Below are 144,179 nucleotides of genomic sequence, written 5' to 3' on the forward strand. Positions count from 1 at the left end.
ATCCAGGTGACATACAACATGAAGATGGCCTGGATGATCCAGGTGGCGTAACATATTAAACATGCTTGGGCGATCCAGGTGACATGCAGCATAGACTTGGCCTGGACGATCCAGGTGACATACTAAAAAACTGACCTTAGCCTGTACGAACCAGGTGAGTCATGATAAAAAACCTCCCAGCCTGCCGTGAGTGGAAGGTGCGATTACCAAGTAAAACTCAGACCTTCGGCGCTTGCTGGCGGGGTGACCCCTGAGTAGGAACATCCTGGCCTATATGGGCTGGATGACTCAACTGGCTATGTGCTGGGGATTTAAATTTTTTTTTTTTTTTTTTGGAGTGACATGCGGGGTGTGCTGGGCAACTGCAGAGAGTGGGGGGCACAGGGCTGGACCTTGCTGGAGACAAAAAACTCTTCTCAGACCTCATCCATCTGAACAGACGAACTGACATAGCCTAAGGATATCTATGAGTGAGTGACCAGCTTGTAACGGCACCATACCAGAACCTCACCGCATGTGAGTTGTGACCCATCCTCTGTGTGTCTGGCCGTATCGCCATGTGAGCAACAGACAAGACCCTGATGGAACACCATGAGTCCAGCGCCACCCGCTGCAGTCTTACTGCTGTACCTCATGCTAGAGAAGTAGGTCTCCGATGCGGCTCCGGCGGGTAAGTGTGTGGGAACGGTCTGCGCTCTGCCTGGAGTGACTGAATGAGGCGGGCGGAAGTAGGTGCGTTCCGCCTTGGACCGCAAGACGATTTGAGGGGAGCGCTGCTGCCGGCTGTGGACGTACAGGAGGCGGGCGGAAGTAGGTGCGTTCCGCCTTGGACCGCAAGAAGATTTGGGGGGAGCGCTGCTGCTGGCTGTGAACATACAGGAATATCATGCTCCAGGAACTTACTTTGACGAGAAAGACTTCTCACCGGAATGTAGCACCGTGCAGCAAATCACACTGGACGAAGAGAGAGAAAAACGTGAAGCTTGCTGGTCAGCTAGATGTGGCTCCTCCTACGAACATAAGTGAGACACACCACCTGAGGGAAGGCATTAGCAGGTATATATAGGGAGCTACGCCCTGCCCACAAATACAGGCTGGAATCAGCCTTCACACTTGTCAGCAACTGCAGCATGAACATCATCTATCTCAAATTTATCTTTGAACAGACGCTGACGCTCATGCAGCAGGAGACTAAAGCAGAAGAAGAACAGCTAACACATCTTTCTGTCCTTCCTTTAGCTGTTGGAGACCCACAAAGAGAATCTGCCATGGAGGAGGAGGATGAGGAACTGGCACTGAAAGAGGAGGAGGAGTCGTAGGTGGAGGACAATGATGATGATGGCATCGGCCAGGAAACCCAATGTTTTCAGTGGGGGGCAGAGCTGGAAAGAACTGGCTTCTTGGACTCGCTGGCCAGAATGGTGACCTGTATACTCGTTTGCTTACGCAGTGACAGGAGTATGGTTGACATCAAGCAGTCTGATGTTTACTGAATAGCCATGCTTTTAGACCCTCACTATCGAAGCAAAATGGGGGACTGTTTTCCTCTTTCCGAAACAGATGCCACATTATGTTATTACCAGGAAACACTATGTACACAGCTTGCCACAGCTTTCGGAGAACAGATGTCTGCTGCCATTGTCTCTGAAAAGGGAGGCCCCTCTCTGCCCCTCGCAGAGTCAACCCCCTCCCGCTGCTACAAGGAGCAGAAGTGGTAGCAGGTATTTCCGTCTCCTCAACATGATGGAGCAGTTTTTCCACGTGCCACGCCAGGCTGAGCCAGTCATCAAGTTGACAGTTCCAGCCTCAACACCCAGGTTCAGGCCTACCTACAATCTGGCTAGTCTCTTGCACACACCCTGTTCCCTGACCCCATGGATTTCGATTTCTGGGCAGGCAGGCTGGAACAGTGGCCTGAACTGGTGCTCTTTTTTCTTTGTTGCCCAGCCTCCAGTGTCATCAGGGGGAGAGTTAGGGCACCATGGGGGTGTGGTGACACCCAAATGGACCAAGTTGTCTTTTGACAGTGTCCAAAACATCACTTTCGTCAAAATGAACTAAGCCTGGATTTGGTATGATTTTCACACTCATCCGGGTGAGTATATTCAATAGATCTGGCCTTGCTGGCGGTGCCCCATCTTGCTGCTGTTGCTGCCTGCCTTCATCATGCCATTACCACCATCATGTCACTGAAGTGGCCGGACTTGCATGCTCTGTATGGCTGCTGCTGCCTCCATCATACCTCAACCGCCATCATGACACCGCCGCCACCATGCCACTGCTGCAGCCTGCCGACTATCATCTTCCGTAAGGCTGTTACTACCTCCATCATGCTGCTGCCTGCCAACATACACCACATGACTGCTGCAGCTGCTGCTGCCTCAGCTGTTGCTGCTACTTGCTGTTAATACCCTCCTACCACCAGTATTAACACGAAGCATCTGCCAACACTACCACTATGATCACTACTACTATTACTACTACTATCCATAGCCAACCTACTGCCTTGTATGTTCCATGCTATGCTGTTTCTGCGGCCAGTACTATTGAAACCACGTGCTCTTATTGCCCTACCCTTTCTACATCTACACTGCACTACTGCTACTCACAATTAAAATGGAGAATATTTCTAGGCTCATTCACAACGATCCACTTTTTCTTCTGCGTGTTGCATTGGACGGCATTCCAACCCTATCAAAGCATAATGTTTGAACACAAGCCACTTAAAAAATGTTTTATTCCATAGCATCATAAAATATCATCTGCCTCGATAAGGTACAATTTTTGGAAGTTTTGGAATATGAAAAAGTACAAAACATGCCAGTGTTTTTTTTAAACAGGATGTTAACACCATCACGCATGCATTTCCCCATAACTATGTTTGTCAGTGTCACTCAGACATGATTTTCTGGCCTACCTAGCATGGGCACTATGACCAATATGTGGCTACTAACCTTAATACTCAGCAAGCTGTGATTTAATGTGTGTACTGAGAGTTTTCCATCTTAGCCAGCAGTAACTTTTTCAGCGACTTGTACCTACTTTATGGGAATGGACCAGAAAGGATTGACTTCACTTCCTACATTCATGATTGAATCTTGAGCACCCATGACATTGAGCTGGTTTATAAGTTTTCTTTTCTTGGACTACTGTACTTTCATGCCAAGGACACCCCATAAGATCTGCTGTTTTGTAGTGTTCTAGCCATCCGGCCCTAATCAAAGTTGCTCAGAGCCTTACGCTTTCCCATTTTTCTTGCTTCCAGTGGATCAGCTTCAAGTAGTGACTCTTCATTTGCTGCCTAATTAGTGCCATTGTAAAGAGGTAATCAAGGCAATTCACTTCTAGTGATGAGCGGCAGGGGCAATATTCGAATTTGCGATATTTCGCAAATATTTGGGTAAATATTTGTCATAAATTTGAGAATTTACCATTATTTTCTTGATAGCAAAAATCGGCAATGTAGTATGCGCCTATTGCGCGTGCAATACAGGCGTGAGTCACTTTTGCTACATTTTTCAAGCTGCTAGAAGTTTCGTGAGACTGGAAAAAATGGTTGGCACGGGAGAACATTATAATAGCTTTATATGCAGATAGAGTGCTCCTATATATTCGCGATTAAGCAAATCAGCAATTAATGATACGCATATTTTGGCGCAATACGTGCAACTTCACATTTTAGCAGGTCTAACTACATATTACTGATTGGTGCACTATGTGATGTTGTGACATCACTGCACTATGCCTGTAGCTTATATGTATGCAGGGCTGTCTTTACCAAGGGGCAAAAGGGGCAGCTGCCCTGGGCCCAGTTGCTCCTGGGGGGCCCAAGGGCAGCTACACAGGCATCATGATCATACTGTGTTAATGATCTTAATTCTAGGACCTTAATGACATCATTACCATGTGACCAGTAACTTAGCAATTACTGGTCACATGGCTATGAGGTCATCACAGGTCCTACTGAGTGTTGCAGAAGTTAACTGTGGAGCTTTTTTGTGTAAAGATTACATCAGAAAAAGGTGACAGGGGCTGTTATGTTAATATACTGTAAACTACTATATAGTGGGGTGCTGTATATTGTGTGGTGGGCTGTATACTGTGTGGTGGGCTGTATACTGTGGGGGGCCTGTATAGTGTGGGGGGGCCTGTATAGTGGGGGGGAGTGCTATACTGCTGTACTGTATAGTGTGGGGGGCTGTATCGTGTATAGTTTGGGGTGCTGTATACAGTGAGGTGTTGTATACCGTGAGGTGCTGTATACTGTGGGCTGCTATACTGCTCTACTATATACTGTGGGGTACTGTATAGTGTGGGGTGCTAAACTGCATACTGTGTGGTGCTGTATACTATAGGGTGCTATACTGCATACTGTGGGGTGCTGGGGTGCACTGTAACACTAGGGTGAGCCGAGCCCTGGTCTCCTTTCTGCAGAGCGGTGCCCACTTCCAGCCCAGAGCACTGATCCTTAGCCGCTGGAGTCTTCAGAACTGGAAGTATTTACAGTCATTCACTGGACTCTACCAGATGTGTGGATTTTTTGTGTGTGTGTTGTGGTGGAGGGCGCGATTGCATGCTAAGGTGTGGGAAGGCGGGATCCAGGGGGCCCAAGTAAATTTTTGCCCAGGGTCCAATCAATATTAAAGACGGCCCTGTATGTATGGACAGCAGAACCTATCAGCTACACTATATCACTATCTAACCTACACTGACTATCTCCCACTAACTATCTGTATTATATATACGGTACAAGTTAACTAACTATCTAATGTAATTGCACAGAAAAGCACAGAGCACAGCAATGACACTGCTGTCTCTCTCTCTCTCTCTCAGAACTGCAGAAAATGGCTGCTGGGGAGGTTCTTATATAGTAAGGGGTAGGCAACTTTCCTATTGGTTGCCTGGGATGTTGCTAAGCTCAGACAAAGACATTGCAGCCTTCTCATTGGCCCACAAGCATGTCAGTGACTTTAGCCCTTATAAGGATGTTGCCTATTTTAGACTTCAGGGTACGTTTTTAATATATATGATTTTTTGTAGTGAAATTTCTAAGAAAAAAACTAAAACCTGTAGTATGTCATTAAAGTGCTTCTATAAATATATCCGCCACATCATTCATCCAACTTGAGGCTTTTGAAGGGTGCTTGTCCTGTTCCAGTCTATCTAAGGACCTTGTAACTTAGATGCAGATAAACGACTTCAAACAACACTCCAATTGCAATGAATTATTTCTTTATTACTACAGCCGAAGTGCATTACAGGTTGCTCACTGCCTATTAAGACTGTTAAAATGAAAATAATAAACTAAACTTTATTCAGGTTAATAATTAAATGAGATATGGCTAATCCCTCTCTTGGTACTAAGAGTTAGGCAGACGGGATCCAAACACAGTGGGGGTCAATGTGTATTGCTCTATCCACCACACTTCGCTGCGGGTTGGAATCACACTGTATATGGATATTCACAGTGATCCAGAGCGATGTGCCTCAGGTGACTCCCAGTGAATAGATGGTGACCATAAACTGCAAAAATTATTGTGTACTTATAAACACAACTATGTCACCTTAAGATACCGATATTTAGCCAGGAATAGTCAATACCTCGGCCAATATCAGGTATTATATGAAGCAGGGGTCCATGTCTGTAACCCAGCGGATGCTGCAATGGTGTCCTTGTGTTTGACAGCCAAAGCGCACACCTGGGAAACCCCTTCCACCTCTACAATAAAGGCTGCCTAATCATGCCTAGCACCGCTCGACGTGTTTCTGGTCCCCTGTCTCGGGCACCTCATCAGGAGCTGTGGCCATACTAGCACAGATGCTGTTGCACTATACACGTGAAGCATCCTCCGCCAGCTCCTCGTTTAGGCAACTTGTCGGCTACTTAGACCCGCTTGCCCACAGCTCCTGATGAGGTGCCCGAGACAGGGGACCAGAAACGCGTCGAGCAGGGCTGAAGGGGTTCCCCAGGTGTGCGCTTTGGCTGTCAAACACATGGACACCATTGCAGCATCCGCTGGGTTACAGACATGGACCCCTGCTTCATATAATACCGGATATTAGCTTAGGTATTGACTATTCCTAGCTAAATGCATATATCAAGAGGAGAAAAACAGAACTGGATCGCTTATCCACAATGTTATGCTTAGATCTAATTAAACTCGCTTCTCAGCGCAATATTAAGTGTACAGCCCCCTATACTACATGATGTATAAGAGGCATTAGTGTACATTTTGATCAAAAGGCATAAGCCCACTCACCACGTCAAGGTCGCCTCTTTGAGTGGGACCTACTCTGACAAAAAGGCGCAACACAATGCGGTGACAAATCGGCACTGCCCTAGTAGGCGGCGGGACCCAGGAGTCAAACAGTAACCCTGCTATCAGACAATGCCACCCATGGCACTGGGTCCCACCAACCCACCAGCACAGTGCCACAAAAACAAAGGCCACCAGGCAGTACTGCACCATGTGAACAGTTGTCTAACACAACATGTCCATTGCTATCAGAGACTGCAGGTCAATTACCACCTTATATGCAGACTTCTGTGATTAAAACCACCTGTGCCAAGTGGGAGGAGTGCTGATACCAGTAATAAAGAAGAAAGATTCAACATGCATATATCAAAGGGAGAAAAACAGAACTGGATCGCTCATCCACAATGCTATGCTTAGATCGAATTAAACTCGCTTCTCAGCGCAACATTAAAGTGTACAGCCTCCTATACTGCATGCTGTACAAGAGGCTGTACATTTTGATCAAAAGGCATAAGCCCTCGCTGAGAAGCAAGTTTAATTAGATCTAAGCATAGCATTGTGGATGTGCGATCCAGTTCTTTTTTTCTCTCCTTGATATATTCCTAGCTAAATATCGGTATCTTAAGGTGACATAGCTGTGTTTATAAGTACACAATAAGTTTTGCACAGTTTATGGTCACCACCTATTCACTGGGAGTCACCTGCGGCACATCGCTCTGGATCACTGTCAATATCCATATACAGTGTGATTCCAACCCGCAGCAAAGTGTGGGGGATAGAGTAATACACATTGACCCCCACTGTGTTTGGATCCCGTCTGCCCTTCCAGCCCTCTGTTAAGCTAATTTGTGTTTGCACACTGCTTAGGATCGGCTACCACTCTACCACTTCTGCTGGAGTAATAAAGAAATGATTAAGTGCTGTCTAAACATCTATGTCATTAAAGGGCATCTGTCAGCAGTTTTGTACCTATGAAACTGGCTGACCTGTTCCATGAGTGCTTAGCTGAAGGAATCTGTGTTGGTTGGTGACATATTTATATGTGCCCACATTGCTGATAAAAATGAAGGTTTAATACATGCAAATGAGCCTCTAGGAGCAATGGGACCATTCTTTTACACCTAGGGGCTCTGCTCTCTCTGCAACTGCCAAGCACTCTCCACTTTGACAAGGCCAGACAGTATAAATGTGATCATGCCTGGCCCTTCTCCTGAAGTATCGCTCTGCACCATCTGCTTCAGTATCCAGCGCAGATGCAGTACAGTAAAGAGGCTCGCAGTACAGAAGAGAGCTGCCGGTGAGCCTCTATCCTGTACTGCACCTGTGCAGGAAACTGAAGAGCACAACACAAGACTTCAGGAGAAGTCATACCCAGACGTGATCACGTTTTACATTGCCTGTCCCTGTCAATCTAAGGCCTTGTTCACACATCAGTTTTTTTTATCAATTATTTGCATCAGTTATTGTGAGCCAAAACCAGGTGCTGGTCAAAAACCAGGTGCAGATCTTTTCATTATACCTTATCTCTGAGTAGCCTCCACTCCTGGTTTTGGCTCACAAAAACTGATGGAAATCACTGATCAAATAACTGATGTGTGAACAAGGCCTAAGTGGAGAGGGTGCAGTTGTTGCAGAGAGAGCTGAGTCTCTAGGAGTAATGGTAATGCCCCTGTTCCTCCTAGAGGCTCATTTGCATATATGAAAACTTCTCAGCTGCCAAACGCACATGCAACACATGATCTTCTGACAGATGCCCTATATAGTCTATTTAATTCTATACACTATACACTAACATATGACTCATGACGTGTCCAGGCCTAAATGAGTAAAATGTTAGCGAAATCAATGCTTGATTTGAGAATAAATATATCACAAGCTAGATACCGTATAGATTTTTCTATAAACGGATCAGTGGTAGGTTTGCATGACATGTCAATGCCAGGCTGTTTTTCCGTCCTGCATCCTCCCACTGGCCCTCTAACACCATTAGGCCTCTTGCACGTGATCGTATGTATTTTGCGGTCCGCAAAAAAATGATCCACAAAAAATACAGATGACATCCGCGTGCATTCCGTATTTTGCGGAACGGAACAACTGGCCACTAATGGAACAGTACTATCTTTTTCCGTAATGCGGACAATAACAGGACATGTTCTACTTTTCTGTGGAACGGAAATACGGACATACGGAAACGGAATGCACACGGAGTACCTTCTATTTTTCTTTGTGGACCCATTAAAATGAATGGTTCCGTATACGGTCCGCAAACAAAAATGGAACAAACACGGAAAGAAAATACGTTTGTGTACAAGAGGCCTTACTTACTATACTGCTGTTATTCTTTATTTTTATTTTATTTTTTCTTTATTTCTATTTTTGTATGTATTATTTGATTATTGGCGTTATTTGTTGTTGTTTGTGCAGTAGTTGAGTGCTGTGTTATGTTGAATGTTAGGGCGTCGAGTATTCGAATATATAATTAAGGAAGGTGGAAAGGAATAATATCGCAATGTGTGTATAGAAAGAAAGAGAAAACTCATAGTCCGATCCAAGTTTTTGTTGTTACATTGGCTACATATAAGGAGCAATATGTCCCTCATTTTATATTACTTTTACCACTAAGGAAGGAACCATTATATTTCCGAAATGTGTCTGGTATACAAGAAGTAAATTGCAGTATTTTAAACATAACCCTATTATTTTTGAATGCCTATTCCGTGAAGTAATGAAGTAGTGGAGATTGACGTCCTGGGATTTTCACCACGCATGCACTAACAAACGTGCCAGCACAAGAGTGAACGGAGAGTACAAGCACAGACTGCAAGCCCCAGCGGTCTGCAGGAGACAGAGGGAAGCGGAGCAAGAGGAAACACAAAACAAGCTAGACACGCGCCTGCTGTACCTACCCACAGTGGCCACACTACACGAGTAGTGGAACAGACGAACCGGGGTATTGGTAAGCAGCGTGGAAGCGCAATACATTCTGTGCGGCTAAATAAAAAGCCTTTCTCCCACCAGTACAACTAACTATAACCAGGTGCTAGAGTAAGAGGTGCTAGAGCAAGAGTTTAAGAAAAGGAGTTGGAAACTAAGGTTGGATATAATTTCCTTGTGTGTTGTTGGCTTAATTTTAGGCAGTCCTTCAACTACAGCAGACAGGGTCTAATTTTAAATTCATATTTACTGTTTTACTTTTTTACTGTTGTAATCCCCATTTAGTATGTGTTGCACAATTGACAACACAGTCCAGTGCACATCTTGCATGATGTATGCAGTCCTGGAACAGCCGTTCGAGGGTGTATATCTTTGTTCAAGATGTGAGCAAATTACCAGTTTGGAATCACAAATCGAGTCTCTAAACGGGCAAGTTGCAACACTGAGAGGCATTGACAATTTGCAAAAGAGTTTGCTTCTCACTAAGCAAGCACTCTTTGGGGTAGATGAGGGGGAGGGTGACAGAGAGGAAGCTGAGGAAAGTGACGTAGCTAGCTGGGTAACAGTTAGAAAGCGGGGTAGAGGGAAGAGTGCCGGGGAGGCTAGCCCTGATCTAACACACCCCAACAAGTTTGCACGTTTGGCAGATGAGGGGGATGTCAGTCCAGGGATGGCACTGCTGCAGCCGGACACTTCCTCTGCCAGTCAGGGGAACGTCAGCTCCAGTAAGCAGGAAACCAGGAGAGCAGGGCAGGCCAGACAGGTGCTGGTAGTGGGAGACTCCATTATTAGGGGAACAGATAGGTGTCACGGCTGAGGATGGGGAAAACCCTCAGCCGTGCTTGACCAGGACGACAGTATTAGGGAGCAGGTCACCTCCTATCGCGTCCCTAAACTGACCCTGACTCCTATCCATATGAGTCAACCCTGAAGGTGGGAGGACTCATACACCGGATGCCTTGGGGTCTCTACTAGCCCTCAGGATTGCCCTGGAACAAGGAGTAGGGTAAGACGACCTGTTCCTTCTGGACACGAAGGAACAGGAGTCTCACTGGCCAAGCTGCAGGGAAAGGAACATAAACAGCCTATGGATATGGCAGGAGGCTGAAAAGCACTTCCACACCTACCTGCCACAGACACTCAGACTGGATCCCGTGCAAGACAGCAAGTGTCCACACCCAAACACAAATGGACACAGCACACACACAAACACACAGGAACCCAGATCCATAGGTGCATAACATAACAAAGGAAAACATCAAGTGGACATCAACATAAACCAAAGAGTCACAGTTTGTTTGTTTTATGACCACAAGGGTGGCCCTCACTGGCAGATGGTATTCACAGGAGGCTGCTCCAGCTAAGCATGGCTGAAGCAACCCACTGAGACAGGCCAAACACAGAGGCTTTATAGGCCTAAGTGGCCACACCCACACAGACACACCCAGTGTCTCACACACACAGAAAGGGAGTTAACCCTTCCACCACCAGGGAAGGGAAAACACCACTAAAAGGGGAAGTGCACACAATACATAAAACACAGTGCACACCAAACACACCTAACATAGAGGTAGTCAGGTGTAACAGCATGCCACTGCAGCAAGCTGCCAAGCACCGCTCAGGCTGCTCAGCTGACACAAACCAGCGGCCCTCACCTGTGGTTGAACACCCAAACTAAACCGCAGGCAACCGCATGCAGTTAAGGAGTCACGGTCATAGCCATGGCCGTGACAATAGGGAAATCTGTCACAAAGACCGTGATCGCCGAACAGTGCGCTGTCTTCCTGGGGCTAGAGTTCGACACATCGCAGATCGGGTTGACAGATTACTGGGAGGGGCTGGATAAGATCCAGCGGTCATGGTACATATCAGAACCAATGACAAAGTTAGAGGTAGGTGTAGAGTCCTTAAAAATGATTTCAGGGATTTAGGTCAAAAGCTTAGGCCACGAGCCACACAAGAAAGGCAGCGGGAGATTAGGGAGATTAACAAGTGGCCCAAGAACTGGTGTAGGAAGGAGGGGTTTGGGTTCCTGGAGAACTGGGCCAACTTTTCTAACAGGCTCTATCGTAGGGACGGGCTGCACCTCAATGGGGAAGGGGCAGCTGTGCTGGGGAGAAAGATGGCTAGAAGGTTGGAGGAGTGTTTAAACTAGGGACTGGGGGGGGAGGAAAATTACATTATAGGAGGGGAAGATAGGGCAGATAGAGACCGGGGGAAATGTAATAGGACTGGGGGAGAAATGGAAGGAGGGACTAGAACAGTTCAAAAGGAAAGGTGTAGGGTAAAAAATATACATAAACCTCTCAAATGTATGTATACTAATGCCAGAAGCCTGACTAATAAAACTGGGGAGCTGGAATTAGTGATGTGTGAGGAGAACTATGACATAGTGGGAATAACTGAGACATGGCTGGATGATAGCTATGACTGGGCAGTTAATGTACAAGGTTACAGTCTGTTTAGAAATGATCGTCAAAACCGGAGAGGGGGTGGGGTCTGCCTTTTATGTAAAATCTTGTCTAAAGCCCACACTCTGTGAAGATATAAGTGAGGGACATGAACATGTGGAGTCACTGTGGGTAGAGATAGATGGAGCTAAAAACAACAATAAATTACTAATAGGGGTTTACTATAAACCACCTAATATACCAGAGTCCACAGAAAATCTACTACTAAACGAGATAGACGAGGCGGCAAATCATAATGAGGTGGTTATTATGGGGGACTTCAACTACCCAGATATAGACTGGGAAACTGAAAGCTGTACTTTTTCATAAAGAAAACAGGTTCTTGGCAATAACCAAAGACAATTACCTCTCCCAACTGGTTCAGGACCCGACTAGAGGGACGGCCATACTGGACTTAGTATTAACCAATCGGCCTGACAGAACAACAGACGTGCAGGTTGGGGGACACCTGGGAAATAGTGACCATAAAGTAATAACCTTCCAATTATCATTCAAAAAAAGCGTTTCTACAGGGAGGAACAAAAATACCAAACTTCAAAAAAGCGAAATTTAGCCAACTAAGAGAGGCCATAGGCCGAACTAACTGGGACAAAGTCCTCAAAAATACAGCCACAAAATGGGATATCTTTAAAAACATCCTAAAATCTCATTGTGAGAGGTACATACCGTATGGGAATAAAAGGTTAAGGAACAAAAAGAAACCAATGTGGATAAATAGAACTGTAAAGAAAGCAATAAATGACAAAAAGAAAGCATATAAAACACTAAAACAGGAGGGTAGCACGGAAGCACTGAAAAACTATAAGGAAAAAAATAGAACATGTAAAAAACAAATAAAAGCGGCCAAACTAGAGACCGAGAGATTAATTGCCAAAGAGAGTAAAACTAACCCTAAAATGTTCTTCAATTATATAAATGTTAAACAGTATAAATCTGAAGGTGTCGGTCCTTTAAAGAGTAATGAGGGGGGAGTCGCAGAGAGCGACGAGGAGAAAGCAAAGCTGTTAAATATTTTTTTCTCCAATGTATTCACTGAGGAAAATAAACTGTCAGATGACATGCAGAATGTAAAAATAAATTCCCCATTGCAAGTGTCCTGTCTAACCCAGGAAGAAGTATATCAGCGACTTAGATTAAAATAGACAAATCGCCAGGACCGGGTGGCATACACCCCCGTATCCTAAGGGAATTAAGTAATGTCATAGCCAGACCCTTATTTCTGCTATTTGCAGACTCTATACTGACAGGGAATGTCCCACAGGATTGGCGCATGGCAAATGTGGTGCCAATATTCAAAAAGGGTCCAAAAACAGAGCCTGGAAATTATAAGCCGGTAAGTTTAACATCTGTTGTGTGTAAACAGTTTGAAGGTTTTCTGAGAGATGCTATCTTAGAGCATCTCAACGGAAATAAGCAAATAACACCATATCAGCATGGCTTTGTGAGGGATCGGTCATGCCAAACTAATTTAATCAGTTTCTATGAGGAGGTAAGTTCTAGACTTGACAGCGGCGAATCAATGGATGTCGTATATCTGGACTTCTCCAAAGCATTTGACACTGTACCACATAAAAGGTTAGTATAGAAAATGAGAATGCTTGGACTGGGAGAAAACGTCTGTAGGTGGGTAAGTAACTGGCTCAAAGATAGAAAACAGAGGGTGGTTATTAACGGTACACACTCAGATTTGGTCACTGTCACTAGTGGGGTACCTCAGGGGTCAGTATTGGGCCCTATTCTCTTCAATATATTTAATAATGATCTTGTAGAAGGATTGCATAGTAAAGTATCAATTTTCGCAGATGACACTAAACTGTGTAAAGTAATTTACACTGATGAGGACAGTATACTACTACAGAGGGATCTGGATAGATTGGAGGCTTGGGCAGATAAGTGGCAGATGAGGTTTAACACTGACAATTGTAAAGTTATGCACATGGGAAGGAATAATGCAAGTCACCCATACATACTAAATGGTAAAACACTCGGTAACACTGACATGGAAAAGGATCTAGGAATTTTAATAAACAGCAAACTAAGCTGCAAAAACCAGTATCAGGCAGCTGCTGCCAAGGCCAATAAGATAATGGGTTGCATCAGAAGGGACATAGATGCCCGTGATGAGAACATAGTCCTACCGCTTTACAAATCGCTAGTCAGACCACACATGGAGTACTGTGTACAGTTCTGGGCTCCTGTAAACAAGGCAGACATAGCAGAGCTGGAGAAGGTCCAGAGGAGGGAAACTAAAGTAATAACTGGAATGGGGCAACCACAGTACCCTGAAAGATTATCAAAATTAGGGTTATTCACTTTAGAAAAAAGACGACTGAAGGGAGATCTAATTAATATGCATAAATATATCAGGGGTCAGTACAGAGATCTCTCTCATCATCTATTTATCCCCAGGTGATGAGGGGACATCTTCTGCGTCTGGAGGAAAGAAGGTTTGTACACAAACATAGAAAAGGATTCTTTACGGTAAGAGCAGTGAGACTACGGAACTCTCTGCCTGAGGAGGTGGTGATGGTGAGTACAATAAAGGAATTCAAGAGGGGCCTGGTTGTATTTCTGGAGCGTAATAATATTACAGGCTATAGCTTCTACAGAGGGGTCGTTGATCCAGGGAGTTATTTTGATTGCCTGATTGGAGTCGGGAAGGAATTTTTTATTCCCCTAAAGTGGGGAAATTGGCTTCTACCTCAGAGTTGTTTTTTTTTTGCCTTCGTCTGGATCAACCTATAGGATAACAGGCCGTATTGGATGGACAAATGTCTTTTTTCGGCCTTATGTACTATGTTACTATGTTACTATGTATATTACGGCAACTCTATGAGATTATTCACAAAATATGAAGTTGGAGTGGCATTACTTACACAATATATATGAACTGAACATAAGAGGAATGAACTGTACATACCGCACTTTATGAATTTGATTCAATCCTATTTTGTGTGAGCTCCGCAATTGGAAATATAAGAGGGACTGTGACTGTGAAAAGTTTGACATTATTCATTGAATTGTGTTTGTGATTTTAAGCATTTTTAGATAATATGAATTGTTTTTAATGTGTTATTAAATTCTATACAGATTACTTGAGAACTGGCCATTGGTCTGAATAGATATTGATTTTATCATTCTTATACAGTGCCTTGCAAATGTATTCACCCCCTTGACTTTTTTCATATTTTGTTACATTACAGACTTAAGTTCAATGTTTTGTTAATCAGAATTTTATGTGATGGACCAGAACACAATAATCCAAGTTTAAGTGAAATGAGAAAAATATATAAATGAAACTGTTGTTTAGAAATAAAAAACAGAAAATTGGTATGTGCATATGTATTCACCCCCTTTGTTAAGAAGCCCATAAAAAGCTCTGGTGCAACCTTCAGAAGTCACATAATTAGGGAAATGATGTCCACCTGTGTGCAATCTAATTGTCACATGATCTGTCATTACATATACACACCTTTTTTGAAAGGCCCCAGGGGCTGAAACACCTAAACAAGAGGCATCACTAACCAAACACTGCCATGAAGACCAAGGAACTCTCCAAACAAGTAGGGGACAATGTTGCTGAGAAGTACAAGTTAGGGTTAGGTTATAAAAAAATATCCAAATCTTGATGATCCCTAGAAGCACCATCAAATCTTTCATAATCAAATGGAAAGAACATGGCACAACAGCAAACCTGCCAAAAGATGGCCGCTTACCAAAACTCACAGACCGGGCAAGCAGGGCATTAATCCGAGAGGCAGCAGATAGACCTAAGGTAACCCTGGAGGAGCTGCAGAGTTCCACAACAGAGACTGGAGTATCTGTACATAGGACAACAATAAGCCGTACGCTCCATAGAATTGGGCTTTATGGCAGAGTGGCCAGCTAAAAACAAAAAGGCGCGTTGTGAGTTTGCGAAAAGGCTTGTAGGAGACTCACAAAATGTATGGAGGAAGGTGCTCTGGTCTGATGAGACTAAAATTTAATTTTTAGGCCATCAAAGAAAACGCTATGTCTGGTTCAAACCCAACACATCACATCGCCAAAAGAACACCATCCCCACAGTGAAACATGGTGGTGGCAGCATCATGCTGTGGGGATGTTTTTCAGCAGCAGGTACTGGAAAACTGGTCAGAGTTCAGGGAAAGATGGATGGTGCTAAATACAGGGATATTCTTGAGCAAAACCTGTACCATTCTGTGCGTGATTTGGAGGCTAGGATGGAGGTTCACCTTTCATCAGGACAATGACCCCAAGCACACTGTTAAAGCAACACTTGAGTGGTTTAAGGGGAAACATGTAAATGTGTTGGAATGGCCTAGTCAAAGTCCAGAACTTGAAGGAGCTGGAGCAGATTTGCAAGGAGGAATGGGCAAAAATCCCAGTGGTAAGATGTGGCAAGCTCATAGAGACTTATCCAAAGCGACTTGGAGCTGTGATTACCGCAAAAGGTGGCTCTACAAAGTATTGACTTTAGGGGGGGTGAATAGTTATGCACATTGACATTTTCAGTTATTTTGTCCTAATTGTTGTTTGCTTAACAATCGCCCTTAGGAGGAAAACTATCACCGTATTTCTAACAAGATTAGAGTGCAATCCAAAAGTAATATACTGAAGGACATGTTGCCACTAGAGACAGTTTTTTACCTATTACACATTTTGAACATCATTTAGAAAAGAAGATGCATTTCTCTTTAAAAAAAATATGTATATAGATACATTCTGTAAGCACCAGCCTGATGGATTTCTCTGGTATTCTTGTAAATTTTAATGAAGACTTCTGATGAAAGAGCTCTTGTAGGTCAGCATCACTTAAATGCACTCTCACAATAAAATCTAACAATGTAGCTGTAAGTTCATGTCCTACATTAAATAATGAATCTTTGCAGATACTTTTCCTTTTCAATACATCTATTCTAATGAAGCCCATAGCAAGGTGCTATTGATCATTTTAACTTTCACATCCCTATTTAGACTTTGCTGTAAATGTAGTATCACTGTTGCTCATTATGACAAAATCTTACCCATTGAAAGAATACAGAATATCAAATGTGTAGCACTATAAAATACCACAACATGCTAGCAATAGTATTTAAAGGGAGGCTGTCAGCAGTTATCAGCCTGCAAAACTGCTGCTAGCACTAAATAAGTGCAAAATAATGTAGTTCAGACACACTCTGAGTGATGGTCATGCAAACTGCGTAACTGAGAAATGAAATTTTCATTCCTCTGACTCCGTGACGTCGATCTCTTCATGTTCTGTACTCTGAGCTATCTGCACTGTTCGCGTCACAGCCCCTTCCCTCTGCTTTGACTGACAGTTCTAGAGGTCTCCTAATTTGATGCTACAACATTGGTCTAACCCTAAGTTCACACCTGAGCATTTTACAGCGCGTTCCTACGCGCTGTAAAACGCTCAATAAGGAGAAACCAATGCTTCCCTATGGGAATGGTTCTCACCTGGGTGTTTTACAGCGTGTACGATCGCGCTGTAAACCGCCCGACGCTCAAACAAGTTCTTGAGCTTTTTTGGGGGCGTTTGTCGCGCGTTCCCGTACATAGACTTTCGGGAACGCGCGACAATGGGCGTTCGCTTGTCTCTGTATCAGCGATTGCAAACTCCCGTACAATCGCGCATACAGAGCGCTCGTTTCAGAACGCTCAGGTCTGAACCCAGGGTAACTGTTTCTGTGTTTATAGGTTTAGTTAAATTGTGTTGCTTATACTTATTATAGATCTCAGACCACATTTTTATTAGACATCAATGTAGGAATCCAGGTGACTCCAAATTGTTCACTTTTTGCAACTGTAATAGCTGAAAGACTTGATTATGCCATTACATTGGTTCTGCCTTCATTTGATAAAGTGTATTAAAATCCATTGTCTAAAAAAGCACTGATCCTCAAGAATGCATGTGTTAATCAGACTAGCTCAGGGTTCAGCAACCTTCAGCACTCCAGATGTTAAACGACAATTCTCATCATGCTCCATTTACTTCTGTGGGAGTTCTGAGAAGAGAAGAACAAGTGTGCATGCTGGAAGTTGAAGTTCCATAACAGCTGGAGTGTTAGAAGTTGCTTCCCCCTGGACTAGCCCTGAGAGGGCTTATCCTATTAGGGCATATAGACTTCATTGATGTCCCTACTTGAGACTTTCCTTTATGAAATAGAGCAGAGAGTCACTACCAAACGCAGCTATCACTCTGAGTGACATCTGAATGGCTTCCATGACTATCACAGACAATAATCAATTTGATAGAACCAGGGGTTCAGGAGTAGACCAACACAGTCTAGGTTTGTGATGGCTAACCCCCAGCACTCCAGCTGTGGTAAAACTACGACTCCCAAGATGCCCCCTTGCTTGGCTGTTCTCAGAACTTCATAGAAATGAATGGATCATGCTGGGAGTCGCAGTTTCACCACAGCTGGAGTGCCGGAGGTTAGCCATCACTGGTCTAGGTAAAAACAGGGGATGATGATTCTCATTGCTAGAATCAGTAGCCTCAGCAGTCAGACTCCTACCAACTACTTTAGGAGTAATACATGGATAAACCTTAAAAGATATGCACGCTCCTCTCACCCATTCACTATATATATATATATATATATATATATATATATTGTGGGGAATTAGCTCTCTTTCAGGGGTCATTCTCACAGATATCTTCGCCAGACACCAAGTTTAAGGTCCAAACTCTGTGCTTTATTGTGGCACATCCGCGTAAACATAAACAATTATACAAAATAATGAACACTCGTCCGGCTGGGCTCTAACTTAACATAACATGACCTAGTCCCTAACTTAACTACAGGTTACAGTTCATACCCTGCATCAGATCCAGCTTTCCCAGCCTAACAGTTCCCCAGCCTCCAGGCTGTACAAGTGCATTGCGTTGTGTCATTGATCAAGCTGTCGAAGAGCAGGAGCGGGAAGATGAGGATGTCGCAGTGCTGAATGAATTCCCAGGGTGGCTATTCCATCTGAGACAAGTCAGCAGGAGTGTGAAGAGGAGTCAGAGGAGGATGGTGGCTGGGGGAGGAAGAGGAGCAAGAAGAGCATGCTTTGAGGGGGACTTTAAACTTTTCAGCGATCCCTGGTGTCCGTGGCTTGGGGGAGGAGACCGGGGACAAAATTCTCCTGGGCGATGAGCAGGAGCCAGGGCGCTCCACCGCTTCCAATTTAGTGAAAATGGGGGCCTTCATGCTCCAGTGAAGAGGGACCCCTGTATAAAAAGAATAAAGGGCAAAGACTACTACTGGGTGGCAACGTACTTAGACCCCTTGTACAAACACAAAATTGCGGACATGTTACTAGCATCACAGAGGGCTGGCAGAATGCAGCATTTCCAGGCCTTGCTGCGAGAGATGCTGCATTCTGTTGTTGCATGCGCTGGCAGAAGAATTTCTACCCACAGCAAAATATGTACAGGTACCAATCCTACTACGCCTGCAAGAAGAGGGCAGTTTGAAGATGTGTTGGTCACTTCGGAAATGAGATCATTCTTGCAGCCAACCCATCGACAGCCGCACTCCAGATCCAGCCTCAGGGAACGCCTAGACCGGTAGGTGTCCGACTACATCGGGTTAACAGGAGAAGCGAAGAACCCCTGGACTACTGGGTGTGGAGGCTTGACCTGTGGCCAGAACTGGCACAATTTTCCATGGAACTCTTGCTTGCCGCTCAGCGAGTGTCCTGTCCGAAAGGACGTTCAGCGCAGCAGAGGGGATTGTGACCGATAAGCGCACTCGCCTAGCTCACGACAGTTTGGACTACCTCACATTTCTAAAAATGAATGAGGCATGGATCTCGGAGGAATTCAACACCTGTGACGACCACGTGTAATTGAATTTCCTCATGCCAGCCCACACATATCCTCAATCACCCAGAACAAAGGATGGTCCTTGTCTTATGTATATAGAGCGGCATAAAAGGCCTTTTCTGTCAGTTGAATGCCTAATTTTGTAGGCCTGTACATCCACTGGCCTACAGTAAAAAAGTTATTCAGTGACCTCCTAATGTATCTCCAGCCACATAATCACTTGTTCTTTTCTAGCAGGTGAATGCCTAATATTTGGGGCCTTTACTGTCCTACTGTAAAATTGGTATCCACTGACCATCTTACGGTATTCTTATGTGTTATATACTGTCACTTAACTTCGACCACCCACCGTGGATCACTTGTGGATCACACAAATGGATATAATGTATACACAAGTTGCCACCATTTGTTCATTTCTACAAGAGATATAACAATTTACATTGTATCAACTTTTTTCACCTTTTTCAGCATTTTATATAGCTTTTATATATATTTTTATATTTTTATATATATATTTTCTTTTTACACATTATTTTTTGGGGGGATTTAACCATCCCCCACTTTTCTTAAAGCAGATATACCCGATCTGTTTATCATACCATTCATGCACTAGCGGCACCAGGAAAGCCTGCAGAATTATTTCAGCAATCTGTTGCGGGGACTTTCTTATACACCAACACAGGTGTTATCAAACAACTGGACTAACCTTTATATAGGTTGCTTGATTATTTTTGAATAATAGATTAGCCCTCTGTATATTATTATTTTATTGATTTAATCTATCCATTCCAGTCATCTATTTTTGATACCAAGTGTTTTATTGAGCAAACACGGCTCTCTTTTATTCATCTTTTAGTTCATTGTTTAGATCATTTAATTATGTGTACTGCGTTTAATTGATTTATTTATTAAAAACGTATCCATTTATTTTACTATACCCAGTCTACACGACTCCATCTATAAGAGTGCCCATTCACCTTTCTTTACCTAAATAATACATGTGTGTACCTTATATAAGAAGATCACCATCTGACAGCCTAGAATGTACCTGGACTCCATATCGGCATCTGGCCGGGTGCATTGCGCATGTCCGTGACTTTATCGCGTTGCTATCGCAACGCATGACGTATGATGAATGCGCACCAAACTCATTCTGAGCGCCCTCATGATTGGCGTATACACGCCACTCAGCTACATAGAGGTCGCACATTGTGCACGTCATCAGACAGAGTCCCATGCGAATCACATGACCAACACATGATTGCACGGGAGTCACATGACCGCAATGCATTTATCCATACCCCGGTCCATATCATAGATAAATGCAAATGTCACTCTGTAAATAACCATGCAAAATAGATAAAGAGAATTATATGGGGGCAAATATACCATAAAACCATACATATTGTTTGGACATAAAAATGTCTCACTAATGATAATAAATGATTGGACCCCATATTGCAAATATTAACCCACCATGTTAATTATCTATATTACATGACAGAGTGTAAAAAAAGAGGGCAATATGATCCCTACCATATGCATGAATGGCAATAAGGAGTACAGTACTACGGCTAGACTTCAGACCGACATAAATTACCAAAAATTAGGTGTGAGTGACAATTAAAAATAATGTCCATAAAAAACATGTAAAAACAAGCCTATACTGAAATGGACAAATAACTAATACAGTGTACTACCTGTCTATACTATTCACATTGAATTTAATATTGAGCCCATGGGGTTGTAAAGTTTGTAAGGTAACGATCCATTTTAACTCTTTCTTTCTAAGTGTACGTTCTCTATCGCCACCCCTTCTCAGAACATCAACCGAGTCTATGACCCGGAATCTCAGCTTGATTGACAGAGTAACCACATTCGATAAAGTGTTTTGCCACTGGTTTAGCCATCAATTTTTTCCTTATTGCACTCTTGTGCTTATTGATGCGTTCCCTAATCTCCATAGTGGTTTCACCCACATAGGCTAAGCTACAAGGGCATTGGATCATGTAAATTACAAATTTGGACCGACATGTGTAGAATTCTGTGATGTTATACTTTTTTCCACTGTATGTATTTCCCTTGATAATGTTTTCACAATTACAGCAGCCTAGACATGGGAAATTACCTGTTTTTCTAGGCCTCAAACAACTGACCACCTCAACCCATGTCACCTATATCTGTTTTAATCAGTTTGTCATGTAGGTTAGTACTCCGCTTATATGCCATAAGTGGCGGACTGCCAAATTCCCGAATCGTGGTTAGGCCTCTATGCAAGATATGCCATTCTTTCTCAAAACCTGTGCTATATTAGCACTATGGTTGCCATATGTGGAATACATCCCTATTTGTTGAGGAAGTGTGGAATGTAGGCTTCTTATATAAATCTATCTTGATTTTACCTCCCTCTGTATAAACCCTAACATCAAGGAATTGTAATTCTTCCCGAGAAGCCATCACAGTGAATTGGATACCCGGTACACCACTATTCAGATGGTGAAAATCATTCAATGAGTCAATGGAACCCCTCCAAATCAAAAACATTTCGTCAATGTAGCGCCACCGGCACAGGACCCACTCTATAAAGGGAGATGAATATACCAGTCTGTCCTCCACCTCAGCCCTAAACATGTTGGCATAAGTTGGTGCCACGTTCGAGCCCATGGCCACAACCCGCTTTTGTTGGAAAAAGGTGTTCCCAAAGGGGAAATAATTCCTCTTCAGGACCAACTCCAGGAGGTGGAGTACAAACTGGTGAGCCTCAGGAGTGAGCCCCGTGCTGGCCAGAGCCACATCGACGACATTCAACCATATTCATGTGTGATCGACGTATACAATGATACCACATCAAAGCTGACAAGATAAAACTGTGCTGGTAAAGTGATGTCACGTAATTTGGTCAAAAAATGTTCTAATATATGAGGGATCTATCCAATAGTGCTAGAGATAGAACCCCTACCAGACACTATAGGTCTGCCCAGGTGATCAATCAGACGCTTGTGAATCTTAGGGAGAACATATATGAGGGGGGTAATGGGGTGCTGTACTTTCAAATAATCACATAAATCCTGGTCTATAATGCCCTGTTCTTGGGTCATTCAACACCCTAGCGATATCCCATTTGGGGTCACACCCCAGTGTTTCATACACTTCCCCATCCTCCAGCTGCCTCCGTATCTCTCCAATATATTTGTCCGTGTCCATAACAAACTCTTTATTGCCATTCATGCATATGGTAGGGATCATATTGCCCTCTTTTTTTTACACTCTGTCATGTAATATAGATAATTAACATGGTGGGTTAATATTTGTAATATGGGGTCCAATCATTTATTATCATTAGTGAGACATTTTTATGTCCAAACAATATGTATGGTTTTATATTTGCTCCCATATAATTCTCTTTATCTATTTTGCATGGTTATTTACAGAGTGATATTTGCATTTATCTATGATATGGACCGGGGTATGGATAAATGCATTGCGGTCATGTGACTCCCGTGCGATCATGTGATGGTCATGTGATTCGCATGGGACTCTGTCTGATGACGTGCACAATGTGCGACCTCTATGTAGCTGAGCGGCGTGTATACACCTATCATGAGGGCGCTCAGAATGAGTTGAGTTCGCATTCATCATACGTCATGCGTTGCGACGGCAACGCGATGACATCACGGACATGCGCAATGCACCCGGTCAGATGCCGATATGGAGTCCAGGTACATTCTAGGCTGTCAGATGGTGATCATCTTGCACACATGTATTAATTAGGCACTGATGTGTTTGATTAGATATCAGACTGTGTTCACTTTTTAATTACACAGATGTTATTAGTGGGTTGTGGTTTTATGATGATTGGTTCCACCATTTGGTGGGAGGAGTTAACTATGAATATTTATGGACGAACTCAAGGCTTCAATAAAGGATATACTGGAGATGCTGATGTACATACGAAAGAGTAAGAAAATCAGCGGCACTCACCAATTGCAGAATATCAATGTTCCATTTCTTTATTGCGATTAAAGGTAGGTGTACAAAGTAGGGCTGGGACGGACAACCATTCACTTAAGACAAACAACCGCCTGAACGGTATACTGCAGCGACGGCCGTTTCGCACACTTGTGCTTCTTCCAGCTACCTGTGTGACGCAGACAGGTGTGCCAGCCTACTTAATGAGGAGCGTGAGGTTAACCCCATAAGGGGTATGTGATTTTCGATCGCAAAATGGGCAAAACCTGTGTGCGTATACAATTGAACATCATTCAAAGCAATCAATAACATTTCAAATAAATACACTAAGATCGTTTCGATCATTCAGACCTAGGGGTCCCATGGCATCCATGCGAATTATCCATCGCGCTTCTTTTTGTAATAAGAGGCGGTGCCTGTCACCTCCTTGTGTCATATGTGGAATCACCTCAATTCCAGCAAAACCCAGGCATTTTTTATTACCCCCGTGTTTTTGCCATACATGGTCTATACGGGGGCAGCCTTTCCTTGTTTTGATGGAATTGAGGTGCTCACGGAACCTCTCTAGCATGGGCCTAATTGTCTTCCCTATATAGAATGCTCCGCATTCACATTTCACCACATATACAACGTATGCGGTTTTACATGTGCAGAATTGTTTCATTCTGTGTGACACATTGCCAAATGAGAGGACCTTGTCCCGGAGAATGTATCCACAGAAGGAACAATTACCGCAACGATGATTCCCTGAGGGTTTTGTCACACCTAGCCATTGGTTCGGGTGCTGTTCGCATTTCATGCGGTTACTGACTAATTGATCTCTTAGGGTATGTGTTTTTCGGAAAGGAATGAGGTTTTTTTTATCTGTAAACTCGTCTAGACATCTCTCACTCATGGATCGACTACCTTTCACTCATCGCCATCCAGTCAAATACAGCGGGACGCCGCTGTCTCCACGAGCAGGTGGAATGTCGTATCAAATCATCGACTTCCATCTGTGTCTCGAATTTTTTGGTCATCTAATAAATGTGTGTTGGGAACTAACTATGAGCGGGCATTTACTCTGATTATTCGGAAGAGATCGATTATTTCTATTTGTGACTTCTTCTCATTCCAGCTATTTTATCGAATATTATTATCGAATATTTTATATTAAAGAATTCTTATCGAATATCATCATCGAATATCACTATCGAATATTCATGATCGTCTACCTTTCATGACCATCATTGCCATTATTGCTTTTAGGGTTGGAGACCTCCTATTATTGTCTTTTCGATTTTAGATATTTGATTTTTGGGATCTGAATATGCATGTATGTTTTTAGGTTTTTTAACGTTATCATTACTACTACCAACTATTGCTGATATTTATTGCCATATTTGTGACATTATTTTGTCTATTTATCTCATTCAATAAAGATCCCTTTACTAATAGAGAGTGCCCCACTGTTATCTATTTATTGTACTTATCTTTGTCAGACTGGGTGTTGTCTGCCAGTGGGTGCACCTCTGCTAGATTACCCCTTATTCTAGTGCGACATTTCTCTGTAATTTTCAAAACAATATTGCCCCCCTTGTCGGCAGGTTTTACAACAATGTCAGGGTGATTGCGTAACCAACGTATAGCCCTGAATTCCCCTGAACTAACATTGAAGGGAATCCGAGGGTACACCAATGCCCTGACATCACGGAGTATCCTTTTGTAGAAGATATCTATACCACTACCTGCAGGCATCGGGGGGCAATATGTGGATTTTATCCCACCAGTGAACCTTTTCCATTTGCCCTCCCTTTCTTCACTTTCCTCAAATTTTCTATCTGCGAGAATCTCTAGACAGGCAACTTCAGATTCATCAAAAAACGTTTTAAACATCTCACATTCATGTCCAACCGCCACAGGGATCTCGCCCTGTCTCGGGGGGACAGAAGCCGTGGGAGTATCATGAAATGCCTTCTGGAGGTACATTTTTCTTATGGATTTATATAATTCAATCTCAAAAGTTGCCCGGTCAAATTGTTCAACCAGACTGAACCCCAGCCCTTTGTTAAGGGCTGAGGTGCAGTCCGGGGGCAATTCAACACCGGACAAATTAATAACTAAGTCATCATTTTCCACTAAATCAGTCTCCTTTATTGTTTCCAGGACACTTGTTTTCTGCTTCTCACAGACTTCCGAATTCTGTTTGTTCCTTCTCCGTCCACCTCTCCTTGTTCTCCTCTTATGGACTTTTTTGGTGTTTTAGCAATTGAAACACAAGTGTGCGAAACGGCCATCGCTGCCGTATACCGCTCAAGCGGTTGTTTGTGAATGGTTCACCACCCCAGCCCTACTTTGTGCACGTACCTTTAATCTCGATAAAGAAATGGAACGTTGATATTCTGCAATTGGTGAGTGCCGCTGATTTTCTTACTCTTACTTATGTACATTAGATTACTGCTACTTAGCTAAGCAGGCGCCACCGTCAGTTTGCATATACCCGGTACACACAGAGGATGATACTTTGAATTGTTTTAATCAGCGACCTATGGGGGTGTGGTGCCACCTGAACTTTCTTCAGTATTGGTAAATACTGGAGATGCTGCTGTAACCTCTTTTCTTTCTGCTAACCAACAGTAATGGATTAGCTGTGAGACAACTACATTGCAACAGCCCCAAGCAAACTAGCAAAGAGGTAAGGACGGTTTGGCAGCACAAATGCTGTTTGTCGTGAAAACCAGCATTCAATATTAAATTACTTGCCGGTTTGATGCCATTGCAAAGAAAAAGCATATTCAGTTGTAAGCAGCCCATGTCCCTTGCTGTCTTGCTGTCCTAAGCAGGCGCGGATGTCACTTTACTCTCCCTGTGTGAACTAGGACTGGTACTCGGTAAACTAGCCTTCAGCACTGCAAGTGAATCCTTTCTTTGTGCCGATTAAGGTGTTGATTAAGTAGCTGATCAACCTTCCTATTTAGCTGGGCTGTGGATCCACCTCCTCGACTGAGCTTTGAAGTTATCCGCTTGCTAGTAATTAGTGAATGTGATCATATCTGGATATCCATGTACTGAACCTTGTCTGTCTACCGATTCTACTCCTTACTGCCTGCCCTGACCTTTGAACTGTTACCTGGACTACACTTGTACTTAGCCTGCCCTGACTATAGGACTGTGTTAAGACTACACTGAAGTACCAGCCGGTACCAAAGCCAACTTTGGATTCCTGAGTGTACATTTATCCAAAATTACAGGATAGCCATACATAACAGAAAAAACATCAAAATCATTGTCTGTCACTACCTCACCATGCCTTTAGAGAGGAAAACATAAAGGTGGTGAAAGATTTCAAGTTAAATTAAAGCATATTTAAGCCAGCTACATTTGTATAACACAGTATTTCAGGACATGTATATTTGGCAGTTTTATTTGTTCTTTAAATACATAATAAACAACAAAATATTACAATATAAAGCTAAGGCTAATCGCACTAAAATAAATTTACAATATTATCTTCATTTCTGCAGGACCTTTTATTATATCAAGGAACTGAAATTACATATTTTGAAACTAAAATTGATAAATTAGGACCTTTACTCAGTATCGTTTGACATTTTAAGAAATGGCTGCTCTCCAACTGATCGTTTTGCCAAATAAAACTGATTAAAATCCAACAGAAAATATGTGTAACTCCTTAAAGGGGCTTTCCCACTAATAAAAATACTACTCACTCAAAGGATCTTGTCAAAATAATTTTGTATGTACACCATAGGTCATTTAAAACAATTTAATAAAATGCACCATTACAAAGTTATTGCATTACCTGTGCTCCAAGTTACTGTTATTTGTAAGAGCAGCTGCCATTACTAATATCCACCTGTGGCATTGACTTTGGAGCACACTTCTTCTATTATTCTCTCTACAACGCTCTTTGCATACATGATCTTTTGCACAGGAGCTGTACTTCCCCAACCATCCTGCAGGGATACTAGTGTGCTGACACAGTGACATGTTGGAGTATGGAGGCTGGCACAGGGGAACTGTGGAAGAGAGTCATCATGTTAGCATTGTACCTGGCGTGCCAAAACTTTTGAGATCCAGAGCAGAAATAACAGATTCCCACAGGGACAGTTAAATAACAAAAAAGTAGGCATTTGCACAAATAATGTAAATTTAGCTTTACTTGGTCATGCACCTATGTAACCAATCAATACAAGAAAGGAAAAACATAAAAATGCCTAATCAAATAGACAGGACTAACACATACCATTATAAAGCTCAAAACACCTCAACACCAGCGTTTGATACCACCATGCTGCCCAAAGTATATCAGAGCAGCATCTGATACACGTGTGCAGCCCAAAATGCCTCCCCAACTTCGCCATATCAATGCCAAATTGCAGAACAAAATATCTTGCAAACAGTGTTAAATAAATATCAACATGAAGTACAAAATACCCAGCATTTTTGCCCTCTGACAGCCCTTCCCCAACTGGCAGCAGCTTTGTACCCATTTAAAGGTCTCACCTCTGTTTGGAAAAGAAGCAGTGAGGCTAGAATTGGAGGGAGAGAGCCCTCCGGAAGAAGGTAGAATGGAATGGGTAAAAGGAGGTGTTACGGCACAGGTCATATGTTGCCAATGGTTATGTGGTAAGAGGTATAATAGATGCAGTGTGTACAGGTATATCGTATATACAGCAGTGTAATGATACGTTATGTGAGGTACAAATAACACATCATATCTCACATATCAGTACACTGCTATATATTCTATACATACAGATATATCTGTACAAACTGCATCCATTATCTATTATACCTTGTACCTCACATACAGTCCTGATCAAAAGTTTAAGACCACTTGAAAAATGGCAAAAAATCATATTTAGCATGGCTGGATCTTAACAAGGTTCCAAGTAGAGCTTCAACATGCAACAAGAAGAAATGGGAGTGAGACAAAACATTTTTTGAGCATCCAATTTAATGAAGACAATGAATAAACTGAAACAGGCTGTTTTTCAGCTGATCAAAATTTTAGGACCACATGCCTTTAAAAGGCCAAATCTGTACAAAGATGTGGATTCATTGTCATTTTCTGTCAGGTACTCACACGTTGTGATGGCAAAGGCAAAAAAACTCTCCCTTTTCGAACGTGGTCGGGTTGTTGAACTGCATAAACAGGGTCTCTCACAGCACGCCATCGCTGCTGAGGTGGGACGCAGTAAGACAGTCATTTGGAATTTCTTAAATGATACTGAGGGTTATGGAAGACCCAAACAAATTTCATCAGCACTGAGCCGGAGTATCCAATTGGCTGTCCGTCAAGACACTGGATGATCCTCGACCCAAATTAAGACCCTTACTGGTGCTGACTGCAGCCCCCTAACCATCAGACGGCATCTGAGATTGAAAGGCTTCAAAAACAAAAAACGTCTTCAAAGACCTCGTCTCCTTGAACGCCACAGAACTGCTCGTTTGGACTTTGCAAGAGAGCACCAAACATGGGACATTCAAAGGTGGAAGAAAGTTTTATTCTCTGATGAGAAAAAATGTAACCTTGATGGTCCTGATGGTTTCCAACGTTACTGGCATGACAACCAGATCCCACCTGAGATGTTTTCTACGCGCCACAGTGGAGGGGGCGCCATAATGGTCTGGGGTGCTTTTTCCTTCAGTGGAACATTGGAGCTTCAGGAAGTACAGGGGCGTCAAACGGCCGCTGGCTATGTCCAGATGTTGCAGAGAGCATTCCTCATGACTGAGGGCCCTCGTCTGTGTGGTAACGAGTGGGTTTTTCAAAAGGACAACACTACAGTACACAATGCCCGCAGGACAAGGGACTTCTACTAGGAGAATAACATCACTCTTTTGGCCCATCCTGCGTGTTCCCATGATCTAAATCCAATTGAGAACCTTTGGGGATGGATGGCAAGGGAAGTTTACAAAAATAGACAACAGTTCCAGACAGAAAATGGCCGTCTTCACCACTTGGAGAAATGTTCCCACTCACCTCATGGAAACGCTTGCATCAAGCATGCCGAAACTAATTTTTTAAGTGATAAACAATAACAGTGGAGCTACTCATTACTGAGTTCATGTTTGGAAGTTGGATTTCTGTTTGGGGGGGGGGGTTCGTTTTTTTTTGGAGGTGTGGTCCTAAACTTTTGATCAGCTAAAAAACTGCCTGTTTCAGTTTGTTTGTTCATTGTTTTCATTAAATTGAATGCTCAAAAAATGTTTTGTCTCACTACCATTTCTTCTTGTTGCATGTTGAAGCTCTACTTGGAACCTTGTTAAGATCCAGCCATGCTAAATATGATTTTTTTTGCTATTTTCCAAGTGCTCTTAAACTTTTGATCAGGACTGTATCAGTACACACACACACACATGTTGGTAAGGCTGATTAGTCAGCCTGCATTTGTGGGAGGGGCAGAGGCCCTTCATATACGAGCCACAGCCTCACTCACAGGCGTGTGTTCTCAGGTGCAGAGGGGGCGTGTTTTCATCCCTGACCCAAGCAGCTCACACCAACAGCAGCTACGCTGAAGTGCGCTCGCTCGACTCTTAAGTATGCATGGGCCACAGTGCCCTGAGCCAGCCAAAGTTTCTTATGGTAAACGCAACTCGGCCTCAAGGACAACCGCCGCTCTGGGTTTGTTTCTGGCTGGGCTTTCAGGTCGGGTAGGGCTACCGCAGCCTTTCAAGCACACGGATCATTCTGATTTCCCTCCCCACCTTGAGCTTTCCTTACCTGCACTCGCGGCCACGCCATCGGCATACTTGCACGTTTCGTCTGTCTGTTAGTTCGCCACCCTGATCTCTCGTTCACCGATTCTAGTGTCGCAGTTACGGGGTGTCTGCCTCCAGCGTTCTCTACCCTACTGGCTATGCTCCCTTGGATCAGTCTGTGTTGCACCATGTTGTACCAGCATTGCCAGGAGGAATAATGGAGGGATTGCAACAGTTCTGTTAAAGCATAGCTATTTTACTGGAGTTCTGTTACAAAAAAAAAAAAAAAAGAGCGGTCTGTGGTGCTTGGGTGAGTTGGTTTTTGTGTTACTGTTTGTATTCATGCATTGGTTCGTATTCATTCCTAGCCAAAACAATCTGCTTTGATTTACTTCAGCTGAAGCCAATAATACAATTGGAGTGAGTTCCTACTAGGTATAAGGAAGTTTTACTATTCACTTTGTATGTCTTGGTGAAGGGTCATGATTAGCAAAAATGAAATTTGTCTTCTCCTATCTGCGTCTGGATTTTAGTTTTCACAAAAAAGAAAAGGGGGAAATACAGGTAAGATGGCGTTGGGTGTGATGACGTCACGTTGTAGGGCCTGTAACGCGTGGCGCTGCTACGAGGTGCTTGATTTGTTGCCCCAAGTCGGTCATGCACCGGCACCGATGCGTCACGGCTTTTCCCCGGACTTCCCGATCTCTCACAGGAGCAGTTCGCACTCCCCGCCCCCGTACCGCTCTCCCGGCAGATGCAGCCGTTCTCCAGGCAGCCGCTCCCCCCACCCCACCACCCCCCCCCCCCCGCCGCCGCCGCCATGGCCACTCCTACGAGAGTCGAGGCCAATCCCTCTCCTGCTCCAGACCCGGCACCCTCGCTCTAGAACCCGCCGTTCCAGATCCCCCGCTCCCGTATTAACGGTACTCAGGCCGGCGCTGCTCCCCTGGTGGCCCTCATCAGTACAAGGGCTGCAGTTGCCGCTCCAGTCCAGCCAGTGACCATCATCCTCTGGCCAGCAAAAATGACAGGTACCCTAGTCTGCAGTCGGTCTCAAGTTCGAGAAGGTGCTAGGGCTCAATAACATTGTTTTGCCACTGCCAGGGGCAGCAGTCTGGCAGTCCGTGAATGTGAGTACAGTCGCCTTAAAAAAAATATATATAATAATATATATTTTATTTTTTACACTCGGGGTTTCTGGCGAGGGTGGTCTGCTTTCCCCTCACGGTTGATCAGTTCTCATCACTTGGTAGATTCATCCGGCTCAAGTTTTCAAATTATCAATGTTGCCACCTGTCACGTTGTCAGGCTCACGCTAATCACACCATCCAGTGTCTGTTGCCCGGTTGTTTATTCAGTTTTACGTTTATCGATCATTAATGTCTGTCACCTTACGTCTTTCAGGCTGCGTTCATTGGTCATTGATATCTGCTGCCTGTTTACACTATTCAGGCATACGTTTATTATTTAATGTCTGTTTACATTATTCAGGATTATGTTCACTAACTTCTAATGTCTTTGGCCTGTTTACGTTATTGTCATGGCCTATGGTATGTTGTGTGACACTTTCCTTCATTTGGTTGTCCGTGGCAACGTGTGGTGTTGAGTGCGTGTGGTGGCAGTGTCCCAGCCCTATGGCTGATCCCCAGGACTTGATTGTCACACATGCCGTTGCCCGTGGCAACAGGTGAAGTGTGTGGTTTATGTGTGTATTCCCCTTTAAGTGGCCGTCTTCCCTTGCCTTGTGTTTGAAGGGTTAATTCCATTCTGTGTGTGTGAACACTGGGTGTGTTTGTTGGGTGTGGCTACTTGGGCCTATAAAGCCTCAGTGTTTAGTACGTGTCTGAGGGGTACTTCAGCCATGGTTAGCTGGAGCAGCCTCCTGTGTATCCCACCTGCCAGTGGGGGCCACCCTTGTGGTCATAAGTTTTATGTCATGATGTTCAGTTGATGTTTTCCTTTGTTATCTGTTTATTGCAACTATGGATGTCCTGGTTACCTGTGTGATATGTGTGCTGTGTCCCTTAGTGTTCTGTGGACATTTGTAGTCATGCATGGGTTCCAGTCAGCGTGGCTGTGACAGGTACGTTTGGAACTACTTTAGTTTGCCTGTCATATCTGTATGTTGTATTTGTTCCCCATTCCTTGCAGCTTGGCCAGTGAGACTCCTGTTCCTCCGTGTCCAGAAGGAACAGGTCGTCTTACCCTACTCCTAGTTCAGGGACCGGTCGAAGGGTGAGTAGGGATCCGAGGTTCCTGAGCATGGGCCCTCCTACCTTCAAGGTCGTCCCATGCAGCTAGGAGTTAGGGACGGATTAGGGATGTATTTGGAGGTGACCTGCTCCCTAATTCTGTCGTCCTGGCCGAGCAGCCATGAACAGCTTCGGGCATCGCACGGCTGAGGGTTTTCCCCATCCTCAGCCGTGACAGTTATTCAGCCTTACATTTATTAATTACTAATGTCTGTTGACTGTTTGCATTATTCAGGCTTACATTTACTAACTTCCCATGTCTGTTGTCTATTTACATTATTCAGGCTTACAATAATTGATTACTGTTGCCTGTTTACGTTATTCAGGCTTACGTTTGCTGACTACCAATGTCTGTTGCCTGTTTAGGTTATTCAGGCTTACGTTGCTAACTACCAATGTCTGCTGCCTGTTTACGTTATTCAGGCTTATGTTTACTAACTCCTAATGTCTGTTGCCAGTTTACGTTATTCAGGCTTACGTTTATTAATAACTAATGTCTGTTGCCTGTTTGCGTTATTCAGGCTTACGTTTACTAACTTCTAATGTCTGTTGCCTGTTTACCTTATTCCGGCTTACGTTTACTAACTACCAATATCTGTTGCCTGTTTACGTTATTCAGGCTTACGTTGACTAACTTCTAATGTCTGCTACCTGTTCACGTTATTCAGGCTTACGTTAATTGGTTACTGTTGCCTGTTTACGTTATTCAGGCTTACGTTTACTAACTACTAAGGTCTGTTGCCTGTTTACGTTACTTAGGCTTAAGTTTTTTTAATTTATAATGTCTGTTGCCTGTTTACATTAGTCAGGCTTACATTTATTAATCCGGAATGTCCATTGACTGTTACGTTTATTCAAGCTTATGTTTATCAAATGTCTGTTGCCTGTCGCGTTCTTCAGGTTCACTTTTAAATCGCTAATGTCTGTCGCTCCCCCACTACAAGTGTTACAGAACTAAATGTCCCGGTCGCCCCTTCCATCCAGGTTCCAAGAAGTAAAAAAAAATATAATAATAATTTTGCCGCAGCTGTTTTGTCTTGTTTTTAATTCTCCATGCTTTCTTTCAGGTCATGCGGGGGCAAAAGTCTTGGTCTGTTATTACGGTTAGAAGTTACAAAACATCCTGGAGCATTTACAGCAAATTTGCACTCCCTCACCCACGGGAGGACATCGACAGGATCTTGTACATTATGACCTTCTTAGCTAATTGCCATACTGGCCTTAGACTCTCTCAGAACACAGTTAAATTGCATTTGGCTTAACCTCAGACTCCCTACAACCACGTTGAATCGGGTTTTGGACAAGGCCCAGCATTTACTCTGATAGTAGAAGATTCAGATAGTAGGTCAGTCTTCACGTCTGAAGCGTTAAAACAATTCTCAAGGGAAAACAGTGCAGAACCTGTGATGATGTCAAAGGTTTTTTAGTTTTCTGAGCCTTTGGACTGCGCTGATGACAGGGGCTCTGAATGGCAGCCTGTAAATTAATGTAACTAGGGTTCGGGCCTTTGATCAGCCACAGCCCACAGCCCCCCCCCCCCCCCTCCCCATAGCAGCTGTGTGGTCTGATTCCATTGGAGGTACACCACTGTCTCACACTATTTCATCAGCAGAAAAATAGGTTATGTGTGTCAGAATAAGACAACACAAAAGTGGTGTATCATAAAAAGAACATATAAGTGTTATATCTCCATCATAATGACAATGGAAAAAGGATAGCTCTTGAAATACAGAGTTAAAAGAAGATCATAACCGATTGCTCTGTTCTTTTTTTTTCTAAGATTCAACATGGATGTTCACACATGAAGTAATGCAAAATAATAAACACATAAAATTATATTTTGCGAAATCCAGAAGAGTTGTCACAGACCTGAATAAAGAATGATGCTCCCCTAATTTAGGCAAACGAGATATCTGAATTTGGTCCATACTACATTAAGTCTCAAAGTGGGAAAATGTTATAAAGTATTTTTCTTTCTTAAAGGGGTTTTCAGGGACTTAGGTAAAAAAATATTTTATTGGCAGAGGTCTGACTACCAGCACCCCAGCTGATCAACTTCTGAAAGGGAATGCAGAGCTCGGACAATAACTGCAGCCTCATCCTCAGCCTGGGGTGTCACAACCATTGGTACCTTGGCTTTGTGCAAGTCCATCCTATTCAAGTGAAGCCGAGAGCTGGACAACCAACAATCATTAAGTGATGATTGAACCTGACAATAGGTCATTATTCAATTTCTAGAAACCCCATTTAATAACAGACATTTTGCTGAAGAAACTTATATTTGTTAAAATATATATCAAATAAATCTAACCATAATGAACTTGAAGTCTTTTTGGATGGCAGTAACAGTTGAAATCAGAAGTCTACATCTATATATATATATATATAAAGAAGGAGTATGTATGTATGTATGTTCCGCGATCACTCAAAAACCAACCAACGAAACTTGGTATACACACCCCTTGCTACCTGGAAAGAATTCTTGTAGGGGGTCACAGCTCTCTAGCACGTACCATTCCAATAAAATGCAAATTGTCATGGTAGGTAAGATAAGGGAAGGAAACAGAAAACGGCAAAGCAAACAAAACAACTGACTAAGCCCCATATGCTAGGGAACAAAGGGGTCACCTCCTAGCAATCCCTAAAACACTTTCCCTAAGCTGCTATGTCCATGTGCACATGCCCACGTACCTAAGACTATAACACACTGAACCAAACCCTCAGCTGTAGGAAAGAGGGAAAGAGCCACCCAGCTCCTTCAACAACCGAAGGATCTAGCGTCACCCTAGAGGCCTAGTCAAAACAGACACATAAGGAACAAGGGAAAAGGACTTATCTAGAGATGTGTTGGAGCTGACGATCCACCAACCTTCCAGAGCTAACACAAGGCAGAACTATAACCCGCAAAGACTATAGGGAAAGGGAGGAATAAATAGCCTCACCAATTACCTAAAGAGCAACACCTGGGAGGAGTTGGGATTCTGCTCAAACCCACAACAAAACAAACTGTCAGATTGAGTCACATGCAGCAACTCTGACAGATCTCCTCAGAACACCCACAGGGCAGGGCGTGACAGTACCCCCCTATGGGTGACCTCCGAACACCCAGGCCCAACTTTATCCAGATGTGCCCTGTAAAAGGCATTTACAAGGCGGCTAGCATTAACACCGGTAACCGTAACCCACATTCTTTCCTCGGGACCATATCCCCTCCAATGCACCAGGTACTGAAGGGAACCCCAAAGAACATGTGAGTTGAGAATTCTAGAGCTTCCAAGCTTCTCCCTTTTTCCTCCAAACGTAATTTATTATGACCAAAAAGTAAAATTTTTAATCTGGCTTTTTTAATATTTATTTTGCAGTAATGGCTTCTTCCTGGCAGAGTGGCCTCTCAGCCAATTTTGATACAGTGCTCCTTCTCTGTGGATACTGACAATCTTACCAGCTTCCGCCATCCTCTTCACAAAGTCTTTTGCTTTTGTTCATGGGTTGATGCACATGTCGGACCAAAGCACGTTCATCTCTGGGACACAGAACCTGTCTCCTTCCCGAGTGGCATGATGGCAGAACATTCTTATGTTGTTTGTACTTGCGTATAATTGTTTGTACAGATGAACGAGGGCACCTTCAGGTATCTTGAAATTTCACCCAAGGTTGAGCGAGACTTGTGCAAGTCCACAATTCTTTTCCTGATGTCTTGGCAGATTTCTTTAGACTTTCCTATGATGCTACACAAAGAGGCAGTGTGTTTCAGGTGTGCATTTAAATACATCCACAGGTGTGTCTCTAATTAGCTCAGTTGTTGCCAACAAACCTAACAGAAGCTTTCAAACACATGACATCATCATATGGGCAGTCCAGAATAGTTTAAAGGCATAGTAATCTTAGTGTATGTAAACTTTTGACATTTCAGAAAGTAATAAAAAATGCCTTAAAACAGTCTCTCGCTCATTATTCTGGCATTTGGCAAATAATAATTATTAATGATGAGCGAGCATGCTCGGCCGAATTTCAGTTCGGCTCGAGCATCGCTATGCTTGGCACATGGAGGTACTTGGCCAAGTACCGCATGTGCTCGAGCGCCATGCTCGAGTCTCCTCCCCGCACACTTCGCAAATAAACGTGCAGGTAAGTACTTCCATCACTGTAATGCCAGTAGCCATGTTGGCTGCTGGCATTACAGTGATTGGCTGTCCGGAACGCGTCATCGGGTGCTATATAGCACCCGATGACACGTGCTCGGATCAGTCATAGTCAAGGAGAGCAGAGGGTAGGAAGGGAAAGGCAGTGTTTGGAGCGAAATTCTCAGTTATTATTCGAAGAAAGCTTTTCAAAACCCAAAAGTCATTTTAAGGACTACTGTGTGTGTGTGTGTTTTAGAGCAGCAATATATTTTTACTTGTGCTAAATTGGTCAGTCTCAGGGACATCCGTGCTGAGGAAGGGACAGATAGTGAAGGGAGAGAAATTTGCGGTTTTTACTACCAAAAGCTTTTCAAAGACCCCAAAGTCCTTTTAAGGACTACTGTATGTGTGTGTTTGACAGCAGCAAGATATTTTTCTTTAATACCTATTAGTGACATATACTGTACATCATTCGCAGACTGTCTTTTTGCGTAAATTCTAATAATCAGCGCCACATTTATTGTCTATAGTATGCGTTTAATACACATCCGTGACATATACAGTACTCCATCCGAAAACTGTTTCATTAGCGTAAATTTAAATAATCAGGGGCCTGTCCTCATCTACTGTCTCTGTAGTATGTGCGTGTAATACACATCAGTGACATATACAGTACTCCATCTGAAAACTGTTTCTTTAGCGTAAATTTAAATAATCTGGGCAAAATCTAGTGTCCATAGTGTGTTGTTTTCTGTGAAATATACAGTACGCCATCCAAAAACTGTTTCTTAAGGGCAAATTTAACTAATCTGGGCCTAATCTAGTGTCCATAGTGTATGGCTTTCTGCGACATATACAGTACGCCATCTGAAAACTGTTTCTTTAGTGCAAATTCCAATAATATGGAACTAATCTAGTTTCCATATTCTGTGGGTTTCTGTGACATATACTGTCCTGCATCCGAAAACTGTGTCTTTAACGGACTGTAAAACAATCTGTGCCACATCTAGTGACAAAACCATTAATATGAAGAAGGAGCGCACTAAGGGATGGGGAAGTGGGTGTCATGCTGATTGTGCACGCAGAGGCCGTGGCCCTGGGCGCAATGAAACTGTGCCTGCTTCCAGTGCACCAGAAAAAAAAAACATCCACTGTACCCAGCTTCATGTCCAACTTAGCTGGGCGGCGCAGGACAACACTGTCCAAGTCAGACCAGTGCGAACAGTTGGTCTGTTGGATTGCTGAAGATAATGCTTCCAGTCGGTTAAGCACAACCCTCTCTTCCACGAAGTCCAGTCTCTGTAGCCAAGAGTCTGGTCAACCGAATCCTCACTCTGATCATCCTTCCTCCCATCATGCCCTGCTTCCAATGTTTTGTCTGAGAGTGTATTTAGTGCTGCTGGTGGCATTATAACAGATAAGCGTATCCGCCTGTCAACTAACTGCTGACAGGTTGATAAAAATGAACAAGGCCTGGAATTGACCATGACTTCTCGACTCCACCAGAGGAAAGCTGATGAACATAAAGGCACTTTACATGTGTTGTTTTTAATGTAGTTAATAGACTGTATTCCCATGCACCCCTTCCACCACAAACAAGGGTATATGGTTGAATCTTCCTTTTCTCATCTTCCTCCTCCTCTTCCGTCATATCAACATGCATTGCTTGTTAGTCACATATAATGCCCTCGCATATATGGCCTTTGAATACATTTTTTAGAGGGTCCGATCACCAGCAGGCCCTCACATCTAATTTTTTACAGGGTCCGCCCTCGCATATATGGCCTTTGAATACATTTTTTACAGGGTCCGATCACCAGCAGGCCCTCACATCTAATTTTTTTAGAGGGTCTGCTCACCAGCAGGCCCTCACATCTAATTTTTTATAGGGTCCGCTCACCTGCAGACCCGCAACTCAAATCTTTTACAGGGTCAGCTCACCTGCAGGCCCGCAACTCAAATCTTTTACAGGGTCAGCTCACCTGCAGGCCCGCAACTCAATGTGAATGAGGCCCTCCTTTATGTGATATACAGGTTGTATCAGAGTGCCTCTTCCTTGTCATTTTTGGTAAATATACAGGAAAGAATGTTTTCAATAAATTTTTCCTATAAAATCGATTATTTACTTTGGTTTTGTGAGTAAAACCTTAATTAGATTGTGGGCATGGTGATCACGTTAAGGCTTTTACAATTTAAAGGACCAGGAGGCACACCAATAATCCTTAGAGTGCAAAAGGGTGGTGAAAAAATGGTACGAGATACGCCTGACCCAAGAGAGAGTCACAAGAACCACCCTATCAATGCACATCCAACAATAACCAAATAATAAAATGTATACATTTTATTAGAAACACCAACAAACACACATTTAAAATTGAATACAAAATGAACAGCGTGTCGGTATACAAATAAATATGTGTAACCATAACTGGTGTGCTGCTCCTAGTCACCTCCATGTGCATCAAGCAACCAATGGGAGGAGGAGCAAGCACACCTATATGTACCACCTAATCAAGGCGGTTTATGAGATAGGAAGGGCGAAAGTGCAAAGGAATGCTATTCCCAAGATAAAATAGGAGCGCATTCACACTTGAATGGTGCTTGGTAGGCGGGCACAGATGTGTTTTGATTAAAATATATTGGCTTAGTGTCTCAGATTTTATCACATCAGAGTGAGGACTTTGTCCATATATAATGCTTGCATCTATTCTATTAAGTGCATTATTACCTTATTTCTGTGGGGTTTTTTTTTTTCATGAATGTGGCCAGGGACATTCCCACATTTATTTATCATACCGTGGACGATGCTTTTATCTTAGTTTTTTCTGTGATTTTCTTTTAAGCAGCATCAGCAGCAGCATGGTGATAAAAAGGAGTGGCAAGGTGACATACTGTGGAGATGGCAGCATGAGGAGGCCACATAGTGGCACAGTGACTGAGTCTGGATAAAAGACTAAGGCCACAGATTGTTTATAAAATGCAGATGGGAAGAATCTGTGGAGCTGTATCACAGTCACCTGCAGATTAATGCAGAACAGGGCTGTAGCCATAGGGAAAGTAGGGGAAACTGCAGCTTTGGGACACTGACCCAGAAGGGGCCCATCCAGGAGGAGGAGGACTAAAGGATTTTGTCAGGGCCCCCTTAACAGTATTACACAATGAAATTATATACAGTGACAGTATAGACAGTGTATAAAACGAAGGGAACAGCTGCCGGCCCTGGTCTGAGAGAGTGATCTTTACTAGCCACAGAACTGGGGGCCACATGAAAGGAAGGGGTCGCTAAAAAATTACTGTGGGATGGAGCCCCATTCAAAAATTTGCTGTGGGGCCAAGTCATTTCTAGCTACACCACTGATGCAGCCCACAAAAGCAAGTTGGGTTTATCGATTCCAAAACCTTAATTAGATTGTGGGCCTGGTGATCAGTTTAAGGCCTTTTAAGCAGCATCAGCAGCAGCATGGTGATAAAAATGAGTGTCAAGGTGACATGGTGTGGAGATGGCAGTATGAGAAGGCCACATAGTGGCACAATGACTGAGTCTGGATGAAAGACTAAGGCCACAAATTGTTTAGAAAGATGCAGATGGAAAGAATCTGTGGAGCTGTATCACGGTCACCTGCAGATTAATGCAGACTAGGGCCGTAGCTATAGGGGAAGCAGGGGAAGCTGCAGCTTTGAGGCCCTGACCCAGAAGGGGCCCATCCAGGAGGAGGAGGACTAAAGGCTTTGGTCAGGGCCCCCTCAACAGTATTACACAATAAAATTATATACAGTGACAGTATGGACAGGGTATAAAACGGATGGAACAGCTGCCGGCCCTGGTCTGAGAGAGGGATCTTTACTAGCCACAGGAATGGGGGTGGCATGAAAGGAAGGGGTTGCTAAAAAAAATACTGTGGGATGGAGCCCCATTCAAAAATTTGCTGTGGGGCCCAGTCAGTTCTAGCTACGCCACTGATGCTGCCCACAAAATCAAGTTGTGTTTATCTATTCCAAAACCTTAATTAAATTGTGGGCCTGGTCAGTGGTGTTGCAAGGCCGTCGCGGCGGGTGTAGGCCGCACCAGGTGACACCAGTCTGATGGTGTGAGTGCATAGGCGTGAATCCCCTTTAACGCTGTGAATACTAATCAGCGCTGGAAGCGCTGATTACTACCGGAGGACAGCGAAGCGGTAAAAGATCTGTACTCACCACTTCCTGGTATTCGGCTGTCTGCTGTGCAGGTCTGCGCAGAGGGTGAGTCGCTCTGTGACGTCACGCTGTGATCACCAGCCGACAGCAGGAGGAAGAATATCGTGGGAGGTGCTGCTGAGGAGCGGCAGCGTTCAGGAGCAGGAGCGGTAAGTGTTTTATTTTTTTATCTGAGGCTGCTGGGGGCAATCGGGGCATAATGGCCAGGTTGCTGGGGACTGAGAGGCATAATATGGGGGGGCTGAGGGGCATAATATGGGGGGCTAAGGCATAAATTGGACTAAGGCATAATGGGGGGGCTGAGGTATAAACTGGACTGAGAGGCATAATGTGGGGGCTGAGGCATAAATTGGGCTGAGAGGCATAATGGGGGGGCTGAGGCATAAATTGAGCTGAGAGGCATAATGGGGGGGCTGAGGCATAAATTGGGCTGAGAGGCATAATCAAGGGGAGGACTGAGGCATAAATTGGGCTGACTCCGCGAGGCAATGGCATAATGGGGGATGAGATTCCTGAGAGGCATAATGGGGGCTGAGAGGCATAAGGGCTGATTATGGGGTTAATGAGAGGCATGGGGGCTGAGAGGCATAAGGGCTGATTATGGGGCTAATGAGAGGCATGGGGGCTGAGAGGCATAAGGGCTGATAATGGGGATGAAGGGAGGCATGGGGCTCTTATCTGAGGTCTGATTGGGGGTCATTTACATTGGGATCTGAGCTGAGGTCTCATGGGGGTCTGATTTGAGGTCTTATTGGGGTCTTATTAACATTGGGGGTCTGAATAGGGCTGTCAGCTGAGCTCTGATTAACATTGGGGGTCTAAGTGGTGGTCTGACCTGAGGTGTAATTAAATATTCCCCCCCCCCTCTAAAGCCTAGGTGAGTCTCATAGGTATCCTTCCTGATCTGCTGAGCTGTGCCCACTTCCAGCCCTGAGCCCAGCAGCCCAGAGCAATGACCCTGAGCCTGCTGGAGTCTTCAGAACTGTAAGTATTCACAGTAATTCACTGTAAGCTATATTATATATATTACTTTTTTTATGTGAGTAAGGGTGCTGGGTGGTTGGAGAAGGAGGGGGGGTGGAGAAGGGGGAGGGAGGGGTGGATGGAGGGGTGCAATACTATCTGCACATTGTAAAAAAAAAAGTAAGCACCACATTATTTTCTGTCTGCTGCCACAAAACTATATGGAAGTGCCACTGTCACGGAAGGTGTACAGGAAACAAGACAACACAAAATGAATATACGACTCACTGGATCCAAAACTAAGGAACAAAAAGGGAGACCCCTGCATCAGACCTGGCACTCTCCCTGACTGCTCAGCCTATGCGAAAATCCCAATGGTAGATGATCGCATATCCTCGTACCTCGACTGTATAACACCTGAACACCCTATAATAGTGAGGGGACACGACCACCAGCTCCCTACACTAGTTACAGAGGGAGTCAGGGTCACCTGGGATCCAGCAAACAGAAAATCACAAATGAATGCACAACACTTATCTTGTAGAAGACTGGGAAGTAGGATCAGCATGCACACACACTCCAGGAAGTAATATAAACCGCAAACTGATGCACTATGGGGAGGAATTTAAAGGGATGCAATAAGTACAACTACATGACAGCTGAGAGAGGCTAACGAGATGAGGAACTGAAAGCAAAACAAAGGAAACTCAAGGAGGAGGTTCTGAAAGGCATCTGTCAGAGCTTCTCAGATGTCTGGTGGTGACAGTACCCCTCCTTCTACGAGTGGACTCCGGACACTCAGAGCCCACCTTCTCAGGATGGGACCTATGGAAAGCCCTGATGAGACGAGTGGCTTTAATGTCAGTCACTGGGACCCACATCCTCTCCTCAGGACCATAACCCTCCCAATGAACGAGGTACTGGAGAGAACCGCGGACAACACAAGAATCCACAATCCTAGAGACCTGAAATTCAAGATTACCATCAACCATAATCAGAGGAGGAGGCAAAGACGAGGGTACAATGGGTTGGACATAAGGTTTTAATAAGGACTTATGAAAAACATTATGGATCTTCCAAGTCTGAGGAAGATCAAGACGGTAGGCAACAGGATTGATGACAGACAAGATTTTGTAAGGCCCAATAAACTTAAGACCCAACTTCCAGGAGGGAACCTTCAACTTGATATTCTTAGTAGACAACCACACCAGATCACCAACATTCAGGTCCGGACCAGGCACACGTCTCTTATCCGCCACACGCTTATATCTCTCACTCATGCTCTTTAGATTATCCTGAATCTTTTGCCAAATAGATGACAAAGACGAGGAGAATCTGTCCTCATCAGGTAAACCAGAAGACCCCTCTCCCGAGAATGTCCCAAACTGCGGATGAAACCCATATGCACCAAAAAATGGTGACTTATCAGAGGACTCCTGACGACGGTTATTTAAAGCAAACTCAGCAAGGGACAAAAAAGAACACCAATCCTCCTGATTCTCCGCCACAAAACAGCGCAGATATGTCTCCAGATTCTGATTGACGCGCTCTGTCTGGCCATTCGACTGCGGGTGGAAAGCAGAAGAGAATGACAACCGAACCCCCAAGCGAGAACAGAAAGCCTTCCAGAATCTGGAAACAAACTGCGTGCCCCTATCAGAGACTATGTCTGAAGGAATACCATGCAATTTGACAATGTGATCAATAAATGCCTGCGCCAGCGTCTTAGCATTGGGCAAGCCAGGAAAAGGGATGAAATGCACCATTTTGCTAAAACGGTCCACCACCACCAGAATCACAGTCTTCCCCGAGGAACGAGGCAGGTCCGTTATGAAGTCCATGGACAGATGTGTCCAAGGACGGGAAGGAATGGGTAAGGGAAGGAGAGGACCTGATGGCCATGAATGAGGGACTTTGGCACGAGCGCAGGTCTCGCAGGCTGCCACAAAACCCTCAACTGACTTACGAAGCGCCGGCCACCAGAATCTCCGAGCGATGAGATCCACTGTGGCTCTTGCCCCCGGGTGCCCAGCAAGGACCGTATCGTGGTGTTCCTTAAAAATCTTGTGTCTTAAAGCGAGAGGCACAAACAACCTCCCAGGAGGACAAAGATCAGGAGCCTCTGACTGGGCTACCTGCACCTCTGCCTCCAATTCAGGATAAAGAGCAGAGACCACCACACCTTCAGCCAAAATGGGACCCAGGTCTTCAAAATTCCCACCTCCCGGAAAACAACGTGACAGGGCATCTGCCTTTACATTCTTAACCCCAGGGCGGAACGTGACAACAAAATTAAACCTTGAACAGAACAAAGACCATCTGGCCTGTCTCGGGTTCAGACGCTTGGCTGACTCCAAGTAGGCTAGATTGTTATGGTCAGTAAACACGGTAATAGGGTGTCTGGCTCCCTCTAGCCAATGGCGCCATTCCTCAAAAGCCAACTTGATGGCCAACAACTCCCTATCTCCCACATTGTAATTTCTCTCTGCGGAGGAGAGTTTCTTCGAGAAAAAGGCACACGGTCGCCATTTGGCAGGAGAGGAACCCTGAGACAAGACCGCCCCCACACCCACCTCAGAAGCATCAACCTCAACTATGAAGGGTAGAGAAATATCAGGTTGTACCAAGATGGGAGCGGAAGCAAAACTCTCCTTGATATTAGAAAAGGCCTTACGCGCCTCTACCGACCAGGAAGAAAAATCTACCCCCTTTCTGGTCATATCAGTGAGTGGTTTAACAACAGAGGAATAATTCAAAATAAACTTCCTGTAATAATTGGCAAAGCACAAAAAACGCATCAGCGCCTTCTGATTCTTAGGAAGCTCCCACTCAAGCACAGCGCGGACCTTCTCGGGGTCCATGCAAAAACCAGAAGCGGAAAGAAGAAACCCCAGAAATTGAATTTCTGGAACCGCAAACACACATTTTTCCAGTTTCGCGTATAATTTATTCTCCCGCAGGATGAGCAAGACCTGACGTAAGTGTTCCTTATGAGTTTTGAAATCAGGAGAAAAAATCAAAATGTCATCCAAATACACTAATACAAATTTCCCCATTAAATGATAAAAAATGCTGTTCACTAAATGCTGAAAAACGGCTGGAGCATTCATCAAACCAAAAGGCATAACCAAATTCTCAAAATGGCCCTCAGGGGTATTGAAGGCCGTCTTCCATTCGTCTCCTTCTCTGACTAGGTTGTATGCCCCTCTTAGATCTAATTTGGAAAAGACTTTAGCCCCAACAATCTGGTTAAACAGGTCCGGGATCAGAGGAAGCGGATAAGGGTCACGAATTGTGATACTGTTCAGCTCCCTAAAATCCAGACAAGGTCTTAAAGAACCATCTTTTTTCTTAACAAAGCAAAAAGCAGCGGCCACAGGTGACTTTGAGGGTCGTATGTGTCCTTTTCTCAGACTCTCAGAGATATAAGCACGCATAGCGACCCTTTCAGGTTGGGAGAGATTGTATAAACAAGATTTAGGCAGCTTGGCGCCTGGGATGAGATTAATCGGGCAATCATACTCCCTGTGCGGGGGCAAATCCTGAACTCCACTCTCAGAGAAGACATCCGAAAATTCAGAGAGAAGGTACAGTAGAAACCTCAGAAACAGATGTCGTGAGGCAATTCTCTCTGCAAAAGTCACTCCAACCATTTATTTGCCTCGCTTGCCAATCAATGGTGGGGTTATGTTTAGTGAGCCAGGGTAGCCCCAACACTAGAGGAGTAGGCAATCCGCTAAGGACGAAACATGACACATCCTCAACATGAGCATCACTCACAATTAAACGGATATTGTGAACTATCCCCTTTAATGATTTCTGAGAAAGTGGAGCGGAATCAATAGCAAAAACAGGAATATCCTTTCTCAAAGTGCATACCTGGAAACCATGAGTTATCGCAAATTGATTATCAATGAGATTGACAGCTGCTCCACTATCTACAAAAATCTCACAAAAAATGTTCTTGCTCTCTAGCGCCACCCTGGCAGGCAGGACAAAAAGGGAACTACAAGCAAACGGAAAACCTTCATTTTCCGCCTCAACCCTGCCAATGTTAACAGATGGAACATTTTTAAAGGATTTTTTCCTTTTTGTTTCTTTATTACTCCCAAAAAACTGCCTGAATCTCCTAGAAATGAAGAGAAGTACGCTACACCTTAAGTGGAGCGTGTGGACTGCTGGGGGCGCACGAGACAACCAAACAAGGACCGTGTTTTAATTTCGGCAGTATTCCATTTATTTATAAGACAACGCGTTTCGGGGTAAAGTCCCCTTTATCAAGTCTGAGCCGGGAAGGTCAGACTTGATAAAGGGGACTTTACCCTGAAACGCTTTGTCTTATAAATAAATGGAATACTGCCGAAATTAAAACACGGTCCTTGTTTGGTTGTCTCGTGCGCCCCCAGCAGTCCACACGCTCCACTTAAGGTGTAGCGTACTTCTCTTCATTTCCATTACCCTAGTGGCAGGGTGGCCCCTGCCCAAGGTGTTAGGACGGATCTTGGCTGCACCAACCATCCCTTATCTATACTTGATCTCCATTGCAGTTGCATCCAATTGATGCAACCGCAGTAGGTGAGCAAACCATTTCTTTCATTAGAAATTTGTTTGTTTGAATTTACTTACCCTATGAGCGCCTTCTCTATCCCATTGGCCATCATTTGCTGAATCTCCTAGAGGGATAAATATTTGCCAAATGATTTATACCTCCACAACAAAAGCAAACCTTCCCATGCGGGCTGAATCTTCTATTGTCAGAGGCAATCAACCCCAGCTGCATGGGCTCCTGCTCAGAAGGGGTTGACAGCTACTGAGACTCCTGCGCACAGAATGAGACCGCTGCACTGTCCTGGGATTGAGTATGACAGGAAGGAGTGATCTCTCCTCTCTCTCCAAGACGCCTGTCAATACGAATGGCCCGAGACATGGCAGAGTCCAAGGAGGTAGGCCTCTCATGAAAGACAAATGCATCTTTCAACCCCTCTGAAAGACCATGGCAAAATTGACTTCGGAGTGCAGCATAATTCCAACCAGTATCAGCTGCCCATCTCCAAAATTCTGAGCAGTATATCTCTGCGGATTGTTTACCCTGGCATAACAGACGTAGTCTAGACTCAGCCAAAGCAATACGATCCGGATCATCATATATCTGACCCAAGGCTAAAAAGAATTCATCCACTGAACGGAGGGGCCGTGCCCCCACCGGCAGCGAAAAGGCCCAGGACTGAGCGTTATCCCTGAGCAGCGATATAATGATCCCCACCCTCCATTCCTCATCACCAGAGGAATGGGGAAGAAGGTGAAAATGGAGTTTGCGAGCCTCTCTAAAACGCACAAAATTCTCACTATCCCCGGAGAACGTATCCCGGAGCGAGAATTTAGGCTCAGAACAAACTCCATGAACGCAAGCTTAACCGGTCACTTGAAACTGAGAAAGAGTCTTACGGAGATCTGCTACCTCCAATGAAAGACCCTGCAAGCGTTCAGTCAAAAGTGAAACCGGATCCATGCTTGAGACAGTTTTGGCGGTTTATAATGTCACGGAAGGTGTACAGGAAACAAGACAACACAAAATGAATATACGACTCACTGGATCCAAAACTAAGGAACAAAAAGGGAGACCCCTGCATCAGACCTGGCACTCTCCCTGACTGCTCAGCCTATGCGAAAATCCCAATGGTAGATGATCGCATATCCTCGTACCTCGACTGTATAACACCTGAACACCCTATAATAGTGAGGGGACACGACCACCGGCTCCCTACACTAGTAGAAGACTGGGAAGTAGGATCAGCATGCACACACACTCCAGGAAGTAATATAAACCGCAAACTGATGCACTATGGGGAGGAATTTAAAGGGATGCAATCAGTACAACTACATGACAGCTGAGAGAGGCTAACGAGATGAGGAACTGAAAGCAAAACAAAGGAAGCTCAAGGAGGAGGTTCTGAAAGGCATCTGTCAGAGCTTCTCAGATGTCTGGTGGTGACAGCCACTCCCGATGGGTAAATTATACAGGGGGTAATATAACTAGGGGTATCAGGGTAGATTATTATACAGGGGCTATATAACTTTTATTTTTGTTTATATTGATAGTTATATGAGTGGGGGTCTGTATGTGTGTATGCAGAGTGTATTTGTGTGTATATATATATATATATATATATATATTGTGGTAATGTGAACAGTGCTGGAAGGTGTGTTGTCCCACTTCAGGTACCTCAGATAGGTGAGACAGATAAAATCCAGACAGTGGCAGTAGTCTCAGCAAAGCATAGTTTGCTGAGACATTTCTGGAAACATTTTCTGGGCTGGATTTTTACTTGGACTGGTGGCTAGGCTTGGTAGAGGGAGTTCCCAGTCCACACCCTTCCAGTATGGGGTTTCCTTTCTACCTGAGGTGATCACAGGTGAGGCCTGCTATAATCAGACTTGCATAAAGTGCCTCAGAGTAGGTCAGTCTGAGGAGGGAGAGCGAGACTGTTTTATGAAGCAGAGGTTCTGCGTGTGGTCTCAGTCACGAGGACTGAGGGGCCACAAGGCTTTGAATAGCCTGAGGTTTGGAGGACCTAGCGACACTTAGAGAACGAGAGAACTCCCCCAAAAGGTACTGGAGTTGCCACAGCCTTGAGGCTGCAGTATTGATGTTGGCTGAGGAAAGCCGCATATGTTGTCCATGTGTGAACTGAGCTCTATGAGGTAGGGACGTATTGTGTTTAGGTAGCGCTTATACAGGCATGAGTTTATTTGTGTTTTAAGTGTTGGCGGTGTGGGAACCTCACCCCACACAGTGATGTATAACTGGACTATCCTTTATAAGAAGACTCTCAAAATAAATGCAGTTTGGACATGAAAATCCATTGTCTGGTGAGATATCTGTGAGTGTGACCCCCTGAAAAGAGATGATCCCTTACATATGGTGTCGGATGCGGGCAAGTTGTCCATGAGAGAAGGGCAATGGTCGGTTGCTAGGGGCAACAACAAGAGAAAGAGCAGGTGCTGCTGATTCCTGCTGTGCTGGAGTTTAAAGGGCTGGAAGCCTGTTTATAAGAGCTGCTCATGCTATTGTGGACTATTTTTGCTGTGGTGCAGAGATTTAAAGGGCCAGAAGCCCAGAAAAGAGACTGACCTGTTTGAAGAAAAAAAAAATGTCCTTTTGCTGTGTTGCTAGAGAGGACTATCTGTTGCTATGGGGTGGATGGAGGATTTCACCAAGCAGCTGATGCGGGCCAATCTGAAGGCTAGCCAAAGGCAAATTATGTGGCAACAGGAGCAGGAAAAGCTCATGTGCGGGTTGGACAAACCAAGAGATGTCCTAACCAGGCGTTTACCATGGTAACCGCTGTGCAGAGGAACTGGGCAGTGACCTAATGACTAGGAGCCAAGAACTGCAGGGTCTCGGGATGCGGTTGGATGCAGAGGTGGTGTATGCCATTGCCAAGGGCAACCGACGGGAAGAGAGTGAGATAGAGAGCAGTGTGGCTCTCAAGAGTTCAAGTGTTTTCTGCCAAGGTGTACAGAGTCCTAGAGAGGATGTGCGAAGATGCCGTAATGCTGTTGCTAAGAGCAACCAACCTCGACAGCATGCACCTGTCCGGCAACAGAGAGAGTGCAGCTGGAGATGTCGCCAAGTGGGAAGGTGTGCACCTGGTTGTCCTATGACCAGGAATCCAAGATGGGAGGTTCCCAACATCCTTGAAAAGGATGTCTACTGTTGAGATTGACGTATCGCACGTGAGAGGAATGAACCAGAGGCGACAATGGGTAAGATCGTTCCTGTAATTGCTGGTGTAGCAGACCACGTTACAGTGAGCACGGCTCTGGAGGTTGGGCATGTGACTGACCGGGGCCCTGGTACCTCAGAGGCCGTGAACTGTGGTGTGAGCCGGCGGCAGTTGCTATATGCTGGGCCAAGAGGTGTTGAGACACTGGGACTAGAGACTGCGCCGAAAATATGCAACATTGTGGTGAATGGCAGTTCAGTCCAGGCATTGTTGGACGCAAGGTGCCAGATGAGCCTGGTACATGCCAGCTTGGTATCTGGGGACTATGTGCGGAACAATCATGTGGATAGTAAGGACTATCTGGTGGCTCTCACTTAGTGTGAGACTCCAGTGGGAACTGGGACTTATGAGCTTGGGGTTAAAAACAAGCTTGTGCATGATGTAGTTTTGGGCCGTGATTTCCCCTTGTTTTGGGAGTTGTGGAGTAATGGAGACACTTCTGCAGAGAGTGCAAAAACTCCTGCAGAACTTGTACCTGTCCCTTTAAGTGAATGTGTAAGGGAAAGGACCATTGAATACAGTGATGTAGTTGAAGTGAAAAATGAAAATGTGAGGTCATGTGAAATATATGATGTTGACATGCCTTTTCCCTTTCAGGATGTAATCAGGAGAGAAGTGCCCCCTCCTGGTAAAAAATATATGTGATACAAAAATGCTGGTTAATGTTGTGAGCCCAGAGGGTGTACCACACATACCAGGGGTGGATATGCAGTACCCACAGGGTTTTATGGTTGCTGGGGAAGTGTCCAATGTGGGGATTAGCGCATCGGTGCCCTTAGAGGTCAGAACTGATAATGATAACACAAGTAATATAAGTGGCGCATGTGCCGTGGCCGACAGCAACTCAGAGAAAGAAGTTACCAGGTCAAAGTCTTGCGAAATTAAAGTAGTTGCTAGTAGCGACCAGACAACAGTTATACCTGACGTGACGAGAGTTAAGTGGGGAGACGTCAGCCTAGTGACTAAGACCTATACCCAGGCAGTGATAGATGACCAGACGTGTCAGTACAGCTGCAAACAAAAAAGAGATGAGTGAGCTGAAAGATCTACTGCCTGATATCCAGGTGAAGAGTAAAGTCTCCAAAGAAGCACAGAAAACTGCGGTAGACATGGATAATGTGCTTAAAGAGACTCTGGGTAGAACCCCCACAGTGTGTCCAAAAGAGAATGGTGGTACTCCTACTTCTGCTGCTGCAGCACAGCAAAGCGAGGAGCAGCTGGAACAGGAGGCCAAAGAGTCGGGCGCATCCATCACGTTTGTGCGCAAAGCCAAGAACAAACTTCAGCGAGAATTGGATGATCTAATTCTGATCAATTTTTTGCAGCACTTGCACTTTATATACAATTGAATATGCAGGAAAGAATGTTTCCTAACAATTTTTCATGTAAAATAGATTTTTGGGGGGTTTTGTACGCCACTTTTGCAGACTGACAAAAATACTCACAACTCGGACAACATGGTTCCCGGTAGCGACTTGGGAGTCCAAGATGCATCCAGACATCGTCCCCATGCTGTTCCTGATCCATTTCGTTGGTGTTTCTGTCACTTTCTGACCTTTTCCAATAGACCAGGCACCCTCCCCTCTTCAGAGCAGGGGGTGCCTGGTTGTCTCCCATTGACTTCCATTATACTCGGGTGCTCGGCCGAGCACACGAATATAGCAATGTGTTTGGGCCGAACACCCGAATACTTTGGTGCTCAATCATTACTAATAATTATGGTAATCATAATTGACCAAAAACAGGGAAGGTTTATTCTGATTTGATGTCAGATATTGAGAAAAACATGTATACTGTATGTGTCTTTTTATATAGTGTATGTAAACTTCTGGTTTCAACTGTATATAGTGGATTGTTTAAATGTCACTCATCTGTACATATTGCTCTATGAATAGGATGCAACTATAGTTTTCCATAGCCCTCTAAGGACATATCTGATGTACGTTATGCATAAAGACCATCTGTATAGACAAGTGGCATGTGAATAATTGATCTCTCTCTTAAAATCTAGGGCATTGAGATCAGTTCCTCATCAAATAAATTGATAAATCTTTATAAAGAAGTGTGAGCTCATCATGTAATTTAGGCCCTATTAAAGGGGTTGTCTCACTTGGAACAATGGTAGTTATGTTCAATATAACCCCATAATAAACAACTTACTAATATACTTCATGCTTCAAAACTGCCTCCTCTCCTAGATAATCCTCATCTTATAGCCCTTTAGCGCATGCCCGTTGTCAGGGGTTACGGCCACCACTTCAATCTAGTAGTGGTGGCCGCGCCTGCTCATTGTAAAGTACAGAGCTGGCATTTATGGTGGTCGGGATCACGGGAGAGAGCTCTCAAAGCTGCTCATGCGCACTAGCTCCCTCCTATACTGACTACCTCCTATGTACTGTGTTGAACAGCTCCCGATAATGTCATAAGCCCGGGTGCCATTCAACACAAGAAAAATCAGCTCCAGGCATAAGGGGGTGAACTACTACATGGCCGGAATCTAGGCTGTCATTTGTGATAGATGACAGCTCTTCGGCCGGCTTTTAACTTTGTAATTTAGTGCACCCTTGCACTCTCAGCCACAGGAGCGAGGCCTGCACAGGCAAGCTGTGGGCGTGATTACCGCGCTCCCTGTGCCATCAATCAAATGAAGTGTGACGGCCCGTAAAATGAACTGAAAGTGCACAGCTAAAGATCCAGGCTTTGCTCAATTTGTAAGGTGAGACAACCCCTTTAATGTCAAAGTTTTAACTTCTTAAGGAGAACCCCTTTAACTCCTGGGTTAACATTTTCTCTTCACATAGCTACATGAGTGCTTATTTTTTGTGGAATGTTTTTTTTTTTTAAGGGCACCTTTGAATTTAGCATATCCTGTATTGTAAAATGGGGGGAAGAAATAATTTGTTGAATGAAATTGAAAAACATACACAATTCCTCCATGGTTTTAAGGTTTTGTTATTACCATGTTCACTATGTGCTAAAAATAACATGACAACCTTTGCGGGTCAGTATGTAAATATTTTAAGGTTTTATGATTTTTACATACATTTTTGTTTTTTTCTGGTACAGCATTTATCAAAATTACAAAATATTACAAGATATTTTTATTTGTTAACAGTATGGAACTTTTTGGACACAGTGATACCAGTTATGTTACCGGTAATTGTTTTATTGTTTATTTTTATTTGTTAAATTGGTAAGCAGGTTATTTTAAATGTTAATTTTTTGTGTTCTTTTATACATTTTTACTGTACTTTTTAGTTCCATTAGGAAACTGCAATAGAATACTATTGCAATCTATAGATTTTTTACTTGCTGCATTTTAAGCCTGCCACAGGCACACAGGCACAGCTTAGCTGGCAGCTTACTCTGACAGACATGGGAATCTTTACAAGACCCCAGGTTGTCATAGCTAATGATTGGAGCCCAGAGATTCATAACTGTTCAGATGCCATGTTTCTGATTGACTACAACATGTGTGGGGTTAAATTACCAGTATCAGTGTTGCCTCCGATCCCAGTCATTGTGGCTGGTTGTCTGCTGTATTAAACAGCTCATGAGCCTGCTCCAAACATACCTTTAAGGGCCCATTCACACAACTGTAAAGCTTTGCGGACCTGTTCTTCCTTTAAAAACAGAACAGAAAATGTTCAGTTTTTTGCGGATCCAGAAACAAAAGGTGTATTTTACAATTTATATAAAGATTTAAGTGTTGAATAAAACAAAAAGGTGACATGTATATAAAATAATCCTGTCAGATAGCTGTAGCGCCATTTTGTCTGGCTTTGATTGCACAGAGAGCTTAGTGTGAAACTTGTGCTTGGTCGGCATCTGTTGTGGGCTATAATTTTTGTGTATCATGGCTAATGAACGAGAGGTTCTTCTGCACTGGCTAGTTTCTCAAGCTATGCTGTCTGAAGAACCGAGAAGGAGGAGGCGGTGGGTTCATCCCATTTTCTAAAAGTGCCTGCTGAAGAGGTAGAGGTCTCAGGGAATACCTGTGTAGCCCTTTGACCGTGAAACATAGCAGGCTGAAACTGCTACTGCTGCATCTGAGAATCAGCTGGTAAATGCAGTTGTTTCCTGGCATCATTAAGAAAATTATAAACATGCATAGGCATTTGAGGGCCTGCAAAAAGCTCCAATACTGCTGTGACTGAAGCCACACACATATGTTGGCGGGATCTTGGGACCCTTTGTAAAAAGGCCCCATTCCTAACATTATCGAGTCTTCCTGACATTCAGGCCTGTTTCGGGATAAATACTCAAGAACCTGACTGTCTACCAGGTCTTGAGTATTTGATCCCGAAACAGGCTGAGGATGAGTAGAACGTTTCCGCTTTGTAGCGAGCCTTTCACCATGCGGATTCTCAGGTGTATTGCGTATCTCCGCTGGTGGTGTAGCAGGCATAGGAGGAGTTTGTGCCGGAGAGGAGAGCTCCTGCGGGGACATGACCAACATACTGACTGTCTTTCTGCAGGTTCATCTTCCAGACTGTCAACGGTTCTTTATAAGGAATAACCTAAGAAATAGAAATAAATTATTTGATAATAAGAAAATTTTAATTTAATAAACAAAAAAAAAATTCTAAACTTACGACCAAGTTCAAATATTGGTTTTAGAAACTTAAGTTGTTGAGTGTAGAGATAAGTTGTTGTTTTTTCCCACCACTATCCCCACTTCGCCCTTTCCGGGCAGTTTCTTCTCTTCTAAACTGATCCCGGCAGGAATGACATCTTATTTTAATATTTTTTACTGTGAAAAAAATATAAAAAACTATTATTTAATGTTGTAAATTTGGGAAATATGAGGCTGCACATGGTATAACGTACATTCATGTAGACTAGATAAAACTGACATGTTCGTGCACTTAGAAGTTTGCAAACTTCTCTGAGCATGCTGCAAATGCTAGACCACCTAAACACTATTTTAATGTAATAAAAAAAAAATATCTAGAAATATTAAAGTTTTAAGTTTACTTACCAATTGTTTTATGGACTTTGGCATCTCCCTTTGCCCACTCGTCTGACATCAGTATTTCTGCCAATTCGTACCACGACCTATCCTTACGGACACGGTCGTGGTACAATTCAGAATGTGTGTCCTAAAGTTCCACTCTTTCCTGGATGAGCATAATCATATGCTCTACAGAAAAAGCCATGTCTGCCATCTGACAAAATGGATTTTCTCTGTCTGATTTTGTCTAGACAGACCTGTCTGATAAAGTATCAATTTTTATTTTGGGATGGGTCAATAAAATTGCAAAAATCGATCAGCATGAATGTGGATTACATACGGAACATTTTCTGCGGACAAATATAGGACATAGAAGTTTATTTTTGCGGAGCCGCAGTACGGAATAACGGATGCGGACATCTTTTGAGGGCCCATAGAAATGAATGGATCCGCAGACCTTCCGCATAATTGCGGAACGGGTGTGGATCCGTTCATACGATCGTGTGAATGGGCCCTAATAATAATACACTGATGTTATTTGGAATATAGTGGTTAATGTACACAAATTTAGAAATTATAAATGCATTATTTCCCTAAAACCACAGCATTTTCCTTCATCATACTGTAATCGAAAGTGGACATTTTCATTATTACACCACATATACTGCAGCTCAAACTTTGACATAATCTGACCCACATGAAGGTTATAACATGTAATAAAAATATCTAAGCCATCATCATAAAAGATCAATCTGATGGAGAGGGTCTCACAAAATGTAGAACTGTTATTCTTTTACTAGAGAGACATGGTAAACAATAAAAATTCAGAACCTATACTGGTAAATCAATACTCTGATGAGACAATTTGTAACTCAGCCAGAATCCTAAGAAAGGGAATCTGTACTAATAAATATATCACTTTTTTCAGAAAGAAGATTTTGTGTGCAGCATTGGTAAACTTTGCCACCTCATTTTAAATCCGCAAAGTAAAATAGCAAATCAGTAACAAAAAGGTATCATCAAATAATCATTGTTTCTGGGCAGCAGGTTGTGGTTTACACAGCACGATCCACTGCCAAAAACGGATCTGATGTCCCCACCAGCTATGCTTTAACAAGTCACCTTTACACAAGGCAATTATTGAGAGCAAGTGCTCCCAGGAACACTATTTCCTGATAATTATCACTACCCCATTGTCACCGCCAGATCTCTGAGAAGTTCTGACAGACGTTTTTCAGTACCTCCTGCATGATGTTCTTTTGCTTTGACATCTCTTCTCCCTCTTCCAGCTGTCATCTATTAGCAGTGATTGCCTCCCTTTATATCCCCTCCCATACTGCATCAGTTTGCGGTTTATACTACTTCCTGGATTGTGCTCATTGCTAGAAGTTTGCTACAGCTGTTTTTCTCAGATAAGTCTATCCCTTTATTTTTCCTGTTGGCTTGATTCTAGGTGACCCTGACTCCCTCCGTATTAAGTGCAAGGAGCCGGTGGTCGTGTCCCCTCACTATTATAGGCTTTTCAGGTGTCACTCAGTCTAGGTACGTGGACATGCAACTTTCTATCACAGAGATCTTTGCATGGGCTGAGCAGTCAGGGAGAGCTATAGGGCTTTAATAGGGTTCACCCTTTTGTTCCTTAGTTTGGGATCAAGTCAGTCGGATCTTTATTTGTTACTTCTTGTTTTCTGCAACTCCATCCGTGACACCCATGTAAAGATGCCTTAAACGGCACAAACTTTTTTTTTACTATTCCCTATGTCCTATTTTAGACAAAGCCAAATGAACTGACTTTGATCTGAATTTCAGGAAAGATTTATTAGCATTTTGTGCTAACAAATATATTTTTCCACAAATGGCTGATTGAAGATACCTGTCACGAACCAGCGGGTGTGAACCCCCTGTGCCACGTGTCCTACCCCTTCTAAGGGTGTTGTCTAAGTGAACCCCTCGATCTTCACAGTATCCCTGATGGTGGGGATAGTCTTTCCTGAGGGGAACAACTGGTCGCTACCTATTGAAGAGGATAGGCATACGAGGCAGCTGGTTCAAGCAGACCAGGAGGTACCTGAGAAATGCGTCATCAGCAGGCTGACTCGTTAACAGGAGCAACAGTGCAGGACCGAAGGATGAGGCAGAGGCAAAGTCAGACAGGCAATAGGTCAGGGCAGGCAGAACAGCTCAGGCAATCCGGGTCAGAAACAGGAGAGTCAAGGCAAGCAGGCAGGGATCAAACAGGTAGCAGAGTCCAGGAATACAAGTACGAGTCAGGAACAGTGATGGTCAGTTCGCATTGTTTGCCCGCGAACATATGCGGGCTGCCATATTTTTTCACAAGTCCGGTGAGGCACAGGTAAGCCCTTACCTGTGCCTGTGCGCGAGCCGGTCTGAAAACAAGTGCGGTCAGCGAGAGCAGGCAGTACCGAGAACAGCCACCGGGGGCCTTCATCGGGTTGTTCTTGGAACTGCCTGCTCCCGGTGACCGCATTTGTTTTCAGACCGGCTCACGGCATAGGCACAGGTAAGGGCTTACCTGTGCCTCGTCGGACTTGTGAAAAAAGATGGCAGCCCGCATATGTTCACGGGCGAACAATGCGAACTGGCCATCACTGGTCAGGAACACAGGAACACAAATAGATATCAGGAACCTTAGCAGGAAACAAGGACCTTGACACTGAGGCATCTGGGAAGGGGGATGAGCCACTTATATATGTGCTGGAAGGCTAGGATTAGTTGGCGAGGTCACATAATCCAACCACTAAAACAAAGGAAGTGACGTGAGCCGATGGAAATGCTGCATGAAACAAGCAGCGAGCATGCTGTAGCCAGAGCTGAAAAGAAACCCTGGCGCACTGCAGCCGCTGTTACAATATGGCACAAAATCTCGCAAAATAATTTTTAAGGACGCTCTACCTACCTCTAACATTGTCATTGGTTCCAATATGGACCATGACTGCTGGATCTTCTCCAGCCTCTCCCAGTAATCTGTCAACCCGATCCGCTATGTGTCAAACTTGAGCGCCGGGAAGACAATACACCATTTGACAATCCCGGTCTTTATGACGGATCGCCATATCTGTACCCCTAATAATTAAGTCTCCCACTACTAGCACCTATGTGGCCTGCCTTTCTCTCTGGTCCCCTGCTTACTGGAGCTGACATTCCCCTGACCGGCAGAGGAAGGGTCTGGCTGCAGTAGTGCTCTCCCTAAACTGACATCCCCCTTATCTGCCAACCTTGCAAACTTGTTGGATGTGTCAGATCATGGCTAGCCTCCCTGGCACTCTTCCCTATACCCCGCTCTCTAACTGTTATCCAACTAGCTACCTCACTTTCTTGAGCCTCCTAGCTACCACCCACCCTATAGAGTGCTTGTTCAGTGAGCAGCAAACTCTTTTCCAAATTGTCAATGCTTCTCAGTGTTGAATTGTAGCATCAGATGCTACCATCGACGATAAACGTCCTTTATGCAGGAGAGGACTCCCCTGCATAACGGAAACGGGACGGATCCGTTTTGCAGCCCATAGACTTCTATTATGACGGAATAAATAACAGAATACCTCTAAAGGCATTTCGTTATGCATTCCATCATACAAGCCCTAGATAGTGAATAGGGCGGTGGGAACACTAGTCTGCACCACTAACTCTAATTCTGGGTTCAGACCTGAGCGTTCGGAAACGAGCGCTTTGTATGCGCGATTGTACGGGCGTTTACAATCGCGCATACAGAGATTGCCGTTCACACATTGTCGCGCGTTCCCGAATTTCTATGTGCGGGAACGCGCGACAAACGCCCAAAAAAAAGCTCAAGCACTTGTTTGAGCGTCGGGCGTTTTACAGCGCGATCGTACGCGCTGTAAAACGCCCAGGTGAGAACCATTCCCATAGGGAATCATTGGTTCTTGCCTGTTGTGCGTTTTACAGCGCGTAGGAACGCGCTGTAAAACGCTCAGGTGTGAACCCAGCCTAAAGGAAAACACCAAGGGGAGGACAGACAATACAGACAACATATAATCCCAGGTGGGCGACAACAGAAGACAATAAAAAGCCCAACAGGGATCCGGAGGGTAATACTCTGGAACAACAACCAGGATTCACAGCTCCAGTGGGTCAGTATAGAAGTCCAGGCAGGAAGCTCTATATCTGGCAACCAGAGAAGTGAGAGAGGAGAATATAAGGAGATTGGGAGTGACAGACAAGAAACAGCTGAGGAGGAGAAGCTATGGATCCCTGAGTGAGACAAAAAGGATAGTAAGGCAAACACAGAAAACAATCACTAAGAAACAACGTGATCTTTAGACATAGAGCGCGCAGCCACCCGCTGCGACTTCCTGACCCCGGGTATAACGGAGTCAGACGTGGCTCTTGACACCCTCGTGACAGGTCCGTGGTTACGGAATCCATAACTCAATTCTGCTTTTACCAAATGAAGCGTGAACAAATTTCAAAATATTAAATTCGCTCATCTCTACTGGTGGGCATTCCAGTAACATCCAGCATTGTGGGATCCAGATAGCTAAAACTCTGAAAGAGCTGTCTGCAGATGTGTTTACTTTTTTCTTTTGCAAAAGGCTGATGTCCTTAGTTATGTTGCATAGTCTGTTTAAATGATGAACATTAATTATAGGATAGATACATTTACTAGGTGGCACTACAGATAAAGCTTTCATTCTCTTGGAAGTAAGCTAATCTGTATATCTGAATTGCCTATAGGATTACCTGCATCTGCTCTGTTGCTATTGAAGGCTATTGGTTTAGCCGATATCCTTAGTTATGCTGCAATACCTGTTTAAACAGTCCACTAGGTTAGACATTTTTGGGTGGCTACCTCCATGAGATAGCACTATAGAGATGGCTTACTTTCTCCTGAAAGTGGGCTGATCTGCATATCATAGACTCACTGAATATTGATCCTTTCAGGGTATAAATAGCATCCATGCTTCTTTTTTTTTTCAACCAAAACATACTTTATATCTTTACATATACAATGTCTTCTTTTTGCTGCCTATTCAGCCAGTTTATCCAGGCAACACCATAGAGAGATTCTAGAGAAATTCTAGAAAATGTTTTGTGTTACTCAAGATCATAACCATAATAACATTTGAACGCAGATTTTTGGGTTTACATTCTGATTCATGCAATAAAGTCATGACTAAGATTTTTTTAGATATTTTAACTAGAAACCAGGTAATGATGTTGTCAAAAAGTATTTTATAACTGCAGGTCAACTTGTTATCCTCTCATAGAGTCACTGGTCTTATGTGTTTAATGCTGCAAGTTGATTTGAAATGTATTAGGCCTTCTTCATGTAGTACAGTCGATATGGAGCACATGAAGTTTCACCAAATATCCAGTCTGCAGGTTTGCAATAGGGTCATACCAATACACAGGAGCCGCAGCAATGAGCACTTGTTAAACGTAGTTCCATATATTCATAAGCTGTTAACAGAGAGTCAGGACATGCTAAAGAAACCTCTTCAATGTGCTATTAGGTAACTGAGGAAAGTTTTAACAGACAAAGTCTTTACAGTGGACTCTTCCAGGAAGTCCCCTGTGTATTCTGCTACTTGGTTTAGTCTCCTCAGTGCAGACATTTGCTGTGAAGGAGGTAGGATCTCTGTCTAAGTTCTCTAAAGCTAAATTTCATTTATCTGTTGTAAAAAGTTATGATATATACCTATAATAGTTCTGTAGAATGTAAAGAGGTGACTGTATGTTTTTTCAGCAGCCTTTATGTCCCACAACACATGCTAGGCTGAGTAGATGATGTAGGGTTAGAGAGCCATGTGCTCTTCCTAAGATGGCTGTAAGACATGCTGTATTCCAGGTCACCCTGCTGCAATATCTTTGTAAATGATTTTCTCTTGTTCATTTCTCTGTATGCTTTGTTATATCCTGTAACACGTATGTGGGAATGTAATATAATGACTGCCTGTTATGATATAGGTGGGCAGGTGACCTGGCTGTATACCAGATAGTGGCAGTGTTTCCCTGTTGTATTACAGGTATGTTGCTGTTATCTTCATATACTTGTTCAAATGTAAGATCCACTATACGATCACTGTTTTATAATATATTTTGAGTGCAGACATTTGCTGTGAAGGAGGTGGGCTGGTGACCTGGCTGTATACCAGATAGTGGCAGTGCTTCCCTGTTGTATTACAGACATTTGCTGTGAAGGAGACATTTTGCTGTGAAGGAGGCCCCGGCCAAGTGCACTCCACCTCAATAAAGTTTTAAACCATAGAAGACCTGAGTGTCGTCCCTTAGAGTCCACATAGAGTTAATGCCTGGAGGAGCTGGTGACCGAGTGAGTACGGAAGCTGGAGGTGTCGCAGATGGTGTAAGGAAAAGAGGGTTACATTCACACACAGCTTTTTTTATTGCATTTTTTTTATGCAAAACCAGAATCGATAAAAAAAAAAAAAACTGTAGCAGTGAGAAGAATTTCCTAATTCAACACAGGTTTTGTAATGGAGGCATGATTAAGGCTAGTTTAACCTGCTCAGGACCGCCGTACACAGGATTGCGTCTTTGCGGCAGTCCTGTTTCTCTGGGTGGACGCGCCGGTGGACGCAAGATTTCAGGGAAAGCCGGCCCGCGCATGCGCATCGCAGGCCGGCAAAATTTCAAAGTTCGTCATCAACCTGCCAGCCAATGATCGTGGCTGGCAGGTTGTTGATTTTCAAAAAAATGAATCAGCAGCCAGATACCACATCATATTTAGTAAATATAAGGTGTTATATGGCTGCTGTGCTCCTCTGCTCCTTCTTTTGGTCGGTTGGTTCCAGCAGAGGAGCAGAGGAGCACACATCACTGTGAGTACCCACCAACACCACACTTAGCCCCCAGATCACCTCCCAGCACCCCAATTAACCCCTTGATCACCCCTTCTTGCCCCTGTCAATCACTAGTGAAAAGGAAAAAAGTGATCAGTGTAGACTGTCACTTTTTTTTCACTGGTATTGACTGATAGGTTTTAGTATAGTTTAGGTCCCTTGGTTAGGTAGTTTAGCGATCGGTTAGCGCCCAGCCCACCGCACCGCAGTCCCTTATTCGCTGATTAGCGTATCGCTAATCAGCATTTGTACTTTTATAGTATCTGTAAGTGATCAAAACTGATCACGGTCAGATGTATAATAGTATTAGTGTCACTTTAGTTCGCCCTCCACCCAAAACGCAGTGTTTGCCCGATCAGGCCTGATCGGTCGCCCACACGTGCGTTCACCTACGCCCACCCCACCACAGTGACAACATATTTATTTATTTTTTTATCACTGCACATTCACTTTACACGTGCTGCGGCGATAAAAAAAATCAGTTTTGATATTTTTTATCAACCACAGCGGCCTCCGGTACTTCGCTAGCCTCCCCTTTGTAAGACAGGCTTGCTTTTTTTCTTGGGTAGTCTCAGGGAATACCCCTAAATTTAGTTGCCCAAATGTCAAACAGGGGGTATTCTTCTGAAGAGGCCTACAGGCTTCTGACCCAGTCAGATGAGGAATGGGAACCCTCATCTGATGAATCTAGCGGGTCAGAATACGAACCTGTAGAAAGCAGTGGCTCTCTGACCCAAAGTTCGGACGAGGAGGCTGAGGTCCCTGATAGCACCAGGCGTACCCGGCCCCGTGTCGCTAGACCACAGGTTGCGCAGGATCCGCTTCAAGAGCAGCAGAGTGGGGCTGGTGCTGTCGGATTACGTGGTGAGGCATACACCAGCAGCGCAGCCCTTCCTGGACCTAGTACCAGCACTGCCGTACAACCTGGTGAAGTGGCGAGCACCAGAAGGGCAGTTGAAGCTGGTACGGTGGCACGAGCAGTAGTGACCCCGTCGCAGCCACCGCAAAGACGTGCCCGTAGAGCCCCTAGAATCCCTGAGGTGCTGGCAAACCCTGATTGGCAGTCCCCAACTTCAGCCGCACCTGTAGTTCCCCCTTTCACCGCCCAGTCTGGAGTTCGGGTTGAGACCGCTCAGATCGGTTCGGCCCTGGGATTTTTTGAGCTGTTCTTGACTGCAGAGCTCTTGGACTTAGTCGTGGCCGAAACAAATCGGTATGCCACACAATTTATATCCGCCAACCCGCGGGCTTCCCCCAACGGCTCGTTACCACCCGTCTTGCAAGGGGGCAGAGGGCTGCATTGTGTAACGAAGAACTGCTCGCGGTGAAATGGAGAGACAAGCGTGACGTTTACATGCTCTCCTCCATTCACACAGACACGACAATCCAAATTGAGCGAGCAACCCGTGTCATTGAAAAGCCCCTCTCAGTCCACGACTATAACCTTCACATGGGAGGGGTGGACTTCAATGACCAAATGTTGGCTCCGTATTTAGTGTCCCGCAGAACCAGACGCTGGTATAAGAAGGTGTCTGTATATTTAATTCAATTGGCTCTGTATAATAGTTTTGTTCTCTACAGTAAGGCTGGGAGAACTGGATCCTTCCTCAAATTTCAGGAAGAGATCATCGCGAACCTCCTGTACCCAGGAGGTTCCGTGGCCCCATCCACCAGTGTAGTTAGCCGTCTACACGAGCGACATTTCCCCAGTGTCGTTGCTGGTACCTCAAACCGACCGCCACCCCGAAAAAAATGTCGTGTCTGTAGCAGGAGTGGAATAAGGCGTGACACCCGCTATTTCTGTCCTGACTGTCCTGACCACCCTGCCCTATGCTTTGGAGAGTGTTTCCGGAAGTACCACACACAGGTACACTTAGCATAGGGATCACATCTCACCGGGACAGGCACACAGGGCTATTAGGGCCCATTCACATACAGCTGCTGCAAACCTCTCCTTTCACCTGGGACAAAGTGCATAACACACTTCGCCACATCTTTGGGCGATTTGCGCTTTGCACATTGACCCATGGGGAAGGAGAGGTTTGTTCTATAAAGGTAAAACAAAAAAAAACAAAAAACACCAGTAAGCAAAAAGGTTAATGTTTAGTTCAAAAAGTTAAAGTTTATATGTTCTGTTCCAAAGTTAATAAAATTATTGCGTTGCGGCCTGGTTTTTTCTTTTTTTTTTACCTTCCAGGTGGACCAACCGATCGACTAGCTGCAGAACTGATGTGCATTCTGACAGAAGCATTGCGCTGCTGTCAGATTACACGCAAGTCGGTGTATGCGGCGCTGCAAGACAAGATTTCTACTCTGCAGTAAAAGATATGTTTGCCAAGGCATACGAGCTGAGGAGGAGGCGGCGTTCCTATGCTTTGGCAAACACTTTGTATATAAAAAATAAATCCCGGCAATGATTTATTCATCCACATCGATTGATGTGAATGGAGAAATCTGGTTTGCCAGGGCATACGAGCTAAGTGGGTATGGATGTTAGGCGGAGCTCCTATGTCCTGGCAGACGTTTTTCCCCTCCTTTTTTTTTTTGGGGCAGAGATTTTTCCATCCACATTGATCGATGCGAATGAAGAAATCTGTGTCATTCATTTGTTCCTTTCAGCCCAGAGGCTGATCGGGAAAAAAAATCTCATTACCTGTATGCTCAATATAAGGAGAATAGCAGAAACTCCTAATGCTGGCCATACATGTAATGATTGCGGAGACCCTCAAATGCCAGGGCAGTACAAACACCCCACAAATGACCCCATTTTGGAAAGAAGACACCCCAAGGTATTCGCTGAGGGGCATATTGAGTCCATGAAAGATTTAAATTTTTGTCCCAAGTTAGCGGAAAGTGAGACTTTGTGAGAAAAAAATAAATAAATAAATAAATAAATTTCCGCTAACTTATGCCCCAAAAAAAAAATTCTATGAACTCGCCAGGCCCCTCATTGAATACCTTGGGGTGTCTTCTTTCCAAAGTGGGGTCACATGTGGGGTATTTATACTGCCCTGGCTTTTTAGGGGCCCTAAAGCGTGAGAAGAAGTTTGGGATCCAAATGTCTAAAAATGCCCTCCTAAAAGGAATTTGGGCACCTTTGCGCATCTAGGCTGCAAAAAAGTGTCACACATTTGGTATCGCCGTACTCAAGAGAAGTTGGGGAATGTGTTTTGGGGTGTAATTTTACATATACCCATGCTGGGTGAGAAATATCTTGGTCAAATGCCAACTTTGTATTAAAAAAATGGGAAAAGTTGTCTTTTGCCAAGATATTTCTTTCACCCAGCATGGGTATAAGTAAAATGACACCCCAAAACACATTCCCCAACTTCTCCTGAGTACGGCGATACCAGATGTGTGACACTTTATTGCAGCCTAGGTGGGCAAAGGGGCACACATTCCAAAGAGCACCTTTCAGATTTCGCAGGCCATTTTTTACACATTTTGATTGCAAAGTACTTCTCACACATTAGGGCCCCTAGAATGCCAGGGCAGTATAACTACGCCACAAGTGACCCCATTTTGGAACGAAGACACCCCAAGGTATTCCGTGAGGGGCATGGCGAGTTCCTAGAATTTTTTATTTTTTGTTGCAAGTTAGTGGAATATGAGACTTTGTAAGAAAAAAAAAAATCATCATTTTCCGCTAACTTGTGACAAAAAATAAAAAGTTCTATGAACTCACTATGCCCATCAGCAGTACCTTAGGGTGTCTACTTTCCGAAATGGGGTCATTTGTGGGGGTTTTCTACTGTCTAGGCATTGTAGAACCTCAGGAATCATGACAGGTGCTCAGAAAGTCAGAGCTGCTTCAAAAAGCGGAAATTCACATTTTTGTACCATAGTTTGTAAACGCTATAACTTTTACCCAAACCATTTTTTATTTTTTTTGCCCAAACATTTTTTTTTTATCAAAGACATGTAGAACAATAAATTTAGCGAAAAATTTATATATGGATGTCGGTTTTTTTGCAAAATTTTACAGCTGAAAGTGAAAAATGTCATTTTTTTGCAAAAAAATCGTTCAATTTCGATTAATAACAAAAAAAGTTAAAATGTCAGCAGCAATGAAATACCACCAAATGAAAGCTCTATTAGTGAGAAGAAAAGGAGGTAAAATTCATTTGGGTGGTAAGTTGCATGACCGAGCGATAAACGGTGAAAGTAGTGTAGTGCAGAAGTGTAAAAAGTGGCCTGGTCATTAAGGGGGTTTCAGCTAGCGGGGTTGAAGTGGTTAATGTATGTGTTCATCATAGCATAGCCGGATAGGGCTGGGGCACCCCATTGACTATAGTGGGATCCAGCCTGTTTCCAACATAAGTACTTTCACTTGTTTTTCTCCAAATCCTGGCGCTAATGCCAGAAACTGCCCATATCCCTACCGGGTGCAATGTCTGACGGATATAATAAACTCCGGCAGGCTGTTCTTCTGTCAGAACACCCTGACAGATAGTTTTAACTCATATGTGAAAGTAGCCTAACTGATCTCTGAAATTTTTGATTGCTGAACACAAATATTACATTGATAATGTGAGATTGGTTCTTGTTTGGCAGTTACAGAGGGAAAAACAAAAGAACAATGAGGGCATTTATCAAGCTATTTTTCACTGACATTTCCTAACAAACCAGTTGACACAATTTAGAAAAATTTCCATGTTTCTCTTTTGCTGTCATTGGCTCTCTATTTCTCAGATTTTGTAGTGGTTTTTTTTTTGTTTGTTTTTTTAGCTTTTCCTTCTGTAACTTCCAAACAAGAACCAATCTCACATTTTGTTTTTCTTTTTTATTAAAGTAAGAGATGTACAAACCATTCTAATACAAAATTATAGTAGAGAATTTTTATTATTTTACCTTCCCCATAACCACCCATTTCCCACCTCTCCCTACCCTTGCGATATGTCTTAAAACCCTCTATCATTCCAATACAAAAAAAAAAAATAAGAAAAAAAAGGAATGAAAGATTAGGAAAAGAATAAGAAAGGTCATGGGAAGTTGAGACATAGAATTGGGGGCGGGAAAGGTTAAACCCTCCAGGCCTCCCATACCTTAGTCCATTTCTTCTGACTATATCTTTGATTATATAGGACACTCTCATAGCTTTTAACCGTTAGTATCTCTTCATTTTTCACCACTTGTGTAACATATAAAATATTATTTTTTTGCCAAAACTGGTCCCCAGCTATTTTATCTAAGGTCTGTAGTTGAAGATTATGCCAGAGGGGAGAACACTGAAGAGATCCTTTTATTCCCTGTCATCTTCTAATAGTATCCCATGCCTTAGATAGTAGCTTTTTAGCCTCTCTATACTCCTGTTGCACATTAATCAATTGCCCCAATTCCAGTAATGTGAATATGTTGTTATACAAACATCTCCTCACCAAGGTGGTACACAGTACACCTTTCTCCCATTCATGGTACAACCATAATTGCCCAGCTATAAAATAGCCCTTGAAATAGGGAAGATTAAATCCTCCCTGTTCCACTGGCTTGTATAAGTATTCCAACTTTAGCTTTACCCGCTTTCTTCCCCACAACAAGGATGTAGAGGAGTTTTCTTCCCCATTCCTAAGGATGTAGAGGAGTTGGGTCAAAATCACCATCTTAACCAGTGAGACTATCAGCTCTGGATAAAAGAAGTCAGAGCCATATCCAAATTATTGACCTCAGTTTAGTTAATAATGGAATCAAATTAAGCTGAAGATAATCCTCAATCTTGGGAGATATAATCATACCTAAATATTGAAAATAAATCAGAAACATTCAACATGCTCAAAATTCCCTTGGTAGAGAGTACAAAAGTATTCACTGGCATAAGAGTGGTTTTTGACCAGTTGATATCTAGGCCTGAGACCATACCAAAAGAGTTAACTATATGGATGAGTCTTGGAAGTGTTGTGTTAGTATGGTCTATAAAAAAAATAAGACATAATTTGCGTATAAAGACGACTGAGGGGAGATCTAATTAATATGTATAAATATATCAGGGGTCAGTACAGAGGTCTATCCCATCAGCTATTTATCCCCAGGACTGTGACTGTGACGAGGGGACATCCTCTGCGCCTGGAGGAAAGAAGGTTTGTACACAAACATAGAAGAAGATTCTTTACGGTAAGAGCAGTAAGACTATGGAACTCTCTGCCTGAGGAGGTGGTGATGGTGAGTACAATAAAGGAATTCAAGAGGGGCCTGGATGTATTTCTGGAGCTTAATAATATTACAGGCTATAGCTTCTAAAGAGGGGTCGTTGATCCAGGGAGTTATTCTGATTGCCTGATTGGAGTTTTTGGAAGGAATTTTTTATTCCACTAAAGTGGGGAAAATTGGCTTCTACCTCACAGGGTTTTTTTTTTTTGTTTTTTTTTGCCTTCCTCTGGGTCAACTTACAGGATAACAGGCCGAACTGGATGGACAAATGTCTTTTTTCGGCCTTATGTACTATGTTACGCGTGGGGGTTATTATTATTTTTTTTTTGAGGATTAGTATCCTGCATCCCCTTTTGTCCTGCTCTCGTACTGATCTTTGGAGATTTCAAAAACTGTTCAATCTTTGGAGATTCCAGGGGTTTCTGGCCTGTTTTTAACCCCTAAAGTCTGCTGAGCGCCTGTTTTGCTTAGGGCTCTTTTTTTCCACCTTTGCCTCTTTTTCCCTTTTAAGATTTTTATAAGCTTACCTTTTTTCATTTTTTTTTTCCTTTCCTTGCCCCCTTTCCTCTGGCCAAGCAAAGTACTTATAAAGTGATCCTCTTCTGAAGAATGGCTTCAGCACAGCAGAAAAATAAATAACAACTAAATTAAGTCCAAAATAAAATGACCTTACCAATCTTCTTATGCAAGATAAACAAGGTACAGCAGGTCAGGAGAAAGGGCACATCCAGACCAGGAAGGGAACGCACCAGAAACAGGAGCAGGAAGAGCGAGATCAGGCAGATAGGGATGAGCAAAGGGCAGAGGAGGAGACAATCCCCTCTGAAGGCAAGATGGAAAGAAAACCTTCCGGAAGCTTCAGGCATGATTCAAATCAAGTGTGACGTTCATACAGGGAGAGCAGGGAAGATGGAATTGCTTCGGTGGTTAGATAGTAAGTAATCCAGCTAGGGCCAGGCTTGACAGGCACTGAAACAGCCAGCGCGACAAACCGCTGCATTCAAGAACGTGACCACCACATGAAATCAGTCCGGCAGCTTGGAAACATAACTTTGGTCAGAGAACGGGAGACGCGGGGGGGGCATAGCAGGAGGAGCGTGTGACGCACCTTACTTACGTCATTGCGTCCGCCCACGCTATTGCATACTAATCTCATATTTTCAATGTCATTTTTTTTTGTTCAGTACCACAAAATTGTGTTAAATTACTTAATCATGTTCCACATTTTTGTAGAACAGAGTTATTTTACTTATCTTTAAGATACACTCCTGGACTTGTGTGCATGAGGCAATAGCTTTTGAGTAACTTTTGATTGTGTTTCATTTAATAAAAGCAATGAGTGGAATATACAATATAGAGAAGTGTATAAAGAAAAAACATTGGCCCAGATTTACTAATATGTCTGTGCCAAAAATCTCACTAAAGTGGGGCAAATTGGTGAAATTTTGCATATATAGGGTTTCTAGACTTTTTTATGACTTGCACAACAAGGGACAGACTTAGTGAAAAGGGACAGAGCTTTGTGGCAAAGGAGCTGTGATCCAAGGTGCACCATTTTCAGACAAAATTGCTCCACAAATCTGGTGTAAAAATCTGAAAGTAAGCCACACAATAGTTAGTATAGACTTAAATAAGGTTATCTAGCTCTGCACCACATTTATCATCCAGCGTGGACCACTGCGATAAATTTAGTGCAGGTCTAGACAACCTGTGTAAGCTTATGCCGTATTTAGGATTAGTAAATCTGGGCAATTTTTTTTCTCCACATTTTGATCCAGTCGTAATTTTGGCAAAAGGAAATGCATTAAAAAAAAAACTAGCATTAACCCCTTAAGGACACAGGGCGTACAGGTACGCCCTCGTGCCCTGGTACTTAAGGACACAGGGCGTACATGTACGCCCTGTGTATTTTCGATCACTGCCGTGCGGCTGGCGGTGATCGGAACCTGGTGCCTGCTCAAATCATTGAGCAGGCACCTAGGCTAAATGCGCGGGGGGGGTCCCGTGACCCCCCCATGTCGGCGATCGCGGCAAACCACAGGTCAATTCAGACCTGCGGTTTGCTGCGATTTATGCAGTTTCTGATCCCCGCGGTCCCTGACCACAAGGATCAGAAACTTTAGCATTCGTAAAATATAAATGTATCCCTCCCCCCTGCACCCCTGAATGATTTTATCCGGGTGGGAGGTGCAGGGGGAGGGTTGCAGGCGGTGCGGGAGGCGGGCGGTGCGGCAGGCGGGACCGCGATCCCCAGCCCGCCTCCCATTGAATAATCGCTGGCATCTAGTGGGTATACCAGGGTGCCAGCACATTGCTGGCACCCTGGTATAAACGGCTGACATCGGTGATGCCGATGTCAGCCGTTTAACCCTTTCCATACAGTGGTCCGTACGGACCGCTGTATGGAAAAGGTTAACAGCTCAGGGAGCACCCTCCCTCTCCCATCGGAGCCCCCAGACAGCCCCCCCGAGAGCCCCGTCCTTACCCTTCCCCGTCTGCGCAGTTCTGACCACTACTGAGCAGACGGGAAAGGTTCCCATGGCGTCCTGCTGTCCATGGTGCTGAACAGATCTATGCTAAAGGCAACCAGACAAAGTGTAAGTAAAATACAGTGCAGTACCCTATATGGTGTACTGTACTGTATTATACAGACATCAGACCCACTGGATCTTCAAGAACCAAGTGGGTCTGGGTAAAAAAAAAAGTGAAAATAGTAAAGATAAAAAAAAACATTTTTTACTGAATAAAAAATAAATAAAAAAAATACACTACACATATTAGGTATCGCCGCGTCCGTAACGACCTGATCTATAAAACGGTCATGTTACTTTTCCCGCACGGTGAACGCCATAAAAATAAAAACTATGAGAAAATTGAAATTTTGCCCACCTTACTTCCCTAAAAAGGTAATAAAAGTGATCAAAAATGTTGCATGTACGCCAAAATTGTAACAATCAAACCGTCATCTCATCCTGCAAAAATCATACCCTACCCAAGATAATCGCCCAAAAACTGAAAAAACTATGGCTCTTAGACTATGGAAACACTAAAACATGATTTTTTTTGTTTCAAAAATGAAATCATTGTGTAAAACTTACATAAATAAAAAAAAAAGTATACATATTATTAGGTATCGCCACGTCCGTATCGACCGGCTCTATAAAAATATCACATGACCTAACCCCTCAGGTGACCACCGTAAAAAAATAAAAACTGTAAAAAAATACATTTTTTGTCATTTTACATCACAAAAAGTGTAATAGCAAGCAATCAAAAAGTCATATGCACCCCAAAATAGTGCCAATCAAACCATCATCTCATCCCGCAAAAAATGAGACCCTACTTAAGATAATCGCCCAAAAACTGAAAAAAACTATGGCTCTTAGACTATGGAGACACTAAAACTTTTTTGGGTTTTTAAAATGAAATCATTGTGTAAAACTTACATAAATAAATAAAAATTTATACATATTAGGTATCGCCGCGTCCGTGACAACCTGCGCTATAAAATTGCCACATGATCTAACCGGTCAGATGAATGTTGCCAAAAAAGCTATTTCTTGTTACCTTGCCGCACAGAAAAGTGTAATATAGAGCAACCAAAAATCATATGTACCCTAAACTAGTACCAACAAAACTGCCACCCTATCACGTAGTTTCTAAAATGGGGTCAATTTTTTGGAGTTTCTACTCTAGGGGTGCATCAGGGGGGCTTCAAATGGGACTTGGTGTAAAAAAACCAGTCCAGCAAAATCTGCCTCCCAAAAACCGTATGTCATTCCTTTCCTTCTGCGCCCTGCCGTGTGCCCATACAGCAGTTTACGACCACATATGGGGTGTTTCTGTAAACTTCAGAATCAGGGCCATAAATATTGAGTTTTGTTTGGCTGTTAACCCTTGCTTTGTAACTGGAAAAAAAAATGGAAAATCTGCCCAAAAAGTGAAATTTTGAAATTGCATCTCTATTTTCCATTAAATCTTGTGCAACACCTAAAGGGTGAACAAAGTTTGTAAAATCCGTTTTGAATACCTTGAGGGGTGTAGTTTCTTAGATGGGGTCACTTTTATGGAGTTTCTACTCTAGGGTTGCATCAGGGGGGCTTCAAATGGGACATGGTGTCAAAAAAACCAGTCCAGCAAAACCTGCCTTCCAAAAACCAAACAGCGCACCTTTCACTCTATGCCCCGCTGTGTGGCCGTACAGTAGTTTACGGCCACATATGGGGTGTTTCTGTAAACGGCAGAGTCAGGGCAATAACGATACAGTCTTGTTTGGCTGTTAACCCTTGCTTTGTTACTTGAAAAAATGGGTTAAAATGGAAAATTAGGCAAAAAAATGAAATTCTCAAATTTCATCCCCATTTGCCAATGACTCTTGTGCAACACCTAAAGGGTTAACAAAGTTTGTAAAATCAGTTTTGAATACCTTGAGGGGTGTAGTTTATAGAATGGGGTCATTTTTGGGTGGTTTCTATTATGTAAGCCTCGCAAAGTGACTTCAGAGCTGTAGTGGTCCCTAAAAATTGGGTTTTTGTAAATTTCTGAAAAATTTCAAGATTTGCTTCTAAACTTCTAAGCTTTGTAACATCCCCAAAAAATAAAATATAATTCCCAAAATAATACAAACATGAAGTAGACATATGGGGAATGTAAAGTCATCACAATTTTTAGGGGTATTACTATGTATTACAGAAGTAGAGAAACTGAAACTTAGAAATTTGCTAATTTTTCCCAATTTTTGGTAAATTAGGTATTTTTTTATGCAAAAAAATATATATTTTTTTTACTTCATTTTACCAGTGTCATGAACTGCAATATGTGATGAAAAAACAATCTCAGAATGGCCTGGATAAGTCAAAGCGTTTTAAAGTTATCACCGCTTAAAGTGACACTGGTCAGATTTGCAAAAAATGGCCTGGTCCTAAGGTGAAATAAGGCTGTGTCCTTAAGGGGTTAAAATGCATGTGTCAGCAAAGTAGGCAGGGAAACACATGCACAGTGAGCCCTGACTGAACCGAACCTGCTTTTCCTGCCTACTTGCAGTGCAAGCCCATAAGTGGCAAGTCTGCAACTGGCCGACATTCCCTGTACTGCTGAAGTGCAAGACAGACAGACACGGATCACAACCACATAGTGAAGGTTTGTAAAGAAAAAGGTCAAAAGCTGGAAGGACAATATAGTACAAAATCGGAGACGGGGGGTAGTCAAAATAGCCAAGCCAAAGTCAGAACCAGATGGGTATCACGGTACAGAATCACAAGACAGAAGTCAAAAGACAAGCCATGGTCAATATAACAAGCAATCCAAATACGCACAGACAGCACCTGGAGCACAACTGAACTGCCAGTAGGGGATTTAAATAGAGCGTTGAGTCCCTGAATCAGAACTTGATAGGTCTAGGGACTCGGCACCCCATTGGATCAGAACGCATTTAAGTCTGCCAAAGGCAGGCTGAACAATCACTCACCTAACACCAATATTCACTAATTCACCCCTAGTGAGTATGCACTGTGGGGAGGAACATAGTGTGCATTCTGTTACTATGAATGGACTAGAGAGCGTGTCACAGACGGTGTGGCCCAGCATCGTGTCTGCCACAGTGCGGCAGTGCCTGATCCCCAGATCACCGTGCTGAATCCTGTACAGGTAAGACTACTTTCACACCTGCGTTTAGGTGCGGATCAGTCTGGTATCTGCACAGACGGATCTGCACCTATAATGCAAACGCTTAGATCCGTTAAAAACGGATCCGTTGGCATTTTTGTTCATGATAATGCAAACGGATCAGTTTTGACTTACATTGAAAGTCAATGGGGGACGGATCCGTTTGAAAATTGAGCCATATTGTGTCAACTTCAAACGGAACCGTCCCCATTGACTTACATTGGAAATCTGGACGGATCCGTTTGCCTCCGCACGCAGCGACAAACGGTGCCAGACTGATGCATTCTGAGCGGATCCGAATCCACTCAGAATGCATTAGGGCAGTACGGTTCCGTTCGGGGCCGCTTGTGAGAGCATTTAAACGGAACTCACAAGCGGAGCCCCGAACACTAGTGTGAAAGTAGCCTAAGCAGATGACAGCATATTGGAAAGAAATGTGCTTTTTTCTGTGTGTTTATTGAAGAAGCTATGGTTTTAGAAGACACAGGTCACAGAATTCACCACTAAATTTGTAAGACAACATAAAAAAATATATATATGAAAGTACACCAACAAGCAGATTTCCAATTGAAGGCACAAATGTATACAGGTCTCATAGTTTGATAAAAATGTTAGACTCGATGGCAGTTTTGATATCTGTCACTGAAAACCAACTACCGCAGGATCAAACTTAGACATTGACCTGTCGGGAGCATACTGAATATATGTTCACCATGTCCTATTTATCTTGTATCTCGAAGGACGATTGCAAAAAATACTTCAAACCAGAAATTGAGATGTAGACAGAATTCTGAATTGATTTTGAGGCTGTACACCCTGCTATATGCACCTGTGCAACTACTGAAGTGTATTCTCCTGTTCTGCTTGTTTGATATAAAACTAAGAGAAAACATCTAATATTCCACAAATGGATGCATACGGACCAGGCAAGGTGTGGATAATTCATCTTAATACAGTTCACTACAGGTATCTTATTACCTAAGGACATGCAAATTGCCCATTTATTCCAGCCGGTAATATAATCTAAAAAAAAAAACTAAACAAACTAATTTTCACAAAGGATTTAAATAGACTAGATGAAATTAGTCATTGCATGCTGTGGTGATCAATGCACAACTGCTGTTCTATTCTAGAAAAAAAAATATCACTCTGTCATCTTTAATCACACTTTGATGGACTTTAAACCATATAGACAGTGTGCAAACCTTACCAGCTCCCGTCGCTTAATTGAAAACGCTGACAATATACATCGGAGGCTATAGGCAAGGAAAACATCACTAATCATTTTATCACAAATAGGAATTATGTTCAGCTGCATAGGTTTAACCATGGAAATATTTCACTTCAGCTCACACATTAAAGAAGCCTGAGGCTCAGCTTCTTGCTGTTATTAGGGTTATTTTTCATTAATTTTACTTTTTATTCAACCTGCTAAGCCTTTAAAAACATGACGCATTCTGTGATTAAATCTCATTGACTAGAAATTCAAAAAAATATTGTTTTCCTAATTTAGACAGTCTGTATCCCATGTATTTTGCACAGTCCACTTAATCTAGCACAATTATTATGTAGAAGACATATTTGTATAATACAGAGAGTTATGGTAGGTAACAATGACATAGGATACATATTATGGTGATTAATGCTACAATTTACATAAACTGCTGCAAAGCTTTAACAATGAAATAACAGTAAAGTTTATAAACAAAAACTTAAAGGGTTTCTGTCACCACAATTTTCGCTATTAAACAGGCTGACATTATGCATGTGAAAATGTCACCTGAATTTAACTCTGCATTTCTTTTATTTAAGTATGCCCCCGTTTTAGTGTAATTTTAACTTTTATTACATGCAAAGGAGCCTCTAGGAGCAGGGGGGGCATTGCACGTGCTCCTAGAGGCTCTGTTCGCCCACCTCATTTCCACGCGCTTCTGTGTTGATTGACACCTCATATTTGGCCCAAAAATTGGTATATGACCCAACTGGCCTAAAATTGGTATATGACAATGGTTATTACATTTTTACATTTACAGCATATATCAGCTTGTTTAAAAATACAGTGCATCTTTGCAGGTGTTATGCTTTTTCATATAAAAAACCTTCCAAAAATGTACTGTATTGATTTGTAGTAGAGATGAGCGAATTTCTCAAAAATTCTATTCGGCCGGTTCGCATAAAAGAATTGCTTCGATCCAAATTTATTTGCGGCAAAACGTGTTAAAAATGGCTATTTCCGGGCTGCAGAGAGTCTTTATAGGGGTGTAGAACACTGTGCCTTGCAGTAACACGCATAGGGACTGATCTGTGGTAGTGAAACAATACTGTGAGTCAGTATGACATGCAGATGACAGGCGTCACTCTTAGAATCACTGCACACTTCACGTATTAGGGCAGTCACGGGGCCAAAATGTGATAGCGCTGTATGTAATGTTCCTCTACATATGTTTTTAACATTAGGGCTGGTGGAGAGGGGTTGGACTGAGAATTTGGCACCAGGAAGGGAAGGGGTTTGGGGTGGTTCGCAATTCCAATTTTCACGTTGGGCAGAAATCGTCCCTGACACAAGTGAACCACATAATCTACTGAAATACAAGCTCAGTAAAATGATAACATACAGTTACGTCGATAACATAAGGAATGAAAAGCTCAGATGAGCTTGTTAATGTAGACAAATATGACTCATTTACTTACTATTTTCACAGAAATATTAGCAATTAAACTTGCATTTGCTTAGTGCAACTTGAGAGCTAATATTGAATTTGAACTGGAAGGATCATACAATTATCTAGATATCCAGAAGCAAATAATTCTGGTTCCCTCATTCTGTTATGCATTTATTTACTTGTCTGCATATGTTTACCTCCCCTCCATTCCTGAGCAATGTATATGTAATCTGCAATCTGCATGGACTTGTTATACTGACTTTTATATAGAAGTGTCATACAAACATGACTGGATAGTTAAAGCAGTGGTCTCACTTCAGCAAATAGCATTTATTATGTAGACAAAGTTAATACAAGTCACTTAATAATGTACTGTTGTAATTAGTATTGCTTCCTTTGGGCCCTTGCACACGACCGTATGCCCTCCGAGATATATGGTCTGTGAGCCGGCCATATGTCCCGGAACGGCATTGATCGTGAGCACGGGAGCACACAGCATCATAAATTACAATGATGCTGTGGATGTTGGGCCGCCCCCGAGGCTATTGTCCCGCACTCATACGATCTTATGCCGCACTCATACGATCTGTATGCCGCTTAGGGACATATGGCCCGCTCATGGACCGTATAACTCAGAGGGCATGCAGTCGTGTGCAAGGGCCCTTTGTTGGCTGGATTCATTTTTCCACCACATTATACAGTGCTCGTTTCCATGGTTATGACCACCCTTCAATCCAGCAGTGGTGGTTGTGTTTGCACACTATAGGAAAAAGCACTAGCCTTTGTGTGCTCCCACGGTAACAGCAACCAGAGAGGCTGGCACTTTTTCGTATAGTGTGCAAGCATGACCACCACTGATAATATACAGTGTGGTTATAACTATGGAAATGAGCAGTGCAGAATGTGAAAAAAAAAATGAATCAAGCCAGCAAAAGGAGGCAATATGGATAACTATACATTAGTAAGTGCCTGGTGTTAACTTTCTCTATATAGTAAATGCTATTTCCTCAACTCCTTAAAGACCGGGCCAATTTCCGTTTTTACATTTTGAAATTTTCATCCCCGCGTTCCAATAGCCATACCTTTCTTATTTTTCCGTTCACATAGTTATACGAGGGCTTATTTTTTGCAGGACAAGATGCATTTTGAATGCCACCATTTAATTTACCATGTATTGTATTAGAAAACGGGGAAAAATTCTTTGTGTGGCAAAATTGAAAAGAAAACAGAATTCGGGCAATGTTTTTGGGATTGTGACATCACAGCGTTCACAATGTACTAAAAGTGATCTGACATCCTTATTCTGCGGCTAAATACAAATGCGGCAATACCAAACTTGAATAGTTTTTTATTTTTTACCACTTTAAAAAAAATAAAAACCTTTGGAAAAATCTAAATGTTCTTTGCATCATTATATACTGACAACCATAACTTTTTTTATATTTCGGTCTGCAGAGGGTTTGTTTTTTTGTGTACCAAACTGTAGTTTTTATTGGTACAGTTTTTGTAGTATGCAAGACTTTTTGATCACCGGTATTACATTTTTTGGGGGAAAAGGGTGACAAAAAAAAATGGAAAATCGCGTGTCTTTCTTTTTTTTTTTTCTATTACGGCGTTCGCTGCACAGGAATTTTTTTCTTATATTTTAATAGTTCAGACATTTTCGGATGCAGCAATACCCAATATCTTTATTTTGTTTATATATTTTTGTATGCAAAATTGGGAAAGGGGGGTGATTTAAACTTTTAATATATTTTTTTATAATATTTTTTTTGTTACTTTTTTCACTTTTTTTAAATAACTTTTATGTCCCCTAGGGGCCTAGTACATGGGATCTTTTGATCCCCTCTCCTATTCACCCTAATAGAAATCTTTTAGGGCGAAGATGATTTTTACACTCTCCATTCTGAGTTATGCCTCGTGCATTGCTCAGTATGGAGAATGCAATGGCAGACCTGGATCGCTTCAGCAGTGCCCAGGCTGCCATGGCAACCGATCGGAGCCCCATGAGTTCACTGCTGGGGCTCTGAACGGAAGGAAGGGGGAGCCGCATCCCTCTGACTTCACTCACAGGTGCCGCAAACAGCATTGATCGCGGCAGCTGAGGATTTAAATGACAGGGACGGCGCAATCGCCGCTTCCTGTCAGTGCGGGCGGGTGCCGGCTATATGATACAGCCAGCACCCGCCGTGTATGGAGTGAGCCCTCTGCAGAGGCCCACTTAATACATATGCAGATGCATAACGCCGTATATATACGGCGCTATGTGATAAGGGGTTAAGTGAGACTGTAGATAGAACTGTCATAGTATATAACAGTCGCAACAATGCACAAGCCTTACTTCCCAAGCATATCCTTCTGTTGGAGGGCAGTCCCTCTTTTTGACCCAAATCCCTCTCTCCTTCTTCTTGGACTGATAAATAGATTTGAAATTAATAAATCTATTATATTGCGCCACACATGTCTGTACCTAAAGGGGCTGCATAGGGACCAGCTGCTGGCTGGGCATTTATGCCTGATATGGGTCAAATGTCCCTCTGTGGTCCTTTTTGGAAGCTCCCTCGTTGAGCCGAGTAGCGGCTGAATCTCATGGTCCGTTTCAGGTCTGTTTATATAGCAAACCAGGAGCTCTTTATTATCATCACACTGCACTTTCAGAAACATAATTATTCTAATTGTACTAAAGGGGTTGTGTGAGAAAGCAGAAAAAAAGCTAAAACATAATGGAGGAATCCCAATAGTACCTTCGCCTCAATCCTTTGCATTTCTGTCAGGATGACTGAGCACCTGCAGCTTTGCCACTTCACCTCACTACTGCCAGTCAGCCAGAACAGAAATAGCTGCCACGATGCTCCCACTCTTGCCTCTCGCTGGGTTCACACCTGAGCGTTTTACAGCGCGTTCCTACGCGCTGTAAAACGCACAACAGGCAAGAACCAATGATTCCCTATGGGAATGGTTCTCACCTGGGCGTTTTACAGCGCGTACGATCGCGCTGTAAAACGCCCGACGCTCAAACAAGTGCTTGAGCTTTTTTTTGGGCGTTTGTCGCGCGTTCCCGCACATAGAAATTCGGGAACGCGCGACAATGTGTGAACGCCAGTCTCTGTATGCGCGATTGTAAACGCCCGTACAATCGCGCATACAGAGCGCTCGTTTCAGAACGCTCAGGTCTGAACCCAGCGTCTGTGTTTTTTCATGCAGCCTGTCTTCTTGCGTGTACTCTGCGTCCTAGTATTTTTTTACACAATAGAGTTGCGGGTAATGTAACACCATGATAACATTCTTGGCCACAATAGGCATATTCTGCTAATTAATTGTATTTACTAGTATTATTTTTTATGCTGACGTATTTTAGTTATTTAATTTCCTTTCCCAGATAGTCCCTTTAATTTCAAGTGTCTAGAGAAGGTCACTTGAAATATTTGCCATTTAAGCTCAGTACTATTTTTCATTACTTAATTTAATAAAATGATTGCCCTAGATGCATCTAATTTATAAGTTATATTAAACTTGATGAACATTTGCAGCTTTTAATAATTCCGGTTAGCAAAATTATTACATATAATCTGCTGTAATTAATTAGTCGTAATTTTCTATTAAAAATAATACATTTACCAACTACTCAGTTTGATGGATTTTAATAAATTGTTCATAAATCTAATAATTTGACCTTTGCATATTTCCTGCAGCCTTATCACCTATTAAGAATCAAAATTTTAAAAACTTTTGCATAGCCCGATTTGGCAATTAAAAGGCAGTATTGGGGTTAAAAGACAGCAACTAACTATAATGGTCTTTTATATGGGAAGATGATCAGGAATAAACATTCGTAGGCTGATCACTGGCTAATCTAAAGGGATCTTCCCATCTAGTTTTTTTATTTACTCCCCACATAAAAAAACTAACAGCACCAAAACCTCTAGGATCCATAGAAAATGTCTTTATTCACCACATGTGCACAACGGTTTGGCTCAACACTGAGCTTTTCTCAAGCAAAATTAAACTGCATAGTGCCAGGTATATAGCAAGTAGTGAAATCACTTCCACAATATACAATCAAAACAACAATAAATAGAGTTGGTAAAAAAAAATTTAAAATAGTTTACAATGGGTTCATGTGCCATTCATTATTATTTCTTAACCAGTGGCGTACCTTCTATGGAGGCAGGCCACGCAACTGCAACGGTGCCCTGTGGAGGTCTGATGCTGAACCCCTAGCTCCCACTAGTGAAAGTTCAGTGTAAACAGATCATTACTGCTTCCATTTCATACAATGGTTACTGAATAAATTCATATATACTGTGCCGCCCTTAGTGGTGGCTGCAGGCAGCAGCTTTGTAATAGAAGGGAAGCAGGAGATTTATCATGTAGTATCAGTGTCAGGCCAGTTGTCTGAGAAATACACACCAAATGTATAAAGCACCTGTTACACTTTACCAGCATAAAGGTTGGATAAAGTAGGTGAGGGTGACTTTTGAAATTATGTTTTTTGATTTAAATGTCTTCCTTTTAATAAAAAATAAATAAATATAAACTCATCAGAAATCTGGAGTGTTGCACTTTACATTCTGCATTGCCTGGGGGTGATTAGTGGGGCAGGGGGCCCATACTAAGTTTTTCGACGGGATCTTATGAGATCTATGTGTGCCTGTGGTTATAGCTAACATATGTATGTAGCTCATTAGAGTTTCTCAAATATAATATATACAATAATTAATAGTTCATAATCATAGTTGATTTACACTGCCAGATTGTCTGGCAGATTATTGGAAATGAACATTACTATTAATGCTTTCTCCCAATAATCTGTCCGTATAAAGGTGCCACAGATCACCTGATGAAGTAAAAGTAAAACGCTCATTCATTGTGTAAATTTATTTTTCATGCGGACACCTCAATCATTTTTTCTGGGCAGCAAATTGTGTGTGTTAACATCACTCTCTGCCCAGAAATTTGTATGAGGATGAGCGATGGCAGTAGCCCTCACTCATCCTCATACAAAAGAGGTGCATGTAAATGCAGGTCTTCACATCCACTACTGATCAGGCAGTTATCAATAGAGATGGCCCTGTGGCTCACCCGCCAGTTGTTTCGCTGCAAATTTCTACTATTTGGTGGCTGCAAATATGAGCTGAAGGTTTTTCAGGTTCGCCTGCCATTAAAGTGAATGGGACCTGCCGCGAACTTGCAGTTCATGAACATTTGATCGCGTTCGAGAACTGTCCCGGCCGATGTTCGTCCATTACTAGTTATCAAGAATGAACAGTCCGTTCCCGATAATTGTCTGCTAGTCGCGCCATCTATGAGGCAAGGCAGAGGGATGCAGCTTCCTCTGTCTTATCAGAGCCCGGCAATGGAATTATGGGGCTCCAATCAGTTAACATGACAGCTTGGGAGCTGCTGAAGCTTCCAATGCCTCTCATAGTAACATCCCTGCTAAGCTGTGCACAAAGTAAAGTTCAGCAGGGAGAACGTAAAAATACCATTCACTCTAACAGATCTCTATTAGGGTGAATGGGTTCTAGCACCCTAAGGGAGCAAAAAGTTGCAGTCAAAAAAAAATAATATATATTAAAAGTTTAAATAACCCCCTTTCCCAAGTTTACATATAAAATATATAAACAATAAAAAATAAATATATCAGGTGTCGCAGCAGCCAAAAATGTCTGAACTGTTTAAATCTAAAAAAAGATTTCCTGTGCAGTGAATGCCATAATGGAAACAAATGAAAAACACACATTAACTTTTTTTAGTCACACAGCCCCCCCCCCAAAAAAAATAACAGTGATTAAAAGGTCTTATGTACCACAAAAAATGCTACCAGTAAAAACTATAGTTCATCCCGCACAAAAACAAGTTCTCATACAAGTTCTCATAAAATGGTGACAAAGAAAATGTGGATTTTTTTTTCAAAGGTTTTTATTTTTTGAAAGTACTAAAACAAAAAAACTGCAAATTTGTTATTGCCTTATTAGTATTGAGCCACAGAATAAGGACGTCATGCATTTTTAGTGCACAGTGAACGCCATAATATCAAAACCCAAAAAACCTTGGTGGATTAGTGGTTATTTTCAACTTAAGCCCACAAAGATTTTTTCTTTCTGTTTTTGAATACAAGACGTGGTAACTTACCGTATTTTTCGCCCTATAAGACGCACCTAGGTTTTAGAGGAGGACAATAATAAAAAAATATTTTTTATTAGATCTTAGGTCAGATCACCGATCAGACCTCCCATGTTAATTAAAACTCAGCTGACAGCCCCAACCAGATCCCCAATGTTAATAAGACCTCAGCTCAGACCCCAATGTGAATGACCCCCAATCAGACCTCAGATAAGAGCCCCAATCTAAATAAGACCCCCATTCAGACCTCAGATCAGCCCCCCATGCCTCCTATCATCAGCCCCCAAGCCTCCTATCATCAGCCCCCATGCCTCTCATAAGACCCCATGCCTGTGCACCAGCCACACCACCTGACCTTACCACCCAGCGGTCGTCCCGATCAACAAGCATACACTGCGGCTGCTGGGCTCTCCCTCTCCAGGTGCACGGATGTCTGGTACATCGCAGGCTGCTGTATCTATGCAGCTTAGCCTGCGATGTACCTTGCAACGCGATGCAAATTTTATATTTTTTTGCCCTGTAATCACCCTATAAGACGCACTAGCGTTTGCCCCCTATTTTAGGGGGGAAAGGGTGCGCCTTATGGGGCGAAGAATATGGTGAATGTTGCCATTAAAAAAATACAAATTACCTAACAAAAAATAAGCCCTCATATTGCTATATGAACATAGAAAAATTAAAAATGTTATGGATATTGGAATGTTTAAAGGAAAAAACAAAAATGGGCCCAGTATTTAAAGGGTTAATCAAAAGTGCTTGAATTGGTCTGAAAATTGGTATATAACACTTTGAGGTCTCCTAATACTTATATTTGTTCTTAAATTTTCTTTTCTCATCCCTCCCACACACTTTCAAGCTATTTAACATAGTGACAGCAATCGCATGGTTGCCAGTGTTAACAAACAGCCAGTTTAAAAACACACTGCACAATCTGATTTGTTATGCTTTTTAAAATTAAAAACATTCCAAAAATGGTCCCTTATTAGGGCAGATGGTGTTTAAACACACAGTGTTATCAGAAAAAAAAACCTGTGGCTTGTTATGACCAATCTGTCAAAAAATTATGCTTCAACATTACCCATTTTGCTTTAATAGTGAGGATCTAAAAGCATGGCTATCCAGTAATCATTAGTTTGTAGTATGCCATGCTCAACTCTTTCTGTCTCTGCATTATCAACAACCTTGTCCTCCTGCACCACCTACTTCTTCTCCTCCTCTTACTCCTCTTTCAATATAAATATCAGGGAGATGAAATTGTTGATGCCTCAGTTATCCCTACTAACAAATCTGTTTGGACTCTTCAAAGGGCTTGAGTATGCGACATGCGTCCCTAATGAGCTGCCACTGACTGAGCTCAAAATAACACATGATTTCTGCTGTGGTGATCTGGTGCATGTTGTAATCATTGACCACTTTACATTAGTTATGCAGACTCACCAGCATATGATGGTGGAATTCCATTAAGTTGGAACTTTGCGGATCAAATGGTATAGCGGTAAACTGTTCTGATGCTGCAAGTACAGGAGGGCATTCCTAGCCACGCAAGATTGGATGAAATATGTGGATAGTCTCCTGGATATGGACAGTAGCACCTTCTGCAAGCCACTATACTTTTTCAAAAGGCATTGCAACATTATATTTATCACGTGCACCATGCAGGGAGCATGTGTTATTTCCCTAAAATGCAGTGTGGCCACAATGTTTCTGCCATTTTTACTGACCACCTTGCCCAGTTGTAGCTGACAGGGGATATTTGCTCCTTGATGCACTCATGTGAGCGCCACAGCCTTCTCTATGCTTTTTCTAAACCCAGTGATGATACTTTGTTGTGCTTAGTAAACACGCAGAAGCCTGTGCCGCTCACAGCGCTGATGCCTTCTCAAACTGTTGATTTTGGTGAGGTCACAGGTGTTAGACCCCCACCGATCACATACTGATGATCTATCCAGAGGATATACATTTGAAGCCAGTAGAAACATATAGAAATGTATTGCCCAACAGTGCTTTGGCTAAAGTTTGGCAAAGTTTTTCCCTGATTACATTTCAATATTTTTTTTTTTCCCGAAAGACAGAATATCGTAGCATCTCACAGTATTCTGACATGCAAAAAAAGTAAAGAAACAGACACTTTTTTTTACATTGTAATTAGTGTTGAGCAAATCATGCATGAGGCGAGTATAATTTTTTTAACTTCTGAAAGGCTGCATATGAGTCGCAGATGCCGCGATCAGTGGGGCATCTGAGGTGTTAAATGGGGAGCTGTGCACCATTCCCCATCAGTGTGCCCGCTCTATAAAATGGAAAATGATTCGTGATGAAGTAAATCAAAACAAATCAAATTTTCTGTCAAAATTCGCAAAGCTGTCGAATAAAATTTTTCAAAACTTCGCTCATCTCTTATTCAGTGAGGGAGGAAAACATAGGATGTTATATTTCTATCTGTTAAATGTATCTATTTTTCACACATAATACTGAGGAAGTTTAAAAAAATAGATCCTCCCCTTTTTTTAAGTAAAGTTTTTAATTAAAAACAGGTGTTTTTCCATTAAAAAAACGCAGAGATGTTAAATGTATATGTTAACCCCGTCAGGACCCTCCCATTTTTCACCGTAAGGACCAGGCCATTTTTTGCTAATCTGACACGTGTCACTTTATGTGGTGATAACTTTAAAATGCGTTTACTTATCCAAGCCATTCTGAGATGTTTTCTCGTCATGACAGTGGTATATTTGAGTGAAAATATTTCATTTTTATTTATAAAAAAAATACTAAATTTACCAAAACAATTGGAAAAATGTGCAAATTTCTATTTCTCTACTTTTAAAATAGATAGTAATACCTCCAAAAATAGTTATTACTTTACATTCCCCATATGTCTACTTCATGATTGGATCATTTTTGGGACGTTAGAAGGCTTAAAAGTTTAGAAGCAAATCAGAAAATTTCCAAAACCCAATTTTTTAAGGACCAGTTCAGTTATGAAGTCACTTTGTAGGGCTTACATATAAAGCTAATTTCATTACATATAAGGCTACTCGCATTTCGGCTTTCCGTTTGTGAGACCCGTCATGGGCTCTTACAAGCGGTCCAAAACTGATCAGTTTTGTCCTAATGCATTCTGAATGGAAAAGGATCCGCTCAGAATGCATCAGTTTGCCTCCGATCAGTCTTCTGCCTGCAGCGTTTTGCTGTCCACTTGACGAAACTGAGCCAAACGGATCCGTCCTGGAACACAATGTAAGTCAATGGTGACAGATCCGTTTTCTCTGACACAATAGAAAACTGATCTGTCTCCCATTGACATTCAATGGAGTTCATGACGGATCCGTCTTGGCTGTGTTACAGATAATACAAACGGATCCGTTCATGATGGATGCATGCTGTTGTATTATTATAACAGATCAGTTTTTGCAGATCCATGACGGATCTGCCCCAAAACGAGAGTGTGAAAGTAGCCTTAGAAACTACACATAAATCACCCCATTTTAGAAACTACACCCCTCAAACTTTTCAAAACTGATTTTAAAATGCTGTTAACCCTTTATGTGTCCCACGAAAATTCAAGGAAAATGAGAATGAAATTTAAAAATTTCACTTTTTTACCAGATTTAAAATTGTTATCAATTTTTTCTGCAACACATCAAGGGTTAACAGCCAAACAAAACTAAAAATCTATTACCCTGATTCTGGAGTTTACAGAAACACCCCATATGTGCTCGAAAAAAACTGATCTATGGGCGCACAGCAGGCTTCAGAGTGGAAGGAGCACCATATGGCTTTAGGAGAGCGGATTTAGCTAGAATGGTAATTGGGAGCAATGTCGCATATGAAGACACCCTGAAATGGCCCTATAGAACAAACCCCAAAAAATGTACCCCATTTTTGAAACTACACCCCTCAAGGAATCATTCAAGGTGTGTAGTGAGCACTTTGACCTCAAAGGTTTTTAATTAGGAAACACTTGGCAGTGAAAATGAAAAATTGAATTTTTTTTCTAGAAAAAGTTGGTTTACACCCACATTTTTCACTTTTAAAAAGGGTAACAGGACAAAATGCACCCCACATTTTGTTCCCCATTCCCCCCCCCCCTCCCCGAGTACGGCAACACCCTACAGTATATGTGCTCAAAAAATGATTTATGAGCTCACAGCAGGCTTCAGAGTGGAAGGAGCGTCATATGGCTTTAGGAGAACAGATTTAGCTGGAATGGTAATTGGGAGCTATGTCGCATATGAAGACACCCTGAGGTGGCCCTACAGTGGAAACCCCCAAAAAGTTACCCCATTTTGGAAGCTACACCCCTCAAGGAATCTTTGAAGGTGTGTAGTGAGCACTTTGACCTCAAAGGTGTTTCCTACAATTAGGAAATATTTAAATAACCATAGGAATAAGATGGTCACTAACAATAACCTGCAAATGGGTACCCAATTAAAAATACAAGAAAAAAAACGAACAGAACTGGTGGGTAACCTCAATTTAGACTTAACTTTTAATGCATCATTAAAATACCCAAAGAGGTAGCAGAAAGTTGCCCGCCAGGGTGCAAGACACTTGTCACAAATCACTCAGTGGTGAATGAATACAATAATGCTATATTAGTGCCAAGAGAACTAGGAGGGAGCAGGGGGGGGGGGGGTGGACTGGGTCTATTCCTCCTAGTAAACCCTCCTCTAGTAGTGCTCCACCTGGGGAATAACAACCTGACCCTAAACAGGGCGACATCACAGGCACATGGACTGTCACGTGATCAAACAGGGGGACGATGTGGCAGTCACAAGATCAATGTAGGGAGCATCTGTAGTATATCAGGCACTCCCCTTTAGTGCTGCTGCAGGAGGCGGGTAAAACAAAGGAGAGGATATCAGTTAAGCAACAGACATCCCTATCAGTTTCGGTGCTACATACAATCAGGCACCGATCAAAGCAAAAACAGACCAAGGCAGTATAAAATGGCTCTGCCCGGTCTGAATAAAGGCTCAATATGACAGGATTAGTCAATATAATAGGACCAGACAGTCCCTATACATGGTGAGATTAGGAGATTCCATTAAGACAAAGCATCATCCATGCTGCCCTTACCCAGCATGGATGCCTGCCGGTAATATAATATAACAAATATATCCTAAAAAAATTAATATGTGTGTTTGAGATGTGCAAATTGGATTCATCACGGATTTCATATACATTTTGACTATAATAGCATCTGCCAGGGATCCGGTAGCTTTTCGGCAAAAGAAAATGCATGCAGTCTGTATTTATGCAGGAATGCCGCTGGATCCCATTATAGTCAAGGGGATGCAGCAGTGCCCAGCAGTAACTGACTATACCAGATGTAGTAGTCTGTTCCTCTGCCAGAACGGATTACCTTTAATGCAGATATGAACATAGTGTATGCTGTTTGCTACCTATATCTGTTATAGAGGATCTATCAGTTCTACAGGAATGCCAGTTTTATGAATCTTTTCTTAAAACTGTGCACTATGATGTTCTTTATACAGGTCAACACTGTCAGTACACTAGCCTATATTAATATATTTACTATTCAATCCACACACCACCCAACATGAGTTTGGCCTTGTTTCTGGCTTCTTCATGCCCCAGGAGAAGCTAAACCGAGGCAAAGCGTTTAAATTGTTGATATGCTTTGAGACATTCATATGTTCCGAGTAGAATAAAGGCATTTTATAAACTTTACTGCTCTACAGTATGGTGTATCCACTTTTTTGAAGAGCTGAGACATCTAAACCATTATCCTTGCAGTATCGTTTAATGTGAGGAAGTGCATTTCTGAATTGGGTCTATTACAACTTTAATGGTCATTATTAACTCTGGAGCTGGATTTGAAGTTGAGTCTGCTGAACTACTTTGTATTTCAAATACAATTGAAGTATGGAGTAAGTAACATTACAGTATATTCAATTTGAAGAAACTTAGACACTATTCTATTGAATGCTATATCTGGCATTTATGCTTGAAGCATGCTGATAAACTCACTAAAATCCTGTACATTTTGGGCTTCAGCTTTTAGACACGCAATCTATAGATACACCCAATTGATTATACAACATACATCCTCAGATATGAACATAGTGTATGCTGTTTGCTACCTATATCTGTTATAGAGGATCTATCAGTTCTACAGGAATGCCAGTTTTATGAATCTTTTCTTAAAACTGTGCACTATGATGTTCTTTATACAGGTCAACACTGTCAGTACACTAGCCTATATTAATATATTTACTATTCAATCCACACACCACCCAACATGAGTTTGGCCTTGTTTCTGGCTTCTTCATGCCCCAGGAGAAGCTAAACCGAGGCAAAGCGTTTAAATTGTTGATATGCTTTGAGACATTCATATGTTCCGAGTAGAATAAAGGCATTTTATAAACTTTACTGCTCTACAGTATGGTGTATCCACTTTTTTGAAGAGCTGAGACATCTAAACCATTATCCTTGCAGTATCGTTTAATGTGAGGAAGTGCATTTCTGAATTGGGTCTATTACAACTTTAATGGTCATTATTAACTCTGGAGCTGGATTTGAAGTTGAGTCTGCTGAACTACTTTGTATTTCAAATACAATTGGAGTATGGAGTAAGTAACATTACAGTATATTCAATTTGAAGAAACTTAGACACTATTCTATTGAATGCTATATCTGGCATTTATGCTTGAAGCATGCTGATAAACTCACTAAAATCCTGTGCATTTTGGGCTTCAGCTTTTAGACACGCAATCTATAGATGCACCCAATAGATTATACAACTTGGGCTACTGTGATAATTTTCAAAAAAAGATACAAAACATCCTGCACCTTACAGGGAGTGCAGAATTATTAGGCAAGTTGTATTTTTGAGGATTAATTTTATTATTGAACAACAACCATGTTCTCAATGAACCCAAAAAACTCATTAATATCAAAGCTGAATATTTTTGGAAGTAGTTTTTAGTTTGTTTTTAGTTTTAGCTATTTTAGGGGGATATCTGTGTGTGCAGGTGACTATTACTGTACATAATTATTAGGCAACTTAACAAAAAACAAATATATACCCATTTCAATTATTTATTTTTACCAGTGAAACCAATATAACATCTCAACATTCACAAATATACATTTCTGACATTCAAAAACAAAACAAAAACAAATCAGTGACCAATATAGCCACCTTTCTTTGCAAGGACACTCAAAAGCCTGCCATCCATGGATTCTGTCAGTGTTTTGATCTGTTCACCATCAACATTGCGTGCAGCAGCAACCACAGCCTCCCAGACACTGTTCAGAGAGGTGTACTGTTTTCCCTCCTTGTAAATCTCACATTTGATGATGGACCACAGGTTCTCAATGGGGTTCAGATCAGGTGAACAAGGAGGCAATGTCATTAGATTTTCTTCTTTTATACCCTTTCTTGCCAGCCACGTTGTGGAGTACTTGGACGCGTGTGATGGAGCATTGTCCTGCATGAAAATCATGTTTTTCTTACCTTGCAGACTTCTTCCTGTACCACTGCTTGAAGAAGGTGTCTTCCAGAAACTGGCAGTAGGACTGGGAGTTGAGCTTGACTCCATCCTCAACCCAAAAAGGCCCCACAAGCTCATCTTTGATGATACCAGCCCAAACCAGTACTCCACCTCCACCTTGCTGGCGTCTGAGTCGGACTGGAGCTCTCTGCCCTTTACCAATCCAGCCATCTGGCCCATCAAGACTCACTCTCATTTCATCAGTCCATAAAACCTTCGAAAAATCAGTCTTGAGATATTTCTTGGCCCAGTCTTGACGTTTCAGCTTGTGTGTCTTGTTCAGTGGTGGTCGTCTTTCAGCCTTTCTTACCTTGGCCATGTCTCTGAGTATTGCACACCTTGTGCTTTTGGGCACTCCAGTGATGTTGCAGCTCTGAAATATGGCCAAACTGGTGGCAAGTGGCATCTTGGCAGCTGCACGCTTGACTTTTCTCAGTTCATGGGCAGTTATTTTGCGCCTTGGTTTTTCCACATGCTTCTTGCGACCCTGTTGACTATTTTGAATGAAACGCTTGATTGTTCGATGATCACGCTTCAGAAGCTTTGCAATTTTAAGAGTGCTGCATCCCTCTGCAAGATATCTCACTATTTTTGACTTTTCTGAGCCTGTCAAGTCCTTCTTTTGACCCATTTTGCCAAAGGAAAGGAAGTTGCCTAATAATTATGCACACCTGATATAGGGTGTTGATGTCATTAGACCACACCCCTTCTCATTACAGAGATGCACATCACCTAATATGCTTAATTGGTAGTAGGCTTTCGAGCCTATACAGCTTGGAGTAAGACAACATGCATAAAGAGGATGATGTGGTCAAAATACTCATTTGCCTAATAATTCTGCACGTAGTGTATGATAACTAAATATGCGCATGTACAGTACATGGCAACATTTATAAGGGGGAAAAAAACACAGAAAATAACACAATAGATGCAAATATTATATATGGATTAAGCCCTTACTCTGCTATGATAAAATCTGAGACTGTCAGACAATATATTTTGATCAAAACAAATCTTGATTGCTTGATGCACACAGAGGTATTTAGGAGCAGCACATTATATGTGCAGGGTCTGCTCTCCTCAATGTAGATGCCCAAGGGCATAGGTAGGTTTAGAGTAGTATCTGCCTGACTGAGACCACCTTGGCGCTGGTAGGTGGGCACAGATGTGTTTTATTCAAAATATATTGACAGTCATATTTTCGCATATTAGAATGCGGGATTAGTCCATATATAATGTTTGCATCTATTGTGATTTTTTACTGTGATGATTCTGTCATATTTAAAGACTCCCTGTCTAGATGTCTGCCCCAACTAAATGCCGTGTTTAAAGTCCCCCAAAAACATTTAGTTTGGCTGGCCATTTAATGTGTATGAGGAGTTCCTGACTTTCCTCAGAAAGATGATATTGGGGAAGAGAAGGATCTTGCAAACTTAAAGGGAGTCTGTCACCAGATTGTGACCTTATAGACCGCTTACATAGCGCTCTAGCATAGCAGTCTATGATTCTAATGGTACCTTTGATGTGTGCTTCTGAAGTTCCCCCAAGGCAAAAACGGACTTTTATTCAAGGGATCGCAAGTGCCCAGGGCGGGGTTCACCTTGTTGGAGCCCAGGCTGTTCTGCCTCTTTTCGCCATATCCCCGCCCCGGCCTCTTCCTCTGCCCGCCCCGCTCTTCCTTTGCGTCCTCCTTCTCTGCAGCCGAATCCCGCGCCTGCGCTATCCATTGCTTGGCCGAGGCATGCGCACTGCGATGCCCATTGTGGGTCTCTCTGGACCGCCTCCTCGCCGCTGTTTCTCGCCGTTGGCCGGCGCATGCGTAGTAGCTACTGCGATGCCGTCCCCACAATGGGCATCGCAGTGCGCATGCCCCGCCCAAGCAATGGATAGCGCAGGCGCGGGATCCGGCTGCAGAGAAGGAGGATGCAAAGGAAAAGCGGGGCGGGCAGAGGAAGAGGCCGGGGCGGGGATATGGCGAAAAGAGGCAGAACAGCCTGGGCTCCAACAAGGTGAACCCCGCCCTGGGCACTTGCGATCCCTTGAATAAAAGTCTGTTTTTGCCTTGGGGGAACTTCAGAAGCACACATCAAAGGTACCATTAGAATCATAGACTGCTATGCTAGAGCGCTATGTAAGCGGTCTATAAGGTCACAATCTGGTGACAGACTCCCTTTAATATTTTTGTCCTATACTTTGCTGTCCTGGAAAATAAGCAGCGGCCAGAAGTACCTGGAATTGGCTTTCTCCTTTTTGCCCATTAAATACACATACAAATTCAGCTGAGCCAAACATGTATTTGTATGAGGGAGTTGTGAGGGAGTCAGGAGAGATAGCTGTCAGCCGAATAATTGTTTGGCGGACAGCTATTGAATGTGTACGGCCGTGTTTATTCATAGTAAAATCCCTTTATAAGGGCCAATGATCAGGGTAATTAACAAGAAGCAGCACTCCTAGGAACACTTGTTCCTGATAATTGCCCTGTCCAAAAGGTGCTGCAGATCACCAGATGCTCATTCGGTGGGTGAAAGTATCATTGATGCTGTCACCAAAATAATTGTTTTAGGGCAGCAGATTGAGGTAGAGCGATCATTTTTCCCCATACAGTGGAGAAGATTAGTGGATTTAAATGCAGCTGTCTCCTCCTCTGACAAGCAGGCAATTATCGAGAAAGAACTGTTTGTTCCTGATAACTGTTTCCTGTGTAGGCTTGTGTAAAAGGGTCTTAAAGGAAATGTGTCACCAAAAATGTTATCTGCCAGTTAAAACCAGATGGTAACACATCTCCCTTTTCCAATCTGTTTTTATTTTCTGATTTTCAATTTTTTTTTTATTATTAATGGGGGCTTCCATCTTGCCATAGACACAATGAACAGGAGGGGACCTCACTGACTTCTATAGGCGTTATCTAGGCATGCCCTGTGACCTGTGCAGAGGTAATTGTACAAGAAAAGAATAGATAAGATCTGACAATCACCTATTGTGAATGGAGGATCCTGTCTTATCTGTACACAGAGGTGATATCATTGCAGGCAGGATTAGAATGAGTTAACTGCAGTAAAGTAATCTGTACACACCAAGAAGTGGCACTAATTATTAGACATAGTGGCTGGTGCGAAAATTGCAGGTTTTTTGTTTTAGTTTAAATATAAAAAGTGACATGGAAAATCAAAAATAACATGAAAAATTATTTTCAAATTTGTTAAACATAAAAAGGTAATTTGAACAGCAGGTCATTTTCTGATTACACATTCCCTTTAAATCTGGGCCACTGAGCAGATACAGCCTATTGACAGGAGAAATTTTAAAGACCAGTTGTCAATCTATTCAGATATTTCCAAGAATAATACAGGAATGCTAGCTTATAAATTATAGATAATATATTATAAAGATTGTGTTCTTATATATTGTCTTAAATAAAATGATTAATATAACATTCAGATGCCAACAAATGAAGTATTGTAAAATAATATACCAACAAAAGTCATACATTTCATAAATACACTGAACAAAAATATAAATGCAACACTTTTGGTTTTGCTCAAAGATCTGAAACATTTTCTACATACACAAAAGTTACTCTCAAATAGTGTTCACAAATCTATCTAAATCTGTGTTAGTGAGCACTTCTACTTTGTCGAGATAATCCATCCCACCTCACAGGTGTGGCATATCAAGGTGCTGATTAGACAGCATGAATATTGCACAGGTGTGCCTTAGACTGCCCACAATAAAAGTCCACTCTGAAATGTGCAGTTGGCATGCTGACTGCAGAAATGTCTCCCAGAGCTGTTGCCCGTGTAATCAATGCTCATTTCTCTACCATAAGTCGTCTCCAAAGGCGTTTCATAGAATTTGGCAGTACATCCAACAGGCCTCACAAGCGCAGACCACGTGTAACCACACCAGCTCAGGAACTCCAAATCCAGCATATTAACCTCCATGATCGTCTGAGACCAGCCACACGGACCGCTGCAGCAACAATCGGTTTGCATAGCCAAAGAATTTCTGCACAAACTGTCAGAAACCATCTCAGGAAAGCTCATCTGCATGATCATTGTCATCATTGGGGTATGGACCTGACTGCAGTTCGTTGTTCTAACCGACTTGAGTGGGCAAATGCTCACATTCGATGGCAGACAGCATGTGTGGCGTTGTGTGGGTGAGCGGTTTGCTGACGTCAAGGTTAGCCCATGGTGGCGGTGGGGTTATGGTATGGGCAGGCATATGTTATGGACAACAAACACATGTGCATTTTATTGATGGTATTTTGAATGCCCAGAGATACCGTGACAAGATCCTGAGGCCCATTGTTGTACTATTCATCCACGACTATCACCTCATGTTGCAGAATAATAATGCACAGCCCCATATTGCAAGGATCTCTACACAATTCCTGGAAGCTGAAAACATCCCAGTTCTTGCATGGCCAGCATACTCACCGGACATGTCACCCATTGAGCATTTTTGGGAAGCTCGAGATCAGCGTATATGACAGCATGTTCCAGTTCCTGCCAATATTCTGCAACTTCTCACAGCTATTGAAGAGCAGTGGACCAACATTCCACAGGCCACAATCAACAACCCGATCAACTCTATGCGATGAAGATGTGTTGCACTGCGTGAGGCAAATGGTGGGCACACCAGATACTGGCTGGTTCCCCCCCCCCCCCCCCCCTCCAATAAGGCAAAACTGTACACATTTCAGAGTGGCCTTTTATTGTGGGCAGTCTAAGGCACACCTGTGCAATATTTATGCTGTCTAATCAGCACCTTGATATGCCACACCTGTGAGGTGGGATGGATTATCTTGGCAAAGGAGAAGTGCTCACTAAAACAGATTTAGACAGATTTGAGAGTAATATTTGAGTAATGGGTCTTTTGTGTATGTAGAAAATGTTTCAGATCTTTGAGTTCAGCTCATGCAAAATGGGAGCAAAACAGAAAGTGTTGTGTTTATATTTTTGTTTGGTGTACATATATAGATGGATAAATTAAATAGTGGAGATAGATAGATAGATCCTTAATATATTATAAAACAGTTTATTTGAGAAGAATACAAAAATACAACCTTTCCTTGAGCTCTACAGAAGAATATTTATTATGAAACCAAAATGACGATAAAGAGGCTTAGAATGGCAGCCCGAAAATGGAAATGATTTTAATATTTTATTAAGTCATTAGCCTGCATGATGGTTAGATATGAAGGGCAATTATAATGGACAATATGCTGCTTTTGCTGAAAAGTCCATATTGAGGATTACTGAAAATTGCCACCCTAGAGACTCTCTATGCCTTAGTGAACAGGGTCACAGATATGAGATGAAAAGTGTAATGATTATCAATAGTAAGTGCAAAATTAGATCATCTCATTCATTAATGCGCTATGAAGATAATGTTCTTAGGTAATGCTTCTGTGGTGTCTGTATAAACAAATGACATTTAGTGTCTATATGAGTTTTCCTACAGCAATCAACAGCTGTAGAAGTGTAATGTCCTCTTGTCTTTTTGAATTGTAGTACAAGGGAGATCACAATTGTACAAGAGTGATGATCTTCTTAGCTCTTAGTTTTTAGAAGGGACATTTTTTAATTAATAGCATATGTTTAAGTTTAAGCACAGTACCAAGATTCTGCAGCTGCGGGAATGGAGAGCCAGTTGTCAGTGACAGATTTGCCATAGAGAAGACAGGGATAGTTTATTGTCATCACAACCTTCCCCATCTCTGTATACAATACATGGCTCTCAAAAAATTCACAAATGGCCATCACGCTTTCTGTTCCTGTCCCAGCCAGATAACTGCAGGAGCTGTTGGGTTTACCTACAGCCATGATTAACCATGCAGTGAGTCTCTGGAGGGTGTATTTCCCTTGTAACTAGGGTTAATATGTCACCTTATTCACAGGGGAATATTTATCAGCAATAAAAATGTAATGTTAAAATGCACCTTAAATTCAATTTTTTTACATTAAATAATAAAAAGTTTACTCTATCCAAATCAGGCATGCGTCAAAATATTGTGTATACATATACAATAACAGCTACAGTATACAGAAACTATTGGCCGTGAAACAGTACTGAGAAGCAATAAAGATGTTACACACAACACTTTATGTGTTTACTTTTTATTTATCACAGGAGTTGCAATCAATAAAGCGTCGACTCTCAACTATCGCATTAAATACAGCATAAACAATGGAAATATTGTACCTAACAATAATTTAACCCCTTCAGAACTGGGCCAAATTTAGCATATCTGACACGAGTCATGTTATGTGGTGATAACTTTGGAAAGCTTTTACTTATTCAAGCCACTATGAGAATGTGTTTTCTCACCACACATTGTACTTCATGTTAGCGGAACATTTGTGTAGCTATGTTTTATTGTAACTTTAGTTTTAAAATACTCAAAATTTATAGAAAATGTGGAAAATTCACTATTTTGTACATTTGAAGACAATGATATCTCATAAAATTGTTATTAACATTCACCAAATGTCATTTCGTAAATGTAAATTTTTAGGACATTAGAAAGCTAAGAAATTGAGAAGCAATTTTCAAGAAAATCTTCAAAGCTGACTTTATTCAAGAGGACCTTTCACCGCTACTGACATGTCTGTTTTAATAGCTTCATGCATTCTCCATGTAATAACAATTCTGGAACATCTATTCTTATGGCTTTATGTTGTGCCATTCCTTTATTATTCCTGCTAGAAGTTATGAATTAATTACTAGCAGTCTGCAGTAAGGGTACAGAGGGGAGGTAACCAGTTGGGGGGGGGGGGTGTACCTGCACAAATTCACTCTATCCAATCAGTGCTGCCATTGTCAGACTGTGCAGGTACACACCCCCACAAATGGTTACCACCCCTCTGTACCCTTACTGAAGGCTAATAGCAATTCATTCATAACTTCTAGTACAAATAATACAGGAATGGCACAACATACAGACATAAGAATAGATGCTCCAGAATTGTTATTACACGGGGAATGTATAAAGATATGAAAACAGGCATGTCAGGAGCGGTGAAAGGTCCTTTTTAAGGACCAATTCAGGATTGAACTGAGACTCTGATAGGCTTACATAATAGAAACCATCCATAAATTACCCCATTTTAGAAATTACACCTCTAAAATTTAAAATTGGTGGTGTTAAGCCCTCAGATGTTCCACAGGAATTAAAGCAAAAGGGAGGTGAAGCATAAAAATGTCACTTAAAACAGCAATTCTGGCAATTATTTCAATTTTTTTAACCGTCATGCAGGAGAAATAATGCATCTTTTCATTGCTCAAATGGTTATGGTTGTGGTGATATTAATTAGGGCTCACGGACACGGCCCTAGCCGCTTTTGCTGTACTCAAATTACGGATCTGCAAAACATCCATCTGTAATGTGGACAAAAATATGGACTAGAATAGGACATGTTCTATTTTTTTGCAGGTGGGGTGTCTGCACCATTTGGAGGACCACCATAACTTTTGTAATTAACTTTTATTCATCACTTATTCATGTTTTTCTTTGTCTTTTTCTTTACGTCCTGGATAATGTAGTATAAAAGACAAATTTACTTGCTTCTATGACTTGATATGATTATGGTTATCATATAAATCACTCCAGTGCATAAGGAAGCTTCAGCACAAATCTGTTAAAAATCAGCTTTATTTTCAACATATTGAAATGCATTCGCTATGACATTGTATCAAGAAGTAAATCAACAGATAAATGTAAGACAGCTGGAATGTCACTCCATGGCAACGTGTTTCAGATCTACTGGTCCTTTTTCACAGCTCCCATGGGTCCAACTCCAGGCTCCTCCACTAATCAGCTGTTTAAAAAGGTAGCAACACTTATTCGAGTGCTGCTTAATCTTCAAAATAACCTGCGCACAGTGGTGGCGGCACAGTGTGATTATAACTGCTCGTACCACTCACTTGAAGCTGATGAGCAGTTGCTGCCTCTGCAAGCGAGATGACAGGCAAGTCATTTTGAAGTGGAAGCAGCATTCACTACTGCTTTAACGAGCTGATCAGTGGCGTGCCAGAATGGGACCTTGCCAATCTAATATTGATGACCTATCCTGAGGATAGGTCATCAATGTTAACCCACCACACAACCTCTTTAGGTTTTAGAAGCTTTCCACATTGTTAAATTAAGTCAGAGCATAAGGCCTCATGCACATGACAGTGAAAAATGGCTGTGTGACGGCCGTTTAAGTAACGGTCGTCACATGGCCATTTTTAGCACCAATGAAAGTCTATGGGGCTATTCACATGGCCATTCTTTTAACGGCTATTGAATAGCATCCATTCAAAGATAGGACATATCCTTTTTTTTTGTCCGTTTCCACGGCCAGATAGACCCCATTGAAATCAATGGGACCGTTTTTGATGGTCGCTTACACAGGAGTGCACCCGTCTAAAGGCCGTTAAAACAGGTACACTTTAACAATATGGCCATTTAGGGGTTAAAAAAACTCATCCACTTGCTTGCGCTGCAGCAGTCTCTTCTCTCTTCATTGAGCAGAACCTGCCGAAGGACCTGTGATATGCATGATGAAGTGGTGACGTCATCGCGCACAACGCAGAGAAAAGAGACTGCTGCAGCGCAATCAAGTCGATGAGGTGAGGTTTTTGTTTTTGTTTTATTTTTTGTCAAATCAACAACAAAAAAACAGTTGAGGGAAACTATGGGGGCATTATTTACACCATGGGGGAATTTAAGCTAGGGGCCTCCATTGGGGGCGTTATTAAAGCTGGGGCCAGTAAAAACAAAAAATAGCTACACTATTATTATTTTAGCTGGGTGCTCTCAGAAGGGTGGGTCTAGAAATTCATCAGTTTTTAATGGACATAATAAACGGAGGCTAAACGGACATTAAAAACGGACACATGGCCAGAAAATTGATGCACTCAGTGATGCAAAATGGCCATAAAAAACTGACAGCGTATCCGTTTTTATTAGACATTTTTTTTCACTGTTGTGTGTATGTGGCCTAAGCTGGTAGATCTCTAGACATAGTGAGAGAAAATAAGAGAATAAGAATAATTTCCTTCCCAACTCCAAATCTGCATCAAGTAGCTCTTTCTAGAAATCTAGTAACTATATCTTTTGAAGTCTTTTAGTTCACCATTACAACCTTCTGTGGCAGAGAGTATGCTTACAGTAAAGAGCACCCTTCTATTTTGGTGTATAGACCTTCTTTCCTCTAAACGTCCCTATTACAATCTTGGGTATAAATATATTAGGGGACAGATCTCTGTATTTACCCTTGATATATTTATACATAGTTATTAGGTTACTCCTCAGTCATTATTTTTATAAACTATTGTAAATAACCCTAATTCTGATAATATTTTTAGGTACCATAGGCCACACATCCATAAATTTCTTTCCAGACTTTGAATCGGCTAAAGTTCTAGATAGATAGATAGATAGATAGATATGAGATAGATAGATTGATAGATTGATAGATAGATGAAGGCTCCATTGAGAGAGCAGAAACGTTGCATTGTTATTGAGTGTAATAAAGATCCACTTTCTTTCACTGGAAGACCGGAGTGCTGCCCTGCTACCTTTACTTTAGTAAATATGTGGCCACAGGATGAGAAAGGCGCTCATAGGGTAAATAGGTAAAGATGAAACAGCGTTCTTCAATTTAAGATGAGTATGTGCTGCTCACCTGTTTAGGTTGCACCGATTGGGTGCAACCGTGATGAAGGTCCGCTGGATTAGCTAGGTGTCAGGTTGGAGCTGCCGCGTCCAAAGGAACCAAGGGGCGAGGGCCAAGTCGCCACTTCGTTGATTACTAGAAATACTGACAGTGCCTGTCACGACCTATGTGGTCTGGCAAGCTGGTGGACGTGAGGCGCAAATCACAACCGGTTTTGACAAGTACGGGTTTATTGAGAGACAACGCGTTTCGGGGTGCACATGACCCCTTTATCAAGTCTGGTGTGCTGCAGCTGCAGGTGCAGCTGGATGTTTGCTGTTTGTTTAATGCTCCCCGGTCACTTTTCCTGACAATGTACAATGCTTTTCCAGAGATGAATTAGATGTGGCTGAAGCGCTGTGGCTTTTCTATTATACTTGGTTAGGCAATGCTGTTGCAGTGGTGAGGCTGATGTAGCTGGGGTATTGAGACCCGGCTACTGCACGTGGTGCGTGCTGTAAGGACACTGCTCCCTGTGTCAAAACCGGTTGTGATTTGCGCCTCACGTCCACCAGCTTGCCAGACCACATAGGTCGTGACAGGCACTGTCAGTACCTTTACTTTAGTGGCAGTTATTTTATTTTTTCGTCCAAAGACTGGCATCTGAAAAGAGTGCTGCTGTACAATTTTTTTTTTCTGTCTAGATAGATAGATGTGAGATAGATAGATTGATATGAGATAGATGGATAGATAGATAGATAGATAGATAGATAGATAGATAGATAGATAGAATCTGTACACATTATTGGAATGACATGGTTTTTTTTCCTATTACAGTGTAATCAGACCAAATGGATTGTTCTTCTGATTACTGAATCTGTTTTTACTTTCTCATACCTCACCTCTTACCTTAATGTTTTGTGCCATGAACATCCAATAAGTATAATAATGGTAAATTGTGTGATCTAGAAAAATTAAATCTCTACTTTGTAAGCCATTATTGAAATTGACAAGTAACATCCTTCTTAAACATCTTCTGGGTTAAATGTAATTTGCATTGAGATTTCACTATACAGAGCTAAGGCTAACTAGCTCCATCAAGTGGTAACAGATGCACTACAGCAACACCATTTAAAGTATATATTCAGTCATTGCCAAGTTAAAATAGTAGATGCACCTCATGATACTGTAATAAAACACTGTGGTTTATTAACGTATTTCATGTCTTGCATTGAATTTAGTTTTAACAAGACAAATGAGAGGTAGAAAGATGGATAATAGAGAAAAAAGAGCCTGTTTATCTCTATGAAGCCTGGGTGACTATCTGACAAATAATAGCTCCACAGCTATTTCCATAACTCCTTAGCTAGAAAGAAAGCATAAATAACTGGAATTCCTTAGGTCTAGTAGAGAAAATTATTGTAAGAACCCACCCTCCAAATATGTTTTCTTTAAATTGCATTATAAACTTTTGTTGTGATCATAGTACACACTTGACATATCATCAGTGCGGGCCTATTGGTTGGTCATGAGTGAGCCTATAAGAAAAATACTCTAGTAACAGGTGATCCAAAGTCAACTCTAGCTGGGAATGTTTCCTGTTAGATAATTTGGTACTATTTGGGCTAATCAAAAGCTGATGATAAAACAAGAGAAAATGCCAACATTAAAAATATTGACTTTTCAGCATAGATGCGTTAACTAATTTTGATGTTCATATTTTCATAATGTTGGACCTTTTATATACGTACAAAATGTAGGAATTAACTCACAGAATCCTTTTGCAGTAAATGAGAACTTTCATTCCTACCTGCAGTGAACAAACTATAAAACATTAATTTTCTTTTAGGTAATTTATCATAAAAAGGTTGTTTTGCTGTAAAATGTAAAACATAAAATGATTAATAATTTGGACAAAACAAGCCTGCATAATACAACTAGAATCCGAGAAACAAGTTAAGTCTGCAGAATAAATCATGTATAGGAGACATTGGGCCCTGGGTGTTGATGAATTGTTCTCTTGTTCTGAAATAAATCCTGAGTGAACAAAGTGTACTAGATTTTCATGTTCTGAACAGCAAACTAATACTTCTAGTCTGGGAAAAAATGGAAAAAACATTCCTACTTGTCCGCTTAAACATATTTCATGTATAAAAATAACATTTTTTTGCTTTTTTAATGTTTAAATTTGAAGGGGTTGTTCGTTTTCTGAATTTCTGAAATGCCAAACACTGACGTATAAGGCATATGAAATGCTAGAAGTGCCTGTTGCTTAACACAGCACACTCATAGAAGCCCCACATTAACTAGGCTCTAAGAAAATCACGTGATCACTGTTGTCTTGTAGGATGCATTCACAGATCGCAATGAACAATATACAGTAATACGATATATACAGTGCCTTTAAAAAGTATTCACACCCCTTGAACTTTACCACATTTTCACGTTACACCCACAACCTTAAATGTACAGGGAGTGCAGAATTATTAGGCAAGTTGTATTTTTGAGGATTAATTTTATTATTGAACAACAACCATGTTCTCAATGAACCCAAAAAACTCATTAATATCAAAGCTGAATATTTTTGGAAGTAGTTTTTAGTTTGTTTTTAGTTTTAGCTATTTTAGGGGGATATCTGTGTGTGCAGGTGACTATTACTGTGCATAATTATTAGGCAACTTAACAAAAAACTAATATATACCCATTTCAATTATTTATTTTTACCAGTGAAACCAATATAACATCTCAACATTCACAAATATACATTTCTGACATTCAAAAACAAAACAAAAACAAATCAGTGACCAATATAGCCACCTTTCTTTGCAAGGACACTCAAAAGCCTGCCATCCATGGATTCTGTCAGTGTTTTGATCTGTTCACCATCAACATTGCGTGCAGCAGCAACCACAGCCTCCCAGACACTGTTCAGAGAGGTGTACTGTTTTCCCTCCTTGTAAATCTCACATTTGATGATGGACCACAGGTTCTCAATGGGGTTCAGATCAGGTGAACAAGGAGGCCATGTCATTAGATTTTCTTCTTTTATACCCTTTCTTGCCAGCCACGCTGTGGAGTACTTGGACGCGTGTGATGGAGCATTGTCCTGCATGAAAATCATGTTTTTCTTGAAGGATGCAGACTTCTTCCTGTACCACTGCTTGAAGAAGGTGTCTTCCAGAAACTGGCAGTAGGACTGGGAGTTGAGCTTGACTCCATCCTCAACCCGAAAAGGCCCCACAAGCTCATCTTTGATGATACCAGCCCAAACCAGTACTCCACCTCCACCTTGCTGGCGTCTGAGTTGGACTGGAGCTCTCTGCCCTTTACCAATCCAGCCACGGGCCCATCCATCTGGCCCATCAAGACTCACTCTCATTTCATCAGTCCATAAAACCTTAGAAAAATCAGTCTTGAGATATTTCTTGGCCCAGTCTTGACGTTTCAGCTTGTGTGTCTTGTTCAGTGGTGGTCGTCTTTCAGCCTTTCTTACCTTGGCCATGTCTCTGAGTATTGCACAACTTGTGCTTTTGGGCACTCCAGTGATGTTGCAGCTTAGTTCATGGGCAGTTATTTTGCGCCTTGGTTTTTCCACACGCTTCTTGCGACCCTGTTGACTATTTTGAATGAAACGCTTGATTGTTCGATGATCATGCTTCAGAAGCTTTGCAATTTTAAGAGTGCTGCATCCCTCTGCAAGATATCTCACTATTTTTGACTTTTCTGAGCCTGTCAAGTCCTTCTTTTGACCCATTTTGCCAAAGGAAAGGAAGTTGCCTAATAATTATGCACACCTGATATAGGGTGTTGATGTCATTAGACCACACTCCTTCTCATTACAGAGATGCACATCACCTAATATGCTTAAATGGTAGTAGGCTTCCGAGTCTATACAGCTTGGAGTAAGACAACATGCATAAAGAGGATGATGTGGTCAAAATACTCATTTGCCTAATAATTCTGCACTCCCTGTATCTTATTGGGATTTTATGTAACAGATCAACGCAAAGTAGCAAGAGTGTGTAAAGTAAAAAAGAAAATAATATATATGGTTTTCAAAAGTGTGGCATGCATTTGTATTCAGCCCCCAGTACTCTGATAGCCCTAAATAAAATCCAGTGCAACCAATTGCCTTCAAAAATCACCTAATTAGTAAATAGAGTCCACCTGTGTGTAATTTATTTTCAGTATAACTACAACTGTTCTTTGAAGTCCTCAGAGGTTTGTTAGAGAACATTAGTGATCAAACAGCATCATAAAATCCAGTGAACACATCAGACAGATCAGGGATAAAGTTTTAGAGAAGTGTAAAGCAGGGTTAGGTTATAAAAAAATATCCCAAGCGTTAAACATCTCACGGATCACTGTTCAATCAATTATCTAAAAATTTAAAGAGTATAGCACAACTGCAAACCTACTAAGACATGGCCGTCCACCTAAAGTGACAGCCCAGGCAAGGACAGCACTAATTAGACAAACAGCCAAGAGGCCCATGGTCACTCTGGAGTAGCTGCAGAGATCCACAGCTCAGGTTGGAGAATCTGTCCACAGGACAACTATTTGCCATGTACTCCACAAATCTGCCCATTATGGAAGAGTGGCAAGAAGAAACCCAGTTTGGAAAGCAAGCCATAAGAAGTCCAGTTTGCAGTCTGCCACAAGCCATGCAGGGGACACATCAAACATGTGGTAGAAGATGCTCTAGTCAGATGAGACCAAAGTTGAGCTTTTTGGCCTAAATGAACACTATGTGTGGTGGAAAACTAACACCGCATATCATCCTGAATACACCATTCCCACTTTGAAACATGGTGGGATGCTTTTCATAAAAAGGGACAGGGAAGGTCATAGTTGATGGGAAGATAGATGGAGCTAAATTTAGGGCAATCCTGGAAGAAAAACTTTTAGAGACTTGAGAATGGGGTAGAGGTTCACCTTCCAGTAGGACAATGACCTTAAACATACAGCCAGAGCTACAATGGAATGGTTTAGATCAAAGCAAATTCATGCGTTAGACTGGCCTAATCAAAGTCCAGACCTAAATCCCATTGCGAATCTGTGGCAAGACTTTAAAATTGCTGTTCACAAAAGCTCCTCATCCAATCTGAGTTTGAGCTATTTTGCAAAGGCAACAATTTAAGCCTCTAGATGTGTAAAACTGGTAGAGACATAACCCAAAAGACTTGCAGCTGTAGTTGCAGTGAAAGGTGGTCCCACAAAGTGCTGACTCGGGGGCTGAATACAAATGCACACCACACTTTTCAGATTTTTATTTATAATTTTTTTTAAAAACCATGTATCATTTTAATTTCACTTCACACATACTTGCTACTTTGTATTTGGGTGTCACAGAAAATCCCACAGAAATGCATTTACATTTGTGGGTGTAACTGTATATATCTATATAAATTCATCAGCCATAAAATTTAACAGCAAGAGATGAGGATAACTTTGAGAATCTTGAGACAATGATATCTGTCAAGTGGTGCTATACTTTATATTAGGCAGGGGTTGTCTCACCTCAGCAAATTGCATTTATCATGTAGAGAAAGTTAATACAATGAACTTACTAATGTACTGTGATTGTCCATATTGCTTCCTTTGCTGGCTAAACTCATTTTTCTATCACATTATATACTTCTTGTTTCCATGGTTACAACCACCCTTCAATCCAGCATTGGTGGCTGTGTCAGCCTATGTGTGCTCCTATTGTCCTGGCCACCTGAGAGGCCAGAGCTTTTTTCTATAGTGTGCAAGCATGGCCAGAACTGGACCATGGAGCAATGGAAGAAGGTAGCCTGGTCTGATGAATCACATTTGCAATATGTGGACAGCAAAGCACATGCGTGTCACTTAAGTGGCACCCGGTTGCAATATGGGAAGATGGCAAGCCAGTAGTGTGATACCCTGGAAAATGTTCTACTGTGAAATCTTGGGTCTTTGCATGTTGGTGGCTGTTACTTTTGATACACATAGTACCACCCAAAAAAGTACACCTCTTCATGACAACAGAACTTGGAGAACACAACATACAGTTCAAGATGTCTTGGCCTCTGAATTCCTGAGATCTCAATCCATTCGAACATATATGGGTTGTCCTGGAAAAACTTTTCTGATCCATGTAGGGTCCACTAAGCATCATATAGGACACTAGCAGAATGACCCAGCTTCGCACAGGTATATTTTGACTATTTAATTTAATGTTTGTGTGTATGGTTAAAAGATATCCACAGTGTCCCCATAACTGTGACCTCCAGTGCCCCCTTCCTTAACTGTGACATCCACAGCGCCCCATCCCTTCACAGTGGCTTCCACAGTGTTCCTTCCCTTAACAGTGACCTAAACAGTGCCCTGCCCCCTTAACAGTGACCACCACAGCACCTGCCCCCTTAACAGTAACCTCCTCAGTGCCCACTTCCTTAACAGTAACCTCCACGTGCCCCACCCCCTTAACTGTCCCCTCTACAGAGCCCTGCACCCCTTAAATGTCACCTCCACAGCACCCCATCCTTTCACAGTGACGTTCACAGTGGCCTTTCCCTTAACAATAATCTCCACAGCACCCCACCCCCTTAACCATGACCCTGCACAATGCCCCACCCCCTATAACAGTGACCTCCACAGCACCTCCACAGCTGCCCACCCCCTTAAGAGTAACCCCCTCCAAAGAAACAAACCACCTTAACAGTGACCTTTACATCGTCTCACCCCCTTAACAGTACCCTGCATAGCACTCTGACCCCTTAACAATGATCTCCACAGCACCCCACAACCTTAACCGTGACATTGCACAATGCCCCACCCCCTATAACAGTGACCTCCACACCGCCTCAATGATTCCAGGCTGTCTAGTTGTCTTAGGAGGACCTGTGCAATATTAGACTGGTGGTCTTAATGTTATGTCTAATCAGTAAAGATATATATATATATTCATAATAATAAAAATGATAAATATATTATAAGAAGAAAAAAGGACAGAAGACAAATAGGAGAGATTTATGAAACTATCTAACCTTTGTTGCTCATAAGAACTAATCACAGCACAGCTTTTATTTCATGTTCTGTTCTTTGGGCAACAAAGACAGTTTTTCTTTTAGACAGTTTCATAAATCTTCTCCTGTAACTTCATTTATTACAGCACCTAACGGGAGTGCTTAAGATAAAGGGTACTTGTAGGACTACTTAAAAGCAGTTATGTTCGTGAGCTAAGACATTTTCCTGTACACCCACTCATACGTAGGAGAAGGACCTACGGTGAAGACATTAGCCACTACACTACATTGGGTAGTTCTAAAAGACATGCCAGTGGTCACATCGGGGTGCGATGTCGGCCTTTTTCCCTAATTAGGAAGTCTCAAGGAAAGTATTGCAGTATTGGAGAACCAAAGAAGCAGAAGAGGTTTTTTTGTTATGAAAAAAGTATGTTAATGTATATATTTCCTAGTCACCTATCAGCAACCAGTATCATAGCAGCAATACTGAACGCTGTAACAGAAATGGAAATTACACATGATGCAGGGGGTGAGATGTAGCAAAATTCCTACACGAGACTAAATTAATTTTCTATGCCTGAGTGATCTAATAATGATTAGTCTGTGTATTCCCATCATCCGTAACATTTTTGAATAATGTCCGTAAGGCATAGTAAGGATGATATTTCAATTCATGATTAAAACTAATCCAAATATATGGTTCTCATGTTGCTCTGTAAATTCCTCCTTGGCTTACATGTGCAGCTGCTGTTACAGAAGTTGTTACTTAGGTATTTATGATGAATAATCTATTATAAAGTTGTCAATAAAAACAAATAAAGTAAATTGAAAAAACATAAATCATACATTTCTGTAGTTATTTAAAGGGGTTATCCCTTGATTAATGTAAAAAATGAAAACAGGACATTAATACAGTACATGACAATCTTTTTCTAACACAACTATAACCAGCCTTGTACCTCGCATAGATCAGAGATCTCCCCATTTATTGCATCAATTGCTCTGCTACATTTCTATCAAGCTGGCAGCACAAGGGCATGTCTTTTCTGCTGCAGCCTCACTGGGTGTGTCTGTTCTGCTGCAGTTGGATGGAACTGAGCATGTGTGTCCACTTCATTAAGGTGGAAATAGAAATAAGAATAAAAACGTTGCTAAAAAGATACATTTTATTGAATAACTCAGTGACTATACTAAATTCTTTATTAAATTCAATTACAAAAGTATTCAGATCCAGGTGCTGGTTTGAAAACTGCAAAATATTTTTCATAGGATAACCCCTTTTTGGGGTTTTTCCTACAATAAAGACTGTAACAAGTAATATGCCATAAATGGGGTTCGGACTATGAAATAGACTGAACCTAATCTTGTTTCCATATCCCATAGACTTCAAAGAAACAATTAACCCTAATAAAAAAATATATTGGAGTGTACAAATAGTGCATTACATTGAAACTCTATGAATGTTATTTCTAAACTTTTGCTTAGCAGCCTAGTTAAATTCAACATTATATTGTAGCTGAACACTGGAGGTAAATCCAAGATTATCAAACTTTCTACATACGTCAGAGTACATACTGCCCTATTAGACCGGCATAAGTCCAACAGTGTGAAGGAGGTTCAAAGATTTGCAGGTTTTGCACATTTCTATAACAATTTACTAGGAACGTCTCAAAAAATATTTGTCCAAAATCACAAATGCTAAGAAAGACTCTGCATTTAAGTGGATTTCAAGTGCTGAAGTCAAGTTTACCAAATGCTTGTGATCCTACAGTACCTTGGTTCATTCTAATCCAGACTTACCATATGTTGTTAAAGTTAATGCTTCAGTGTGAGTAGTGTTGTCCCAAAGAGTTGGTGAAAAGTATTTGCATCTTCTGAGAACATGAACACAATTTTGGCAATAGTCGTCCATCTAACCGAGATGCTCACTTTGTACCCAAAAAGGAACTGCGTAAAAGGCTGCACAACTATTTATCCAAGTCTACACAGAATACCCAACAATGTAGTTTCTGTAAGAAAATAAAAAAATTGTGATCTGGACTCCTTATCTGCATTAGTACATGTATTACTGCAAATAACAGTCCAGAATCATGGTGACAAGATTCACTTTAAGCTCAGAATACTGTCTCTCAGGCTAGATCAGAAATTAATTGGACCATGTGAAATTGTGGTCAATGTTATCCAGTAGTCTTTTGTTTAAAGCATCCAAAGTCTATGAGGATTCACAGTTTTTCACTCTTATCAATCCATTTCCAGGATGTAATTTACAACCTCAGACACAGTATTTTTTTGCATTTAACTATGGTACTCGATTCAGTGGCAAGGATATTGTTATGAAGCTAACTCATGGGTGCCTGTGAGAAAGATTCATCCTCCACAGTTGTTGAAAGAACTTTATTGTGACCATACGGTGACCAAACCCACTCAACTATCATCCTGAGGATACTCTTTGAAAGAGAGGAATACTGTCAGAACATGAACTCTGCACTTTCAAGTAATTCTTTGTCACCATACCTCTGTGCCACTGAGAGACATGTTTTGTTTAGCCATGTTTTCTGAATCCAGAGATTGGCTAATGATTGCACCTGCTCTGTGGCCAGTAATTGTCGCCCTATATCAACCCACAGACTTGCACATCCTGTGTCTGATTATTCTGGCTTGTCAATATCCAACATTCCTGAGCTCCTTTTCTATTCCTCTGTGCAGTGCAACCGAACCCTGAAAACATCTGACCATAGTTGATTTTTTTAATTACAGATTGGCATACAGCGCTATAGCAGGACTGAGTGTTGGTGCGCTTGTGTTCCAAAGCGGCGGTGAGTGGAGCCGCTGAGTCTGTTCTGAGCCAGCTGTAAGTAACGCGATCCGAACAAGAAACACATAGCGAGGACACACACAAGTGGTGGAGAATCCCGCAGAGAGGATTACAGTTGTGAGTAACCTGCAAAAATCACCTGGCTTTAGTATGAACATATTATAAACTATCAAGCATCACAGCGCACATATACTATAGACTTTGCTTCTTTAAATTAGCACCCTCCCTAAACTAGATGCCGCAAATTGCCAGTTATTAGATTCCACATTGCTATCATCCACATGAATGAACATAATAACGCATGAATATATGCAAAATCTGAATATTAACCTAAACGTGTAATCTTCACAAGGACTAACTGCAGCCCAATCAATGTGAATGACAACATATGGGCATTGATATCTGCTGAATCACTAATTAATGTGAACAATAACATATGAGCATTTAACGTCTGCTGAATTACTGTCCAAAAAGTACAGTTTTAATATACCAGTTCGGCCATTTTTTGTTTTTTTATTTGTTTTATGCTTGAGCTCCGCATATTATAAGCCTGGATCACCAAATAACGTATTTTTAATATTTTAATGTATGTTTATACATAATATGGATTAATAAAATACAGATGTGTTGAAAGCCAGTCAGATTAGTGAATTAAGGCTACTTTCACACTTGCGTTTGGGGTTCCGCTTGTGAGATCCGTTTAAAGGCTCTCACAAGCGGCCCCGAACGGATCCATACATCCCCAATGCATTCTGAATGGATGCGGATCCATTCAGAATGCATCAGTTTGGCTCCGTTCCAACTCCATTCCGCTCAGGAGACAGACACCCAAATGCTGCTTGCAGCGTTTTGGTGTCCGCCTGGCCGTGCGGAGCCAAACGGATCAGTCCCGACTTACAATGCAAGTCAATGGGGACGGATCCGTTCGACATTGACACAATATGGTGCAATTGCAAATGGATCCGTCCCCCATTGACTTTCAATGTAAAGTCAGGAGTCCCTATTAATATACCATTGGATCAGAGTTTTCTCCAATCTGATGGTATATTTTAACTTGAAGCATCCCCATCACCATGGGAACGCCTCTATGTTAGTATATTCTAACACAGAGGCGTTCCCATAGTGATGGGGACGCTTCAAGTTAGAATATACTAAAAACTGTGTACATAACTGCCCCCTGCTGCCTGGCACCACCCGATCTCTTACAGGGGGCTGTGATCCGCACAATTAACCCCTCAGGTGCCACACCAGTATGGGTGCCGAGGTGAAACTCTTCTTCAGTGATATCTGTAAAGCATAAATCAAGGCAACTGGACTCTCTGTAGATTTCTTGAAAACGTTTCACTCGTTCTTCCAACGAGCTTTCTCAATTCTGAGTGACTGTACAAGAATTCTCTGGGAATAAATATGTAACTGAATCAACATTTGGTAATTATACCCAGCATGGGGTCAGAGGTCATTATACCAGGTGTCAAGACAGCATTGTATGTGGCAGACAATAGTTAGACATCTATTGTCTGCCACATACAATGCTGTCTTGACAGCTTTTTCTGGGAGGTCATTATCACCTACTGACTCCAATTAGGATAATGGAATCAACACCTTTCACCCCATGCTGGGTATAATTACCTCTGACCCCACGCTGGGTATAATTACCAGATGATGATTCGGTTACATATTTATTCCCAGAGAATTCTTGTACAGTCACTCAGAATTGAGAAAGCTCGTTGAAAGAACGAGTGAAACGTTTTCAAGGAATCTACAGTAAGTCCAGTTGCCTTGATTTATTCTTTACAGATATCACTGAAGAAGAGTTTCACCTCAGCACCCATACTGGTTCAGCCTGATGTTTCCGAACCTTTTATTGTGGAGGTTGATGCATCGGAGGTGGGGGTGGGAGCGGTACTGTCCCAGGGTCCGTCTCCAAGTAAATAGCATCCTTGTGCTTTCATTTCTAAGAAATTGTCTGCAGCTGAGAAGAATTATGATATAGGCAACAGTGAACTTTTAGCTTTTAAATTAGCGTTTGAGAAACAGTGTCACTTTTTGGAGGGGGCTGCTCATCTGTTATACCTTGAGTCTGCTAAACATCTTACCTCTATAAAAGCTAGGTGGTCTTTGTTTTTTACCAGGTTTAATTTTGTTGTCATCTATTATACAGGGGCAAAAAATACCAAAGCTGATGAGCTGTCCCGAAGTTTTCCTGGAGGGGGTGATGTTGACGATCTGGTGTCGATTTTCCAGAAAGGGGTGATTGTCTCTGTGTTACAATCAGATCTGGAGGGGATGGTGTTGGAGGCTCAGGGGGATGCTTCGGTCACCTGCCCCCAGGGGATGCCTTTGAATTTGAGCCTTAAAATATTAAAAGAACACCATAACTCTGTACTCGCTGGGCACCCAGGTATTAGGGAAACCTCAGATCTATTGTCTCGTAATGTTTGGTGGCTGAGGTCGCACCAGGGTGTAGTTGATTTTGTGCCCACATGTACAACCTGCGCACTTGCTAAAGTCACTCATACTTGTCCGGCGGGGTTACCACTGGTCATTCCCAACAGGCAGTGGACAAACCTGTCGATGGATTTTATTACTGACCTACCTGTATCTGTGGGTAAAACTGTTATCCTGGTAGTAGTAGACAGGTTCAGTAAAATGGTGCATTTCATTGTCTTACCCGTGTTGCAAATGCTAGAACCCTGGCTCAGGTTTTTAACAGTGAAATAGTGAAGCTTCATGGGGTCCCTTACGATGTTGTTTTGGATCGTGGAACCCAGTTTATTTCTAAATTCTAGAGAGCTTTTTGTTCTCGTTTTGGGGTACATTTGTCCTTTTCCTCAGCCTTCCATCCGCAGTCGAACGACCCGACAGAACACACCAACCAAAACCTAGAGACTTACCTTAGGTGTTTTGTGTCTGAAAATCAGGAGGAATGGTCATCTTACCTCTAGGAGAGTTTGCTATAAACAATCGCCATCAAGAGTCAACTGGTAAGTCACCATTTTTTGCTGCATATGGTTTTCATACTCAATTTTGCACTTTCAGTGAGGGGGAGCCTTCTGGGATCCCTGAGGAAGAACGGTTTATGTCATCACTCTCTTCTGTATGGCGAAAGGTTCAAAGCAACTTAAAAAAATATGGGAGACAGATGTATGGCTGATAAAAAACGTTCCCCAGGTCCGGACCTAGGGGTAAATGACTATGTGTGGTTGTCCACTAGGAATTTTAAGTTAAAGGTTCCCTCTTGGAAATTGGGTCCTAGGTTTATCGCTCCTGATAAAATAGTTGCCGTCATTAACCTCGTGGCATTTCGCCTAGAGCTATCTCAAACTTTTAAAATTCATAATGCTTTTCATAAATCGTTGCTCAAAAAGTATGTTGCACCTCCAGAACTATCACCTTTACCTCCCTGAAAGGGATTTTTCATAAATCTTACTTTTGATACATCACAGATTAGACATATATTATACAAGCCTCATCTCTTGTGGAATGCAGTACCTTGCATTAACATATCTCACAACCTCTGGACACAATAGCAGCCTGCCTGAACAAAAGGCTATTTAACTATCTCACCTCACATACAATGACAGCAACTTATTCAACTTATTAGCATGTAGAGAAAACCTGTTCAATGTAAAATAACCCTTTTCATGTATTGTATATAGCAGATACCAGTATTGTTTAACAAAGTTTCAACTGTATCTTGACAAACATGTTTCCCAAGGCCTGCTAAGAACTACCAGGATTGTTCCAATTGGATCTTGAGAGACAATATGCTCCCACCCCCAATAAGCCCTATAAATATGTGCTGGGAAATAAAGATTTCAGATATTTAACAACCTAAGTTGAGTCTGGGTTGAAATTTATCTCCTGATTAGAAGCAAACCGGATATTCATTGCACAGGGAAATATTCATGGGTTGGAGGTCTGATGCCTCATCATATAACCATCATAAACCTGCCTGAGAAAAACCGCTAACAGTTTGGTGTCAGAAGTGGGATCCACCAAAATACAATATCGGGTAAGTGATTCTATATTTAAGATATATATTATTACTGCCCTATACTGTAAGAGTGGATTATTTGAACCCGGTAAGCGCTTCTGATAAGCGTCTCCCAGGAATCTGGGAAATAGAGGGATCTGAAGTCCCAGAGGTATCTGATATTCCTAAAGAAATAGAGGGATCTGAAGTCCCACAGGAATCTGATATTCCTGAAGAAAAAATGGGGTCTGTAGTCCCCTAATCTGAAAAACAGTATTGTGTGCAACGAATATCCTTTGCTAAAACCTGTATATAGCTATATAGTTGCTTAAGCATTTTTAGTCGTTATATATATATATATATATAAGGTTGAATTTTACTGTATAGACTGTGTATAGATTATGTATAGATTGTATGTGAGTTCATGCTGAAATTGAAGGTATAAAATTGGCCATCAATAGTTTAAAATCTGCCATAGATTCAGGAGTAATATGAGCCTGAATTAGAAGTAATACCATCCAGAATAGTTAAAAAATCTGCCATAAATTCAGGAGTAGTTATGAACCTGAATTAGAAGAAATAGGATAAAAAAAAAACACAAGACTGATAAGCATAAGGTTTATCAGTAAGTATTTTTGCACTGAACACATACATAATCATCCTTTGATAAACCTCCAAATTCAGCTGATCTCACTGTATATTTTAGCTAAGTAAAAATGGGCAATTCTTATGGTAAGAAGGATCCCATAAAGAAACAGAATTTTAAAATTTGGAACTGAAAATCATGTACCCTAAGTCTGCTGCAAATCTCTTTGGTGAAACTGTCTCCTAAAAATGAATTGGGGGAAAGTCCAAAAATGTTTGTCCAGAGGTGTTTAGGACCATTTTATACTGATCCTTGGGTTGATAATATGTGTAAACGGACAGAAGGAATGAAATGTACCGACCCGTTCCCAAAAGAAGGGTCTTTTTCAGACTTTTATATGGCCATGATCAAGAGCCTATGTCTTAATGACATAGACACTTTTCCATGGTACAAAGGAGACCCTCACTGGAATAAAATGTATATGAATACTTGCGGCCAAGCATGGCTATCTGTGCAAAAGTTTTGGACTGACTTGTGCAGTTCAAATACAAGACAGCAAAGTGAAACCCCCTTTGTGACTCCAACTCCTGTCCCACCCCCATATGTGCCATTGTACCCTTTAGTAACAAAATAAACAACAGAATCAGATGATGAGATATGCACACACTTGACTCTACCACAGTTTCTGGTTTCAAAGAACCTGAGGAACAGGTTTTGTCTGAGCATACTAATCAGCCTATTGTACAGTCTGCACAGCCCAGTAGAACAATATATGCAAGGGCATCAAAGATTTAAGGGATGACCAAAGACGCTAACGGTCTATGGTCAAAGGGAGGAGTAGTATTTGGATGGGGAGACCCTTCCCAACCCCATGGACAATGAGTCCATTAATTCTGATGCCTAGAGACTTGCAGCAGATATAAGAGGAATATGTGACAAAACTGATTGAAAAATTAAACATTGATTATGATGATATTTCGCTTTTGTTTCCCTTGCCAACAGGTGCATCAACCCAACCCTCGTCTTAGAGGAAAAGATGGCACTGGATTATCTTTTAGCTTCTAAGGGGGGGTTTCTGTGAGTTTATAGGAGAGGACTGCGGATACCAGGGATAAAATTCAGGCCCGTATGGATAAGGTCACTGTAATTCAGGGCATAGATAGGGCTATTACTAATGAGGGATGGAATCCTTTCACAGCTTTGGGTGGTTTTAGAGATTTCCTGTTTTCCATAGGCAACTGGTTGAAGGAAATAGAAATATATATCCTCATGTTGTTGTTTTTCTCTTTATCATATATATCCTGGTGAGATGCTCCTGCTGTTTGATCGATCGGATCGCCCAGTCACGTGCAGATAATCACATCCTCATCGCAGCTCCCAGATACACCACGGATCAACCTATGTCTTTGATGGAAAGGATGTCCAACTAAACGTTCATCGCCACGCCACACCTTACCACATCAGGACCTTGCTCAGAGTCAACTCCCCGAAGAATCGAACCGAAGGATGGAGCATCATCATGGAGGCAATAACACCCAAGGAGCACCACAATCGACGAGGGCAAGCTGAGGAAACCGAAGATTCATCAAGAGATTCAAAGAACACAGGGGACATATTACAGAGAGGAGGGAATTGTCGTGGAAAGTTTTATTAAGCATAGGATGACTATAGTAGACTTTCTTTTTAGCTTAGGAATGGTATGTAGGTCTATAGATCAGCACTCTGGTTCCTACTTCCCATGTGAAAGCCGCCACCGTTGGTTTGAGAGGGATCTAATGGCTGCTGGCTCTGAGAGCAATGTTCTTAGTGAAAGCTACCAGCGGGTCCTCATCAGCAACGGTGGGGTATAGCATGCTGATGCCGGTCTCACTGAACCATGGGCGCCCCAACATGAAACAATGGTTGGTGGGACTGGTGTCCATGTGAATGCTATATCACCTTTCTTGGTCGACCCTGTTTTTAAAGACCTTCCTCAGGGACTGATCCCCCCTTTCGGAACCATGTCTAACAGAGATTCACTGTGGGTCAGTAGCATATTTGTACCAGATAAAATAGATGTTGTCCGATTAGGGCCACATTTGTTTAAAAAAAGGGCTGATTCATTTGGGAGCATTTGCACGTGATCTGGGTGTGGTAGTGAATGGTGAGTGTTTGAGCGCCACCCACCGGCACTCTCAGGAAATGTGCGAATATGTACCTTCCAGGTCTAAAAGGAATTTCTATTGGTCAAGGCATGAGGTGGAATGTACCTGCCTATCTGTAACATTACTGGGCAGCCATGTGCCATGGAGGGCAGGGTTAGCCTAGTGAAAGGTCCAACCCGAATATCCTATCTATGTGTAGAGCTTGCATGCCTTATGTTTTTTCTTACTTTTCTTTCTTCTCTCTTTTCACTATGCGGGAGATTTTTTCCTACTGTGCACCAAATTACACAGAAGTTTTTTTTTATCTCCTCCATAGTCTTTAGTGTCTTCATGTGTCACACACACACATATATATAGATATATATATATATATACATACACACACACACACACACACAAGGCCTTAGATGGAGGAAAACATACAGTGATCCCGTTTTTATATATATATATATAAAAGTTGGGATCAATGGTTGGATTGAAAGGGATTTTTCATAAATCTTACTTTTGATACATCACAGATTAGACATATATTATACAAGCCTCATCTCTTGTGGAATGCAGTACCTCAAATTAACATATCTCACAACCTCTGGACACAATAGCAGCCTGCCTGAACAAAAGGCTATTTAACATCTCACTTCACATACAATGACAGCAACTTATTCAACTTATTAGCATGTAGATAAAACCTGTTCAATGTAAAATAACCCTTTTCATGTATTGTATATAGCAGATACCAGTATTGTTTAACAAAGTTTCAACTGTATCTTGACAAACATGTTTCCCAAGGCCTGCTAAGAACTACCAGGATTGTTCCAATTGGATCCTGAGAGACAATATGCTCCCACCCCCAATAAGCCCTATAAATATGTGCTGGTGTCATGGTCTTACCTTTTCACTGTTCTCCTTCGTTTGACATGTGCTGGCGGCCATCTTGGTTTCTGGGTTTCTTGTAGCCTCCCACCCTGTGGCTCCTCCTTCCCACTGGGAGGAGCTGGATGCCTAGCTCATATATATAGAAGGTCTGTGGCTTCAGTTCCTTGCTTGGTCCTCCTGTGTTCACATGCTTCTAAGACTGCTGCTGCTTCTGGTTCCTGATCCTGGCCTCGTCTGACTACCCCGTTGGTTCCTGATCCTGGCTTCGTCTGACTACCCCGTTGGTTCCTGATCCTGGCTTCGTCTGACTACCCCGTTGGTTCCTGATCCTGGCTTCGTCTGACCACCCTCCTGGTTCCTGACCTCTGTCTACGCAAGACCCTGCTTCGGTTTAGCCATCCGTTTGGACTTTTGCTACGACTTGATTTCCAATAAAGCCTTCTTATTTCCACTCATCTCTGTTGTACGTCTGGTTCATGGTTCCATGACATTAGGACCAAGCCATGAATTCTGACGGTACAGGGCCATCCTCGCTACCTACGCTGGTTGCAAGACTTGATCAGCAGGATCACCTGTTGGGTCGGTTCGCTGTGGCGTTGCAAACCCTGCTTGAACGCACAGCTCATTTCGCTTTCGTTGCCGATGGGTCGGTTGTCGCTCCTGGGCCCGCTCCTACTGCCGCTCCGGTTGTTGCGCCAGAGTCTACCCCGACACCTGTTGCTGCGCCTGCGGTGTCTCGGGGTATGACCGGTTCTGCCCCCCTTCCACAGCGCTTTGGGGGAGAGCCAACTCAGTGCCGAGGTTTCCTTAACCAGGTGGGCATTTATTTTGAGTTGCTGCCACATGCCTTTCCTACTGAGAGATCAAAGGTGGGCTTCTTGATCTCGCTGCTCTCGGACAAGGCCTTGGCCTGGGCCAGCCCTTTATGGGAGAACAACAATCCGGTGGTTGCCGAGTTTTCCGGTTTTGTTGCTTCTCTTCGGAAGGTATTCGATGTGCCGGCTCGTGCTGCCTCTGCTGCGAAGCTCCTTATGTCCATCAGACAGGGTTCACGATCCGTAGCTGAATACGCCATTGAGTTTCGTACCCTGGCAGCAGAGGTGGGCTGGAATAATGAGGCTCTGGTCGCTGCTTTCTCTCATGGTCTCTTTGATGCCTTGAAGGATGAGGTTGCAGCTAAGGACCTACCAGTGGAGCTCGAGTCTCTTATTTCTTTCCTGATTTTGATTGACACCAGACTCAGGGAGAGACCTTCCTTTAAGGAGAGCCTGCGGAGGTCTCCTAACAGATTGGCGCCTACGTTTGCTGTCCCACCCGTGCCTCCCTCTCCTCCCACGCCTCCTGGGGATGACTTGTCTGGGGGTGAACCCATGCAGCGGGGGTTTGCTCGCCTGTCTGAGGGGGAGAGGGTACTCCGGAGACGCGAGGGCCGATGCATGTACTGTGGTCTCGGTGGGCATTTTCGGTTGGCATGTCCGAACCGTCCGGGAGAACGCTCGCACCTGAGGTCCTGTCGGGGGCAGATCTTGGGTGGAGTCTCCTTGTCCCCGGTTTCCGTGTTGACAAACCACTGATCACGGTTGTCCTCTCCTGGGTCGGGGGCTCGGTGACGACCCAGGCGTTGGTGGACTCTGGTGCTGGTGGTTTGTTCATTGATAGTGTGTTCGCTGCCGCCAATTCCATTCCTCTGCAGCCTCGAGGTTCCCCACTGGCTCTTGAGGCGATAGACGGCAGACCCCTTCTGCCGCCACACGTGACTCATGAGACCCTTCCAGTGGGGATAACCATTGGTGCCGTTCACAGAGAGTCGGTCTGTCTCCAGGTTATTTCGTCTCCACACTACTCGGTGGTCTTGGGGTACCCCTGGCTCCAGAAGCATAATCCGACTTTCGATTGGAGATCGGTCGAGATCCTCTCGTGGTCACCGCAGTGTGGGGCTAGTTGCATCCATGGGCCTGTCAAGTTGCTGTGTACTTCCTCGGACTCTCTGTTGCCTCCTGAATACGAAGAGTACCGGGATGTATTCGATAAGGTGCGCGCGGTTGCCCTACCTCCGCACCGCCCATACGATTGTGCCATAGAGTTACAATCCGGTGCCGTTCCTCCTCGTGGCAAAGTCTATCCACTGTCGGTAGCGGAGAATGAGGCCATGGAGGAGTACGTGAGGGAGGCGCTTTCACGCGGACACATTCGCAAATCCTCGTCCCCGGCAGGGGCTGGATTTTTCTTTGTGAAAAAGAAGGGCGGCGAGTTGAGGCCTTGCATCGATTACAGGGGTCTCAATCGCATCACGATCAAGAACGCTTACCCGATACCCTTGATTTCCGAGCTGTTCGATCGCCTCAAAGGGGCCACGGTCTTTACCAAACTCGACCTGAGGGCGGCATATAACCTGGTAAGGATCAAGGCGGGCGATGAGTGGAAGACCGCGTTTAACACCAGGACCGGTCATTATGAATCCTTGGTTATGCCCTTTGGGTTGTGCAATGCGCCCACAGTCTTCCAGGAATTCATCAACGATGTTTTCCGTGACCTGTTGCAGCAGTGTGTGGTGGTCTATTTGGATGACATCTTGGTATATTCTGCATCCATGGAGGCCCACATTCTGGATGTCAGACGAGTGTTGCAACGCTTACGAGAGAACAAGCTGTTCGGTAAGCTTGAGAAATGCGAATTTCACCGATCCCAGGTAACCTTCTTAGGTTACATCATTTCCGCTGAGGGGTTCTCCATGGATCCTGAGAAGGTTTCGGCTGTCTTACAGTGGCCCCAGCCCAGTGGGCTTCGTGCCCTGCAGCGCTTTTTGGGCTTCGCCAATTATTATCGGAAGTTCATCAGGGACTTTTCCATGCTAGCCAAGCCTCTCACGGATCTGACCAGGAAGGGCAGTAATCCTCAGGTCTGGCCGCTCGAGGCCATCCGAGCTTTTGAGGCTCTAAAGTACGCCTTTGTGTCGGCTCCGATTCTGTCGCATCCCAACCCTGGGTTGCCTTTTGTCCTCGAGGTGGACGCGTCTGAGACGGGAGTAGGCGCCCTCCTGTCTCAGCGTAGAACACCAGAGGGTCCTCTGCTTCATTGTGGGTTTTACTCCCGGAAACTGTCTTCCGCGGAGTGCAACTATCAGATTGGTGACAGGGAGTTATTGGCCATCGTGCAGGCCCTTAAAGAATGGAGGCACTTGCTCGAGGGCTCGGTGGTTCCGGTTCTCATCCTGACGGACCACAAGAATCTGACCTACCTCTCTGAGGCCAAGAGATTGACACCACGTCAGGCCAGATGGGCTCTGTTCTTGTCACGTTTTAATTACGTGGTCTCCTACCTACCCGGCTCCAAGAACATCAGAGCGGATGCCTTATCACGGCAGTACTCCGAGCTGTCCGGGGAGGAGTCGATTCCGACTACGGTCATACCCCCGAATCAGATCCTGGCCGCTATTCGCACCAGCCTGACCTCTCCTCTGGGTGAGCAGATTTTGGCAGCTCAATCTGGTGCTCCCTCTGGGAGACCCAACGGCAGATGTTTTGTGCCTGAGGAGTTGCGCACTCGGTTGTTGCGAACCTACCATAACTCCAAGGCCGCGGGGCACCCTGGAAAGAATCAGCTGTCCTGGGCGGTTTCACGTCTGTTCTGGTGGCCTTCTCTACGTTCCGACATCGCCGCATATGTAGCGGCATGCTCCGTTTGTGCCCAGAGTAAGTCCCCTCGGCACCTTCCGTTGGGCCTTTTGCAACCCATAGCCACCGGGGAGCGTCCATGGTCACACCTGGGGATGGATTTCATTGTGGACCTCCCTGCATCCCGAGGCCATACGGTCATTCTCATGATTGTGGATCGGTTTTCCAAAATGTGCCACTGTGTTCCTCTCAAGAAGTTACGCTCTGCACAAGAGTTGGCCTCGATTTTTGCCAGGGAGGTCTTCCGGTTGCACGGTTTGCCCAAGGAGATTGTGTCGGATCGGGGGAGTCAGTTTGTGTCCAGGTTCTGGCGCGCCTTTTGCTCCCAGTTGGGGATTCATCTCTCTTTCTCCTCGGCCTACCACCCTCAGTCCAATGGGGCCGCAGAACGATCCAATCAGGCCTTGGAGCAATTCCTTCGTTGCTATGTCTCCGATCACCAAGACAATTGGGTTGACCTCCTGCCTTGGGCTGAGTTTGCCAGGAACACGGCGGTGAACTCTTCCTCTGGGACGTCTCCCTTCATGGCCAATTATGGGTTCCAACCTGCCGTGTTACCGGAGGTATTCTCTCCCCAGGATACTCCGGCTGTGGAGGATCACCTTTCCGTCCTACGTACTTCTTGGGTACAGATCCAGAGGTCCCTTGAGGTCTCTGCGCAACGCCAGAGACTCCAGGCTAATCGCAGACGAGCGCCCGCTCCTTCCTACCAGGTCGGAGACCGTGTATGGTTGTCCACCCGCAACCTCAACCTTCGAGTGCCCACTCCCAAGCTGGCGCCTCGCTTTGTTGGTCCCTTCCGAGTGCTTCACAGGGTAAACCCGGTAGCCTATGCCCTTGCGCTTCCTCCTGGCATGCGGATCTCCAACGTGTTTCATGTCTCCCTGTTGAAGCCATTGGTGTGTAATCGTTTCACTTCCTCGGTTCCTCGGCCCCGTCCGGTCCAAGTGGGCAATCGTGAGGAATATGAGGTGAGCAATATCCTGGACTCACGCCTGGTCCGCGGTCGGTTGCAGTTTTTGGTCCATTGGCGTGGTTATGGTCCAGAGGAGCGTTCCTGGGTTCCCTCCGCAGATGTCCATGCTCCTGCGTTGCTCCGAGCCTTCCACGCACGCTTCCCTCTGAAACCGTTCCTTACTCCGCGGAGGAGGGGCCCTTGAGGGGGAGGTACTGTCATGGTCTTACCTTCTCACTGTTCTCCTTCGTTTGACATGTGCTGGCGGCCATCTTGGTTTCTGGGTTTCTTGTAGCCTCCCACCCTGCGGCTCCTCCTTCCCACTGGGAGGAGCTGGATGCCTAGCTCATATATATAGAAGGTCTGTGGCTTCAGTTCCTTGCTTGGTCCTCCTGTGTTCACATGCTTCTAAGACTGCTGCTGCTTCTGGTTCCTGATCCTGGCCTCGTCTGACTACCCCGTTGGTTCCTGATCCTGGCTTCGTCTGACCACCCTCCTGGTTCCTGACCTCTGTCTACGCAAGACCCTGCTTCGGTTTAGCCATCCGTTTGGACTTTTGCTACGGCTTGATTTCCAATAAAGCCTTCTTATTTCCACTCATCTCTGTTGTACGTCTGGTTCATGGTTCCATGACAGCTGGGAAATAAAGATTTCAGATATTTAACAACCTAAGTTGAGTCTGGGTTGAAATGTATCTCCTGATCAGTAGCAAACCGAATATTCATTGCCCAGGGAAATATTCATGGGTTGGAGGTCTGATGCCTCATCATATAACCATCATAAACCTGCCTGAGAAAAAATGCTAACACTACCCCTCCAATCATTGTCAAAGGCAATTTGGAGTTTGAGGTGGCAAGAATTGTAGATTCTCATTTCGTCCTTCACTCCCTTCAATATCTGGTGCATTGGAGGGGTTACGGTCCAGAAGAAAGAATGTAGGTGCCAGCTTTCAAAGTAAACGTCAGAAGGTTAATTCATTATTTCCACATTTCTCACCCGGAGAAACCTGGTCCTGAGTGTCCGGTGGCCCCTCGTAGAAAGGGGGGTACTGCCAAGACCTATCTATGACCCTGTTGTGCCCGGGTTCAGAAGGTCGCAGTGGGTGGCTACGCTCTCGGTTTCTCAAAAATCATTCCATGACCTAATGGTGAGAATAGATTCCAGTCCAGTTTTTCCTGCTTAGGTTTGCAATCCTTTTTGTCCCATTTAGGAATCTTTCAGCTGTTCTCTGTCAGCCACTCCCAGCTATTATATATTCTCCATTTCTGCTTCCCTTGTTGCCAGATACAGACCTTCCTTCCAGATCTTCTATTCTGACCTCCGGTGGACATATGTTGCTGTGGAGCCATTGGAACTGGAGCTGTTGGATCTCTGGTTCACTCCTGTTGTTGTCTCCCTTCTGGGATTGTTTGTGGTGTTTGTGATGTTTGTCCTTTCCCTGTTGTTACCCTAGGTGTCAGTGGTGAGGACTAGTGCTCCCACCTCCCTACTCACTACCTAGGGCTTATTTTAGGGTAAGCCAGGGACGGGGCACGTGATCGGCGTACGTGTTTTTCCTATTTTGGGATGATGCATTGGGGGGTTTTAGAACCAATTACTCTTCCTGGAATTAAATAGTATTGTAACTTGAGTGACCACTACATATACGTACGTACATACCGTACATATGCAAACATGTATGTATGGTAAAACTACTACACAAGAATGCACACACACAAATGCATGTTTACATGTGGAAACACATACAGTAAACATGATCATACATATACAATGTATTATATGTATTATACTTCCTCTCGCAATGTCAGTCACAAAATTCTTAGTAATACTAAAAATATAACCCAATTTACTCACTGTTATCGAAGGTTTAGCAAGATACATCAGAACCAACACAACATACAAACATCGGACAGGGTCAGTGCCAGGAGATAATGTCAGAGGAACAATCGTTAGTCAGGAACAAGGACAAGGATAATCCCAAAGTCAGAATATAAGGAATCCAAACAATAGTAAAATACACTCCAGTAAGGGAAAGAAGACCAATCATGAGCCCCTGTTGCCAGCAGCTGCCTGTTTAAATCTCCCTTGTGGCTCGGTGTCCCTGCTGTTTACCCTGATAGGTTGACCAGCCTGACTGTTCATGGGGCTGGTTACTACAGCAATGGAATGGCCCCAGCTGCACCATAACAGAGAGGCCAGTTTCAAAACCAGAACACGGACAGGTAAGTACGTGACAATACTTACCAACATTTTAGTATGCAAACTTGAAGCATATATGCCCTGCATCTAGATCAGCCAAAACATGGGACCACTCACTTATGGGTGGGAATTACACAAGTCACACTTTTTGGTATGGGACAGCCCATATTTTCCAGGACTGTCTCTGCCAGGGACAGTCCCTGCCAATTTGGAACTGTTGGCAACAATGCTTTACTATTGTTTAGGACCATACAGTTTCAGTCAGAGTTTCACAGTACAGCTGATCAAAGACTGACCGGTTGTTCTACCATTCAGGACTCTCTTTTCACAAACAACGAAGGACTGATTGGGCAGGTCCACTAACGTTCTCACTTTCTTCTACACCTAGGTCACTGCCCCTAACAAAGAGTTAGGAGAAATGAACTGCCCATCCTCTGTAACATGCACATGCCCAGAACACTGGATGTATTAAGAACCAGTAGTATCCAGGGACAGTTCTGTACGAAATTAAATGAAGCCCAGAATGAAAGCAAATGAGGAGAGCACCCACCACCTTCCATCTTTACAAATTTTTGGCCCTAATTTAAGCCCATACAACACTCTCAAAAATACTTCTATATCCAGCGCACAAACGACCTCACTGTACAGTAGTGCCCAGAAACTATAAAGTATAATAAATATTCCCTTAAACAGCACACATAATAATATAATTTATTATTTTTAACTTAAAGCGGTTGGCCACTTTCTGGTTGCTGTTGATCAGTGTATTTGTAAGATGACTGTATGGAATTTACTAATATAAGCTCTGTTGATATTCTGTGCCATTTTCTATATTTCATAAGGTATGCCCCGTTGTAGGGCAGATCTTTACTGCTGTCCACTAGGGATGAGCGAACTCGAACTGTATAGTTCGGGTTCGTACCGAATTTTGGGGTGTCCGTGACACGGACCCGAACCCGGACATTTTCGTAAAAGTCCGGGTTCGGGTTCGGTGTTCGTCGCTTTCTTGGCGCTTTTGTGACGCTTTCTTGGCGCTTTTTGAAAGGCTGCAAAGCAGCCAATCAACAAGCGTCATACTACTTGCCCCAAGAGGCCATCACAGCCATGCCTACTATTGGCATGGCTGTGATTGGCCAGAGCACCATGTGACCCAGCCTCTATTTAAGCTGGAGTCACATAGCGCCGCCCGTCACTCTGCTCTGATTAGCGTAGGGAGAGGTTGCGGCTGCGACAGTAGGGCGAGATTAGGCAGATTAACTCCTCCAAAGGACTTGATTAACTGATCGATCTGCAGCTGTGGATCATTGAGCTGCTGATCCTCAATTGCTCACTGTTTTTAGGCTGCCCAGACCGTTTGTCAGTCACATTTTTCTGGGGTGATCGGCGGCCATTTTGTGTCTTGTGGTGCGCCAGCACAAGCTGCGACCAAGTGCATTTAACCCTCAATGGTGTGGTTGTTTTTTGGCTAAAGCCTACATCAGGGTGAAGCTGTCACACCAAGTGCATTTAACCAGCAATAGTCTGTTCATTTTTTGGCCATATACAAAATCAGGGGCAAGCTGCGCCTGTCACCAAGTGCATTTAACCCTCAATGGTGTGGTTGTTTTTTGGCTAAAGCCTACATCAGGGTGAAGCTGTCACACCAAGTGCATTTAACCAGCAATAGTCTGTTCATTTTTTGGCCATATACAAAATCAGGGGCAAGCTGCGCCTGTCACCAAGTGCATTTAACCCTCAATGGTGTGGTTGTTTTTTGGCTAAAGCCTACATCAGGGTGAAGCTGTCACACCAAGTGCATTTAACCAGCAATAGTCTGTTCATTTTTTGGCCATATACAAAATCAGGGGCAAGCTGCGCCTGTCACCAAGTGCATTTAACCCTCAATGGTGTGGTTGTTTTTTGGCTAAAGCCTACATCAGGGTGAAGCTGTCACACCAAGTGCATTTAACCAGCAATAGTCTGTTCATTTTTTGGCCATATACAAAATCAGGGGCAAGCTGCGCCTGTCACCAAGTGCATTTAACCCTCAATGGTGTGGTTGTTTTCTGGCTAAAGCCTACATCAGGGTGAAGCTGTCACACCAAGTGCATTTAACCAGCAATAGTCTGTTTATTTTTTGGCCATATACTACATCAGGGGCAAGCTGCGCCCGTCACCAAGTGCATTTAACCCTCAGTAGTGTGGTTGGTCAAGCTGTGACACCAAGTGCATTTAACCAGCAATAGTCTGTTCATTTTTTGGCCATATACTACATCAGGGGCAAGCTGCGCCCGTCACCAAGTGCATTTAACCAGCAATAGTGTGGTTATTTTTTGGCCATATCCCAGTCTAATTCTGTCACTAAATCCATACCGGTCACCCAGCGCCTAAATACTAGGCCTCAAATTTATATCCCGCTAAATCTCTCGTTACCGCTGTCCTGTTGTAGCTGGGAAAGTTATTTAGTGTCCGTCAAAGCACATTTTTTGTTCTGGGTTGAAGTACAATTCCCAATTTAGCAATTTCATAATTTAGTGGTTTCTGCTATATCAGAGCTATTTGAAATCTATCCCTAAAAGGGTATATAATATTCAAGGTGCACATTGGGTCATTCAGAATAACTTCACACACACCCGCTACTGTGTATTTTCAAGTCTAATTCTGTCACTAAACCCATACCTGTCACCCAGCGCCTAAATACTAGGCCTCAAATTTATATCCTGCTAAATCTCTCGTTACCGCTGTCCTGTTGTAGCTGGGAAAGTTATTTAGTGTCCGTCAAAGCACATTTTTTGTTCTGGGTTGAAGTACAATTCCCAATTTAGCAATTTCATAATTTAGTGGTTTCTGCTATATCAGAGCTATTTGAAATCTATCCCTAAAAGGGTATATAATATTCAAGGTGCACATTGGGTCATTCAGAATAACTTCACACACACCTGCTACTGTGTATTTCCAAGTCTAATTCTGTCACTAAACCCATACCTGTCACCCAGCGCCTAAATACTAGGCCTCAAATTTATATCCTGCTAAATCTCTCGTTACCGCTGTCCTGTTGTAGCTGGGAAAGTTATTTAGTGTCCGTCAAAGCACATTTTTTGTTCTGGGTTGAAGTACAATTCCCAATTTAGCAATTTCATAATTTAGTGGTTTCTGCTATATCAGAGCTATTTGAAATCTATCCCTAAAAGGGTATATAATATTCAAGGTGCACATTGGGTCATTCAGAATAACTTCACACACACCCGCTACTGTGTATTTCCAAGTCTAATTCTGTCACTAAACCCATACCTGTCACCCAGCGCCTAAATACTAGGCCTCAAATTTATATCCTGCTAAATCTCTCGTTACCGCTGTCCTGTTGTAGCTGGGAAAGTTATTTAGTGTCCGTCAAAGCACATTTTTTGTTCTGGGTTGAAATACAATTCCCAATTTAGCAATTTCATAATTTAGTGGTTTCTGCTATATCAGAGCTATTTGAAATCTATCCCTAAAAGGGTATATAATATTCAAGGTGCACATTGGGTCATTCAGAATAACTTCACACACACCCGCTACTGTGTATTTCCAAGTCTAATTCTGTCACTAAACCCATACCTGTCACCCAGCGCCTAAATACTAGGCCTCAAATTTATATCCTGCTAAATCTCTCGTTACCGCTGTCCTGTTGTAGCTGGGAAAGTTATTTAGTGTCCGTCAAAGCACATTTTTTGTTCTGGGTTGAAATACAATTCCCAATTTAGCAATTTCATAATTTAGTGGTTTCTGCTATATCAGAGCTATTTGAAATCTATCCCTAAAAGGGTAGATCATATTGAAGGTGCACATAGGGTCATTCAGAATAACTTCACACACACCCGCTACTGTGTATTTCCAAGTCTAATTCTGTCACTAAACCCATACCTGTCACCCAGCGCCTAAATACTAGGCCTCAAATTTATATCCTGCTAAATCTCTCGTTACCGCTGTCCTGTTGTAGCTGGGAAAGTTATTTAGTGTCCGTCAAAGCACATTTTTTGTTCTGGGTTGAAGTACAATTCCCAATTTAGCAATTTCATAATTTTGTGGTTTCTGCTATATCAGAGCTATTTGAAATCTATCCCTAAAAGGGTATATAATATTCAAGGTGCACATTGGGTCATTCAGAATAACTTCACACACACCCGCTACTGTGTATTTCCAAGTCTAATTCTGTCACTAAACCCATACCTGTCACCCAGCGCCTAAATACTAGGCCTCAAATTTATATCCTGCTAAATCTCTCGTTACCGCTGTCCTGTTGTAGCTGGGAAAGTTATTTAGTGTCCGTCAAAGCACATTTTTTGTTCTGGGTTGAAGTACAATTCCCAATTTAGCAATTTCATAATTTAGTGGTTTCTGCTATATCAGAGCTATTTGAAATCTATCCCTAAAAGGGTATATAATATTCAAGGTGCACATTGGGTCATTCAGAATAACTTCACACACACCCGCTACTGTGTATTTCCAAGTCTAATTCTGTCACTAAACCCATACCTGTCACCCAGCGCCTAAATACTAGGCCTCAAATTTATATCCTGCTAAATCTCTCGTTACCGCTGTCCTGTTGTAGCTGGGAAAGTTATTTAGTGTCCGTCAAAGCACATTTTTTGTTCTGGGTTGAAATACAATTCCCAATTTAGCAATTTCATAATTTAGTGGTTTCTGCTATATCAGAGCTATTTGAAATCTATCCCTAAAAGGGTATATAATATTCAAGGTGCACATTGGGTCATTCAGAATAACTTCACACACACCCGCTACTGTGTATTTCCAAGTCTAATTCTGTCACTAAACCCATACCTGTCACCCAGCGCCTAAATACTAGGCCTCAAATTTATATCCTGCTAAATCTCTCGTTACCGCTGTACTGTTGTTGCTTGGAAAGATATTTAGTGTCCGTCAAAGCACATTTTTTGTTCTGGGTTGAAATACAATTCCCAATTTAGCAATTTCATAATTTAGTGGTTCCTGCTATATCAGAGCTATTTGAAATCTATCCCAAAAAGGGTATATAATATTCAAGGTGCACATAGGGTCATTCAGAATAACTTCACACACACCCTCTACTGTGTATTTCCAAGTCTAATTCTGTCACTAAACCCATACCTGTCACCCAGCGCCTAAATACTAGGCCTCAAATTTATATCCTGCTAAATCTCTCGTTACCGCTGTACTGTTGTTGCTGGGCAAGATATTTAGTGTCCGTCAAAGCACATTTTTTGTTCTGGGTTGAAATACAATTCCCAATTTAGCAATTTCATAATTTAGTGGTTCCTGCTATATCAGAGCTATTTGAAATCTATCCCAAAAAGGGTATATAATATTCAAGGTGCACATAGGGTCATTCAGAATAACTTCACACACACGCTTCTGTGCATTTCCAAGTCTAATTCTGTCACTAAATCCATACCGGTCACCCAGCGCCTAAATACTAGGCCTCAAATTTATATCCCGCTGAATTTGAATACAATACATTGGGCCAAATAATATATTTGTTGTTGTGGTGAACCATAACAATGAGAAAAACATCTAGTAAGGGACGCGGACGTGGACATGGTCGTGGTGGTGTTAGTGGACCCTCTGGTGCTGGGAGAGGACGTGGCCGTTCTGCCACATCCACACGTCCTAGTGTACCAACTACCTCAGGTCCCAGTAGCCGCCAGAATTTACAGCGATATATGGTGGGGCCCAATGCCGTTCTAAGGATGGTAAGGCCTGAGCAGGTACAGGCATTAGTCAATTGGGTGGCCGACAGTGGATCCAGCACGTTCACATTATCTCCCACCCAGTCTTCTGCAGAAAGCGCACAGATGGCGCCTGAAAACCAACCCCATCAGTCTGTCACATCACCCCCATGCATACCAGGGAAACTGTCTCAGCCTCAAGTTATGCAGCAGTCTCTTATGCTGTTTGAAGACTCCGCTGGCAGGGTTTCCCAAGGGCATCCACCTAGCCCTTCCCCAGCGGTGAAAGACATAGAATGCACTGACGCACAACCACTTATGTTTCCTGATGATGAGGACATGGGAATACCACCTCAGCATGTCTCTGATGATGACGAAACACAGGTGCCAACTGCTGCGTCTTTCTGCAGTGTGCAGACTGAACAGGAGGTCAGGGATCAAGACTGGGTGGAAGACGATGCAGGGGACGATGAGGTCCTAGACCCCACATGGAATGAAGGTCGTGCCACTGACTTTCACAGTTCGGAGGAAGAGGCAGTGGTGAGACCGAGCCAACAGCGTAGCAAAAGAGGGAGCAGTGGGCAAAAGCAGAACACCCGCCGCCAAGAGACTCCGCCTGCTACTGACCGCCGCCATCTGGGACCGAGCACCCCAAAGGCAGCTTCAAGGAGTTCCCTGGCATGGCACTTCTTCAAACAATGTGCTGACGACAAGACCCGAGTGGTTTGCACGCTGTGCCATCAGAGCCTGAAGCGAGGCATTAACGTTCTGAACCTGAGCACAACCTGCATGACCAGGCACCTGCATGCAAAGCATGAACTGCAGTGGAGTAAACACCTTAAAACCAAGGAAGTCACTCAGGCTCCCCCTGCTACCTCTTCTGCTGCTGCCGCCTCGGCCTATTCTGCTGCTGCCGCCTCGGCCTCTTCCTCCGCCTCTGGAGGAACGTTGGCACCTGCCGCCCAGCAAACAGGGGATGTACCACCAACACCACCACCACCACCTCCGTCACCAAGCGTCTCAACCATGTCACACGCCAGCGTTCAGCTCTCCATCTCACAAACATTTGATAGAAAGCGTAAATTCCCACCTAGCCACCCTCGATCCCTGGCCCTGAATGCCAGCATTTCTAAACTACTGGCCTATGAAATGCTGTCATTTAGGCTGGTGGACACAGACAGCTTCAAACAGCTCATGTCGCTTGCTGTCCCACAGTATGTTGTTCCCAGCCGGCACTACTTCTCCAAGAGAGCCGTGCCTTCCCTGCACAACCAAGTATCCGATAAAATCAAGTGTGCACTGCGCAACGCCATCTGTAGCAAGGTCCACCTAACCACAGATACGTGGACCAGTAAGCACGGCCAGGGACGCTATATCTCCCTAACTGCACACTGGGTAAATGTAGTGGCAGCTGGGCCCCAGGCGGAGAGCTGTTTGGCGCACGTCCTTCCGCCGCCAAGGATCGCAGGGCAACATTCTTTGCCTCCTGTTGCCACCTCCTCCTTCTCGGCTTCCTCCTCCTCTTCTTCCACCTGCTCATCCAGTCAGCCACACACCTTCACCACCAACTTCAGCACAGCCCGGGGTAAACGTCAGCAGGCCATTCTGAAACTCATATGTTTGGGGGACAGGCCCCACACCGCACAGGAGTTGTGGCGGGGTATTGAACAACAGACCGACGAGTGGTTGCTGCCGGTGAGCCTCAAGCCCGGCCTGGTGGTGTGTGATAATGGGCGAAATCTCGTTGCAGCTCTGGGACTAGCCAATTTGACGCACATCCCTTGCTTGGCGCATGTGCTGAATTTGGTGGTGCAGAAGTTCATTCACAACTACCCCGACATGTCAGAGCTGCTGCATAAAGTGCGGGCCGTCTGTTCGCGCTTCCGGCGTTCACATCCTGCCGCTGCTCGCCTGTCTGCGCTACAGCGTAACTTCGGCCTTCCCGCTCACCGCCTCATATGCGACGTGCCCACCAGGTGGAACTCCACCTTGCACATGCTGGACAGACTGTGCGAGCAGCAGCAGGCCATAGTGGAGTTTCAGCTGCAGCACGCACGGGTCAGTCGCACTACAGAACAGCACCACTTCACCACCAATGACTGGGCCTCCATGCGAGACCTGTGTGCCCTGTTGCGCTGTTTCGAGTACTCCACCAACATGGCCAGTGGCGATGACACCGTTATCAGCGTTACAATACCACTTCTATGTCTCCTTGAGAAAACACTTAGGGCGATGATGGAAGAGGAGGTGGCCCAGGAGGAGGAGGAGGAGGAGGAGGAAGAGGGGTCATTTTTAGCACTTTCAGGCCAGTCTCTTCGAAGTGACTCAGAGGGAGGTTTTTGGCAACAGCAGAGGCCAGGTACAAATGTGGCCAGCCAGGGCCCACTACTGGAGGACGAGGAGGACGAGGATGAGGAGGAGGTGGAGGAGGATGAGGATGAAGCATGGTCACAGCGGGGTGGCACCCAACGCAGCTCGGGTCCATCACTGGTGCGTGGCTGGGGGGAAAGGCAGGACGATGACGATACGCCTCCCACAGAGGACAGCTTGTCCTTACCCCTGGGCAGCCTGGCACACATGAGCGACTACATGCTGCAGTGCCTGCGCAACGACAGCAGAGTTGCCCACATTTTAACCTGTGCGGACTACTGGGTTGCCACCCTGCTGGATCCACGCTACAAAGACAATGTGCCCACCTTACTTCCTGCACTGGAGCGTGATAGGAAGATGCGCGAGTACAAGCGCACGTTGGTAGACGCGCTACTGAGAGCATTCCCAAATGTCACAGGGGAACAAGTGGAAGCCCAAGGCCAAGGCAGAGGAGGAGCAAGAGGTCGCCAAGGCAGCTGTGTCACGGCCAGCTCCTCTGAGGGCAGGGTTAGCATGGCAGAGATGTGGAAAACTTTTGTCAACACGCCACAGCTAACTGCACCACCACCTGATACGCAACGTGTTAGCAGGAGGCAACATTTCACTAACATGGTGGAACAGTACGTGTGCACACCCCTCCACGTACTGACTGATGGTTCGGCCCCATTCAACTTCTGGGTCTCTAAATTGTCCACGTGGCCAGAGCTAGCCTTTTATGCCTTGGAGGTGCTGGCCTGCCCGGCAGCCAGCGTTTTGTCTGAACGTGTATTCAGCACGGCAGGGGGCGTCATTACAGACAAACGCAGCCGCCTGTCTACAGCCAATGTGGACAAGCTGACGTTCATAAAAATGAACCAGGCATGGATCCCACAGGACCTGTCCGTCCCTTGTCCAGATTAGACATTAACTACCTCCCCATAACCATATATTATTGGACTCCAGGGCACTTCCTCATTCAATCCTATTTTTATTTTCATTTTACCATTATATTGCAAGGCTACCCAAAGTTGAATGAACCTCTCCTCTGCCTGTGTGCTAGGCCTAAATATATGCCAATGGATTGTTGCAGTGGTGGCTGACGTGAAGCCTCATTCTCTGCTATGACATGCAGACTGATTCTCTGGTGACATGAAGCCAGATTGTCTGTTACGGGACCTCTCTCCTCTGCCTGGGTGCTGGGCCTGAATTTATGACAATGGACTGTTGCAGTGGTGGCTGACGTGAAGCCTGATTCTCTGCTATGACATGCAGACTGATTCTCTGCTGACATGAAGCCAGATCCTCTGTTACGGGACCTCTCTCCTCTGCCTGGGTGCTGGGCCTAAATTTATGAAAATGGACTGTTGCAGTGGTGGGTGACGTGAAGCCTCATTCTCTGCTATGACATGCAGACTGATTCTCTGCTGACATGAAGCCAGATTGTCTGTTACGGGACCTCTCTCCTCTGCCTGGGTGCTGGGCCTAAATATCTGACAATGGACTGTTGCATTGGTGGCTGACGTGAAGCCTGATTCTCTGCTATGATATGAAGACTGATTCTCTGCTGACATGAAGCCAGATTGTCTGTTACGGGACCTCTCTCCTCTGCCTGTGTGCTAGGCCTAAATATATGCCAATGGATTGTTGCAGTGGTGGCTGACGTGAAGCCTGATTCTCTGCTATGACATGCAGACTGATTCTCTGGTGACATGAAGCCAGATCCTCTGTTACGGGACCTCTCTCCTCTGCCTGGGTGCTGGGCCTAAATTTATGAAAATGGACTGTTGCAGTGGTGGGTGACGTGAAGCCTGATTCTCTGCTATGACATGCAGACTGATTCTCTGGTGACATGAAGCCAGATCCTCTGTTACGGGACCTCTCTCCTCTGCCTGGGTGCTGGGCCTAAATTTATGAAAATGGACTGTTGCAGTGGTGGGTGACGTGAAGCCTCATTCTCTGCTATGACATGCAGACTGATTCTCTGCTGACATGAAGCCAGATCGTCTGTTACGGGACCTCTCTCCTCTGCCTGGGTGCTGGGCCTAAATTTATGAAAATGGACTCTTACAGTGGTGGGTGACGTGAAGCCTGATTCTCTGCTATGACATGAAGACTGATTCTCTGCTGACATGAAGCCAGATCCTCTGTTACGGGACCTCTCTCCTCTGCCTGGGTGCTGGGCCTAAATATCTGACAATGGACTGTTGCATTGGTGGCTGACGTGAAGCCTGATTCTCTGCTATGATATGAAGACTGATTCTCTGCTGACATGAAGCCAGATTGTCTGTTACGGGACCTCTCTCCTCTGCCTGTGTGCTAGGCCTAAATATATGCCAATGGATTGTTGCAGTGGTGGCTGACGTGAAGCCTGATTCTCTGCTATGACATGCAGACTGATTCTCTGGTGACATGAAGCCAGATCCTCTGTTACGGGACCTCTCTCCTCTGCCTGGGTGCTGGGCCTAAATTTATGAAAATGGACTGTTGCAGTGGTGGGTGACGTGAAGCCTGATTCTCTGCTATGACATGCAGACTGATTCTCTGGTGACATGAAGCCAGATCCTCTGTTACGGGACCTCTCTCCTCTGCCTGGGTGCTGGGCCTAAATTTATGAAAATGGACTGTTGCAGTGGTGGGTGACGTGAAGCCTCATTCTCTGCTATGACATGCAGACTGATTCTCTGCTGACATGAAGCCAGATTGTCTGTTACGGGACCTCTCTCCTCTGCCTGGGTGCTGGGCCTGAATTTATGACAATGGACTGTTGCAGTGGTGGCTGACGTGAAGCCTGATTCTCTGCTATGATATGAAGACTGATTCTCTGCTGACATGAAGCCAGATTGTCTGTTACGGGACCTCTCTCCTCTGCCTGGGTGCCGGGGCCTAAATATCTGAGAATGGACTGTTCCAGTGGTGGGTAACGGGAAGCCAGATTCTCTGCTATGATATGAAGACTGATTCTCTGCTGACATGAAGCCAGATTGTCTGTTACGGGACCTCTCTCCTCTGCCTGGGTGCTGGGCCTAAATTTATGAAAATGGACTCTTACAGTGGTGGGTGACGTGAAGCCTGATTCTCTGCTATGACATGAAGACTGATTCTCTGCTGACATGAAGCCAGATTGTCTGTTACGGGACCTCTCTCCTCTGCCTGGGTGCCGGGGCCTAAATATCTGAGAATGGACTGTTCCAGTGGTGGGTGACGGGAAGCCAGATTCTCTGCTATGGAACCTCTCTCCAATTGATTTTGGTTAATTTTTATTTATTTAATTTTTATTTTAATTAATTTCCCTATCCACATTTGTTTGCAGGGGATTTACCTACATGTTGCTGCCTTTTGCAGCCCTCTAGCCCTTTCCTGGGCTGTTTTACAGCCGTTTTAGTGCCGAAAAGTTCGGGTCCCCATTGACTTCAATGGGGTTCGGGTTCGGGACGAAGTTCGGATCGGGTTCGGATCCCGAACCCGAACATTTCCGGGATGTTCGGCCGAACTTCTCGAACCCGAACATCCAGGTGTTCGCTCAACTCTACTGTCCACACAAGAGATCTTCCATAAGATGGAGATTGATGGAGGGTCATGTGATCAGGCACAAATAACTCCAGACACATCACTCAGCCTTCTCCATTCATATACGCCGCACCTGACATCCGCACTTGCGCTGTTGGCAGTTTAGTGCAGGTGCAGTGTGTTTAAATGGAGGGGGATGAGTGATGTGTCTGGTTACATGACTCTTCATCAGCGGCCATCTTATGGACAGGACCTCTGCGTGGATAGTACAAAAGAATTGCACAACAAGGGGACATGGCTCATGAAGTATAGACAATGGCACAGAATATCAATAAAGGTTTTTTTTTTTTTTTTTTTTTTTTTTTTTCTTTTGTGTCCGTCAGTTCTAGTCCATAAAGCATAGTTAAATATGATTTCATGCAAATACCCATAATTAAATAGATATTGACCAAACTCAGATAGAGGTCTCTCTGCCTGAGGGGGAAGCAGGACCCACCCGGCATTGAAGGGTTTAGAATTACAGATAGAAGGAGACATCTTATTTATTATAATTATCTCTATACTGGGAGGGAGCATAGGCCCGAGGCCCGGGGGGCCCGCCAAGCAGCGAACACGCACCTGCCACGGCCTCTCTCAGACGTAAGCAAGCGCCACGGACAGGACCAAGACCCGTGGGGCGAGTCCTCTGATGCACACCTATCCCATCTGGGGCAGGCTCATAGCGATCTTTAATCGCACCCTTCCATAGAACCGGAGAAGAACAAAAGGGGGTCCAGCAGTCTTCTATCCCAGTGGTATAAAACCCACTCCCAGGATTTCCTGCCTCATCCCCATAAAGTTGGATTAAATGATAATAGCCTGTTTAAGCATGACTCGCATGGGTTCACCGCGGTATCTCGTGAAGAGAGGACACAATCAAAGTGTCACTCAACAATCTCCAGCACTTGAGAAGACAAGAAAAAAACGTAACCAGCCAGCACTGTCTCATTAAGAGAACCGTGCCCAGCATAAACTCCAGTTCATTAAGAAGGGACAATGACGGGACCCAAACCACACCCGAGTCAGCTCACTGCCCGTGGTAGAAACTCACGTCCAAGAGAAAAAGCCGCATCCCGGGTCACACCCGATGCCCAGACCCCCCAAGGTCCTGAGCCCCATTATAATATCAATAAAGGTTATACCAGTAACTGCCATAAAGTCATCTTACATACTCATTGGTCACAAGTAGCCAAAAAGTGACCAACACCTTTAAATGGTATTTGGTGGTTGTAGATTGTTCTTGAAGTTCCTGTCCTTGGGGGCCCACTAGGAAATACAGGAAATGAGCAACTGCTTACTCCCTAAAACCAGCCCTGGTTCTATGCCACCACTGCTGAGCCAGAACACTGGCAACACGGACAAATAGTTTATTATTCTGGTACATGGGCACCAGGTAGAAGATATCATAAGAAGTTCCACAAAAGTGATGATTCACTGCACTGTCATGATATATAAAGTATGTAATTATTATAAAATGAGTGCAAGGCCATGCACAGAGAACAGCAAGACTGATTTGTATTCACAGCACAAGTTTTTGCACAGTTATATTTGGAATTTGATAGGATATTTGTTACAGTTGTAAGCAGTTTTCTTAATAAATGGAATTCTAATACCCTTCACTTGCACAGGTGATAAATAATCCCAGAAACATCATTAAGCCCACTCTATGATTCATATGTTAATTTGCATGTAATATTTTTTGGCCACACTGCTGCCTCAAATAAGAGCAGTCTATCTGTGTAATGAATTTGTAAGTTGTTCTGCTCCATTGAATACTTCTTTAATTGGAAAGTGAAATATGATGCAACATAACTTATTGTCTTTGTGCTGAGCACCACAAATTGTGTCCATTATTAAAATGCTTTGCTTATTCCTAAATATAAGAATTTCTCAACCTAGTTCAGTTAATTGCTGAGTACATTTAAATGTATATTTCTATTTTGGAATGGCATTTCAATATAAATAGTGCAAATTTCCAGCATAGTTAAAGAAGGAAGTCTTACAGTACTTTATGGCTATACACATCCATTCTGGTATTTTTTCAGATTATTCATTTTGTGTATTAATACAGTATATAAAATGTTGTTCTACACAAGAAAATATTTGTGTGCACCTGTAAGACCAGTCCAATTATTTATAATAGGTTCCAGGCCGACGACCAACTAAGTAAATCACAGGCTATTCCTCTTAAGTCTGCATTGAAGAAAGTCCTGATCTCCATCAAACCACACTGCTGCAGACCTACCTCCTTTATTGCTGTTTTGTTGTTGCTCAAAGTCAAGCAAGAAAGAAGAGTAGTCTCATATGTATTGAACCACTTAATCATGTTGCTAAAGGAGCAAGGCATACACTGTGGTAGGACTGTAAATGGAGGAACACGTAATATGGTGGCACTGTAAATAGGGTAGTTATTAATGGCATTGATAATGGGGCACTCAGTTAGCGTTATTAAATAAGAGGTGTGACGACTACCGCACCTCGCAGCCCTGCCTGACGTCACTACGTCAGGCTTACGTGATACGGTTTCATCAGTGGTTACCAAGGCGTGACGTTACGCTCTCCCTGGTAGTGGGTTAGGTCAGCTTAGCACAGTTTACACAGACACCTCCTGTCCACACGGACACAGGGAGGCACAGGGAGTGAGAGAGGGTGGTCCTTGTTAACATCATCATGATACAACACTCTTTCACAGCCCTGACAAGCTGAGAGGGTCCTTTCAATGCCCCAGTGAAACAGAGCCCTGCCAGCCAGGTAGACAGCCAGCCAGGTAGACTGCAACCAGTTCCTCGTTAGATACAAGCCTGGTCCGTTAACGGGACTATATTGGGTCAGGAACCAACCCCAGGTAGCATACAATGTTATGCCGAAACACACACATGGGGATTCGTGGATCGAGATATAAGAACAGCGCAAGGTTTTCTGGACTCAGGTCTTTCAGGAGCTTACCAGAACAACTGGGGGCTCCGTGCCACTAGAGATTTCGACCGCAGTGCTTGGATATATTAGGAAAAGTGGTTTGGAAAGAAAAATTAAAATGAAATGGACCAAAAACTTAATGTTGGCCCGGGTCGTAGTGGCTAGAGGGTGGGGAGCGGATAGACCCCCAAATATTGAAGAATGGAAAAACCTATGTGAAAGGGTGCAGAGATATGAATATGCTTGTAAAACAAATCGATAGGGAAGGGAAACGGAATAGGTAATAAACCCCGGAAGATGGATTAGGAATGATGGATTAGATGGAAACCCCACAGGACAAACATAGGACAACCATAGGATAACCATAGGACAACCAAGGGAGAGTGGGGAGGGATAGGGGTGGGTGAGGAAGGGGATGGTAAATATTTTCTGATATGAGAAAAGAAACAGAATAAAAACTGGGATAGTTGACCGATATGATTAATGAAGAAACAGATTTTAAATGCTTGTAAACTTCTTATATTTTGGTTAATATGTATGTTATCTGTTCTTTCTTATGAGATATATGGAAAACTATTTGTATGTGGAAAAACAAAAATAAAATTAATTTAAAAAAAAATTAGAAATTTTTATGCCTTCTCTTCTTAGTGTTATTTGATGTGTATACTCGTTATGGAGCACTGTTACTTGGCGTTCCATGACCAGTAAACACGTCATTGCATTAAAGTGTCACCATGTCTGCAGACATAGTGACAGCGCTGAGACCCCGGCTGTTAGACACAGCCAGGGATCTCAGATAACCAGCTCGGGACCAATGAGGGCAGTCCCGGGCCAGCAATCGCTCTGATTGGCTAGTCTGTACAATCAGAGGATTCTAATGCTGGCTGAAAGGTTCTGATCCCCACAGTCCGTGACTGTGAGGATCAGAACCTTCTAAAATGTGCATATATATATATATATATATATATACATATATATATATATATATATATAACCCCCGCCATAGGCTCCAGCTCATGTGGCCCCCTAATTTTAGGATGGCCGAGCGATCCCCCGCCAGCCCTCCTTCTCCCATTTTCAGGATAGCCGAGTGGTTTGCAGAGTGTCAGCATACAGCTGACACTCTGCTTGAAATGGCTGACATCAGTGCTGGCAGTGATGTCAGCCGTTCAACCCCTTCCATGCTGCGTAATGGGACCACTGTATGGAAAGGGTTAACAGGGAGGGAGCTCCCTCTCCCATCGGGCCGCTGCTGTGCCATTGCAGCAACCTGATGCTTGATGGGTTCACAGAGGTAGGGGGGCTCCCTCCCCCATCGGGCTGCTGCTCTGTTGTGGCAGCATCCCGATTGTTACCATGGCAACCGGGTGCCTTAACAGGCTTCCGGCTACCCATGGTATAGCTAAGCCTGATCAGTACCCTGCTAAAGGCAGGAGGCTAATCAGTCTGTGTAAAATACACTTCAGTACACTATATAATGTACTGTAGTATATTATAGAGGCATCAGACCCACTTGATCTTCAAGAACCAAGTGGGTCTGGGTCAATTTTTTTTTTAAAGAAAGTAAAAATAAAAATTTTCTAATTTCTTCTTATAGCCGCACATTTATAATTGATTAAAAATAAAAAAAAATTTAAAACACTGCACATGTTTGATATAACCGCATCCTTAACGACCTGATCTATGAAAGGAGCATGTTACTTTCCCCGCACGGTAAACGCCATAAAAAAAATAGAAAAACTACCTCACTACCCAAAAAAAAGTATTAAAAGTGATTTTAAAAAGTCGTATGTACCCCTAAATGGTACCAATCAAACCGTCACCTCATCCCGCAAAAAATGAGCCCCTAACATGAGACAATCACCAAAAAAATATGAAAAATATATGGCTCTCCGATTATGGAGACACTAAAATATGTTTTTTTTTTTTCTAAAATGCTTTTATTATGTTAAAGTGAAATAAATGTAAAAAAGTATACATATTAGGTAGTGCCACATTCATAACAACCAGCTCTATTCACATGAAATAACCGCTCAGGTGAACACTGTAAAAATAAATAAATATAAAAATTGTAAATAAAAGCAATTTTTGGTTACCTTACATCACAAAAAGTGTAATACCAAACGATCAAAAATTCATACGCACCTCAAAATCATACCAATTAAACTGTCATCTCAGCCTGCAAAAAGTGAGACCCTGTGACGCTTTGCAATACTAGGAAATCGCAAATGCGCCATATCAACATAGAAATATAGAAACATAGAATGTGTCGGCAGATAAGAACCATTTGGCCTATCTAGTCTGCACAATATACTGAATACTATGGATAGCCCCTGGCCCTATCTTATTTCACAATCACAAAGACAAAAGAGCCTTCACTAAGAATCTTCTCTTTTGACTAAAAAAGTAATTCACAGAGCAGAGGTGCCATTATCACCACCTTGTGACAAACCTTTCCTGCCCATGCCAAGTTGAGTACCCATCCATCTAGTTCTCTTATGACAGAACCTCATAAACCTGGTCTTTCTGCAGCCATAGTGTCTCCAATACCAGCAGGGGTCTCACACCTTTAGCCTGGGCAGCGAGCTTCAGAAGAAAAGGACAGATCCTTATCACACAGCTGGTTGGTACAGGAAGGAAGATGACCTGAAAGTCCCCTTCAATCCATAAGCTTCATATTTTTCCCATATTTTCCTAATATTTCATGGGTTATGGAAATGTGAAAGGAACCATCTTTTCAGAGATGGTTTTGGTTCTTCTAAGCCACCTTCTAGGAAACCCGCGGGCAAATCAGAGATTCCCGCTCTGAGATATAAAGGTTCTCAGGCACCCTGTATTATCTTTTAGTCGTATTTGTTATCAGATGATGCGTAAAATTGTACTGATTATCAATATCAACTATATTTCTTGATTGGACTTACGGGATATGGAGAAATGGGCAAAGCAAAGATTCTGCCAGATTTTCTCCCTATGGGGCAAAGGACTGCCCCTGTTCCAATTACACAAGGCTGGACCTGAACGTGTCATAACCACTCCCCGCTTCAGAGTAGGTAAAAACAGTGACACACTCAGGTCCTACGTCCTTATTCTACCATCTGACGTCGACTAACATCACGACCGCCCGCGGGACACGGGCACACCCCACCATCTTGGATTATTCTACAAAGACTTTGCCTATTACTGGACTTTACCACGGTAATTCTGAACTTACAGACATTCTGTTCCCTTCCACCTCTTACCTATTTCTATCCAAACCAATCTGTTCAACTGGCCGGTAGATTTATCTGTCAGCTTTAATGTATATATTTTTGTGTATAGTTTTAGAATAAAAAACTAGCGATTTCATCGTTCCAGTTTTGCCCTTGTTACTTGATGACCTGATCTATGCTAAGAACTCTGTCCTCAGAAGACATACTACCAAATTGTGTTATTTTTATAAATTGTTAATGTACTAGCTAGGTCTCGTTTCGTCCCTTTAGGATTAGCTATCCGGGGTCTCTTCGCCCCGATTCAATACGAAGAGTGGTGGCAGCAAATTAATTTGATTTCCAGCGTGAAATCAGTGATTTTATTTTTACCGATTGTACATACAATCGTGATTGCATCCTGTCTGGGCCCACCAACCAATCTTAAACGTCTTCTGTGCTCACAGTGGATTCGCCTCCAGAAGTCTCTAGTGGAGACCTGTATGGCAACTGTGGCTTAGTACGACGGGATTGGCGGGTGGTTGTCACAGACCCTACCTAAGATAATCGCCCCAAAAAATAAAAAAAACTATGGCTCTCAGAATATGGAGAGAAAAAGGGGGGTTAGTCAGCACATCCCAATGGCTAGAAACACAAAGAAAAAAACACAATGCAACAGCACTCTGAAAACCAAATAAAGTACAATAATGCCATAGTAATAGAAAATGTTCTGGTGCTAATGCTACGTTTATTTAGCAAATAGCAGAGTGCTGTTGCATTGTTTTTTTCTCTCAGAATATGAAGACACTAAAACATGATTTTTTTTGTTTAAAAAATGCTGTTATTGTGTAAAACATAAATAAAATAAAAAAAGTACACATATTAGGTATCGCCGCATCCGCAAGAACCTGCTATATACAAATATCACATGACCTAACCCTTCAGATGAACACTGTAAAAAAAAAAAAATCTCTGCCATTTATTGTCACTTTACATCACAAAAAGTGTAATATCAAGTGATCAAAAAGTCATATGCACCCTAAAATAGTACCAATCAAACCATCATCTCATACAAAAAAATGAGACCCTACATAAGACAGTCGCCCAAAAAATAAAATAAAAATATGGCTTTCATTAATTGGAGACACTAAAAATATTTTTTTTCAAAAATGCTTTACTTTATAAAACTGAAACAAAAACCTAAAAAGTTGTCATATTTGGAATTGTCACGTCCGTAACAACCTGCTCTATAAAAATACCACATGATCTAACCTTTCAGACGAACATTTTAAATAACAAAAAATAAAAACTGTGCCAAAACAACTTTTTTTTTTTTACCTTGCCTCACAAAAAGTATAATGTAGAGCAACCAAAAATCATATGTACCCTAAAATAGTACCATCAAAACTGCCAACTTATCCCGTAGTTTCCAAAATGGGGTCTTTTTTTGGAGTTCCTACTCTAGGGTGCATCAGGGGGTCTTCAAATGTGACATGGCAACTTAAAATTATCCCAGTGAAATCTGCCTTCCAAAAACCATATGGCGTTCCTTTCCTTCTGCGCCATGCCGTGTGCCTGTACAGCAGTTTACGATCACATATGGGGTGCTCCTATAAACTACAGAATCAGGGTAGTAAATATTGAGTTTTGTTTGGCTGTCAATCCTTGCTTTGTTAGCAGAAAAAAATGGATTAAAATAGAAAATCTACCAAAAAAGATAAATTCTAAAATTTCATCTCCATTTTCCTTTAATTCTTGTGGAACACCTAAAGGGTTAACAACGTTTGTAAAATCAGTTTTGAATACCTTGAGGGGTGCAGTTTCTAAAATATAGCCATTTATGGGTAGTTTCTAATATATAAGCCTCACAAAGTGACATCAGACCTGAACTGGTCCTTAAAAATTGGGTTTTGGAATTTTTTTTAAATTTTAACATTTGCTTCTAAACTTCTAAGCCTTCTAAAGAAAATGTAATTTACAAAATGACCCAAACAAGAAGTAGACATATGGGAAATGTAAAGTAATAACTGAAAATAACAGTGATACTGCGCTCTGTGTGAACATTAGCTGCAATCAAAACCTCCCCCACCCCCTGGTTAGAGAGCTCCCCACAGGGCTAAGATCACGCTCATTTACCTTGTGGGTCAGCTGCACATTCCAGCTAGCTTTATCTATATCCAACATCCCAAAATTGCGGCGTTTTACCATAACCCTAAAATCCCCAAAACCCACCAGGCAGGCCCATCGTATCTGGAATAGATTGCCTGACGAGTGCACTATCCAGATACATAGATCAGTTTCTACAGCAGTATGCACATTGCACAAGTCCTCCTTGCATACATCAAGGATACAAAAAACATTTTAAAAATACTAAATGATGTAGAATGGAGGGACACCTACATAATGGGCACACTAGATGTTAAATCCCTTTACACGATCATTGAAAACCATAAAGGATGTGAAGCAACCTAATTTTTTCTAACCGCTAAAGGTGAAATGACAAAAGAATTAAAATAACTGGGGGAGTGCATTATGTTTATTTTAGAAAAAAAATATTTTATGTATGATAAAAAACTTTTACCTCCAGACATGGGGGGCTGCGATGGGGACGAGGTTCGCACCGGGGTTCGCTAATCTGTATGTTGGACAGTGGGAACATCAATTGCAGATGAATTGCAGGAATTTTTTAATTATCTAAATACAAATGAGTTTTACTTAGAATTCACCCCAACATACAGTAAGACAAAAAAATTTTTTTAGACCTGACAATATTTATTGAAGATGGTAAAATATGCACAAAAGCATACAATAAACCTACTGATGCAAATAGTTTTATCTCTATGGAGAGCTGCCACTTACCCCAATGGCTTGAAAATGTGCCAAGGAGCCAGTTCATGCGTATAACGAGGAACTGCACAAAAACAGAACATTATGAAGAAGAAGCAGAATGCATGCAGAAGAGGTTTGAAATGAAGGGCTACGACCAGGGGAAACTTATAAAATGCAGAACAGAGATAGGATATTTGGATAGGCATATATTACTAGAAGATGGAAGAAGAAAAAAGATACAGCATGAAAAAGAAGAAAGCCGGACCATTCCACCAAATGTCATGTCCTACAACAGGCAAGCCTTAAAGTTCAAAAAAGTGATTAATAAATATTGGGAAATCTTAAAAAAAGACAAGATAATAGCAGAACTTGTTCCCAGTACCCCAGGATTTGTTTATTGCAAAGCAAGAAATATTGGCAA

The 144,179-nt window shown here is 43.0% G+C and overlaps 1 long non-coding RNA gene across 1 annotated transcript; it reads left to right on the plus strand.

Annotated features, from left to right (window-relative positions):
• The first annotated feature begins 52,043 nt into the window (after positions 1-52,043).
• LOC122936211 lies at positions 52,044-112,345 on the plus strand. Its single transcript, XR_006388895.1, has 3 exons — positions 52,044-52,191; positions 108,782-108,956; positions 111,001-112,345. It is a non-coding gene; the product is annotated as an uncharacterized LOC122936211 (long non-coding RNA).
• Positions 112,346-144,179: the final 31,834 nt, after the last annotated feature.

The sequence above is a fragment of the Bufo gargarizans genome, chromosome 4 (assembly GCF_014858855.1).
Source record: "Bufo gargarizans isolate SCDJY-AF-19 chromosome 4, ASM1485885v1, whole genome shotgun sequence".
NCBI lineage: Eukaryota > Metazoa > Chordata > Amphibia > Anura > Bufonidae > Bufo > Bufo gargarizans.